At 45.1% G+C, this 104,909-nt stretch overlaps 2 protein-coding genes and 1 pseudogene across 2 annotated transcripts; 1 reads left to right on the forward strand and 2 right to left on the reverse strand.

Annotated features, from left to right (window-relative positions):
* Positions 1-18,834: 18,834 nt before the first annotated feature.
* LOC118849500 lies at positions 18,835-19,800 on the reverse strand (annotated as a pseudogene).
* Positions 19,801-40,048: 20,248 nt separating this feature from the next.
* Positions 40,049-89,462, forward strand: HDAC7 (histone deacetylase 7). Its single transcript, XM_036759034.1, has 26 exons — positions 40,049-40,410; positions 60,879-60,929; positions 65,112-65,296; positions 65,457-65,547; positions 65,939-66,041; positions 67,991-68,106; positions 68,310-68,435; positions 68,743-68,834; positions 69,034-69,144; positions 69,335-69,515; positions 69,818-70,014; positions 70,299-70,454; positions 71,721-71,943; positions 74,718-74,851; positions 74,996-75,116; positions 75,505-75,554; positions 77,079-77,186; positions 78,710-78,765; positions 79,019-79,106; positions 80,901-81,020; positions 85,038-85,135; positions 85,982-86,100; positions 86,600-86,733; positions 86,929-87,013; positions 87,999-88,137; positions 88,375-89,462. The coding sequence occupies exons 1-26, from the start codon at positions 40,392-40,394 to the stop codon at positions 88,421-88,423; spliced, it is 2,952 nt and encodes a 983-aa protein (XP_036614929.1). The 5' UTR covers positions 40,049-40,391; the 3' UTR covers positions 88,424-89,462.
* On the reverse strand, positions 89,429-98,140 carry SLC48A1 (solute carrier family 48 member 1). The gene is made up of 3 exons (XM_036759035.1): positions 97,825-98,140; positions 93,143-93,310; positions 89,429-92,457 (listed from the first exon to the last, which is right to left on the reverse strand). The coding sequence occupies exons 1-3, from the start codon at positions 98,135-98,137 to the stop codon at positions 92,321-92,323; spliced, it is 618 nt and encodes a 205-aa protein (XP_036614930.1). The 5' UTR covers positions 98,138-98,140; the 3' UTR covers positions 89,429-92,320.
* Positions 98,141-104,909: the final 6,769 nt, after the last annotated feature.

A 104,909-nucleotide genomic window follows, 5' to 3' on the forward strand; every position in this document is an offset into this window, starting at 1 on the left:
CATCCCTCATTCCTCCAAGTCTCATCCCTTTCAAAGATTGCAAAGGTATTTCTCTCAAACAGCTGTCATAGTCATAAAATGACTAAAATGTAATATTCACTTGTGTTGCCCTGTTGTGTTGGTAACCAAAAATGGGCTCCTTAGCACTTAGTTCAACAAGTGCCCTTGAATAGTTTGGCTTTTGTTCCCTTTGAGTAATTCATTGAGCCTTACTAGGTGCTAAGCCCCAGGCCCAAACCCCTATAGGTGTAAAACTTTAGTGGGTGTGGATTGGCAACTAAAGTGGGGCCCAAGGTGGGGCTAACTCCAGGGAGGGCCTAGTTTACATGTCTGGGAGAGCAGAGGCTTTTAGACCACGTGGGTTTAAGTCCGCCTCTTTGTGACGATTCTAGGTCACGTGGGTGAGTCGCATGTGTGACTCACCCCTGACGCTGAAAAAGATATAAAAACCAGGGGTTGGCTGTCTGTTCCTTAGAGCTCTCTTACTCACAGCAGCGGTGGCACGTGACTCTGGGCCAGCCCTTGTTCTGAGCTCCTGGGCTGAACCTAGATGTTGGTAACTATGAATTGTATTGGGTCTGTCTGTTTATTTTGTACTTTGTTTGCAATTTGCTCTGAAGTTCAGAGTGCTGGCTTTTTCCCCTGAACTAATTGAATGCTGTCTGTATGCTGGATTAAAGTAAACTTGTCAACCCCTTTCACCTTGCTTTCTTTAGTTAAGCAGATCAAAAGAACCTGTGCTTTCCCAGCATGCCGGCAGCTTTCTGGGTGCTGGTTGTGGGTGGATCTTACACCCCTACAGAAGCTGCTACCCGGATTGTTGAAACACCTGTTCAGGACAGCAGTCCATTCCACATTCTCAATTTCCACTGTCACCTTTATGAAGGGTCCTATAGGTGTAGAAAGAATAAATTCATAAATGATTGATAATGAAGCCATTCTTCTAGCCTTTGGGGCAACCTCCTTCCCTGGTTCCATCTCCTTTTCCTAAGGTTCAGTTCTTGGAATTCAGATTCTCACATACCAACTTCAACTCTCAGGTGCTGGTATCACTCATGAGTTCATCCAGGTCACACTTATCATAAAAAATAGTTCTGCTTTTCCAGCTTTGTCCAACTGATAATGTTCTTATTTCAGGCTGTCATGGTCTCCATGACCTTAATCCTTTACCTTTCCAAGTAAAATGGTTTTGTCCTTAATTCCAGCTCTTAACAAGTTTGCTGTAAGCTCCTTTCTTCATGTTTGCATCTGCAATGTGGTTTTATGCTTTTTGTTTTCATAGCCACTACACAAGATGTGCCTTCCCTAATTATCAATATTATTATAGCTCTATGCCTGCCTTCCACCTTAATTAATGTGTCCATTGTAGACGGATATCTTTAAAACTTCCTTTTAGTCTTTTTAGAAATATTAAGAAATGATATTTCTCCAGCCTAAACCCCTTTCCAGATCTTTCCTTTTAGCAAAGTAGGAACAGCAAAAGCTAAGGCCTTCCTTTGAAAAGGAGTAACCAAATTAATTCTTGTCTAGATAAGATCACTGTCTCCCCACCTGGAGTAATAGTTATCATTGTGCCACCTTAGGACAAAATCTTCTCTTTTGAAATTCAAATTTAAAATATTGACCATAGGGAGGAGCTCTTAAGGGAAAGTGGTCCAGGGAGGAACTTAGTACTGCTGGAATGCTAATGCAAAACTGTATTTTAACATATTATTATCTTTTCTTTGTTCAAGATTCCTATAAATGTTACCTAAAATCTTCTTGGGGCAAAGAACTCATATTGGAGGGCACGGAGAGTATTATGCCAGTTTGGGTCTCTGTCTCTTTCTCTGCGTCTGTCTGTCCTTTTCCTCCTTGTCCTGCCTTCTCCCCTCTCCCTTCCTCCCTCCCCACCTTTCTCTTTCAGCCAGAAATGACTTGGATATAGACTAATACCAAAGTCGATATAATTATTTCTGACAAGCTTGAGTCTAAATTGCAGAGTGTATCCTTATCATAATTTTTTCTTCAACACCAGAACTGGCTGCAATATGGCAGTTTAGATTATGATTCAATACCAATGGTGGACAATTGCAGCTCATAAGTATTTTTCTAGGCCAGACCCAACTTAGTCTAGTCCAGTGATTCAAGCTTGGGAACATAATGCAATAAGACATTCATAAACCATAGACTTGCTCATGGGAGTGCCAGTTGGGAGAACAAGTCATCCCAGAGAGCAAGAGTGAGGGGTCAAGCTATCCCTAGGCCATACTGTGAGAGCTTGTCTGGGATTTATTGCTGGTGCCCTTTGCATTGGCAGAGACCTATTGGAGAGATTCTTCATTAAGGATTTCTTGGATACTTGAGTTTCACAGGGATCTAATGGAGAAAAAAAATGTTTAAATCTTTTTGAACAAAGTTTTTCCAGTGTTTTCATTTTACAAGTCAAACCAGCTTCTCTGATACAATTTTGATTATTTGATTATTTAAGTATTGATATCTATGATGTATGGTATCTGTCATTAAGTACAGAAGTTAATATGGGTAATACAGATATTTCATGCCCAGAGTACTGGTGAATAGCAATGAAAATAGTCACACTAAGATAGTTAAAGGATTACCACTTCACCTAAGAAATAAAGGTATTAAGGATATTTTAACTCTTTTTAAAACTCTTTGTTCATATTTTCTAGGAATTTTAGTTGAATTTATATACAAGTTGTATTTTTCCTTGAGGCTTTGCTTATAAGATATTTTGGGGTCATTTTCCTTTTCTGAGTTTGTGCCTTGAGCATCCCTGTCACCATAATAGTTGGTTTGGGTTTTTTTTTAATGGTGGCATTATTTTTTCAATTTGCTCTTTCTTCCAGTCTACTTCCCACTTCAGATTTGATATTGCTGTTTTCTTAGGGTATCAAATGTTTTGTTACTCTAGGATCACTGGGACATCTCAGGTTGGGAACCTGCAAGCTTTTAGTGTTCCCAGAGTGGACTAATCCAGGACAAAATTTGATTCTTGCCCTTCTAGTCTGAGCTCTGCAAGTTCCTGACCTGGGTTTGGGTCTGAGTCACTATTGCACTTTCAAAGAGATAAAACTTTCTTTGGTCTGGGATTCCTGCCCTGGTAATTGCTCTGAAGGTTTTAGACCAGGATAGAAGCTGCCACTGAGACTTTGCTTGGCTCCCAAGAGTCTAAGCAACACAGCTACTGCTTGCTTCTGAACTTGCTCCTCTCTAGGTACACCACCTAGGGCCCACAACCACTCCTCACTCTAGAACAGCACCATTAGGTACAGTTTCTCTCCTCAGTTCACCCTGGATCCATAACCCAGAACTGGGTAGTTGGTGACAAATAGGTAACACTTAGCACCTGTTCCTGTCCTAGTTACCAGCATGTGTCAGAGTCAGAGTTGGAGGTGCATTTAGAACCTCCTCTCGTTCTGATGCACACCCTTTCTCTGACTCTGGAATGCTGCCCTCCTGGCCAGCCTTTGTTTTCATGGATTTCTTTATCTATATCCCTATGCTGACCTATGCTGCAAAATGATTGATTATGGATTATTCTTGGATTTCCCCTTTAGGAATTGATTTGGTACGTTTTCTAGGTCTGTTAAGGGATGATTTCTTTTGGAGGGGTGGTGGAGGGTAAAAAGCTTTTTGGGCTTCTTCCTGCTACTCCACCATCTTGGCTCTGCCTCCAAGATGCTCTGTAAAATATGAGAGGCTATATGGTATAGTGGATAAAAAGCTGACCTTAAGCTATGAAGACCTGGGTCCAAATCCTGTCTCTGATGCACACAGACTCTATGAGCATGGGCAAGTCACTTAACTTCTCAAGGTTCTGGACAACTCACTGTCTATAAGTTGAGGAAAAATTGAGGAAAAATAAAGGCTTATCCGTTTTTTTCTAAATAACTGAGGGAGTTTCAAAAAGTTATTTGAGCCTCTTTGCCAATTTCTCTCTATGTAGAGGACTTGTAGACTTAATAATTATATTAATTAAAGAGAAAACATCTGGAGAAAAATCATTAGGATTAACTCGAAGGAAAAGGCCTATGTGACATATTTGACAGGGTTATGGATGTTAATGGGCTTCCCCACACCAAAAAGGATATTATTACTTCCAGCTAGAGTGAATTAGTTAGGGATTCAGGAGGCACCTCAAAATTATCACAGAATTAGAAAGGACCTCTGTGGCAAACTTACTTCAACCACCTGTAGTTGTCACTTTCTCCAATACAGAAACTTCTCCTGCTTCCAGTAAGTTCCAACTGAACTGTGCTCAGGTGCTCTGCCTTTTAGAACTCACAAGACTGAACCCATCCATCTTGGGACTGCTATTCAGTTACGCAGGCTCAGGGAAGGAAACACCAAGAAAAAAAAGCAGCCTAGGATCCAAAAGCCAGGCTCAGTTCAACTAGCTAAACTCATACTCTATCTGGTAAACGCAAGCTTTTTGCCATCTCTATTGGTACTAGCCCATCTTCCAACCCTCCAGGGAAAAACCTGAAGAGTCCTGACACCAGTGGATGATAGGAAGAAATCAAACTAGAGAATGAAGTCACTCTCTTTAACATCCACTGAGTCAGCCACTTCTGGCTCAATGACTGATCCTTTTCATGCAAATACTCCTTTTCACAGGACCAAAGGACTAACAAGGGAATTGCTTCACCATCCCAAAGCACCTAAATCCATTAGTATTGAGCCAGCAGATGTGGCCCATGTGAGTCTGCCAGGGCAGATCAGCACATGTTCCATGGGAGCTATGCCAATCCAAACCCTGCTACACTTAAATCAAGTTGAAATTTGCCTCTCTGCAACTGGCACCTTGAAAAGGGGAAATGATTTCCTTTGGAGGCATGGAGGACATCATGTGAAAATAAGGCAGCAAATTGCAAGATAACTCCTATTTATGTGAGTCAACAAGTCAGTCAAGCATTTGTTAAGCGCTTATTATGTGCCAGGCATAGTGCTGTGGTAGAGAGAAAGTCAAAAACACAGGCCCATCCTCAAGGAACTCATATTCTAAAGAAGAAGATAACATGCAAACACGCAAACAACTATGTACTGTTGTTTGTCCTTTGTTTCTGAGGAGAACCAATGACATTTCAGGATGATGTCTTGAATTGTGTGTGAATTGGTTTTAAGTGAGGTAGAATTGAACAAAATTGTCAGCCTTACTCTCTCTTCCAGAGTTCTGATGTCCAGGGGCAAGACAAAAGTCAAGAAGGCTTGTGTAGTGCAGACCCATAGAGTGAATGTGAGGGTCATGAAAAATTTGCCAATAGTAAAAGGTTTCTGAATGCACAAAGACCAAAAATTAATTCAAAATCAAACATGCAATGAATCTGAAGTGTTTCTGGCAATGCTTGCCCATGTTGCATCTTGCAACTTCACTGCAGCCTTGGTTCTGAATATACATGTGCACTTTGCACAGCACATGCCATCACACCACACAATGCCAACAAATGCTGCCAGAAACACCTCAGTTCAGATTTGAGACTATTGAATGTTATGAATTGCAGTGTTTTTGCTGTACATACAAAGTTTTCTGCTCTCACAGAAACACAATAGTTTACAGAAAACAAAGACTTTTAATACTTTCCTACTGCCATGCCTCAGTATGTAAGTATCAAATTAGTATATCTTTGGATTGTATTGTGTTAAAATGTTTGATTTTTTAAATTGCTGTTATCTCCTTCTTTTACAAAAACATAAGTATTTAATTGTAGCAAGTAAAAACAAAAGCCCTTTAGTAATATTTTTCACCATCACTGCTGTATGTGTATGTAAGTGTGAACATCGTTTTTTAAAAATTAAGCACAAATGTAATTTCATAAACTAAAGTGGGTATTTATTTGAGAAATTATTAGCAATATTGATTTATATTTTAGGACAAAAATATTTTTAGTTATGGATAAGTGGCTAAATTTAGACAAAAGAGGTAAAAATACTGATGACAATAAGGCAGTTTTCACTACCAGGTTATAGTACACCTGAATTGACAAGAAAATGTGTGGAATCATTTTTGCAATATGGATTAACTTCTAATAATGATGATGTGTGGAAAAACCTCTTCGCATAATTTGTAATAAAGTTTTGTTTGTGGAGAGCATGAAACCAGCCAAACTAAAATGGCATCTTAATACCAAGCATGTAGCATACTGTGATAAACCAAAGGAATATTTTGAATGACTTTTTAAATCTTGAAATGAAGAAAAACAATGTTTTGATAAATTTGTTACTGTCAACAAAAATATTTACTTGTGTCTTATTGAAATGTCTTATTTAATCGCAAAAACTAAAAAGCCCTACATGATAGGAGAAGATCTCATGTTACCTGCTGCTATTAAAATGTCAGAAATAGTTCGTGGGAAAAAGAATGGGGATGAAATTCATAAAGTTCCTTTATCAAATGATACTATTTCCGAAAGATTTTCTGAAATTAATTCCAGCAGCTTATTACCAGGCTTAAGGGCAGCCCAAAGTTTGCAATTCAGTTAAATGAAACAACTGATATTTCTAACATAGCACAGTTGTTACTTTATGTAAGATGTGTTTATGAAGGGAGCATACATGAAGAATTATTGTTTTGTCACCCTTTGGAAGGGCACACAAGAGGTGAAGATATATACCTTAAAGTAGATTAATTTTTCACAAATGAAGGTTTACACTGGAAAAATTGCATTGGAGTCTGTACAGACAATGCTGGAGCAATGATGGGTGAGAATGTTGGATTTGTAGCAAAACTTAAAAGCTGGTAGCAATGAACACATCACTCTTACTTACTGCATGATCCATCAGGAAGCACTTGTAGCCAAAAAACCCAGAGTTATATATTGTGCTTCACAATACTATCAAAATCATTAACTACATTAAAAGCTGTGCTTTTAACAGTTGTTTGTTTTTAAACCATTGGAAAGATATGGACTTAGCTTACAAAAGCTTATTACCACATGCAGAGAGGTAAAGTAGCTCTCAAGAGGGAGAAGCTTAAACAGATTATTGAAATTGAAAGATGAAGCTGTTATATTTTTGACTGAGCAGAAATCCGATTTTGTTAAGTTTTTTTCATAATGACTTAAGGCTTTCAAAACTATTTTATTCCTTGGATATTTTCAAGAAACTCAACGGTGTAAACAGGTTGCTTCAAGGGAAAAATTGTAATATATTTATGTTAAAAGATAAAATTTAAAACTTTACTTAGAAAGTTAACATATGGAAGAATAGGGTGAAAAAATGGTTCTTTAGAAATGTTTACAGCTACAGATGATTTTACAATTGAAAATAAACTTACCAAAGATTTAACTGTAAGAGTTATAATTGATCATCAGAAGTGTTTAACGACAGTTTCAGAAACACTTTTCCTGAAATTTTGATTCTAAAAAACTAAGTTAGGTTCATAAACCATACTCAATTGAAATAAAAAATGTTAGTCATCTGCCATTAAAAGTTCAAGAAGAATTTGCTGAGTTATCAAGTGACACAGGTTTAAAACTTGAGTTTCCTAAAAAAATCGTTAAATGAATTTTGGGTTGGGATTAGAAAAGAATTTCCAACAATTTCTGAAATGACCCTAAACATACTTTTGCCTTTTTGTACTCCATATTTATGCAAAGCAGCATTCTCAGCATTGAAACTATAAAATCAAAATATCAATCAACTTTGAAAAACACTGAAGATGCTCTACATCCTGCTATATCAAATATTCTACCAAGATTTAATTCTTTATGTAAAAATGAACAAGCACTTCTATCTCATCAGTAAACAAATTTGTTTTCATCTTAATAAATGGTAACATTATATGTATACCAAAGAATTGTTTTAAAATAAAATAAAATAAATTTCTTATTATTTAGTAAATTCATTAAATGTTTGATTTGTATACCTATTTTACATACCTACATACCTGGGGTGGCACAAAAAATTTCTCGGGCAAAAAGGGGTCATGAGTGGAAAAAGTTTAAGAAGCCCTGGTGCAGTGAATGACCTTCCATGTCTGGACAAGCTCTAAACACTCCACAGCATCTGCTTCAGCCACCTTCATGGAACAAATTGTTCTCATCTGCCCTTTCTGCCAGGGAAGTCCTTACATGCTTGGGGTAGACGTTCCCCTAATTCACTGACAGGTTTGAGGCCAGTCAGTGGTTTTGCCAGGGTGTGGCCGCTGTATATCCTCCAGCCTCTTGGAGCCACAGGTGAGAGTCAGATGGACATGAAAGGTAGAAAGCAGTCCTGAAAAAGGCTTAGTAAGTCCTCACACCAGAGTTGCTGGGCCTCCCTGAATGGTAATCTCAGAAGGAAAGTACTTAGCAATTGGAGGGACCAGGAAAGTTCTCTGATGCAGGTAGGATTTGAGTTGAGACTTGAAGGAAGCCAGGTAAGTCAGTAGATAGGGGTACGGAGGGAAAGCATGAGAATATTTCAAGCATAGGTGACAGCTAATGAAACTGCAGGAGTTTGCAAATGGACACTTTTGCTCAAGGAACAAGAAGGCCAAAGTCACTGAATCTTAAGAGTACATGGCGGGGGTGGGGTGGGGTGGGGAGTAAAGTGTAAGAAGACTGGAAAGATAAGATGAGACCAGGTTGCAAAGGGTTTTAAATGCCAAAGGTATTTTATATTTGCTCCTAGAGAAGCCAGAGGGGGAGGGAGAGGTGGCAACCAAATAAGTGTGGAGGTGGGGGGTGAAAATCACTTTGGCAACTGAATGAATAATGGATTGGCATGGGAAGAGACCTGAGGCCAGGAGACCAACCAGAAATCTATTGCAATGGTCCAAGTACAAAGTGTTAAGAGCTTGTCCCAGGGTGGTGGCTGTTGAATAGAGAGAAGGAGGCATACATGAGATGATATGAATTGGATACGTAGGATTGAGTGCAAGAAAGCTGGATAAGACTTAGGTTTTGAGTCTGAATGACTAGGAGGATGGGAAAGTTTGGAAGAGGGGAGAATGGGGAGTTGGAGAAGATAAAGAGTTCAGTTTGGGACTAACTCTAACCCTAACCCTAATTTTGGACTGTTGCTGTCTATAAGATATCCAGTTCAAAAAGGCAGGTAGTGATGTGAGACTGGAAAATGGAGTGAGCAGAACCTAGAGAACAATTTATAAAGTAACAACATTGTAAAAACAAACAATTTTGAAAGCTATAATGCCGCGTTCCCCCTAGGCCTCTTCCTGGGCCGGGGGTCGCGGGCAGTCCTCCCCGGGGGACCTCTTCTGCTCCTACACCGAGCCTTCGGTCGTCACCGGCGGGCCTGGCCTCCACCCAGACCGGAATTCACCAGACAGAACGCCAGAGGATCTCGCTCACGGTCTTTATTGGTACATCTTCCACGGCGACTGCTCGACTCGACTCTGCTCTCTTCCCCTATCCCCGTACATTATATAACCTATTGCAGCCAATCCAGTGGCGAGAGCTATAACATTGCCTTATATGGACGGGCTTCATCCTAAGCCGGCACCGCCCAGCGATATACCCGGAAAAGCGTTATACCCGGAAAGCTGTAGTCCCTGCCCCACCCTCCACCCAGCCCTAAGCGGCGTCCCACCCCCACCCAAATCCCAACAATTCACCCCTTAAACTAAAATTAAAAGGAAGAAGGGGAAACATAGGGCAGTGCTCACAAAGCGGAATCAAGATCCAACCAACCTGAGGGGTCCTCCCCCACACCTACGGCCCGCAGGGCGCGGTAACCAACCCGCTGGCGGCGAGAAAGCAGGGAGATGCGGGCGCAAAGAACGCGGACCGCAATAAGCAGGGCGAGGAAGGCCGCCGCAGCAGCCAGGTAGGGCCACCAGGAGAACCACGGACCTGAAAGCCAAGAAGGCCACCAGGAGGAGAGGTTGGGCGGGACCCATGGGGAGACCCTAGTGCCATTGATGGCCTGGTACTCCCGCCGAAGGTTGTACAGCGTGTCCCAAAAATCCTCATCCCAGGTCCCGGTCAGGGCCCGGGAAAGGTTGCGGCTGAGCTCGGCCGCGATAGAGGAGTTAGAATAAGGGGCATTCGTCACACAGCCAGAAGAAAGGGGGTTGGACGCAAACGTCCTGGGGGGGGAACAGTCTGAGGAGTCAAGGTCCAATTTTCTCCCTCTTTCTCCCAAGAGAGAACCGCCGCTCCCGGTGAACGATGAGGAACCCCCAGAGCAGGCGAAGTCCAGGTGTCGGGCACATGGCGGGGACGGGGCGAGGGAGATGGGGAAAAGGGGGATGGTCTCCAAGAGTTTGGGCAAAGGGCCGCCGCCCACCGGGACGTCAAGCAGTGTCACCGCCCACGCCCAGGACGCCTGCATCAGTTCAGGAAGGACGGGAACAAGGTACGGTGCGTCCAGGGTGGGCACACAGCCTAGCAACGCTAGGCAGCGACGCCGGGCTGCTATTACAAGGCGAGCCAAAGCGTCCAAGCGCCCCTCCAGCGAGGAGGCCGCGCCTGAAACATAGATCCACTCAATTACTCCATGGGCCTGATACAAGGCACCCCATGGTAATAGGCCATCTTGCAGGGGCCTAAAATAAACTGTCTTATTTGGCTCATATCGTGTCAGCGCGGACGTGGCTCGAGCAATGATGCGATGCAGTGCATCGCGGGCTGCAGGGGTCCAAGCTCGAGGAGATTTAAGGTCCGTGGGTCCTCTGAGAAGGTCATAAAGGGGTTGCATATCCCCGGGGGGAATAGGAAGATAAGAGCGGACCCACTGCACCGAGCCCACAAGTTTTTGAAAATCATTAAGAGTCTTGCAGCGCGCCTCCTGTAGCACAGGAAAGGGGCGCCGCACGGAGGTCTCCCCCACCACCGAGCCAAGATACTTAGCCGGGACCGTAAGTTGGACCTTCTCAGGATCCAGGAACAGGCCCGCACGGTGTAGCGTCCTCCGAACATCTCTCAAGCAAGGGTCCAACAATTGCTGAGTAGGCGCCGCCACCAGGATATCATCCATATAATGAAGAAGGAGAGCTGAAGGGTGGTCCCGACGGACCGGTTCCAGCACCCCGTCCACATGTCTCTGGCACAGCGTAGGGCTGTTGGCCATTCCCTGCGGGAGAACCTTGAACTCGAACCGCCTGTGGGGACGAGAAACATTAGTAGATGGCAGAGAGAACGCAAACTTGGGGGTGTCTTTCGGGTGGAGGGGAATGGAGAAAAAGCAGTCCTTTATGTCCACCACGGCCAAAGGCCATCCAGCCGGAATGGCCGTGGGAGAAGGAAGCCCGGGCTGGAGCTTCCCCATTGGTAACATAATACGGTTGATGGCCCGCAAGTCCACCAGGAGTCTCCAGCGGCCTTTTCCACCGCGTTTTTTAATGACAAAGGCAGGAGAATTGTAAGGGCTAGTGGAGGGCCTAATTTGGCCCTGAAGGAGCAGACCCTGGACAATCTCCTCCATTACGACGAGCTTTTGCAACGGGAGGGGCCACTGGTCTACCCACACTGGCGTGGTAGATGTCCAAGTGATTCGGGGTGTGGGGGTGCCCGTGTCACGATCAGTGGCCCTCAAGAGTTTAAAGTATCCGGGCCGGACAAGGTAACCTCGAGCTGTGCAAGGATGTCACGACCCCATAGTGCATAGGTGAGACCGGGAACGCACAAAGGGCTAAACTGGCCCTCAAGCGCGTCCCGTCTCCAAGTCATAGGCCTGGCGGCCTCCCATGCCTCCACTACTCCTCCCACTCCCTTTACTGGCTTGCCAGCTCGTCGGCGTGGAATTTGAGGAGGCCACTGGTTGCGGGGCAGCGCGGAGCGATCGGCTCCCGTGTCTACGAGACCCCGCACTGGCTGTCCCTCCACCAGGAGGATCATCATGGGGCGGTCCATTGTGATCTTCTCCATCCAAAGGCAAGAATCAGCCTCTGTGTCCTGGAACGGCACTGCCTGAGCGAGGACCTCACCTGGGAAAATATCAACTAGAATAGGGTGTGGGTTAACTACCAGTAACGGGTCACCGGGGGCCAGCACCTGGGTGGGAACGGTATAGCGAGACTGAAAAGGGTTCCCCGTGGCCAGGAGCACTCCTGCTGGCCCTTGGACCGGGATTTTTATTGCCCCCCACGAGGGAAGGGTGGTTGAGTCTCGGGCCGTAAGGACTGGACCCGGGGGGGGCGAGTTGCCCGCTTTCTCGGCCCCCCGTGCTCGTTTCCCGACTCCTGGGTGGGGTTCCTTTGGTCGGAGCGGCAAAATTTCGCCATATGGCCAGGCTTTCCGCAGCGGAAGCAATTTGGGGTGCCTCGTCCCGACCCGCAGCTTTGTGGACACTGGGCCCGAAAGTGACCCAGCTGACCACATTTAAAGCACCGACGGTCGGATCCGGAGTCCCGGGAGACCGCGAGGCGGTTCAAAGCCTCTACCAGGGCGTCATTTCTCGCGGCCTCCTCTTTCAAGCGATCCCTCCGGTCCCGTTCTATGGCCGTCGCCAAGACTTCCATGGGACAGGGAGGAGCGAGGGACATCACCTTTTCTATCATTTGGTCCGGGGTGGCGTCGGGGGGCAAGGCCGCCAGAGCTGTCTTCGCCTCCCCCCGGAACCCCTCTCGGAGGATCTGCTTAATGATGAGTTCCCGGCCCGGCCCTGCAAACGTGCTGTCCACGTATCTCCGCACTCGCGTGGCAAACTCAAGTGCGCTCTCCCCTGGCTTCTGGCGCATATCGGCCAGGCCAGCTGGGGTTCCTGCAGAGGTACGCCCCAGCCTTTGCCATGCCTGTTGATGCACTACCCGCACATCCTCCAGCTCCTGGTTACTAAAAGTGGCCTGTACCCGGGGATCACTGTATTGTCCCCGGCCCAACAACAGGTCTACCCGCCCCGGGGGCCCCCCGGTGCGCGCTTGGAGCGCTCTAGCCTCCGATTCTTTGATAGCCTGGAACGCCGTGTAGTCCACAGGGCTCAGGACCCCCAACGCGAGGTCATCGAAATCACGCGGGGTCCAGACTGTGGAGACAGTCATATTAGAAAGAAGGCGCTGTGCCAACGGGGAAGCGGGGCCATTCTCCTGCACCGCCTGCTTAAATTCCCTAATGGTCTTCAGCAGCAGGGGCTGAAAAACTCGGGTACCATTATCCAGAAATAATGGAAATGCCTCAGAGATTTCTGAGTCCACCACCTCTCCGGACCGCATAGCTTCGCGGATCGCGCGAGGTATCAGAGGAAGGTACCCGCCTGATCTATCCCCCGGGCTGAGCCGCTCATAGCGGCTTTCGCTTTCGCCGTCAGAGTGGGGAAAAGAGGAAGTAGATCTGCGTTCCTGTTCTGGAGGGCGGGGCAGTGGGCGGCCCTCTGGCACACCACCCCTCCCTCGCGCCTCCCCTTCCCCGCAGGAGGGAGCCGCCCGCGACTCCTCCCTCGGCCGGAAACCGGCGCCATCTTTGCTGGGTGCGCCCACCGCTCCAAAAAGTCGAACTGCGCCTGAAGCGTGGTAGCAGTTCTCCGAGACTAGTCTTTTCGTCTCTAAAAGGGGCCATTGTCCTGTATGTTCCGCCTGAGGCCGCTCATTTCCCGCCTCCTGCATATCCTCCCAAGGGTACAACGGGGGAGCAGAGGCCGCGGGCCTTGGCCCAGTTACCACCACCTCAGTCAGATCAGTCTCCCCTCCCGGGCCCCCACCGAGCGGCCGGGTCTCCGTCTGAGTCTCTGCCGTGCTGGTGTCCGGAGGAGGCCTGGGGTCGAGCAACCCCTTAATGGCGGACACCAAGCCAAAGTCCTCCGGAAGAAGAAAACCCGGGCACTGTTTTTGATAAGACAGCATTTGCTGCTGTAAGACCGGAAAACGGTCCGGCTGAAACCCCGAGTGTATGAGCCACGGAGCCACCACCAGCAACTTTTCCACGAGCCGCTTTAGCTGCTCCGTGGAGGCGGACAACCCCCGTTTAGACAAAGCAGTTCTGACCTGTAAAGTTAATAAGTCCCGATCCTCTGGCCGCAGCAAAGGGAGGCTGCGCGCTTGCCCCATCTCCGGGCCTTTCCCCCGTTACCTGCACGGAGAAGCTGTCTGGTCCGCCCTAGTCGGGCTAGTCCCCCCTATCACCGGGGCTCTTCCGGAACTCTGCAACGGTCCAGCCGTCCTAGGCCGGTCCCTGTTCGGGCGCCAACCTGCCGCGTTCCCCCTAGGCCTCTTCCTGGGCCGGGGGTCGCGGGCAGTCCTCCCCGGGGGACCTCTTCTGCTCCTACACCGAGCCTTCGGTCGTCACCGGCCGGCCTGGCCTCCACCCAGACCGGAATTCACCAGACAGAACGCCAGAGGATCTCGCTCACGGTCTTTATTGGTACATCTTCCACGGCGACTGCTCGACTCGACTCTGCTCTCTTCCCCTATCCCCGTACATTATATAACCTATTGCAGCCAATCCAGTGGCGAGAGCTATAACATTGCCTTATATGGACGGGCTTCATCCTAAGCCGGCACCGCCCAGCGATATACCCGGAAAAGCGTTATACCCGGAAAGCTGTAGTCCCTGCCCCACCCTCCACCCAGCCCTAAGCGGCGTCCCACCCCCACCCAAATCCCAACACTATAAGAACTATGAACAAACAATACAATGGACATCTATAATTCCAGAGACCAGTGATGAAACATGCTATCCATGACAGAGATGTGATGAATACATAGATTTTTGTATAGAGTCATTGAAAATTTTGTTTTGCTTGGCTATGTATATTTATTAAAAAGGCATTTGTTTTTTGTCCCAATGGTTAGGTGATGGGAGGGAGAGAAAATAGATTTCTGTTAATTTTTTTTTAAATCAAGAGATAGGTGCTATTGAATGTTGTTCATTCTTTCAGATGAGGTCACTGAATTTTTTAATTAACTGTTTTGCTACATTGCAAGAGACCGTGATAAATGTATATAATACAAAAACAAAGCACATTAAGAAAAATATTTTTTTCAAAAGAGGGTTGGGCATGAAGGGTTATGAGTCCCATTGTAGTTATATTGAGTTTGAAATGCCTATCTGAGACCTGGAGCTCAAGAAACTCAGCCTGGATATATAGCTCTGAGAGTCATCTGCATAGAGATGATTGATTACTGAATCTTATGAGAGCTAAGGATAACATACAAGGCCCAAGACAGCCTTGGGAATTCCCCACAGTTACTGGGCATACCCACAAAGAAGATTCAGAAAGATATAGGAGAACCAAGAGAAAGCAGTGTCATGAAAACTGAGTGAAGAAAGGAGTATCAACAGTATTGAAGGCTGCAGAGAGGTCAAAAAGAATGAGGATTAAGAAAAAAAATAGATTTGTGATTGGAAATCATTGATGACCCTGGAGAAATTGGTTTTGGGTGAATGATGAGATCAAAAGCCACATTGCAAGTGAGTTTAAAATCAAGAGAGAGTAAAGAAAGTGGAACAGTGGATATCTTTTCAAGGAGTTTAGCCAATAAAGAGATGATAAGTAATTGAGATGGGCATGTCAAACAAGAATTTTTATGGAGTCAAGAGATATGGACATATTTATAGGCAACGGGGAAGGAGCCAGTAGATAGGGAAAGATTAAAAATTAGAGAGAGAGAGACAGTGAGAGAGAGAGAGAGAGTTAGGATGCTAGAGAGAGAAATCTACTCAAGACTTAATGTGATGGGATCAAGGATGCATGAAGAGAGGCTGTCCTTGGCAAGGAGAATGATCACTTCTTCATGAAAGACAGGGTAAAGGAGTCAGTGATGGAAGACATCTGAGTAATATGAAATGAAGAGGAAAAAAAGAAGAGGGAATTTTTTAGGGAACTGAAATAGATTCAGGAATTGGAAAGTTAGGGTATTTGAGGGAGTAACAATAAGTATGCTGAAGTCTTCTAATATAAGGGCAAGAGTTGGAGAGCAGTAAAAGTACTGAACCCATTGAGCAAGGAAGGAGAATGTCCTGGAGGTCAATAGATAACAGGATCTAGATTGGGTGATAAATTTATATAGTGAGAACGTCAAAGGAAGAGATGTTGCTGAGTGATGTTGGTAGAGTTAGAGTCCAGATGTGGCAATGAGTGGCAAGAAGTATGCCAACTCCTCCACCATAGTGGGGAGGAATGCATTATGAGTGTAAACAGTACTGGAAAGAGTGGCCAGAGATGCAGTGTTATCAGAGGAGATCCAGGTCTCATTAAATGACAGAATATGGAAGGAATGAGAAAGGAAATGGCTTAAGATGAAAGTCAGTTTGTTAAATTATTGAGCAGGTATTCCAGAGAGCACAGTAGAAGTGGTGGGTAGATTTTGAGTGAGACATTTCAGATGGGGGTAGGGTTTATGGGGAAAGGAATGAGGGGGTGGGCAGTCTAGGATGGGGTCTAGGATTTGTGCTTTAGCAACCAGAAATTGAGAATCACAAGGATGGGGACAGTACATGAGTATGTAGAGTACTTACTTATCTTCATATTACAGATGACTTAACTGAAGCTCAAAGGATTAAATAGCATGTGCATAGCCACACTGCTAGTAAATATGGGAGCCTAGATCTAAACCCAGATGACCTGATTCCACTATACCAAGCTGTTTCCCACTAGAGCTATGAGGAACCTTAGAGAACATCAAATCCAACTCCTAATTTTACAGATGAGAAAACTGAAGCTCGGAAAGGCTATACTTAACCTTTCTGCCCACTTACCCAAAGGCATTAAGTATCAGAACCAGGATTTATGCCTAGATCTGCTAACTCCTGCTTAAGTTCTCTTACCAAATTCAGGGATAGAGAATTGAAGAATCAAATGACTTCATAGTTTAAAGTTTCCTCAGTGTCTGTCTAATCCATCTAATAAATAAAAGAATTCCTCCTCTATAACATACCCAATTGGTCATCCATTGTCTGACTCAATATTTCCAATGAAAGAAAGTCCCTTACCTCCCTTTTGGAGTGCTCTAATTGTTAAAAAAAAAATTCCCCCAACATTAAGCCTAAAGTTGCTTTTTTTTATCTTTTATCACTGTTCCTAATTCTGCCCCGTGGGACCAAAAAAAGGAGTCCAATCCATGTGACAGCCCCCAAAGTACTTAAAAATTGTTTTTATTTCAACCCTGAGTCTCACCTTACTTTTTAAAAAGTAGATAATAACTTCCACACTTTGCTTTCAAAAGTCTTCTGCTTGTCTGTGCTTTCTTCTTGAATTTTCCTTTTTTTCTCTTTTGGTAATTTAAAAAAAATATTTCAATGCCCCCCCTTTTGGCATTTTTATTAAGTCCTCTTATGCCCCAAACCCTTATCCTATTAAAAATGGAGAGAGAGAAAAAAAAAACTTGTAAGGATAATCAAGCAAAATGAATCTGCACAGTGCCCATGTCCAAAAATGCACATCTCCTTCTTCATCCTGAGTTCATTACCTCTTTTTCAAGAAGTAGTTAATGTGCCACATCATAGAACCACTGGAGATGTATTTGGTCATTGCTTGGCTTATAGTTCTTGTTTTCCAGAGTTGTTTTCTTTAAAATGTTGTTGTCACTGTATAAATTGCTCTTCTGGCTCTGCTTACTTCATTCTTCATCAGTTCCTGCTTCTGGGCATTCTTTTTTTTTAACTCGACCAGCATTTATTGTGTCATATATGCATGTACATAGTCATATGTATATGTGTGTATATATGTTTATATGATACACATGTGTGTATACATATACATGTTTTGTCATATATTAATATGAGATATACATATTTGCATGTATATAATATACATATACCCATACATACATACATACATACATACATACATACATATGTCATTATATTAGGCATTGAGGATAGAACAAGAACCATTGTGGTGCAGTACTTCCAATAAAAAAGGACTCAGAGGTCATCTAGGCCAACCCACTCAAAGGAAACTGAGACACAAAGAAGTTTAATGTTTCCCAGGTTCACCCAGACAACTAATAACAAAGTCAAGATTTGAACCAAGATTATCTGACTCCAATCTATCATTCTTTGCACTGTACTATGCATGCTAAAGTCACAGACAAAATGAAAGTCACAAATGTAAAATCGTTCTTGCCCTCAAGGAGTTTATATTCTATGGAAAAGTCTAATTTGTCTTCCATGAGACCTCTTCAAATAATTAAAGATTAGTGCCCACCCTAAAAAAATAGACTCTCCTTTAAGTCAAGCATCCTTAAATAAGTGGACATGACTTTTGAATGTATAATATGACATGATGAAGAAGCCGTATTCACCTTCACTGGCAAGAGTTGGTTTAGAGCTTGAAGGCCTCTAATAAGCTGTTATTTCCAACATAATCATTTTCCAAATAACAAAACTCAGGCACTCAAAAGCTAAGTAACTTGTCCAAGGACACAAAACTAGCAAGTGTTTAAGGTGGAATTTGAACCCACAGCTTTCTGATTTCAAGGACAACCTTACTATCAGCCCCAGGAGGTCATGCTGCCTTCTTAAATCATGAAATCAAAGAATTTTTGAAGCACTAGCTTACATATTTCTAGAGTTCCTTAGACTGTTTTTCTAGAGTCATGGAGCACATGACATATGATGTCATATGATTCTTGTGACATTCCTGGGAAAGGGAGTGCAAAGAAGATTATATGTTCCTATTTCAGAGGCGAGAGACCTGAAGTTCAGGGAGTAATTTGTTCATGACCACATGATTTAGATCTAGAAGATACCTAAGGAGCCATCCAGTCCAACCCTCTCATTTTACAGTTGAGAGAACTGAATGCCCAGGAGGTTAGTTAATTTGTAACACAGGTTTTAGTTTTAGATGCAGGATTTGAAACCAGGTTCTGTGATACCAGAGCTAGTTCTCTTTCCATTGTACTATCCTGACAGTTCTGAAGCACTTACGAACATGGCAATCCATTAAAAGGTCCATAATTTCCAGGTGATTGAGAGGAAGCCACCATGGGGACATAGAAGCTCAGTACGCAAGGCGTCAGCTGCTCCCAACAGCCTGAAGCTCCTTGTCACAGGTGATCTTGAACATGGCCAGCACACGGGAGCAGATCTGCTTGGTCTTGGCAGCATAGATGACAGGATTGATGACAGGTGGCACCATTAGGGAAACATTACCTATGAGCACATGTACAATGGGGTCGAGGCTGTTCCCAAAGCGGTACACCACAGATAGGCCAATTAGTGGCACATAAAATGCTAGAACCACGCCAATGTGTGAGACACATGTTCCAAAGGCCCTCGCCCTTTCTGTCCGAGATGGCAGCTGTAGCATGGTACATATGATTAGGAAGTAAGACAGAGAGATGAGCACTGCATCAACACCCATAACCAGCAGGATGGCAGTGAACCCATAAACCACATTGGTCATGGTGTCAGCATGAGCCAGCTTCATCATGTCTTGGTGCACACAATAGGAATGGGTAAGAATGTTTGAGCCATAGAAACGAAGCCTCTTGATGAGCAGTGGTAGTGGAAAGAAGAAAAGGGATCCCCGTGCTACAGCTACTATCCCTATCCAAGCTGTGACAGTGTTGGTGAGCACTGCTGCATGCCAAAGAGGGTGGCAGATGGCCACATAACGGTCAAAGGCCATGGCCAAAAGGACAGTGGACTCAGTAGCTGAAAGAGCATGGATAAAGAACATCTGTGTGAGACACATATCAAAGGCAATCTCCTGAGAGTTGAACCAGAATAGTGCAAGGATCTTAGGCATTGTAAAAGTGCAGAGGACCAGGTCAATAGCTGCTAACATAAAGAGGAAGAGGTACATGGGGGCATGTAGGCTATGTTCTATTCTCACAATGAAAACCACTGTGCAGTTGCCCAGTAGTGCTACAACATACATGGACAGAAGAGGGAAGGCTATCTAGAACTGGGCAGCTTCCGGTCCTGGGAGTCCTATAAGAATGAAGGTGGTGTGGGTGAAGTTGCAGGGATTCATGGTTGGTAGTAAGAGACAGAGCCTGAAGAAGGAGGTCAAATCACAGCACCTTTTCATGCTTCTCTTGATTCTTGTGTTTGAAAGTCAAATTTTCTATTCAGCTCTGGTCTTTTCACTGAGAAAGCTTGAAAGTACTCTATTTTATTGAAAATCCATATTTTGCCTTGGAGCATGATACTCAATTTTGCTGAGTAGGTGATTCTTGCTTTTAATCCTAGCTCCGTTGACCTCCGGAATATCACATTCCAAGCCTTTTGACTCCTTAATGTAGAAGCTGCTAGATCTTGTATTATTCTCATTGTGTTTCCACAATACTCAAATTGATTCTTTCTGGTTGCTTGCAGTATTTTCTCCTTGATCTGGGAGCTCCAGAATTTGGCGACAATATTCCTAGGAGTTTTCTTTTGGGGATCTTTTTCAGGAGGCAATCGGTGGATTCTTTCAATTTCTATTTTACCCTCTGGCTCTAGAATATCAGGGCAGTTCTTCTTGATAATTTCTTGAAAGAGGATGTCTAGGCTCTTTTTTGATCATGGCTTTCAGGTAGTCCAATAATTTTTAAATTATCTCTCCTGGATCTATTTTCCAGGTCTGTGGTTTTTCCAATGAGATATTTCACATTGTCTTCCATTTTTTCATTCCTTTGGTTCTGTTTTATAATATCTTGATTTCTCATAAAGTCACTAGCTTCCACTTGCTCCATTCTAATTCTTAAGGAATTACTTTTGTCAGTGAACTTTTGGACCTCCTTTTCCATTTGGCTAATTCCGCCTTTCAAGGCATTCTTCTCCTCCTTGGCTTTTTGGAGCTCTTTTGCCATTTGAGTTAGTCTATTTTTTAAGGTGTTGTTTTCTTCAGTATTTTTTGGATCTCCTTCAGCAAGTCATTGACTTGTTTTTCATGCTTTTCTCGCATCATTCTCATTTCTCTTCCCAATTTTTCCTCTACTTCTCTAACTTGCTTTTCCAAATCCTTTTTGAGCTCTTCCATGGCCTGAGACCAGTTCATGTTTTTCTTGGAGGCTTTTGATGTAGGCTCTTTGACTTTGTTGACTTCTTCTGGCTGTATGTTTTGTTCTTCTTTGTCACCAAAGAAAAATTCCAAAGTTTGAGTCTGAATCTGAGAGCGTTTTCTCTGCATGGCCATGTTCCCAGCCAACTACTTGACCCTTGAGTTTTTCATCAGGGTATGACTGCTTGTAGAGTAGACAGTACTTTTTTCCAAGCTTGAGGGGATGTGCTGTTGTTTTCAGAGCTATTTCTATACAGCAAGCTCTGCCACACCAGTGCTCCTCCTCCACCAAGAACTGCCAACCTGGACCTTAAGCAGGCTCTGCACTCCCACTCTGATCCTTCACTTAATTCCTCCCACCAGGTGGGCCTGGGGCCAGAAGCAACTGCAGTTGTAGTTCTGTAGCCATCTTGGCTCTGCCCCCCTGGGCATTCTTTAAATAATTTCTTTCATAATTTCTTATGGCACAATAATATTCCATCATGTTCATATACCACAATTTAGTCAACCATTCCCCAATTAATGAGCATGTCTTAATTTTCAATTCTATGTACTTTCTTATTTTTTCCCTTTTAGTCCTTTTAGTCAGGATTAGGAGTTTGTTTTGCTTATAATTATTTCCTCACTAGTATTATCCTTCCTATTAACCACTTCCTTTATCCCTGCAGGTTTCCCTGTTGAATTTATTTCTACACCAAACTCTTCATGTTTGCGTGTAGTTTCTTCAATTCTCCTTTGTCTGATTCAGACGAGAATGAGGTTTATCTGATGACCATTCCTCCCACCCCTTTCACCCCTTGTTTAATCACTTGTGACAAGTTTTTTAACAATAGAAATGGCAAAAGAGAATAAAAGAAAATTCAAGAAGGAATCCAATCCCCACCCATCTAGGACCTCTCTTTTGGTTTGGTTTGGTTTGCTTTTTACTCTCTCAATAACCTTTAAAGACATTAAATTTCTGAAGGGATGCTTCCTTCTTCTCCCCTAATAAGATGATAATATTAGCATGACATCATCCCACAGCTCCTTCCTCATGTTCAAATTACCTTACCTTTTGAGGTTTCTCTAGACTCTTGTGTTTATATTTCAAAGTTCCTACTCAGTTCTGGTGTTTTCATCAAGAACCCTTGAAAATCCTTTATTTCATTAAAGATCCAGTTTTTTTCTCTGTAGGATTATAGTCAGCTTTGCAGGGTAAGTTATTCTTGGTTACAAGCCTAAATCTACATGTATAACATGTAAACATACATATATACATATATGTATACATAAGTACATGCATGTATTTGTGTACATATAGATATATGTCTGTATAGATTTTGTGAAACTCTGAAAATCTTTCTTGATGATCTCTGGTTTTGTTATACCTTGTTTGCCTGCGCTGGTGCTAGCTTTACTGGCATCGCCTTTTCCTAGTTCCCATGGAGTTCTGGTTGACTTTTAGATCTGGAGTGGAAGAAGTCCCATCAGTGGATTTCTTGATCAGTATTTTGCCTGGTACAATTTTTAGGTTTTTGATGGATAAGTTGTGGAACAGCTGCTTTTCTGCATTCTGTTCAGGTGGCCATCTTAAGCCAAAAGTCTCTCCATGTTCTGTAGCACAGATGGTACAGAAAATCAAGTTTGAGAACCATGGGAGATGGCTAGGAAATCAGTTGGTGAATAGCCTTGAAAGCTGGAGTTTGGATTTGTGTTAATGAGCAATGGAAAAACAAAATCAAAAGGAAAAATCAATTTGATGTAGTATAAAGACCCCTCAATTAGAAGTCAGAAATTATGGAATCTTTTTACTATTGACTAACTGCATATCTTTGGCAAGTCAAATAACCCTTATGGACCTGTTATCTTATGTAAAAAGAGACTAGATTCTTTTTTCCTCTTTTTTCTTATCTGTAAAAAAAAAAAAGTATGTTGATATATCTTGTTTTTATATCAGAGAGCAGGTGAACAGGAAAAAGCTATTCAGCAAAACTAACCAAACTAGCAAACAGTCTGAATGTTCCATACTCATAGTCCCCTAACTCTTCACAGATGAAAAGGAGGTACATCATCTCGTTTCTTCTCTAAGAACAAAGTTGGTCATTATAATGATATAGTGTTCAGTTTCAATTTTTTGTCCTCTCCATTTACACTATAATATATTCATATATTGTTTTCTTGGTTCTGCTAACTTCAATTTGATTTAATTCACCTAAGTCTTCAGATGTGGCTCTGAATTCTTCATATTCATACTTTCTTATGGCAAAGTAATATTTCATCACATTCGCATGCCTCAATTTTTATAGCCATTCAACAATGGATGGGGATCGACTTTGTCTAGTGAAACCTCTGGGTCCAAATTTCTTGAACTAAATCATAGTATCATCATAGACTTAGAGCTGGAAAGGATCTATAATGTCACATAGCCCAGTCTCCTCATTTTAAACATGAGGAAACCAAAGTACAGGGAGTTTTAAGTGTCTTACCTGAAGTCACACTGACAGTAAGTGGTTGAGCCAGGATTTGAACCCAGGCACTATGACGACAAACCTGGTGCTTTTTCCACTGAATCATGTCTCTTCCCAAGCTCCAACAGTATATTTATGTGTTTGTCTTTCCACAACCTCTCTAATATAATTTCTATCTTTTGTCATCTTTGCCAATCTTTTGTGTGTAAGGTAAAACTTTGGAGATATTTCCACTTGCATTTCTCTTATTAATGATTTGAAGCAATCTTTCATACAGTCGTTAATAGTTTACAATTTGTCTCATTACTTAGCTATTGGGGAATGGCTCTTGGTTTTAAATACTAATGTTAATTTCCAACATATCTTGGATATCAGCCTCCTTGCAGAGTGATTTAACAGACAGATTTTTCCCACATCAGCTAATTCACTTCTTATCTTAATTGTGCTGATTTTGTTAGTGTAAAATGTTTTAAATCTCAAATATATAAAATCACTTGATTTGTCATTTGCCAACACCTCTATCTTTTGTTTATTTAAAAAGTCTCTCCTTAACCACAGCTGTGAAAGATCTGCTTCTCTTCTAATTTTTTTTTTTAGTGATATGAACCATGATATTCAGGTAACATACCCACTTTGACCTTGCTATGCTATATAATGTAAGATGTTAGTCTAAAACGAATTTCCGTCAAACTGCTATCCAATGTGCCCAGCATTTCTTGTCAAATAGATACTTCTTCCCCAGGTAATTTATGTTCTTGGGTTTATCAAGCACTCAATCATTGAGTTCAATTATTCTGATGTTTTTACTCTCTATTATATTGAACTACTTTTCTGTTTTTTAATCAGTACCAAATAGCTTGCATGATTATGGCTTTATAGTAGAATTTGACATCCGGAAGTGCTATTGCCCCTTCAGTCCTACTTTGTTTCCTTATTTCCTTTGAGATTATATGCTTTTTATTTTTCTAAATGAATGTTATTATTTTTGTCTAATTCCATAAAGCATTCCTTTGGTAGTTGGACTGGTATAGCACTAAACCTGTAAATTAATTTAGGTTGTATCACCATTTTGCTTTGTAGTGGTCCCTCTGGACCAATTTGTACTTGTGCCAAGGGTTGGGACCCCAGAGGATAGCCACTGATCCCAGATTCTAAGATTGCAGTCTACAGGTTGCGGCTTCTAGTACCATGGCTCATGACTTTGCCATTAACAGTCAGATAGTAGATATAATTAGATTATAACGAAAGTATTTCCTAAGATAGCAGAGTAAGAACAGTGGCCACAAATCTTTCCCTCCATAAACCTGGGGTACATTCTTTCACTCATATACACAGCATCTGTAGGAAGGAAGGCACCAATTCAGACTACAATGATAGGGAGTCATTCATGCTGCCAGGTGGCCCATTTTACACATTTTTCTAGTATTACCAGTCTTCAAAGTGATTTCTCTTCTGTGGAATCCTTACAAAACTCCCCACTCTGGGAGTAGCATCTCTGCTGGGCAGATTGATCAGCTGGGTTCTCACAGCTGAGTCAGCACAGTGACTCTCATGAGTCTATACCTGCTCTCTACTATTGTCAGTGATCATGCTCCATGAGGCTAGGATCAGACTTGAGTGAATGCCTTTTGGTATCCATGCCTGTCTGTACTTTGAACTCTCTTGAACTGACTTTCCAACTTCACGGTGGAGTCTCTCCTTCTGGGTGAGCATCCCTGATGGTAGACTCCATGGCTATTAGGAGAGGAGAAAAATATCCTCCTCATTGCTCCCTTCCCCAGTCCTAAACTGCTGATTCCCGCTCTCACTCAAACTGACTAGACTCTGTCTTTTAAGAGGGTGAGGGATAACCAATTATTGTTCTTTCAATTACGTCGTCGTTCGTCCGATTCACTGAGAGGGGAGAGGGCTCATACTTTGTAAAGGGATAAGAGGCAATTAACACCTTGTTAACACATTATCACATATGATTACATCCTGTAACTGTATCAACTGAATTGTGGGGAAGAGTTGGTTAGGGTACCAAATTTCTGTCCTCCTCCCCCTCCCCCTTGGCTTGAGACCAAGCTATTTCTAATCTCCAATGTAGCTTCAGAATTTTATTATTCTCAGAAGATGCTTCTGGCTGTTGGGTAGGTGATGAAATCATGCAATCTCAGAGTTGGAAGAGACCTCAGAAGTCACCTCCCATCCTTGCAATCTGGTTTATATCTCTACCACTCCAATGAAACTATTTTAAGGTCACCAATAACTGTTTAATTGCCTCTTCCAATCACTTTTTCATCCCTCTTCATCTTCTTTGACCTTTCTACAGTATTTGAAATTGTCAATTATTCTCTCCTCCTTGATATGTTCTCTTCTCTTAGCTTTCATGGCCATCCTTTCTCCTGCTTCTCCTGTATAATCTCTTTTGCTGGTTAATTTTTCTCCTCCCTCCCTGCCCCCAAGTATAAGAGACCCCCAAGATTCAATCTTCAATCACATCATCTTCTATCTTTCTATGCTCTCCCTTGGAAATGTTATCTACTCCTCTGGTTTCAATGATAACCCTAAGTGGGTGATTATAATTCTATATATCCGCCTCCATTCTCCTGGAAGATCCAGTTTCACATTTCCCACTGTCTACTGGAAATCTCCATTTCTGTAGGCACTTCAGCTTACTGGCACCTCAGATTCAACATATCCAAAACTGAATTCATAACCTCCCCCAAAATACTAACTTCTCTATTTCTGTTGATTAAACTACCAACCTTCCAGCCGCCCAGTCTTAAAACTTCAGAGCCATCTTTGACTTTTTTATCTTCCTCATGCCCCGCATCCAATGAATTGCTCAGTTTTGTCAATGCTGCCTTGGCAGTATCCTTTTTTTATCTTTCTCCTCTTCTCTCCCCTTATACTGCCAACACTTCAATTTAAGTCCTCACTAATATTTCTCTGAAATATTGTCCAGACCTCTATATTGGTCACCCTATTCCCTGCTCATAATTTTATTTAGTTTGGGTAGCACTGACCTTCCCCTGTGACTGATTGGCTACTGTTGCTAGTGACATCTGTACATCCTCTAGACCTCCATCCTCTCCTCTGACCTCAAAACCTTCTGGCTTCTTTTATGATCCTGTGGCCTCTTCTTACTGAACTACACTTTTCCATCAGCCCCTTTACTGATAAGGAGCCACAATACTTTCTCTAGACCTCTCGTTTTTCATCTGTCAGCATATGCTTCAATTCACATCTTTAATTTACAACCTCTCTACCAGGAGGAAGGAAATATATTGCATGATCATTTCAATACTATTAGTCATTGAGCTGATCTGAGTTTTGTCTTTTGTCGTTGTTTCTCTTTACATTGGAGTCATTACATCTCACAGACTTTTGCAAGCTGTCGGATGAACCCTCCCTGGACATCTTCTTCCCCCAGGTTATACACACTTCTCTGCCCTTGTATCAGGAAACTTAAACATATAGATTGACTTTCCCCTTAAGGCGTATGATACCTCCAATTCCTTCTTAGTTGTCAGCCCCAGTCTAATCCTCCATTATACCTCTTTAACAACACACAGCAATAATTGTATGTCATGCATCTTTCCCCAAACCTCACTCTTTTTTCAAGGCCAGCTCAAATGCCATTTTTGCCACACAGCCTCTCCTTTTCTCCATACAGTCTAGCTGAAAGTCATCTCTCTTTCCTTAAATTTGTTGTTCATCCTTCATTTCAAAGAGGACCATTGACATCTCAAGGTGACATCTTGACGTGTGGATGAATTGGATTTAAGTGATGTAGAGTCATCAGCCACACTCTCTCCTACAGAGTATGAAAGTCCATCACGAGACATGAAGATGACTGGCAATGACCCAGGATTTGGTGGATGACCTCGGCGTCCTTTGATGTCTGACCAAGCTCTAAGCTCTCCACAGCACCTGCTTCAGCCGCCTCTATGGCCATCGACGCAATTTCGTTCTCATCTGCCCATTCTACTGGGCTCTCCTTTATCACTAGCTCTAAGATGGACTAGCCACGTCTTATGGAGGTTCCAGTTGATTCTCCCTTAACAATTCTTATGACGATTCTTTGTTGGCCAGAATCAGATCTAGAACAGAAGTTTTCTTTGGTATTATCCAACTTTTGAGGATCCTAGATCGAGACCTCAGAGGCCATGTCGGCCATGGACTACATGTAGTTGGACTGCAGTCCCTCCAGCTCTAGAGCCAGTGTTCTATGACCTCTTTGGGCTTCAGTTTCTTCTTCTGTCAAATGAGGGGGTTGAGCTTCCTTAAATTTATGATAGCAATGAAGCCCCTCTTCATACATTCTTTATACAAAGTTGTAAAAAAATAATAATGAAATTCATATGGAAGAACAAAAGATTAAGAATATCAAGGGTAACTATGGGGGTGGGGTGGGGAGAAGAAAGAAGGAAGGAGGATTATCAGTACCAGATCTCAAACTATACTACAAAGCAGTAATCATTAAAAAGGATTTGTTACTGATTTTTTTTTAATTTAAATTTATTTATTTAACATATTTAGCTTTCAGCATTGATTTTCACAACAGTTTGAATTACAAATTTTCTCCCCATTTCTACCCTCTAAAAAAGAAATGTTGATCAGGGGAACTGATTAGATATACCACATATAGAAACAAACACAGTAGAATAGTGTTTGATAAACCCAAGACCCCACTTACTAGGGGAAAGACTCACTATTTGTAGGAAAACGGGACAGCAGGCTGGCAGAAGATAGTTTCAGACCAACACCTCATCCCACACACCAAAATAAGTTCCAAATGAATACATGACCTAGATATAAAATGTCATATCATAAACAAATTAGAGGAGCAAGGAAGAAATTACCTTTTAGATTTATGCATAGGGAAAGAATTCATGACTAAATAAGTTATCAAGATCACATAAGATAAAATAGACAATTTTGATTTTATAAAATTAGAAAGGTTTTGTGCAAACAAATCTAACATATTAAAAATTAGAAAGAAAATAGATAACCAGGAAAAGATCTTTGCAACAAGGTCTTATTTTCAAGCTATATAAGGAACTGACTCAAATTTCTAAGACTAAGAGCCATTCTCCAATAGATAAATAGTTAAAGGATATGAACAGGCAGTTTTCAAAGGAAGAAATCCAAGCTATCAACAACCATATGAAAAAAACATTCTCTAAATCACTAATCATTAGAGAAACATAAAGCAGCTCTGAGGCTTTACTTCATGCTTATTAAACTGCAAAGGCGTATATAAGAAGAAAATAACCAAAATTGGAGGGGCTATGGTACACGAGTGTACTATTGTTTACTAGTAGTTTACTGTTGTAAAGCAATTTGGAACTATGCCCCCATATTTAATAAACTATGCATATCCAGCTATCCCATTACTAGGCCTATGCCCCAAAGAAATCGAAGAAAGAAGAAAGGAATCTATTTGTACAAATATATTTTATGGCAACTCTTTTTCATGATACGCAAAAATTAAAACTAAGGGGGCTGTCCTCCTACTGGGGAATAGTTAAATGAATTGCAATACGTGTATGTAATGTATTATTGTTGTGACACAAGAAATGATGAAGCGGACAATTTCAGAGAAAAGTGGAGAAAATGTTTATGAAATGATAAGGCGTGAAGTGAGTAGAACTAGGAGAACAATGTATACAATAATAACAACTTTATGGAGAAAAACAACTTGAAAAGACTTTAAAACTCTGATCAATGCAATGATAAAGCACAAGTTCAAAACAATGAAGATGAAACATGTCACTCATCTCCTGAAAGGTTGTGAACTTAAAATGAAGAAAGAAAAATGCATTTTCAGACATAGCTAATGAGGATATATGTGTGTCTCCAGATTGTGTTGATATATATTAAGGGATTCATTTTTAAGATTGTTTTTTAAAATAATCTCAAGGGGGTGGGGTGGGTAGAGCGAGGTGGTAGTAATAGTAAGGACAGATTAATTTAGAAAACACTTGTTACTTGAATAAGAAAAATAATAAACTTATTTTTAAAGGGAGGAAAATTTAGGACCCCAACTATTATAGTTTTGCCATCTCTTTTCCTCTTATAAGTAAATTAACTTTTCTTTAAGAACTTAGATGCTATGCCATTTTCCACATACATATATACACATACATATACACATGCATATGTGTGTACATATACATACAAAGATAATATTGTTATTATTTCCTTATATGATGCCTTTAAGCATAATGTAGTCTCCTTGTTTATCTCTTTTAACTATGTCTATTTTTATTGTTGCTTGTCTTCAAATGTGTTTGATATCCCTACTTCTTAAAAAAAAATCACTTGAATTATAATATATTCTGCCCCAGCCTCTCAATTTAACTTTGTCTGAATCTTTACATTTCAACTGTGTCTTTTATAAACAACGTATTTGGCGGGGGAGGGGGGAGGGGGAGTGTTATTTTGTAATCTATTCTGCTACTCTTCCTTCATTTTATGGGTGAGTTCTTCCCATTTGAGTTCATTGTTATGACTTTAATTGTGAATTGCTTTCATCATGTCCTCTTGTACTTTTTCCTTTTTTCTTCCCACCTCCCTCTTTACTAACGGCATGAGAGAAAAAAAGAAGAAATCCAATCAACAATAGTAATCTATAATTGAAGTGATCTGTTCCTACATCTACCTCCCTCCTCTCTTCACTACCACACTCATCTCTGGTTCTTATATTTTATTTATCTGTCTTCATTGTGATCAATCCCTGAAGTTATTTGGCTTATGGTTATTCCCTCACCAAGTCTATTCTCCCTTTTATTACTCCCTCCCATTTCCCTGTTGAGTTAAATACATTTCTAAACTAGATAGTGTGTATGTTCAACCCTCTTCTATGCAGTTCCAATGAGGTCATTAGATACCTGCTCGTCCCATACCTTCTTCCATATGGGCATACTCTTCTCAAACTCTTCATTTCTGTGAAATAAAAAGTTCCTACTCTTTTGTTATTTCTTTCCCAGGGTATTCATTTTTCTCTCCCTTTTCTGTCCTCCTCTAAAACCAATAAGCCAAAAGAAAAACACATCAAGATCTTGTTTTTGTCTTAACTCCTTCTTTGACTCTTAAAAACATTATAATTTTGAGGAACACTTTTCTTTTCTCCAACTCTGTTAGAAGATAAGCACTTTGTTATCATTTAGCCCTCTCCAACTGCTCAAATACATTTACTTTTCAAGGTTTCTCTTGACTCCTGTGGCTGCAATTCAAAATTTCCACTCATCTCTGGTCTTTTCATCAGGAATGCCTAAAGGTCTATTCTATTAGAGTTCCATTTTTATTTTCATCCGTAGGATTAGGTTCTGTTTTACAGGCTGTAGCAACAATCTGCTAGCAGCTACTGTGGCTGTGTAAGACCAACAACAACTAACACACAGAAGGCTGCTAACACAGGTTCTTTGATCTGCTTTACTAAGGAAAGCAACGTTAAGGGGTTAACAATCTCACTTTAATCAAACACACACACACACACACACACACATATGTATATATATATATATATATATATATATATATATATATATATATATATATATATACTCACTTAGTTCAGGAGGAAAAGCCAGCAACCTGAACTTCAGAGCAAATACAAACAAATTACAAACACACAATATCAACAGATCAAATCCGAATTCATAGTTACCAGGAAAGCATCAACCTCTGGGTTCACAAGCCAGGGGCTCTTAAACTGGCTGCCCAGAGTCCCACGCCACTCTTCCAGTGACTGAGAGCCCCAAAAGTCAAAGGCCAACCTTGGATCTTATATACCCATCTCAGGGCCCCGAAGGATTCACACCTAATCAGCAAAAGGGTGTGGGCCTGGGGCTTTGCACCTAGTAAGGCTTAATCAAAGGCATCTGATTATTTTAGCATTTCCAAAAGAGAAAAAAAAAGGTCCCTCCTTAACTGCCAATACACAGGCTAAGTTGTTCTTCACTGTAAATCTTTTTCTTTCATCTTTTGGAAAATACCATTATTGTTTTCCTCTTAGCACAGTGGCAATGTAATCTTATGTGATCCTGACTGTGGCTTCTTGCTACTGAATTTTTTTCTTTATAACTACTTGAAGTATTTTTTTCTTTGTCTTGGAAGCTCTGGATTTTGGCTGTGGCTTTCCTGAATATTTTCAATTTGGGATTTCTTTCAAGAAGTGATTGCTTCTTATTTTTACTTTGCCCTCTGGTTAATAATAGATGTGGGCAATACTCTTTTATGATTTCTTTAAATTTAGCATTCAGGTTTTTTGTTTAGTTCTGGTTTTTAGGGAATTTAGTGATTATTAAGTTATCTTTCCTCGACTTACTGGAAAATAAGGTTAACTTTTAAAAAGAATAGATACATTCTATTTTTTCAGTCTTTTTGACTTTGTTCTTATATCCCTTGTCTCATGGTGTCACTGAGTTTTCTTTGTCCTATTCAGTTTTTCAGGGAGTCTACTATTTGGATAAGGTTTTTTCCTTCTCCCCTAAGCTATTTACTTTCTTTCTAATTTTTCCTCAAGAACTCTGATATCACTTTTTATCTCTTACTTTATTTCCTCCATCCATATTTATAGTCCCTGCGGCCAAGTCATTTTGTTTTTCTCTGATTATCAGCCTGTATTTGTTTTGAGATTACTTATTTCTTCTGGGTTTACTTCTTGGGCTTCTCATAATCTGTAGTATTTCTTCATTGTGTCTGGTACTTTCTTCTGTTTACTCATTTTTAGTCACTTCTTGGATTGGGATTTTGTGTTTGGGCCATTCCCCTTCAGGAAGATTTGTTTGATTACATGCCCTCTGTAATTCAAATGATGTTGCCACTGTTGACATGGATAGGAGAATTAGTTTTGGGCCCCACCTTCTCCCTCAACCTATGGTGTCTGTTTGGACGAGTTGGAGTTCTGGGGGAGAACTATGGGTTCCGGCCTTCACTGGCATCTGTATTCTTCTCCTTGCAGAATTCCCAAATCAGAATTGGTTCTTCCCCTGCTGTGGCCCTTAGAGACCACGGTGATATGTTGTAGGTCACTCTGATGTCAAGCTTCCTGTAGAGTCCCTTCCACCTCTTAACACTACCTTTATGCATGCTCAGGTGTTGAGTTTCCCTGTTTCCTACGGTGGCTCCAGTGTTCTGAGGAGCACACTCACAGGCCCTGTCTCTTTACACAGTGACCTGCAGAGCTGGTTATGTCCCTTGATTCCCTTCTGATAGTCTGGGGTTAGTATTTGACATCAGGTTCCTGATTACTAGAATTTATGCTGGCTTGAGATGCCCTAGTTCAGAGCGCTGGATAACTTCAAGTTTGTTTGCAAGAGCTTGCACAGGCCTACCTGGTGCATGGTCCTTCTGTGAAGTTTTGTACTGGATAGAGGAGCTTACTTTGTCTCTTTTCAGTTTTCTTAATCATTAGTTTTTCTGGTGTTCTTTTACAATATTTGCTGGGGTTCGTCTGGGCTTCTCATCATCCTAATTAGAAGTCTGAAAACTATTTTTCAACCTCTCCATGACTGCCAGTCCCTCCACTCCTCAGTACTTCCATACGCTACTGCCCCTGCAATGGCTATATTCTTCTTAATCTCAACCTCTTGGTTAACCAGTTTGCCTCTATACTACCCTCTACCCTTAAGCCTTTGGCCTATCACCTTGCCTTGCCAAACTCCATCTTGGATTACTTCCACCATCTGACTCAACTTCCATTCATATGCTTCTGAACATGGAGGAAGTTATAAAACCATGCTGCCTGAGACCACTGCAAACGTACACTCTCTAATCTCAACTGGGCCCTCTCTAAAGTAGGGCAATCACTCTACTCCTCTCTAATTAATTCTCTATTTCCCTCCACAAAGCACTGCTCCAAACCTTCTCTTTTTTTTCCTTAAATTTTTAAAAAATTTATTTTGATTTTGCATCACTTTCATTTCTGAATATATCCCTACCCCTTCTCTTGTTTTTGTAACAAAGAATAAAAAAAGAAGGGGCGAGGGGAAGCAGCTCAGTAAAACCAAATGCATCAACAAGGTTTGACAGATACAATATTCCACATACATTTTACCCCACCTCAGAATTTTCTTAGCTCTTCTCTAGGGTCAAACTAGGTCATTATAATTACACAACATTCAGTTTTAGTGGACTTTTTGTTCTTATTTTTATTATTGTATTCATGTATTTTTCTTTGTTGTGTTTATTTCACTTAGTATCACTTCATTTGTCTTCCCATGCTTCTCTGATTTTATTCATCATATTTCTTATGTCTTTATTATATAATATTCCTTTACATTCTTGTACCACAGTTTAGTTGAAAATTAAATGAGGAGCTGGGAGGTTCATGGGTATAGAACACTGAATATATTTTCAGATTTTTTTCAATGTATTTATTGGTTTCACTGATTGTTTTTTCTCTTCTACCACCTTTTTTTTTTTGGGAGGAGGGAAGGCAGGGCAATTGGGGTTAAGTGACTTGCCCAAGGTCACACGGCTAGTAAGTGTGTCAAGTGCCTGAGGCCGAATTTGAACTCAGGTCCTCCTGACTCTGGGCCGGTGCTCTAGCTGCCCCCTCTCTTCTACCACCTTTTTTCTTGGAAAAAAAATTCTATTTTTTAAAAATTAGGTGAAAATGAAAGAGGAATCACTACCTCCCCTGATCTTTCCCTCCCCCATCTTGGAATGTGGTCATTATTAGCTTAGGGGAGATACTTTTTCTGCTCCCACTGGGTATCACAACCTGGCCCATCTTCTGACATTACTATTTTTCCCACCAATCATTCAATCTCTCTTACTCCAGTCCCTCAGGATAGGAAGAGGTGTGCATTAATAGAAGGAGTGCAAAGACCACATTTCCCAGAACCCTGTGGACTGGAAACAGGAGGGAGAACAGACACAGTCCTGGGGCAGATACAGGATCTCTTAAACCAGGACCATTCCCCTAAGACAGTGAACAAGGGGAGGAATTACTTGGCCTCTCTAAGACCTTAGACTGAGCCAAGTGAGACTGCAAAGGGAAGCCAGAGGAAACAGGGAGGACCAGGGCCAAGAAGGGCTATTGCTGTCGGCTTCACCTAAAAAAATCCAACCCTACCAGGGATGTACTGATAAATATTTAACAACTGGCCCTCCAGGGGAGAAATGTACACAGACACACTTTTAAATTTAATCTGCATTATTAATATTTCCCCATTACTTCCTTAAGTCTAGAAAAAACAATAAATCAAGCCCTGATTTGTAGTTTTCCAATTTCTAAGGTGTAAATGCTCACACTGAAAATTTAACAATCAGCTCTCAAAAGCCAGCTGGCTCTAGCACAACCCCAAATCCAACTCACACAACAGGAATTTCTTTATTGCTGCAGAGGTTGTTCCTTGCTACTAGACTGAGTTTCACCTATTTTTTTTATCTTTTTTTTGTAATAAAAATGTTTTTGTTCAAAATGCTAACCGTAACACTAACCCTTGGTTGGTATCAGGTTAACTGAATTGAAAGTCTTAGAAGGGAACTAACTTTTCTTTTTTTGAGAGAATGAGAGCGAATTTCTGTGTTCCTAGATTTATCTAGAAGGGGACAAAACACCACTTATAAAGGGCTGTTGATGAGTCTCCAAAATGGAACCCATTCGATCTGTGTTCAGTTAATGCTAAGTTTATATAACATTTACCAAATGCCAGTTTTTTTCAAGGAACTGTGCTACACCTGCCATTAAGGCTGTCATCCTCAGCTCTTCTTAATGGAACCTTGGAGAACTGGCTTCTGGGCTCTCCAGGCCTTGAGCTTTTGCCTTATCTCACCTGGTTCTATACCTCCACACTACATCCTGGCTGGAGGGAGCCAAGTCCCTCCCAACCCCACTTCTACGATGAAAAAAAAACCAGCATCATGAAAACATGCTTTAAATGCACAGATGAAAAAAGAAGTACAGAAGGAGACACAAATGAAGACATTTTTGCTACTATAGCAGTGCTTGCTCTGAGGTGCTTATTCCAAATCGAACTCATCCTGATGAGTCAGATCTGCAGAGATTGGTCATTATGTCCACTCAGGGTTCTAGGGGTAGCTTGAGGTTTTGGGGTGCAATGGGCTACATCTTCTAGTGCTATGAAAAACTCATGAGTCCTGCTTGGTATACTGCTTCTCAAAATTGTCAGCTGAGAATCATTTTTGTCAGTTAGCCTTAAGAAGCTTTTAGGGAGGAGTATTTATTAAAATGGTACAATAAGAGCAAATGATACAAAGAGTTCCCCTTCAAAGTCTGTGACATGCTTCCATGAAGGCATACAGAATCCAAGGGAAAATGGTGTTGAGTTAAGAGAGTACATGTGGCAAAGGAGTAATATAGCTCCTTTCAGGTGGTTGGAAGTCCTTTTCTCCCCATTTTGGAATGTTCAAAAAGTTCTCCTTAGTCATGATGTGGCTTCCTTGCTGGGCCCCTTGTAGAGCCTGTGTCCAGTCTGTCCTTGGCTCCCAATGGAGACATTGTTACTAACCAATCCTAGGAAACAGATAGGAAGTCCCAAATTCTCCAGACTCTGAAGTTCACAAGGTCCTCCAGGGTCACACATCTAGCACGTAAGTGTCTGAGGCAGGATCTGAACTTAGGTCTTCCTGACTCCAGGTCCTAAGCTTGATCCACTGTACCACCTGATTGCCTCCCTTCTTGGAGATGAGAGCTCCCCTAAGTGTTTCCCCACATTGCACTTGTTTTCCAAATGCATCAATCAGTTTGGGCTGACTTTCCCCTCTCTCTTTCACATACACCCACATACAGGCAGGATCCCGGGAGGTCAGTCAGAGTAGGGGAGGAGGAGGCTGAAAGCGGGGTGGTAGGGATGGGGGGAGGAGGGGAGAAGGTGAAGGCGTGAAGGGCACACAGACCTCAAGCTGCTTGCCACCCCCTCTCCTGACTCTGGGGAATGGGAAACTCCCAAACCTCTTCTAAACTCAAACCTCCAACAACACTCCCTCCTCCCAACCTCTTAACTGAGGATCTTACCTCATACTCATCAAATTAAAACAAAGCCATTCACCACCAGCACCCTCTTCTCCTCTTCTACTTATGTCACAAACTCTTAACGTAATACTCAACTATCTCTCTTTTTATTTGATTGCTTCCCACCATCATCCCCACCCTCTCATGAATCTTTTTGTTATTCAATCCTTTCAGTTGTGTCTGACTCTCTGTGACCCCATTTGGTGTTTTCTTGGCAAAGTTACTGGTTTGTCATTTCCTTCTCCAGTTGATTTTACAGACTAGGAACTGAGGCAAACAGGGTTTAAGTGACTTACCTAGGGTCAAACAGTTAGTGAATGTTTGAAGTGGGATTTGAATTCAAGTCTTCCTGCCTCCAGGCCCAGCACTCTATCCACTTCACTGTCTAGCTTCCCGATGTCCCATATACCTCTCAAATTCAACACGTCCAAAATAGAACTCATTATTTTTTTCCACCAACCCATCCATATTCTGAACCCTCAAATTGTCATAAAGGGCACCACTATCCTTCTTCCAATAACCCAAGTACAAATCCTAAGTATCTCACTCAAATCTCTACTCTCACTCACTTAACATATCCAGTCTCTCAACAAATTTCCCAAATATGCCCCCTTTGATCACATAGCTAACACCTTAGTCCAGGATTTCATCACCTCTTCCCTTCTAATTGTCCTCCCTACATCAAGCCTTTACATAGTCACCAAAGTGATTTTCCTAAAATTTAGATCTGATCTTGCCACCCCCATACTTAATAAACTCCAGAGGTTCCTTATTACTTCTAGGATCAAATATAAATTACTCTGTGTGCTATTTAAAGCTCTTTACAACCTGGCGACATCTTACCTTTGCAGTCTTCATATATATTACTTCTCTGAAGGTACTCTATAGTCCCACCATACCAGCCTATTTGCCATTCTTCACACACAACACTTTATCTCTCTCTCATATGCCTGGAATGCACTCCTTCCTCTTGTTTCTTTCAAGCCTCAGCTCAAGTGCTTTCTTCTATATAAGACCTTTCCAACTCCCCCCAGCTGCTAGGAGCTAGGCAAGCTGCCTTCCCTTGCAAAGTTACTTTGTAGCTGATCTGCTTTATATGCACTAGGCATATACCCACATATGTGTTTTACAGATGGTGTTTCCCCTGTTAACCTGTAAACTCCTTTGAGGCATTTTACTTTTGTCTTTGCTTCTCCAGTCCCTAGCAGAGTGCCTAGCACATATTAGGCACTCAGTAAATGTTTACTCGATTGACTGATCCTCCAACCAACAGCTTAGAGTTTCTTCAAGATTCTGATCACCCTTCTTTAGAGAAGATCCAGTTTTATCTAGCTCCTTCTAGGTGCTTAATAAATGCTTGTTGAACTGACTTGACATGGACCTAGAATTGTGTAGAGTATTCCAGATATGGTCTAAGCCGGATATTATAACAGCTCACAGACTTTCCTCACAACAACCAGTATGGAATTATTCATTTGGGTGGGGGTGGCAGGGCTAGGCTAGTGCACCTATTCCCTTCACCAGTAAGGGGTGCTTCTCAGCTTTGGTTCTTTGCACATAGTCTTGGCTCAGTCCTAGCAAAGCCTGGACTCCCATGAAAAAAAATTAGGTTTATTTCTTTCACTATGAACCAGGGGTACATGGAATCATGCAACCCCAGACATGTCCATCTCAAGATCAACATTCAGAAATGAAACGCTAAGTGGAAAGAGCACCCAAGGGCCCAGACTCAAGCCTGTCTCATTAAGACCCCTGTTGTAGCTGATACATGGAAGCAGTCACCATGAGGCTAGAGTAGGGGAAGAGCACCAGCCCCTCCCCCATCCCTCCAGCAAGAGGTTCCTCATATGCTCATCAGGAGGAAGGGAAGTGAGGCCAAGGGCAGAGTCATTCCCTTTTTAAAGGTCTTCTGAATCACTGGCTCTTCCTACTCAGTGGCCAATGAAGGGATTGCTTCTTTGTCTCAAAGGGGGAACGCTTCAGTACTGAGCCCTACATAGCTGGAAGCAGCTTTTGCACACACGATCGGTCAGCATAAGGAAGGTCAATTTTGCCTATGCCTGGTTTAGAGCCAGTTACATTCCCATTTGGCAGGTGAGGAAACTGAGGCTTTGAGAGGTTGTGATTTTCCTTATAGTCCCAGAGCCAGTGTCTAGTGGGATTCGAATCGGGGTCTCCTGATTCCACTATATCAGACAGCTTGTTAACATTCTCCCTCCGGGCACTACTCATGTAGTCTAAATATGAATCAGTGGTTTTGGCCACCTCATCACACTGCTCACTCATACTGCACGTACAATCCATGAAAACCCCCAGGTCCTTGGGAGGCTAAGAGGGAGGATTCTGTTGCAGTCATCCAGTGTGCAAAATGTTGAGGCCTTGGCCCTAGGCTATGGCTATGAAACAAGAGAAAGAATTGTGAGTGGGGGAGGAGGGTACCCTCTCTGCAGTGTGGAGGTTCCCAGTATTATGATCCTATCCTAAGCCCAGACTTCTCTCTCTCAGGGACTAATGAGGTTTCTGGCTGCGATGTGGGCATCCCGAAGAGTTATAGCCATAGCAGAGACTTTTCTTTTGGGCCTCAGTTTCCCTTTGAGTTGTGCAGACTCATGAGGATGCTGTAGCTTCCTAAACCTGATAAGAGTTTCGGGGATACTCCCTGTTCTCAAGTTTAAGGCCCCCAACACACAGGAGGGGCCAATGTTGCTTCAGAGAGTGGCTGACACACCCTATCCCAGAAGTGGCTGCATTTCTGGCTAAACCAGGGACCCAGCCAATGGCCAACAGAGAATAGCAGGGAGGTCCTTAGCTCCTGACCCCTGACCCCTGACTGACTTCCACTTCCAGTTTGGAGAGGGGGTTAGGAGTTTCTGTGAACAGGCTATCCCTGCCCTAGATTTATTAGGGGAGGGAGGACTAGAGGCAGCTGCATTCCGGCTCACAGATGGGAACATTTCTGCAATCCGCTGTAATGCACTGGGAGACACTGGGCACATTGCTGAAGTTTGACTCATAGGGACAGGGAGGGTGGAGGGGGGAACTGGAATTGGAGGGGGAGGAATGAGAAGAGAGGAAAGAGAAAGGAGGGAAGGAAATCCCTTGGGAAATTCCTTTTTAAAAAAAACCCAAATCTTTCAAAATAAACATTGTTGTGACCCCCTTTTCTTTTTCTAGGATCAGGCAATTCCTTTCTGTTCCCCCTAGCAAAGACAGAAAGATTGGAAGGAGGTGGGGGTGAGTTGGTTAGGCACTGATTCAAATCAGATCTTGAAACTTTTCTCCTGCAAAGTTATGTGTGTAGCTGGAATTCCGAGCGTGGGACTGCCTGTAAATTACCGTGTGTCTGTGCTTGGGTGTATATATGTATCTATGTTTCTTTCTTTCTCTGCAGGTGTATCTCTACTTCTGTCTGTTGAAGTATGGGTGTGTATATTACATATGTGAATGAGTCTGGGCGTTTATGTACGCATCCGAGTGCCTCTTTTCAGGCATTGCTTTCTTTTTGTGTGTCACTGTGTTCCTGCGTGCATCCGTGTGGGCTTGGGCGTCTGCCTCTCCGTGTATTTATGTCGTCTGGGCCTTGAATTTTGCGCCGTCTCCTTAGTCAGCTGTCTGGGTGTCATGCCTTCTCCGTTTTGTGAGGATTGTCAGTTTCTGCTGTGTGTGTGTGTCTCTTCGCGGCGAGTCTCTGTGCTGTGTATGTCTTTTTTGTGCCTCGGAGTGGCGCCTGTGTCTGGGTTGTGTGTGGACCCGCGCAACGCTGGGCTGTGTTGGGCTGGGCTGCGCTGGGCTGGGCTGGGCTGCGCTGGGCTGGGCTGCGCTGCGCTGGGCTTCTCAGGGCTGGGCTGGCTGTGTGCACCCTCCCCTCTCCTCCCCTCGCCTCTCCTCCCTTCTCTTCTCCTCTCCTCCCCTCCCCTCCCCTCCCCTCCCCCTTGGCCCGCTCTCAGACTCAGATAAAGCATTTCCTTCCATTGTCATCCTACCCGGACGGCCCCGCTGCCAGGGCCCTCCCCCTCCCGGCCCCCTCCCTTCCTCTCCCGGTCTCGCCGACTCTCTGCAGCCTCTGGTGCCTCGGGGGATGTAAGGCCGGCGCCCCCGACCCCCCGCGCCCGCCCTGATTCCCACCATGAGCCCCCCGCTCTGAGGGCCCCGGCCCCTGGATGCACAGACCCGGTGCTGGTGAGTACATCGCCCGCCCCGGCCCGGCCCCGGCCCCAGGTCTCCGCCTCCTCCTCCCTGCCCTGCGTTGGCATGGTCCCGGCCCCCCACCGCACCCCGAGCCCGCAGGCCCCCCAGTGCAGCTGGGCGCAAAGCTGGCGCTGCGCTTTCTTCCCCCTCTCTCCTCCACGGTTGGAATTCTTGATCGTCTGGGCCCCACGGGGGGGCTAGCTCCAGGTCGTGGCCGGTTCCAGGGCCGTGGGACTCCTACATTGGCTGGCCCCGGGGATAGCAACAGACCAGAGGGGGGAGGCCCGCGGGCTGCTTTTCCTGCGCCCGGCTACCCCGAGTCCCACATCCCCCACTCCTGAGCCTGAAAGAGAGAGTGCCAGGCCCGTACGGGGAGCTGTGTAGGGGAGCCGGGCGATGCACCCGTGCTGGCCATTTGTCTTGTGGTGCCTTCCTGAGTAAGACATCGCTTCCCCCCAGGCCATTGGCCGTGGGACCAGGGCACACACCCCCTGCAGTGTGGGGTACAGCCATAGACTTTTAGAGGGACTTCTGAGAGCATCTAGTTGAACCCTCCTCCTTTTACAGAGGAGGAAAATTGAGAGGCAGAGAAATTAGGGCATGAAAGAGCTTTCTTGAGACCCTTCCCCTTGCCTAAGTCCTCCCCACCACCATCTTATTCATTAGTGTTTAGAGACCTATGTTTGAAAGTGAGAAGTGGAGGCACCCCTGATAGGTTCTGGGGCAAAGCAGGTGGAGAATAACAAATTGTATTTGGGGGATGGGGGACGGGGGAGGGGGGGGGGATGACCAAAGTCTCTGGTGCTGGGGCCATACACAGACAGCTGCATTTCCTTCCAGAACACAGTGTTTTCAGACCGAGGAGCCTTCTGCAAAAGGAAAGGGAGAGTTTCCTTAGGCCTAACTCAGCTGAGCTCCTCATATTTTTTTCCCTTGAGTCCCATTCAGCATATAATCCCCTGCACAACCATTCCTCAACAAAATTCATGTCCTCTGCCCTTCTCTGTTGCCCATTCTTCTTGTCTCAGTGGGGTCTCTCTCCTTTTCCCCTCTCCATTGAAAAACTACCTATTCCAGTGCCCCTATCCTATGTCTGCCTGAGACTTTTTGATGCTGTGCCTTTTCTTTTAATTTATGATAGGAGTGAGGCACTGAGGTCTTCTGCGAATTCATCTTTTTTGGGGAGTCATCTTTAAGCCCTAAATCTGCACCTAGTACAAAACTAGGAGCCTTCTTAGGATTTCCACAAGTTGGGAAGCCCAAGGTCAAGAGGCCTCTCTTCTTGCAATCTCCCAACAAGGCTCCCAATAGCCTGAGCTCCATTATTGTCCAGGATTCCCTTAAGGGATTCTCATTCCTCACCACTTACTTGGTGGTACCTTCCATCCTCAGCCCTGAAGCTACAGTCTCCTTGGCCCTGTCTTGGAATTCTGCTTCCCATGCCCTTTGCCTTGTCTCCTTGTCTTGTCTGCCATTCTGTTATGTAAAACAATTTGCCACCACCCCCTTCACAGCCTCTCCAGTGACTGGGGGCCCTGGGACATTGTCTTCTTATGACCAAGGAAGGCACAGAGCGGAACTAGACTAATGAGATGTCACCCAGTGAGGCCACAGCAGGAATTCAGGGATTCTGAGCTAACAGGGATACTCTTACTGCCCTTTAGCCTCAGATAGGAGGTGTATCACTGTCAGAGTTATCCCATGGGGTTATACCCAGGACAAGCCTCCTCAGTATGGTATTTTACTAACTATATGTCCAAGATTATCTATGAATGTGAAACAAACCCATCCGTCATTGCATTGTGTGCTTGTATCTTCAGTGGTGAACCCGTGTCATATTTTTGTCAGTTAGCATTTATTAAGCACCTACTATGTGTCAGGCATTGTAGTAAGTCTAAGGATACAAAGAAAGGCAAAAGATAGTTCCTGATCTTGGGGAGCTCACAATTTGTGTGTGTGTATGTATATGTATGTATGTGTGTGTATGTGTGTGTGTGTTTGTGTGTACGTATGTGTGTGTGTGTGTGTGTGTGTGTGTGTGTGTGTGTATAGGTGGGGAGGGTCAGGTAGGGGAAATGACACCATGTCTTGTACACAGTAGAGTAGGCACTTGCAAAATTTTGTTGTTGTTTGCAGCAGCCAAGCCTTGAATGGGGATGACCAGGATGGCCAGGAAGACTTTTTTCAATTCTGCCATCTTAACTCTCCTAAGTGACTCTCCCTTAACCTCGAGCCTTAATTTCTTCATCAATGAAACAGAGAGAAAAACTGGGCTTATTGTTTGGTGCAGATGAGACTAGAATTAGCCATGCTAATCTCAACTCCAGTGTCCAGTTCAGTGCCATTATGGGCATTCCCTAATGTATTTTTTTCTTGACTTGGACCTTCAGGGAGGCCAGGACTGGGGAATCCCACTGCCCGCCCAGGAAGTGGGAAGCTCCTGCTGGGAGAGCAGGAGTTGGGAGGAGTAAGGATCTTCTTGGTGCAGTCACAGTGAAGGCCTGGGAGCATTCCTCAGAAGAGGCACATACAACTCTAATCGAGAGGAAGGGAAGTGGAGCTAGCCCAGGGTCAGCTCACCTTCCCACAAGAACGGAATCATGGAATTTTTGAGCTAGAAAAGGCACCTTAGAGATCATCTAGTAGTTAATTCTCCTCACTGGATGGACGAGGACATCAGGGTCCAAGGAAATGAAATGCCTTGCTCACCCTTACACCATTAGTCAGATGGTAGCAGAGCTAGGGCTAACACTTGCTGACTCCCAGGCCAGGGACCCGTCTCCTATACCACACTGCTTAGGGCCTTCTCATTCCTATCCTAGTCCTTCTCGTCCCTGCCTTCCCCAAGGCCCAGAACCTGAACAGCCTGTCTTATGCCTTTTCTGCTTACCCTTTCCACAACCTCAGCTTGGCCTCAGTCATATTCTGGGCTGGGGGTTGGGGAGGGGGCCATGTAGTGGGATAGTTCTGGAGCAGGAGATAAAGTTAGGCCTTTTGGGGGAGATCTGCCCAGTCTTCAAGGCCCCTATGACTGGGTGTGTGTGTTGAATCTGTTCACTAGATGGGGCACTTCCTCTGGGACAGGAAGTTTAGATTTCCTGTGAGGGGGGATAAGGGGTGGGGGGCTTGATATTAGGGACATTGCTACTGTTGTTATGTGGACCTAGAGAGGTGTAGGGGGTGGAGATGTTGGCTTGGTTGGATGTTGGTTGGCCCATCCTCCATCCCCCCCAGGAAGCAGGCAGAGGGAGGGCATCAGTGGGAGGCCCAGGCTGATGCTAGAGGGAGGAGGGAGGAGGGGGGCCCAAGGCAGTGGGGCTGGAAGGGCCAACACAGCAGGAAGCTGGGTCAGCAGGTGACTTAGCCGGGTATTGTGCTTCCTTGTAATATTTTCCTTGTTTCTGTGGTAACTTTCCCAAAGGGATGCAGGGGTCCCGGCTATTGGGAAATGCCCCCAGACTGCTCATTCCTTAGAGTAACAAGTATTAGAGCAAAAAAACTTTACATTCCATCCCTCAGGTTCCACATTAGGAACTCTAGAGAAAGAGATTGGAGAGTATGCACAGGAGTTTAGGATAGAGGAAGGGTAGGAGTTTGGTGGGTATGGGAAGCAATGGTTAGCACTGCTCCCCTCAGGCTTCTCTGCTTCCTTGGATTGCAGGGGTAGAACTGAGGGGAGCTAGATAATATAAAATGGGGGCTTAGATCGCCAAGGAATGGGGACCACTCTTCCCAGCAAAGAGGTAGCTAGGAGGGAGTCCAGGCAGCCAGAGTCCCTACTTCCTCCATCTTTTTCTGCCTCTTCTTGTCTTCTTCCCATCTTGATTGCTAAGCCGAGATCAGAATAATTTTGGCAAAAGCACTGAATGCACCACCATGGTCCCTAGCTGTAAGCCCAGTTTCCTTGCTGAGTTCCTCTGTCAACTAAGTAGGGGATGGGGAAGTGATGTTTCGGTAACTAGAACACTTGGGGTGGATGGAGCATCAGTAGAATGAAATGACTTAGGTCTTAGACCAGTGCCAAGTGGCAGAATAAATTCAGACCAGTGTATATGTGTATGCGTATGCAAGCAATATGTCATTTGCATCAGTGTGTTCATATAAACATACATAGATGCAAGTATATGTCGGCTATGCTGAGGAGGGGTGTTGAGATTGTACATGTGGAGCGGACATGTCCGCGTGTGTTTATTGTGTTGGATGAATGAGTATTGTGCACATGCATGGGGTGTGTAGTGAGATCTCTGAGGGATTTGACCACCTGTAGAATGTGTGAGCAGGCAGGTGTGTGCCTATTTGTAGAATGTATACATAAGTGTAAGAATATGTTTTCGTAGACTCGAGATTTTAAAGCTGGAGAGGACCTTAGAGATCATGTAATCCATGCCTTTCTTTCCACGGATGAGAAAACCTAGACCTAAAGAAATTAAGTGATTTGCCCGGGCTTATGCAAGTAGCTAGTGGCAAGGCTGAGAAGAGGATAATACTACCTTTAATAAGTGAGAGGATTGATGTGGATATGGAGCTAGGTGGGAGGGAATAAACATTCACAAAACACCAGCTGCGCTAAGTGCCTGACAGCTAAACCCTGCGATGTCGATGCTGTTACTATCCCCATCTTATACTTGAGGAAACTGAGGCAAAGACGTTGAGTGACTTGCCCGTCATTATACCGCTAGTCAGTGTTTGAGGCCAGACTTAGAGTCAGGTCTTCCTGACTCGTATCAACCTTTAAGGTTTACAAAGTACTTTATATGTGAGGAAGTTAGTGTATGTACTGCAAGTGCCCCATTTTACAGATGAGGAAAATGATTAAATGACTTGCCAAAGGTTACTCAGCCCGAATTAGAATGGAAGCCTCCAGATGCCCTTTGCACTATAGAACCCAGCAGCACTTGGTGCTTGGGCAGGGGTCGTATGGATCTGTGTATGTGCATATACACCCATTGCAGTGATGATGCCCGTATCGGGCTCTCTGGATGATGCCCCAGAGCTGTCCTCATCTCATCTCCTCCCCTCTGGCATTGCTTCCCCCTTCAGACCCAGGTTGCTTTTTAATTCATCCCTCCTCAGGGGAAACCTAGAGTTTTTGGTCAACAGATCAGCTGTTTGGTGGACAGGAACCTTATGGAAACTCAAGCTCAAACTATTTTCCCTCGTTCAGAGCTACTGTTCCCAATGTTTTCTGTCATTCTCTTTGGGGTATATTTAAGCATCTACCTTCCCGTCTGCTTCCTAATCCTTTTTATATACTCTGACCACATCTGGCTAATGGGCTGCGCTGGCGTGGGGCACATGTGGAGTAGTGGTACTCTTTATTAGATCCCAAGAAATTGATGGAGAGTATGAGGGGCCATGTTCCAGGATATAAAATGAGCTGGCCTCTCAAAGACCTCTTGAGCCAGGCTGTAGGGTGAGGCTGGGGGAATGATTGAGTTCAGATTAAGGAGGAAATATGGGGAGACAGGCGTGGGGCTGAGGAGAAGGGGTGCAGGCCAGATGAAGAGAGAGACTAGATAAGGTTTGGCTCCTGTGGTATGTAATTGGGTTTTGTCTGACCTTCATGAGCCTCCCTTCCCAGGTACTTTATATCCAGGGTCCTTTGAACCAGTAGGATAGTGGTATGGGAGTTATGTTACTTTGAGGAGCCTCCACTCTATTGTTAGCTGATCTAGCCTTGCCTCCCTACTACCTCCTTCTCTTCCTTCCTCACAAGCCACATAGAGCCCCAGTGTGCCATGCCCCTCTCTCTTGGGCCCAGCCTGGCTATTTCTGCTTCCTCTGCAGTGTTTCTGGGATACTAGAAGGTCTTTACCTCATCTAGCATCTTATACAGGAAACATTTCCTAAAAGGGAAATAACCAGAGGAAAGGGACAGGACCCGGGAGAGGCACCATGACCATTGAGAAGATAGAACCAGAAAGAATTTCAGAGCCAGAAAGAGGGAACAAGGCTTGAGAGCTAGGACAGGACTAGAGAAAGAATTTGGAACTAGAGTGAGGAGTTAGGTCAGGAAGAAGAAATATAGTGTGAAAGGACAAGGCCAAAGACAAACCAGACTAGCCAAGGGATTCCAGGCCAGAGAGAAGAGAGGGTAGATGGGAGCCAAAGTCAGACCACAGTTCTAGGCTGTTCCAGTTCCAGTTTGCTTCTTGGAGAATGGCTGAGCCACTGGTTCCTAAGTTGCGTAAGGCTGTCATGGTCAGGAGGCAGCTGGTCTGATTAAGGCTTCTCTAAGTTAAGTGAAAACCTGTTGCTACTTGGGCCTCATACCCATTCCCTTGCAGGCTGGCTGCCTTGTACCATAATTGTCTTTAGGATTAGACTGGAGCTAGTTCTCTGTTACCAACCTTCACCACCTAGATCATCTGATCCACTCTCTGTCTTCTGACTTCCCTGTCCCTGGACTTGGAGAAGCAACCCCAGCCTTTGTGTCATTCATCTCCACATCAGATTGGCTAGAAGAATGTGTTCCCACTCTCAGACCTCCTGTGCAACCTCCACAGAGCACAAGTGCCTGCTTATCTCCTATGCCTCTGATCTTTGGGGGCTGTACTTTCCCAGTGAGATCAGCCCTTTGCTCCTTGGCAGATTATAGGGCAGGGGGCTAGGGTGATAATGAAGGGCCTAGATAAACTCTGGGCTTCCCTGGCTAGCCCTGACTTCCTATAGTCTTCCATTTCCTCTTACGCTGCTCTCCAGGGTGGGTGTGAAGGACTTTGCAGGGTTCAACAGTTGCAGACTATCAGAAAGATTAAATATCCAAAGACCCGTCTATAGGAGCCTATATAGTTTGGTGTAGTTGAGGTACACTACTCCCCAGTCTTAGCTGTCAGGAGCCCTCTGGAATTCTTCTTTGTTTCTTCCCGAAGCTCCAAGAAGCCAGACGCACCCCTTCAGTAGACATTCTGGTGTGCTAGGACCCCAAATGACTCCTAGGATGCCAGGGATTTGTGGGGTGGAATGGGGGCTACAGTTTCGGAAAGAGTCTGGGGTGGGGGAATTTGGGAGTGCAATTACAGTGCTTTTGTTATGCTAAGAATCTCTGGTCCCTTAAGCCTAGGCCCCATAAGCCCTAGCATCAGCTACCTAGGGCGTCTCGGATTCGGAAATGTGTTCTCAGAATGACAGGGTTAGTAGCACTGGGGGTGGGGGAAAGAGCCCCGGACAAGGGGGAGCCTGAGAGTTAAAAATAGAACGACTTGGGTTTCAGTTAGCAAACGTGAGGCTGGCAGCATGGAGGTGGGGGTGGAGATTAAGTGCTGTTTGCCCCAGTCCTGTGTTTCCCCTGAGACCTGGGAGTGAGTCACTGTGGAGGTACTGACAAGTAGCCCTGTTCCCCCTATTCCCCACCACCCTAGGGATGGATGCCCAAGCCCCTCCTGGTCCTTGAAGGAAGGGAATTTACACTTCAGGAAACACTTGTTTGGATCTCAAAGTTGGTAGGGCCCATAAGGAAGGGGTGACTAAGGAGGGTGTGGAATCTCCTTGTGAGGCTTTTGAGACTGTAAAGGGGCTCAGGAAACTCATATGGTTTCTAACATTAACCCCTCACCTGTGCTTATCTATAATTATTGCTTAGGGGAGAGGTTGCCCTTCCTAGATTTGGAGGGAAATGTGGGGTGAGCTTGGGAGCTTTTTTTACTTTTGCCAATCAAGAGATGAGCAGATTCTTCAGGGGGCAACCCAGAACAGGTTACCCTTGGAAGGGGACAGTTGGACTGAAGGTGTTGTAGACTAGGATTGGGGAATGCTGAGGGAGGACAGGGTTGTTGGAGACAAGAGATTCACAATTTCACTCGGCTTTTCTACGTAGGGAGAACTAGGCCAAGTTCCCCAGGCCAGGCTCCTCCACCCATGAGGGACTTGGGAAAGCAGGTACGTCAGCAGCCAGAAGTTTCGTTGTAAATCCAAAATTTTCTCTCACCCCAATCCTCCAGCCTTTCCTGATGAAGCAGGTCTTCCAAGTCAGCCAGGGGTCAACCACCTGGATCTGGGAAGCAGGTTGGCTGCTGTCTAATTCTGGGGAAGGTCCAGGAATGGAATAGCCTCTGCTGGCCCCAACTTGGAGCCCTATCTCTGTAAGCACTTAGGGAACTCTTTCCTTGGCAGCCCCTAAGAGAGACCCTTCCAGCTCAAACATGCTATAAACATGGGACAGAAGAGAAATGAGAAGGCCACTGATGTCAGTCTCGAGTATTTCCAGTAGAGAGGCCCTGAAAATAGCATGAAATATTTCTCAATACAAGAGCTATAGAGTCAGAAGATCTTCATTAAATGTCTGCTGTGTGCCTAGCCCTCTGCTGAGCTCATAGTTATGGAAATGTAGATCTAAGGAATACAGTCTTCAGGAGCTTACAAACCAGGTAATTCTGATTAATTAGAGAACCCTGAGACGATGACAGGAGGGAAAGGAAAAGTGCAGTAGCAGAGGCCCTAAGTAGCAAGAAGGAATACAGTTAGACACCAAGAAGGTGTTTTAAAAGTTTGTGAGATACTGGAACAAAAATGAGAGAATGACTAACCCAGAGGGCAGTTGGTTTGCTCTTTTTTTACTTTTCTGAGTGGAGGGAGAGAAGAACAATGACCAGGCCTGTGGAAATGCTACCTGTCATCCTAGGAATACTGGTTGGCCATCATCCACTCTAGGAGGAAGGGAAGATAGTAACCCTGTCTAGCCATCTGTAAGGTGAGGAGAGACAGCTCCCTACAGCGTACCCCTATCCGTGTTCTCCTGTATGGTTCAGGAAACGGAAGAGATAATATGGGGGGTGTTGCTGGTCCAGCCTTTGCCAATCTCTTAGGGACAATAGGCAGAGGAATAAAAAAGAAAATCAGGCTATGGTTTGAGGTGGAATACTTTGGCCTCTACTAGAAACAGAGCCATAATAATTCATATCAACATTGTATTAATATGGCATTAATGTGAGTGCCAGCATTCATTGTTTTTTTGCTACTCATAGACTCATGAATATTTGTGATACCACTGGCACAGGGCCTGGGAGCTGTGTCCCCAGAGAGGTTGCTTGGCCTCAGACATAACCCTCTACTTCCAGGTCCCAGGATGGAGCAAGATTCCTACGGTGACAAATGTCTCTTTCCTCTAGCATAACGTTGGGGGTAAGGGGTGCAGTCAGCATGGGCAGGATGGGAGGCATGGAGTTGGGGAGTAACTGATCTTTGTTGTTTCTAGCCCAGGGTACCCTATTGAGGGTCATAGAGTTAGAACTGGGTGGAACCTTAGAGGTCAGCTCTGTAATTTGACAGATAAGGAACCAAGGCCCAAAGAGGTAGAGGCACTTGTCCAAGTTCGAACAGGGAGTAAAAAATGCCAAAATTGCAATTTACACCTAGCTTCCAAATCCAGCACTCTCCATTGCATGGATACCTTTGCCAGCTAGCCAGCATCCCATGCCTAGGGCATACTTCAGGGTACATCTGTCTTACGACTTGAGACAGGGAGTGGGAGGCATCTTCCCCAAGGAGATCTAGAAACATGTTGGTTCTTAGACATGAATCTGGGAGGTAGGAAGATTTTGTTCTAGGCAGTTTCAGTGTCGTATTAGTGTTGGGGAGGCAGTGGACTGTGGATCCTGGGCTAGGAATTAATTAGGACTGGAAAAACTAAGGTTATGCTAGAAAGATCAGGCAGGCTTACGTTGTGAGCAGGCACCATCAAGGCAAGATGGAGAATCTGGGTCCAAATATAGATAGTCAGAATCCAGGTAGAAAGACCCATACCAAGAAGACATACATAATAAGAGTTAGAGCAAAGCAGGTAATTCAAAACTGAGCCAAAAAGTCAGGAACCAGGAAATGTGCAGGAGCTGAAAAACCAGGGCAGAGCAAGTAATTTATAAAGAGCTTCAATAATATGCTAAGGCTATAAACTAATATAGCATACACTATTGTTTGTAGGACTTCCTTGGCCTGGCAAGTTTATGTACTATCTCTAAGACCAAATAACTAGGTCCTAGTTTTATACCCTTTTATTAAAGGGGTTTGTTCTGTGATGTTTAGATTCAGTCAAAGGGACTTGAGGACTTAGAGGGTCTCAGGTGGGCTGGAGGCCACAGGTTCCCCACCCCTGAACTAGGAGATAACATGGTGTAGTGGAAGGAACAGTGAACTCAAAGGGACCAACCTGTTCGACAGTTAATCCCCCCTTCACTTCCCAAGTACAGTCTTCCAAAATAATTTAGGAAAACAGCTTCAAGCAGTGACTGACTGATAATGCATGCCAGCTCACAATTTCACCAGGAAGGTAAAAAAATAAAACAAGGAATGACTTGGGCTCATTGTAATAACAAAACTTCCTAACAATTAGAATTATCCCAAAATAGAATGGGCTATGTTGTTAGTTAGTGGGTTCCCCCCACCCAACTCTCAGAAGTATTCAAACAAAGGCTGGATTACCACTGGTCTGGAGTGTTGCAGAAAGAATTCTTATTCAGGTGAGTCTACAATGTAGCCTTTGAAGTCCCTGCCAACTCTGTGATTGTGTGACCCCTAAGCAAGTCGCACCTCCTTGATTCTTCATATCTACAATAAAGTCCCAGAAATTGCAGATGGTTTGACTAGATAATCTCTAAGGATCCTCTCCACTTCAAATCCTAAGATACACTCCCCAGGTCGGCTCATTTGAGGCCTGCTGGTACAGGTGAGTGGATGTATCCTTGATTTAAGAAAGGAATAAAAAGATAGAATAGCTTAAAATAGATTTTTTAAAAATAAGTTTTATTTTTTTATATCATAGTCATAGCACCCCCACCCAATGAGCCCTCTCTTCGAAGCCAACCTTACATAGTGATATTATGTGCAGTAACCTACACCAATAGTCCCCCCACCTATCTTTTCAAAGGAGGGAAGCACATTCCTTCATCCTTTTCCAAGGCCACAGTTACTCAGTGTTCAGTTTAATTTTTTTTGTTCTTTTCATTAATTACATTATTGTTATCACTCTCTATTTTTTCCTTTTTTTTTTTTTGGTTCTGTTCACTGTCATTTCAATCCAGATATCCCCATGTTTCTGTGCACACTAATGACCCATTGCATTCTTATACCACAGTTATTCAGCCATTTCCCAATTGATGAGGTTGAAGATGTATCCAGTGTTTTGCTTTGTGGTTTAGTTTGGTTTGGTTTGGTTTTTTTCCCTACCACAAAAAGGTGTTGCTGTGAATATTCTGGTATATGTGAGACCTTTCTGTCTTTGACCTCCTTGCTTAAAGAGATAGGATCTCTGGGTCAAAGAGCATGAATAGTTGAATGACTTTTTTTGAATATTTCCAAATTATTTTCCACAATGGCTGGACCAATTTACAGCGCTATTAGCAGTGTATCAGTGTGCTTTGCCTTCTGAAAGCCCCTCCAACATGAACTATTTCTATCTTTTGTCATCTTTGCCAGTTTGCTGAGTGTAAAGGGAAACCTCAGGGTTGTTTTAATTTGCATTTCTCTTATTATTAGTGATTTGGAACAGCCTTTCATGTGTTTGTTGATAGTTTGCAAATCTTCTTTGAAAATGGCTTGTTCATTTCCTTTTGACCAGGGACAGGTTTTGACACTCACGCACCCAAAACTTGATTAAAATGGTAAACATGTTAGGTGGACATCACAGCAGACTTCCCAGCTCTCAGCTGTAATGTGCCAGAAGGGGAGAATGCAAACTGCCCCTGGAGATCTTTAAGAATGTAAGGACCCCAAAGCTGTCTATCTTATGGGACAGAACCATTTTGTGAAAGTTCTGTCAGGATAAGAACTCTCTAGATTTGTTGGAGAAGAGAAATCTCAGGACTACTTGCCAGAAGGCTATGGGCTCCAGAGTGGTCTCTCATCCTGAACACCCATGGGAAGTAACATTGTGTTTTGGATCCTCTGTTTTAGCCCCCATTTCATCTTCCAGTTCACTGGCTGGGGCGGGGGGTGAGGAATCCATGGCTCAAGGACTGTAGGAAATGGGGAAATTAAAATCTGGCCTCAGGCTCTTACTACCCCTGTGATTCTAGTTAAGTCACTTAGTTCGTGTTTGTCTCAGTTTACTAATCTGTAAAGTAGAGATCATAATAGCACCTTTGAAGGACCCTGTTTTTCATGTTTGGGATTGACCACATTGTTGGCTTGTTTTCATCTCCTTGATGTCCCTGACCTTAGCCTTCACAGCATCCTGATTTTCCCTAGGGCTCAATGACTCGGGTTTGGCAGCTTCATCGTCCCTGGCATATGCAGACTGGGCAGCTCCCAGCACTTGCTGCCAATAGAATTGATCTGCGTTCCTGATCCCTCCCCCACACATACACTCTTCATGACCTGCTAGTGGCCCCCCTCCTAAACTACACAGTATTTAACTAATTTGTATTCATTCACTCTATATTCTGCATATTTGTATTTATGTATTTATCTTTCCTGTTAGAATGTAAGTTTTTTGAGAGTAGATATAATTTCTTTCTTTTTATTTAGACCCCACAGGCACCTCACACATAGCCTTGTGCGTAGTAGGCACTTAATAAATGCTTGTTGACTGATAAATACTTGCTTAATTGATGCCAAGGGGCAAGGAGCCAAGGAGGCCTTTCTCCCACCCCCATGGAGCTCTCTCTTCCACTGTCATGGTTACAGCCACTTCCTGTTTGACTCACCCTAAGCGGGAGCAAAAAGAAGGGGCCGGGCAGGCTCCCAGCCGACACTGCTGGCCTCGTGGGGCTGTTTACAACAGCAGCATGTGGGATTCCCAGAAAGAGGCTCCAAACCGGACATCCTGAGGTAGCAAAATACCCAGGTGTCACAGGCTAAAAATAACTCTCTTGCGGCTGCCTCAAAGGTGGCTGGCGCACAGAGGGTTAGGGTACAGCAACCCACAGTGGGAGAAAGCTATTGCTGCCCTACCTGCCTGCCACAGTTTCCCAGACTGCTGTGTTTCTAGCTCCCTTGGCTCAACCTGGCTCAACCTGACCCTTCTGCTGGGCAGGAATGTGCTCCCACTCTTTTGCCACAGATGTAGTTAGCGCTGTCTCTTTCCACTCCTAACCTCTACAGCTGCTTCACTCCTGACAGGGTAAAGGTGTCCCTGTGGTGTGGGGTGCCAGCCCACTTGGCCTCTATTTTGCTCCACTGTCAGAGGAGCTGAATGTCTTTGATGACTAATGTAGCTACCCTCATACTGAGTATGAAAGAATCAGGAGGCATAGATAGACCAGTGGAATTAGGTGGGCAGCATCATTACCTTGCCCCCACCCCCAAGATGCTAACTCCACGTTCCATCAGGGACTCAAGGGTTGGTGCAGCAGAACCAGGGTAGACGTGGGGAATATCCCTGACAGCCCCCTCCCACTCCCACCAGAAGTGATATTGCTCCTATCCCTATATTTCCCACTGTTTCACTGTCCCATGACCCTACCAGAGCCCATAAGGCTGGCTTGCTTGTTCAGCAGAAAATTAGAGCCTTCCCTCTATTTATTATCACCAGTACATACTGTCTATGTCTTTTTTGTGCATTTGCATATTGTCATCTCCGTTAGACTGAGCTCCTTGAGAACAGGGATTGTCTTTTCTCTTTCTTTGTATCCTCAGTGCTTAGCACAGTGGCTGGCACATATAGGTGTTTAATAAATGCTTATTAATTAACTGATCATCAATTGTTCTGAATTATTCGAAATATATTCCTACATTTTGTCCTTTTTTTTTTAAGTTGTTTTTCAGTCATGTCCAACCTGTCATGACCCCATTTGGGGTTTTCTTAGGGTTTACTGGAGTGGTTTGTTATTTCCTTTTCTAGTTCATTTTACAGATGAGGAAACTGAGGCAAATAGGGTTAAGTGATTTGCCCAAGGTCACACAGCTAGTAAGTGTCTGAGGCCAGATTTGAACTCAGGAAGACCGATCTTCCTGACTCCAGGCCCCAGCGCTCTAACTGCTGCGCCACTTAGCCAATTTGAGGCAGATATGCTTCAATTCATCTCATAAATTAAGCCTAAATTTATTAAGTGCCTGTATATCAGACCTTATACTGAGAATAAAAAAGACGAAAAAATGATTCTAGTGGGCAAGAATGTCCTGTTTGCCTTTAAGTCACTCAACTATTCTGAGCTTCATTTGGCTCCTCTATAAAATTAAGCAGTTAGACTAGATCCGTCCTCATTTAGCACTAAATTCTAAGATCCTATTCCCCATGTTCACTCTTCTTCAGCCTTCATCCCTGTATTTGTCCACATCAGTTGGCTTGTGGAAAACGGAAATGAAGGACCAACCAACCAACCAACAAGCATTTGTATAAGGACTCGCTAGCTGCTAAGGATTTAAATGTACAAGTGAGACAGTCTGTCCCCCAGGACCTTGCGTTCTGCTAGGGGAATAGAATATGTTCTCAAAGAAATATAGGATATATACAAAATAAATGCATAGTGAGGGCTATGAATGCGAACAACTGGGAAAATCTGGGAAAGGATTTCTTTAAGAAAGTGGTACTTGAGCTAAAACTTGGAGGGAGATAGGAGTTGCCTGAGGCAGAGATGAGGAAAGGAGAGAATTTTAGATGGAGGAGACCACCTTGTCAAGGCATAGGAGCAGGAAACAGAATTCACAAGGAAAGCAAGTAGGTCAGTTTGACTGGAATGTAGCATGTGTAAGGAAAAATGAGTAGTTAGTTCAGGAGATGGATGATGAGGGTCCACACTAGGGTGATTGTGGTGTGCACAGAGAGAAGTTGTAGAAGGATCAGGAGTGAAAAGGGGGAGGGGATGGGCACAGAATGTGGAAGATAGAGAAGAGAATTGGGAACAGAGCTAGGGAGAAAAATAAGTAGGGATGGGGTGGTGGGGTGAAATTGAACAGGGATAAAATAGAGGCAGTGAAGAGGAAATAGTATAGGAGGGATGAAGTAGGCAGAACACATAGAGTCAGAACCAGAGATGGAAAGGAATGAAGCCAGGTGGAGTGGTAGCAGACAGGTTCAGGTGGTAAAGGAAGCTGGCAAATGGCCATTTATGACAACTAGGTTTTATGTGATAAGAGGTTTCCCTAGCAGCTCTTGGCCCTTTGAGTTTAGAAGACTATACAGCAAGAAGTGAAAGTCCTAGGCCTAAATATTAACAAAGCTTCCCCATGAAAGACAAAGCCTTCTAGAGGTTATTATCTGTTTTTTCACCCGGCTCCCTTCCTACCCTTTGCCCTATTACAGGAAGAATAGCTCCTTTCTTAGCACAGACTATCCCTTAATTTCCTGTATTACTGTCACACAGGCCTGGGAGGCAGGATTTCTAAATCCATCTTCAAACCAGCTCATGCCTGAGATTTCTTGCTTTCCTCCTAGCTCTGGCAGGGAAATATTACTGAGTAAACATGGTACAATAGAAAATAATATTGGATTAGAAGTCAGAAGATGTGGGTTCAAATCCCACCTATCACCATCTGTGTGACCTTGGGCAAGTCACTTAATTTCTCTAGGCCTCAGTTTCTTCATTCATAAAATGAGGGGTTAGACTAGATGGCTCCTAAGGTCCCTTCCAGCTCTAAGTTCTTATGACTGTTCTCACCTCTTAGACCTTCCCTTCCAATCAAAGGGTAGAAACAAGCTCCAAGAGGGATGGAAGGGGTTTTCAACCAGAGATATAGAGCCAGAATTCTTGCTTCATAGGTCTGTTTTCTCTCTCCTCACTTAGCTACTGGGCCAGTGCCTCTGTGACCCGGGGTCCCACTGCCCCTTCCTTCCTAGTGGGCTGATTTGGGGGTTTGGGGTCTAGGAAAGGAGCTGAGCTATTAGTGATATGCACCACAGAGCACAGTCAGTGATATGTCTGGTATGAAACACTACCTGTAAGAGAACCAGCTGACCAGATGGAGACCAAAAGCGTAGGCAAGTTCTTGAAGCTCTCTAACCAAATGTTACTGTCAATATAGTGGTTTTTTCTCTAACATCTTCCTCACTTTTGAACTGCTGAGTGAGTGAGGCTAAGGCCAGAAGCTTGGACCACCAATCAGAGGCTGGAGAAGAGGATGATGACAAGGGTTGAGGGGGCTGGGGTTGGGAGACATGTTGCCACTGGGACTATTTGCTGCTATTTGGGGTACTACTATAGTGTATAGTTGGATCTATCAGAGCAAGATGAGTTCCTGGGACTCTCTGGTTCAGTAGCTATGTGGCCAGGGACCCCAATTGTGGGATAAGTAGGGTATTTCAATGGGCACAACCTCAGCAAGACCTAGACTTCTTGAGATTCCAACTCTCCAAGGAGGGAGAGTAAGGTTCATCTTTGGGACTCTATAAGAAAAGAGAGAGAAAGGAAGCTAGAAAGAAAGATTTTCGGAGACAGAGAGTCTTCTGCCACAGGCTGCTGTGATCAGCTGGGTTGGCCATACTTTACTCTGCCCCATCGCACCCTCAGCCTACCACCTTCATTTTTCTCATCCCCTGGATATTCCCATTTATTCCCTTCTTTGCACATTGTTTCAGTTCTTCTTAACAGCAGGTAGCAACGTTCTCTGTAGATAAGAGGGCAAGGTATCCCAAATTCAACACCAGGCTAAGAATCAGTGTTTACATTCTGTTTCTGTCTTGTACTTCAAAACCTTAAATGGGTTGTTTTTCCACTGCAGGCCTTTGTTTCTCCTCTGTGTGACAAAGGGGAAAAGGTGTCTGCCAGGGTTCCCTTTCTACCCCAGTATGGCTTCAGACTTCCTAGCTGAGCACAGTGTTCAAGGGTGCCAAATGATTTCACCAGGAATTGCTTTCAGAAAAGCAGCTCTAGCTGCCAGAACATAGGGCTTTTTTGAGCGTTGTTTATAACCTAGGTTGTCAGAAAACATCCTTTTCAAGCCCAGTAACAAACACTTCAGAGTTCAGGGCCATTGATTCTTTTCCTCCCTGGAGGGAAAGCATGGTACCTGATGTGTGGGGTTACCAGGTCTGAGCAGGAGCCCAGGGAAATCTGGCTGAATTCCAGGGCATCAAAGCTGGTGACATTCACTGACCTGGTATGGTTGGGCTGGGACAGAGTGGAGGAGTAGCTGGAAGAGATTGATTGGTGGCTGAGCATGCTCCACAGAGTCAGCGCTAAGGAGACCTTTTCCTTATGGATGAATGTTTATTTGATTTGGCTTGTCTTTGAAGAATCCTGGAGGGCCAAGTGCATTCACTTCATCTTCTCTGGGGAGGTGGTAGGGTAGAGCTTGTTTGGAAAAATGGAGGTCTTGGTAGATTCCAGAGTAGAAGAACTCTCACATGGGGAGAGGCATCTGCTCACATTGTCAGAGATAATGCCAACTTCTAAGGGTCTATGCTGACCTTAGAGCATGTGGCTAGGAAGGATTGTGTGTATCAGTTGAACAAATAGCTATTGGGCATCTACTATTAGTAGCCCTCTGACCCTACACAGTTTGAGAGAATCTTGAAATCTATAGAAACAAAAGAAATAGATTAAAAAAAGTACAACACCAATGGTTAAATGCCCATACTCATAGTACGTGGTTCTATGGGAAATCATCAAAATTACTGGAAGTCAAGGAAGTCGGAAAGGAAAGTGATCGATTTGTACTAAAGTAGTCAAAGAAGGCTATAAAGAAGAGGTTTGGGGCAGCTAGGTGGCGCAGTGAGTAGAGCACCGGCCCTGGAGTCAGGAGGACCTGAGTTCAAATCGGACCTCAGACACTTGACACATGTACTAGCTGTGTGACCTTGGGCAAGTCACTTAACCCCAATTGCCCTGCCAAAAAGAAGGAGAAGAGGTTTGCAGCTTTGAAGAATGGATAGGCAAGGAGGAGGGCAGACCCAGCAGTATGAGTTAAAGTACCAAGTCAGGAATGTTTTTGGTGTGTTTAGGAGAACAAGTGGGGGGAATGAGAGAGAGGACAGTGAGGGTAGGTATGTTTCTATACCCTCTTATGTCCTGAGCTCCTCACCCCCTAGTAGTATGGTGCCCTCAGGGAGTTCTGTGACCTCAGTCTTTGGAAGTAACTGCTGCTAAGAGAGAAACCAGAACAAAGCAGCACTAGCCAGTTGGCTTTCTTAAAACATCCTGCCTTCCTCTTTAGGGGGTACTAGAATGGTTTGAGTATGTTCACCTAGGGCACCATTCCCTCTCTCTTCTTCCTGAGTCCCATTGACCTCTCCCACATCTCTCGCCTTTTCTTCAGGCTTGAGCTGAGCAGTTTTACTTTGGGGAAGGCAAGAGGTACTCAACGTCCACTCATTCTGGTTAAAGAATTTTGGAACTGGTATCTCTCCAACCAACCCCTGTATCCCTGCCTGATAGCCTTTCCCTAGACTTCAGCCTCAGGGCTGAGTTTAAGATTGCAGTTAAAAGTGGGGCCTGGGATAGGTTGTTCTTATCATTCTGTGTATCCCTGCCCTTTTCCTTAAGTTTGTTCACCAGCTTTGGCTCCTTCCCCCCTCCCACACCTCTCCCAAGCACACAGACCTTTGCCTCTGCCTCATTCTTCCCTATGTGTCTCTTGTCTCCTTTCTCTAGAAGTTTCAGATGCCAAGTCTGAATGACTTTTGGGCTGTCTCCAACTTGAGGGCCCTATAGACTCCAGGCACGAAGAAGAAGTGGCTGGGTCCAACAGCTCCCTGTGCCAGGGAGGGACTAACTTTACAGCAAGGCAGGTGGGGAGGCGGATGGGAGGGCCTCCTCAGAGGGGATAGGAAGGTCAGGGAGAGGTGGCCCTGGTCTAAGGGTCCTCTCCCCAGTATCTCACGTTATCTCTTGCTCTCCCACTTCAACCTCACTCCCCTTCTCCTAGTTCTCACGCATTCTCTGACTCATCTCCAGTTTTCCTAGGGCTTATTTTTCCAGCCTCCACTACTGACTGGCATTTTCACTTCAGCCTTTTCCTCCAGACCTAGCATGCTGGGCTTAAAGTCTGGGCTCCAAACCTGACTTGGCCACTTACTTACTTGCTGTGTGACCTCGGGCAAGTCACCTAACATCTCTAAGTTTCAGTTTCCTCATCTGTAAATGAGGATAGTAACAATTCTAATATCTATCCAAAGTGTGAACCTTGTGAGGATCGAGAGAGAAATAAAATACTTTTTGATGATTAAATGTCATGTAAGTATGAAGTATTATTATTACCTTGGAAGGTAAAATAGTGGTAGAGAGCCAGCCCTAGAGTCAAGAAGGCTTGAGTTCAAGTACCATCTCTTATACCTACCGAGAGTGTGACCCTGAGCCAGTCTCTGAGAATTCTCCAAGACTCTAGGTAGCTGAGACACTCTGCATTGATAGATGTTTCTTATGCGCCAATGAAATTGCAGGTTTGAATGAATAATAGATCTCTGGATCTCTCGATAAAGCATTTATTAAGCACTTAGCATGTGCCATACACTGTGCTAATACCAATTATTAGTCTCAGACCTCTAGCACCCTCCTTTCTGGATCCCTCCCAGCATCTCACTATTCAAGCTACAGGAGGGAGCCTGTTTTTGCTGCCCACCCTGGTGAGCAATTACTCTAAGGATTTAGAGATTGGAGGGAGGGGACCATCAGAATGGGACAGCTGTCTGTTCATGAAACAACTTTGGACTAGACAGATACAGGATGGAAAGCAGAATGAGCTAACAGAAAGAGTACTGGTTTGTAGTCAAAGGACCTGGGTTTGAATCTCACCTCTGCTACTTCCTACTTGCATAATGTTGGAAAAGTCATTTCAGTTCCCAGCTCTCTGTCCTTGTCCATAAAAAGAAGGGACTGGATGAGATCAGGGTTTTGTATGCCATGGACCTGTTTGGCAGCCTCATGAAGCCTGTGGATGATGGATGAATGAATGAAGCAACAATCATTAAGTTATTACTATGCTGGAGAAATAGATAAAAAAGCAAGACAGTCCCTGCTCTCAGGGAACTTCTGATCAGGAAGGTTTCAGCTGCTAGCCAAACAGAAAAGCCCTGGTCCTTTGCAAAGACAAAACATGTAGTAATTCTGCTTCTTTAATGTCATTTCTACTGATAAAATCATATCAGTTTCTGGTGTTGAATCTCATGGCAATGCCAAGGATTTGGGTATCAGAATAATATTTCTAAATGTATAATATAAAATATATAGGATTACAAAGGGAACCAATTATACTAAAATGGGGTTATCAATACATTTTTTAAAATAAGTTCATGAACCTTAGGAAAAGAAGCCCTGGGCTAGATCATCTCTATGGTCTTTTTCTAGGTCTAGATTTTGTGATTTTATGTCTATGAAACTCATTTGGATGTGTAGGAGAGAGGGCTGAGAAACATGCTCCCAGCCAACATCTATACTTGAGGAAAGGAAGGGACATAGTACCTCATCTTGATGGCTGAGACTTCAGGTTTGTGGGAGCTCAGGCTGATGTGAGGTTGAGGTAAATAGAAAGCCCCAGAGATCCCCCAATATTGGTCCTTTCTTTTTTTTTCCTTCTGCCCTGACATAGCACAATCCCTCCTTAATTTTATTTTCCTCTCTGCAGCTTCCTCACTCATCTTTCTCTCTTTGCAGATGGGACCCAGGTGAGCCCTGGCCCCCAGTATCCCAGCCCCCCTGGCACAGGTAAGAGCTGGACCTCAAGGTTGGGGAATTGGAGGAGTGCTACAGCAGGGCACAAGAAGAATAGGGAAACTGAGGGACAAGAAAAGGAGGGGAGATGAGCCTTTAGGGAGAATGGAATGGAGATGTGGGAGGGAGATTCTAGGCTTCAGGTGAATAGGGAGAAAAGGTGATTTGTTTCATGGGCAAGAATTGAAGAGTGGGGCTTTTAAAGCCACTTCTCATGGGCTACTCTAGATCTCATCCCTGATTGGAGGGAGCTCAAAATGGAGGAGAAGACAGATCTTCTCTTTATTGAATCTATTAAGGGGACAGGGTGGAGAGGTGAGGAAAAGGGAACCTTCTATGCTCTGTTCTTTAGGCTTTGTGGGTGGAACATGTGTTTAATCCTTGTGTAGGAGGTTATGTACTATTTGTCCATTTCTTACCATTCCCCACCTCCTGCTCTACAACTTCCTTGAAGCCCCAGGGTTCCATTTTTTTTTTTTTGGCTTGTAGGCCACCCTAGGAGGGGTCAGAACCAAATACTATTGAGTATATTTTATTTTTACATATGTGTGTATATATGTAGCATTTTCACACACATAATCTCATTTGAGTTTCACAATAACCCTGTGAAGACAGAAAGATAAGTGTTATTATCCTGATTCTATAGATAAAGAAATTGGAGCTCAGAAAGGTTACTTGTCCAGGATCACCCAGCATCCAGTAGTAGAGCTAGAACTCCACCTCAGGCCATCCAGCTTCAAATCTGGTGATCTTTCCACTATAGCTTTGTCTCATGTCCCCATCTCCCCCACTCCTGCCCCCCAGCTGTATGAAATCTTGGCCTGTGTCCCGCCCATCACTTCCCCAATCCTTCCCACTTCCAAATCCATCCTGTGTTAGACAGGTTAGGACATGCAGGTACAGGGTTCATCTGCTGAAAAAATTGAGTGAGATTGAGATCTGCAAAAAGAAGAGGTAGGGGTCAGAGAGGGACTGAAATGTGCTGGAGTGGCAGGGAGGGAAAAGCAAAAGAAGGTACACGTCGGCCTGACTCCTACTGCAAAATGTAACAAGGGGAGCCACTCACTCTCCTAGTATACGTGCGATACCATTTTAGATGCTGTAGGGGGAAGAGGTTAGAAACTAGTGAGGGAGATAGGGAAAATGCCAGATAAGTGGTATGGAGAGTAAGTGCCGTAGATCTGGTAAGACATCATGGAGGAGCAGGACCTTGAGTTGGACCTTGAAGAATGGATAGAGTAGAGATAAATAGCAAAGAGGCAGTAGGAACTATGTGAGCAAAAGCATGAAGTCAGATAGACACACCGAGTTCTCTAAGGATAGCGAGTGAACTTGTTTGGAACGGAGAGTTTGTGTAAGAGAGTAAGGAGGACAGATTGTGGAGGGCCATAAATGCTGGGCTTCCTGTGAGAGGGATTCCCAGGTTCCTAGGCAGCAGCCCTCCCACCAAGCAGCCCTCTAGCCCAGTGTCAGTTTGTATGGGTCAGCACTGATATAATCTGTGTTTTAAGGTCTGCAAAGAACTTGACATATTACAGTAATTCACTTGATCGTCACAACTTACTGAGATTAATGTTATTATTGTGATATTATTATCATATGAGATAACATTTGTAAAGCACATAGCACATTACCTGGCACATGGTGGGCCCTTAATAAATGCTTATCCCCTTCACTGCCCGTCCTTTATTACTACCCCCATTTTACTGATGAGAAAACCGAGGTACATAACGATTAAGTGACTTACATGGTATCACATACCTAGAGAGTGTTGGGAGTGAAAAGGTGATGTCGAGATAACAAGCCCCAAGTTTCTAGGCTGGGCTAGATGTGGCCAAAGCCCTTGGACTCATTGTCAAGTCAAGTCAGTCAACATTTATTAAGCACTTATGTGCCCGGCATTGTGCTTAGCCTAGGAGATACAAAGAAAGGCCCAGCAAAAAAGGGTAGATTTAGTCAGGATTTATCCATTTCTAAGAAGGTAGTTTTTCCCTTCTCTCTCATCAGTAGGAGTCCTAAGCAAATCTACATAGCTTTATGTTACCTCTAGCCCCCAGAACTTAAGGAAATATGTGAATTTGGGGGCCCCTTCAGGGGAGAGGACTTAGTCTCTGGGAAATCTGGGAAGCTTATCCTGAAGCAGATTCCCAAGCCCACAGAATAGCCATCTGGTTTCTTTGGGATGACAGGATCATAGATTTAAAACTGGCCGGAAGCTTAGGGTTTGTGTAGGCCTAATTTTACAGATGAGGCCTAAAGAGGTTCAGTGATTTTCCCAAAGTCACATAGGTTTGTTGCTGTTCAGTTGTGTCCAACCCTTTGTGACACCATTTTGGGGTTTTGGGGCAGAGATACTGGAATGCTTTGCCATTTCCTTCTCCAGTTAGATGAGGAACTGAGGCAAACCAGGTTAAGTGACTTGCCCAGGGTCACACAGCTAGTAAGTATATGAGACCAGATGTGAACTCATAAAGATGAATCTTCATGATTCCAAGCCTAGTGCTCTGTCCCCTGCGCCACCTAGCTGGTCATTAAGTAGCAAAACCAAGATTTGAACCCAAGTTCTTTGACTCTTAACTCCATTGGGCTCTGTACTGTACCACAGAGCTGGAGAGGATTTTAGAGATCATCTGATCTTAACCTGGAGCTGACCCAGAGAATCTGGGAACTTGGAAGGGGGAAAAAATTACATTTTTATTTTCACAATCCTCTAACTGAAACTTAGCATTTCCTTCAATATTTAAAAACATTATTCTGAAAAAGGGGACATAGGTTTCTGCAGGCTGCCAAAGGGGTTCAACAAAAAGGTTCAACAAAAACCTCTCATCTATTCCAACCCTCTTATTTTACAGATTGAAATACTGAGGTACAGAGAATGACTCCCCCGAGGTCACATGGCTAGCTAGTAAAAGAACCAGGACTAGAACTCTAGTTTCCTGACACCTAAGCTAGGGTCCTTCCTACTATGCCATACTGCCCCACACCTTTCCATCAGCCCCTGGCAACCTGGCCTCTTGCTGGGAGCCCTGCTTTGAGGAAGCTTGGCTTTGGAACATTTGCCATCCGTCTTGATGGAAACCTTTTTGCCAGGTGGTGTGACTTGAGGGATGTGATCACTGACTACCCTTCAGGAATTGCCTGGGGGTAATTCACTTAACCTCCCAGTGCCCCAGGCACTTTTCTCAGATTAAAAGTTGCCAGAAAAGTGCTGATCTGCCTTGATAGAAGGAGTCCCTTTTAAGGGAGCTCCCTAGATGTGAATGTTCCCCTCCAAAAAAAAAAAGTGTTTTTTTTTTATTTAAAATTTTTAAAAAGACAGAAGTCCCCTTTTTTGTAAGGTTTCTTTGGTTCCTTTCTGTGTTACCAGGTAGGACCAGCACTACCCTCCACCCTATACAAACCCTTCCCTTTTCCTGGATACTTTCTCCCCCTCTCTCCCTCCCTCCCTTCTCCCCACCCTGAGCTTCTCTGACTGCAGGGACCGGCTGTGCTTGGTGGAACCTGCTCTGGGAGCTGGCTATAAATAGCCATTTTCACCCAAGACCTTGGCGGGGTTCCCAGCACCATGGAGGGGCCGGCCTGGCAGTGGGTGGGGAGGGCGCTCCAGGAAGAGACAGCTGTGCCTGTAGTCTTTGCTATGCCACTGGGCACAGAGGACACTGGAGGATGCAGGCACTACGTTAGCACAGGTCTAAGTGAACCGGATGATTCATTTTTGTGGCCAAGATGGCCCCTAGTAACCCAGGGGTCAGAAGTCTAAAGAAGTGCAAGTTGGAGGTGCCAGTCACTTAGCCTGTTCTCATGAAGGCCCTCTCCATTTAGCAGATGGGAGGAGCAAGGCCCAAGAGTAGTAGTTTAAGTCCTACCATGTTAGTGGAGGACTTGAATGGGTTCATACCAGACTCCACTACCTCCACATTTAGCCTATTTGAAGTCTGCCTCTACTGGGAAAGGGCCCTTCAGTTAAGCAGGATTGATCATAGGGTGAAGGAAGGATTGGAGGACTGTGGGGCTGAGGGCCAGAGGGACTCACTCCACAACTCCAAAACTCATGGCTGTGGCCTGCAAGGAGGGCCACAGGTCTAAGCCATGGATGGGGTGGGCAGGACAGATGATCAGGGCAGCTCTCCCGCTCCTAATACAATGCTTCCTTGTGTCTCCAATTCACGTCCTTAGCCAGTTCCACCTTCCGCCCAGCACTGCCAGTCCCTCAGCTCCAGCCCATGGACCTGAGGGTGGGGCAGAGGCCCCCTGTGGAGCCTACATCAGAACCAACTCTGCTGGCCCTTCAGCGCTCTCAGCACCTGCACCACCAGCTCTTTCTTGCTGGTCTACAGCATCAGCAGGTTGAACACATTCAGGTAAGTCTCTTCTGGGACCTTAGACGCATCCCTAGGCATACATCTTCCATACACCCACACATTACCCCCAAGTGTGTCCCTCACCAGGATCAAGCTATCTCAGCCCATTGCCCCACCCCCCTTACTCTCCTGACCTCTTTCTTCATCACTCCATCCCCAGCTCTCCCTGGAGACACCAGTGCAAGAGGCACCAGGAGGCCATCAAGAGCAGGAGCTGAGGCAACTTCTCCACAAGGACAAGAGCAAACGGAGTAAATAAAGGAGACCTCTTCTTGGTTCTTGCCCCCAGATGCTCCTGACCCACCCTGGGGCAAACATCAGGGCTGGTTGGCTTCCCCTGGTTGTCTGCATCTTTGTCAGAAAGTGAGGGGCGGGGGGAAGGAGGTGTTAGAGATTCTTTGGTCCTGTCCATCCCCGTGTCAGCCTTCACACAACAGTTTATCTGGCTCTAAACCTGTGTGTGTTGTGTAACTGTGTTTGTTGGCTCTGAGAGAGAGGAAGAACAGAAAGTCCTGGAGGATGGGGAGGGAGTTCCTGGTACATCTCTTGCTGGGCGCCTAAGCTGGGCATTGGACAGTGAGTGTGCTAGGAGCCCACCCCCCTACTCCCTCCCTCCAACCCCTCTGCACCCCCTACCCCCAGGTGCTGTGGCCAGCCATGCTGTGAAACAAAAATTGGCCGAAGTCATTCTGAAGAAGCAGCAGGCAGCATTGGAAAGAACCACCCATTCCAATATTCCCTTCAGGTGAGTCTTTCCCTCCCCTCACCCCACCCATGTACATTAACTCCCTATTTCTAACTAAAAAGCTCTGACCACAAAAGCACACACCAACCAGCTCCCTCCATCCCCCCACCTCTCCCTAGCTCTGACAGCAACCACCCTACAAAGAGGATGCAGCTGCCTCCTCACACATACATCCCTAACATATACACAACAGCAGCCCACTGCCCACAAAGTCCTCCTCCTTTAAAATGCTTCTGAATACACACACACACACACACACACATACGTCACAGTGCTTTGGGCAGGTACATCTTCAGTGTCAGGAACGGTCTATGTCCCATTAGTCTGACCACCTGACCCAAGCCTCAAAGCCTCCAGAATATTAGATAATAGTGCACAGAACTACTCCTTCCATCCACTGATTGATTAAATCAGTGAGCATTTGTCAAGTGGCTCCCATGTGCCAAGCCTGATGCTAAGCAATGAAAATACAAAGACAAAAATAAGTCCCTGCCCTCAAGTTGCTGCTTACATTCCATCAGGAGAAACATGTCCACTTATAAATCTGTACAAAATAAATACAAGGAAAGGGGGTACCAATACTGGGGAGGATCGTAAAAGGCCTTATCTTATAGAAGAGATGGTGCTTGGGCTTGAAGGAAACCAGAGTTTCTGAGAAGCCAAAGAGAGGAGAAGGACATTCCAAGCAAGGGAGACAGCATATTCAAAGGCATGGATGCAATATTATATGTGAGGACAAGGTCTGTTTGGCCGCTGGAGCATAGAGCACATAAAACTATGTTATAAAAATCCTGGAGAAGGAGGTTGGAGCCGGGTCATGAAGAGTTTTAAATGACAAACAGAGGAGATTTTATTTGATCCTAGAGGTACCTGGGGGAGCCACTGGAGTTTATTTATCAAAGGATACCTTTGCTCTAAGAAGATCTCCAGCAGCTCTGTAGAGTCTGGTTTGGAGACGGGAGAGACTTGAGGCAAGGAGACCAATTATGACACAGTACTGCCCTCTGGAGCCTGTCATAAGTGGTCAGCGTAGGGGCAGCTAAGCTCCCTCGTATCCAGAGAAGCAGTGGAGTAGAATGAAAAGTTGGAGTCTGAGGACCAAAGTTTGAATCCTGGTTCTTCTACTTACTACCTGTGTGACCTTGGGCAAGTCAGCTCTCTAGATTTCAGTTTCCTCATTTTATAAAAAATGAGGGGGTTGAATGCTACAGAAGGAAGCAAACTAGATTGGTGGTCAGAGAGCCTGTGTTCAAATCCTGACTGGGCCATTTGTGTGGCCTTGAACCATTCCTTTTTTTCACGGGGCCTCGGTTTCCTCGTGGGTCAAATGAGGGTGTTGATTTCAGTGATATCTGGGTTCTCTTCTAGCTTAAATCCTATGATCCTGTGACCTAGACACAGGAAGCTGCCTAGACCCATTGATGCCCTTCTGGGATAATGAGAACTAACATTTGTATAGTGCTTCCTATGGACTAGGCACTGTGCTGAGTGCTGTACAGCTGTGGTTCTATCGGACCCCCATAACACCTGTGGAAGACAGGGTCTGTTATTTCCTCATTTTACACATGAGGAAACTGAGGCAAATAGCGGTTAAGTGACCTGCCCAGAGTCCTATAGCTAGTAAGTGTCTGAAGTCACATTTGAACTCAGGGCTTCCTCACTCCAAGCCCGGCATTCTATCCACTGCACCACCTAGCTGCCTGAGAAGCTGCCTTCTGGGAGCTCGGGGTCCCTGCTCCACTCCACTCCCCTGCCCAGCTCCAGGCTCCTGGCCCTGCCTGAGAGACCCCCAGTGGAATCAGTTCTGCACTTCCTAATGCATGGTGCTGGGGACATAGGAAGCGTACCCAGGTGGATGAGATTACACGAAAGGCTGCCCAGTGCAGCTGTATACCTGCAGGCATGGGGCTCCCAGCTATTCTGGAGCAGCTTAAGCATCTTCTCCACAGAACCCTGGGGTCTCTAGAGACAGAGGGAGCACCCCCCGCCGTGCTGAACAGCTTCCTGCCCACAGTTCCCAGTCTACTCAGTGACTCCCCAGAACACTTTCCCCTGCGTAAGACAGGTGAGCTGGGGAGAGAAGCAGGGGTGGTGGGGGCTGGAAGGGAAATGATGGGAGAGATAACTCAGGTCAGGGGGTGCAAGGACAGAATTGAGAGGGAAGGAAACATGAGGGAAGGGATAGGGTCTGTGGGATAGGGTCTCTTTTGGAGGGAGGGTCAGTGGAGGGGGGCAGGGAGCCTAGGGTGACTCTAGTCCTCTCTACAGTCTCAGAGCCCAACCTGAAGCTGCGCTACAAGCCCAAGAAATCTTTGGAGCTGAGGAAGAACCCACTGCTCCGCAAGGAGAGCGCTCCTCCCAGCCTTCGTCGGCGCCCCACTGAGCCCCTTGGGGGTGAGGGGGATTTAGGGAAGAGGAGGGGACCTTTCCAAAGCAGGCCAGGCACCAGGCAGAGGTTCCCTGGGGTTGGGGGTGGGGGTGGAACCATGTTTACTACTTCTCTGTTCCCCACTTCAGAGAAAGGGCAGTTTTACCAAGCAAATGAAGGCCTGACTGACTTTTGGGCTGGGACTTGGCAGGGAGTGATGAATGAAAAAGACTGAGGAGTCTGTTCTTGGAGAGAAAGTGTTGGGGGGGGGGCGGGGACTGGACCTTGTTCCTCATTCTTGGACATCTCTTTCCTTTCCTCCCAACTTTCCAGATTCATCCCCTAGTAGTAGCAGCACGCCCGTCTCAGGTTGCAGCTCCCCCAATGACAGTGAGCATGGCCCCATACCTGCCATGGGCTCTGAGGTAAATACCCCATTCTTACCAAATACTGCTTGTCGGGCAATGATCATGGGACCTAGGGAAGGGCCACTGGAGTATCTTCAAGCCTTTAGAACCCAACTAGGTGCCCCTTGGGAATCTAGGGTACAGATCTTAGAGAGAATGGTTTCCATGTGGGTAAAAGTCTGAGGGATGTGACCTCTCATCCTGCTCCCTGTGGCAGGAGCTTTTAGCCCAACGGCTTCGACTACAGGAAAGTTCAGTTGCCCCATTTGCCTTGCCAACGGTGTCCACGCTTCCCGAAATCACCCTGGGGCTGCCTGCTACCACCAGGGTAAGTGGCTAGGGTACTTCCTCTCTACTCTAAACCCCCTGTACTCTCTTCCCAGCTCTTCCTTGGCATTCACTTCTTCCTCCTCTTCTTCACCTCTCCCCAATCCAATCTTTATTCTGCATCTCCTTTATTCTTAGCTCAGTTCCTCCTTGGCTAGCCTCCTCCTGCTCACCCTCTGCTTCTCTCCTAGGCTGATGGCGACCGAAGGACTCACCCTGCTTTGGGGCCCCGGGGACCTGTCCTGGGGAGCCCCCATGGTCCCCTTTTCCTGCCCCCAGGCCTAGAGCCTGAGGCAGGGGGTACTTTGGCATCCCACCTGCAGCCCATCCTCATCCTGGAGCCTTCAATATCTCATCCCCCACTGCTGACTGGTGAGATCCCTCTTGCTCCTGGGGAAGGTATTGATGGGGAAGGGAATAAATCATAGGAGAACAGGTCTCTCTACCCTAATGAATAGATAGCCAGAAGTGCCTGGCCCTTTCCCAGAAAGATCCTGCCAGGAGCCCCTCCAGACCTTCTTGCTCAGCCCTCCTCTCTATGCCCAAATTTCCACTCCCTCCCCCCTAACCAGTGACCATGTCCTCCGCTCCTTTCTCCCTTCCCAATTGCTCTGAGCTTCTGAGATGTCCCCCTTGCTTCCCTCCTGTCCTCATCCTGTTCTCATTCTCTGTAGTGCCTGGGCTTGGGCCACTGCCCTTCCATTTTGCCCAATCACTACTCTCCAGTGAACGGCTTTCAGGCTCAGGCCCCCACACGCCACTGAGCCGGACTCGCTCAGAGCCCCTGCCCCCCAGCACCACTGCTCCCCAGCCACTAGGCTCCCTACAGCCCCGCCTGGATTGGCTGAAACAACACACACAGCTGAGCAAGGTGAGGTGGGAAATGGGGTGGGGGCGAGGGGTTAGGGAGTATGTCAGTGATGGGGTGCTAAGCTAGGCTACTGTGAGGCAAAAGAAGAGGGGGAAGTTTGGAGGGAAAGGGGCTAAGACCAGGGTGGGCCGGCAGCAATTACCCTCAACTACATAAAGTTCATGGATTCCTAGGAATCAGTGGCAGGCTAAGAGATCAGGTTCACCCAGCCCACCTTACTTCCTACCCCCTGCCTCACTGACTTCAGAATCACTTAACAGCCTTCTGACATCTCTCCTGCTCAGAGGCCGGCAAAACCAAGTGAGAAGCCTCGACTTCGGCAGATCCCCTCAGCAGAAGACCTAGAGACCAACGAGGCACCTGTCAGAGGCCCAGAGCACAGGGACCTCAGCCATGGGAAGCCTGATGTTGGTCCTGCCGCCTCTCAGCAGCACCAGCAGGTAGGCAGCCTCCAAAGCCAGAGACTCCCATTCCTACAGAGGTTTCTGGGTAGGAGTAGGGGGCTATAGGAGCACAGCCAGGACAGGATGGGAATGGGGAGGAGACGGGACAGTGAGGGCAGGAAGCAGCTCTAGGGCATCAGTGTCCTTCTCTCCTGCCTCACACAACACCTACCTCACAGTGGCATGAGCTCAATTGAATTCAAGTCACAAACATACAACAAAAATATAACAGCCTTCTCATATAAAGATGATTTCACAGCTCACCACCACCAGAGGGCATACAGCCTGAGTTTTGTCTCCAGAGGGGATATACTCTAAAGTCCATTCACATTCTCCCAACCAGTCTCTTTTGTGACCAGCAGCACACATTTTTAGGGCAGTTGGCAGGAGCTAGGGATAGAGTCTGTGGCCATGAAACACAACCAGAATTCATTTTCCCACATGGGCTACAAACATCTTGGCCTCATTGATTCAGTATTCTAATGAACTAACTAGTTAGTTCTGTATTCTAAACTAACTAGCCAAAGATTAGATACACATTTGTCCTAAGCGAAGAGCATTGGGGAATCTTCATGCCCCTTCCATATGAAAGACCTGTGATTTGAGCTGGGCCACAATTTGTAAACACTGGAGAGCCCAGCTTGGGTTCTGACTTTGGGGTATGAGAGTTGGGTCTTTGTGAGATGACAGTGATCAGCCCAGGCCTTATTGAAGCTGGGGAAACGGCAAGGGAATCGGTGGCAATGTAGGGCAGTAGAACCCTCAGGTGGGGCTTTCTGGAAAAGCTACATTAGGGTGGTTTAGTGAGAAATCTCCTGGCTCTAAAGTTAGAAGACCTGGGTTCAAATCCTGTCTCTGACACTATCTGTATAACCTTAAGGAAGTCACTGAATCTCTCAGGATCACCTGTAAAATTGAGGAGGTTGGACTGGGTAGCCTCTGGTTCCCTTCTAGCTCAAGATCTGTCTTCCTATTCTCCTACGAGATCTAGAACAGAGGTGTCAAACTTGAGGGCTAACATATGCAGCAGGCAAAACTTCCAAGTGCACCCTGCTCCAACCAGATGAAAATATAATTGGGAAATGTTTAACAAGAAAAATAAAAATACAGTACAACATAGATAATGTTAATCTGAGGTTTTCTAGTCAATATGCAGCCAGCAGGGATCTGTTTCTACTTGAGTTTAATACCACTAGTCTAGGGGCAGGAGTAATGTTTAGAGCTGGAGAAATCAAATTATTAAGAAGCCTTCTTCTCTTTCAGATATTCCTATGGGAACAGCAGCAACGGCTGTTGGGTCGGCTTCCCAGGGGAAGCTCAGGTGACTCACTGCTGTTGCCCTCTACCCAAAGTGGACACCGGCCCCTGTCCAGGGCACAGTCCTCCCCAGCTGCCCCTGTCTCCTTGCCAACTTCAGAACCACCTAGCCAGGCCTTAGTACTACCTTGCTCTGAGACCCCTGCCAGGACCCTGCCCTATACAACTGGTAAGACTGAGGATTGGGATCAGGCAGAAAAAAGACCATGGGAAAAGGTTATTGGAAGGAGAGAGAGAGAGAGAGAGAGAGAGAGAGAGAGAGAGAGAGAGAGAGAGACAGAGTGTGTGTGTGTGTGTGTGTGTCTCTAGGTCAAGATGTGTCATGGATCCCTTTGTTGGCAGTCTGGTGAAACCTTCAGTCCCCTTCTCAGAACAGTGTTTTTGAATACATAAGACAGTGTATAGGGTTACAAGAGAAAACAATCATATCGAAATACAGTTATCAAAATATTTAAGAAATGATATACCTCAAGTTAAGAACCTCTGCTCTTTATCCATCCTTGTACATGAATTCTGAAGTCCTGCTTGTCCAGTGTGTAATGCCCAGGAAAGATGTGTTTGTCCAGCTCTGACAGTGTGTTTGGTGTCCTCTACCTAGGATCCTTTCTAGCTACCTTATTCCCTCAAGCTCCGTAAGACACCTGAGAACACAAGATTTCTCTTCCCCTCTCTACTCCACACTCTCTGAAGTATCCTTATATTTAATCTCAACAACAAAAATATCTTTTAAAGACCTATTATGTCCATTGCCCTGGGCACTGGGGAAAAAGTGAAAAGCATCAAGAATCTTAAAACCTATCAGAAGAAAATAGGATACTTCATGTATGGAAATTAGTAAAATAGTGCAGTGTGTGTCGGGTGCAGTGAAAGATATACCCAGTGTGCTTTTAGAACATTTTGCAGATGGAGGGAATCCTTGTGTAGGCCGGCAGGGAGGAGTGGGGTCAGAGGTGACTTCACAGAGAAAGCACCACTTAAGAGGAACAGGATTTCAATAGGCAGAACTGAGAAGAAAGTACGTACCTGCTCCCCACCTCCCCCAACAAGGGTTCCCAGTAAACCAGGAGAAAAGAAGCCCGGGCATAAGGCAGCTCTTTTCTCCCAGGCCTGTCACTGCCCCATTTTCCCTCTGTCTAGAAACAGGCTCAGATCTCTCCAGAAACTTGTCCAGGCCAGGCTGTCGGGGACGTGGTTGGGAAAACACATCCCCGACACCCTGGCCCGGACAAGCTCAGTATTTGTTAAGTGTGCAAGATGCTGATGAAGTCAAGAGAACTGGTCCTGTGGAGCTTACATTTCCCTGGGGGCATACAGTGTAAATACAGAGAAGTAAATACAAAATATTGCTGTCATTTCTTACTTTTCGTGACTCCATTAGGGGTTTACCATTTCCTTCTCCAGCTCATTTTACAGGTGAGGAAATGGAGGCAAACAGGTTAAGTGACTTGTCCAGGGTCACACAGCTAGCGAGTATCTGAGGCCAGATTTGAACTCAGGAAGAGGAGTCTTCCTGACTTCAGGACCAGCACTCTATCTACTATACCACCTAGCTGCTCTATAAAATACAAAACAGATACCAGAAAAGACAAAGTGATTTCAAAGCACAGAGAGAACTCACTAATTGGGGGGATCTGGAAAGTTCCATGTAGTAGGTGGCTCCTGAACCATGTTTTGAAGGAAGGTAGAAATTCCAAGAGGCAGGTGGTACAGAAGGAGGGTGTCCTAAGCAAAGGGGACAGACAGCCCAAGCTCTGATTGTAGTGATAAGAGGAAGAGATAGAACAAAGAATAGACAAGGTAGCTAAATGCTGAGCCTGAGCTAGCCCACTAACCTTAAGAGATCTTCATTTCATCCTCCAGCTTCTGAATCATTTAAAACTAGCCAAAAATGGCCACAGTAGCTCTTGGCTCCTCCTGTCCTTCCCTCTCTCTCTTTCCTTTTCCCCTTCCTTTCTTTTTTCTCTTATTCTTTCCCATCTTCTCTCCCTCTCACTCCCCCTCTGTCTTCTGCTCTCCCTGGCTCTTCCTCAGGTATAATGGTCAGGAAAATAATGGAGAACCATTTGAGTGCTTTATTACCCCACCTCAAGCCCTGGTACAGTGATAATTATATAAAGGGGGAAATGCTATGCTAAGATAGACAGACAGAGACAGACAGACAGATAGATATTTCATTTGCTATTAAACTGTGAGATATTGTTCAGTCGTGCCCAATTCTTCGTGACCCTGTGGACCATTGCACACCAGTACTGTCCATGGGGTTTTCTTGTTAAAGATACTTGAGTAGTTTGCCATTTCCTTCTCTAGAAGCTAAATGACTTGACCAGGGTCACACAGAGAGTAACTGTCTGAGGCCAGACAGGTCTTCCTGACTACAGGCCCAGCCCTCTAGCCACTGAGCCATCACCAAACAGCCATTTAGGATTACCAGAGCCTAATCTCTAAGCCCCTTTAGGATTATGACATTCAGTGTAAGGATCATCCTGTGAGGCTATCATTTAATTTCACTTATGGCCTGGCCACATAGACATATGCTAATTTGCCTGGCTGGTGCAGGTCTGTAATCAATGTGTATGTATGCTTGGAACTAAGATACATTGGGTTGTGTTAGACGTGTCAGTCTATGTCAGGGTGGTTGTGGGCATGTATAAGGAGGTTGTTGGGATGGGTACTCTGGAGAGTGGGAGGAAGTGTCAGCCTGTGGTTAGGGTACCAGTGGCTGCAGCTGTGTGTAGTCATGAGGGCTATACCAGGATAAACATGGCCATATTTGAGAATGTTGGGATGGAGGTACATTAGGCCCTATAAGGGGAAGTTGAGCTTTGACCAGGCAGTTGGTTGTGTTGGGCTGTATATTGGTATCTGAGAGTGTTGGGCATGGCTATAATCCCATGGAGAAATGTCCCCACACAAACAATATCTTGTTGCCTGGCTCCCTGGCAGGGTTGGTGTATGATTCAGTGATGCTCAAACACCAGTGTTCCTGTGGGGACAACAGCAACCACCCTGAACATGCAGGCAGAATCCAGAGCATCTGGTCAAGGCTACAGGAACGGGGCCTACGGAGCCAGTGTGAGGTAAGGGGATGAGGGGGTTGGAGGCGGGATGGGAAGGAAGAGGAGTGAGGATAAAGAAGTATGGAGGATCAGGAGCAAGCTGAAGAGGGGACTGCCGCAGCAGTCAGGAGCTCGGCTGGGCTGTAACAGCTTCTCTCCGCCCAGTGTCTCCGAGGCAGGAAGGCCTCATTGGAGGAGCTGCAGTCAGTCCATGATGAACGACATGTGCTGCTTTATGGCACCAACCCACTCAGCCGCCTCAAATTGGACAATGGAAAGCTTGCAGGTAGGAAGCCATGCCCAGCCTACCTTGTTCTGTAGCTTCCTCAAACTTTCTCATCATTCTCAGCTCTAGCCTTTCTGCCCTTCTTGTGTCCTCTATACTGCCTCCTACTCTAAACCCACCCTCTCCCATCCCCACAATTGTTCAGTCTAGCCCAACCTCTGATCTTGGCTTTCCACTACCATTCTTCAACCTGTCACCCTAGCTTTGATGTCCCAGCCTTTGCTCCTTGTCCATGCTAATGCCCTTGCTTAACCCGACCATCTCTGTTTGTCTTTTCTCCTCTGTTGCTTTTCTATTCTTCACCTTTGCCCCATCCCTTCTATTCTTTTGCCGTTGGGTAAAGGACTCCTGTGCCATAAAATTCTCTATGTACCCGCTCTCTCTGCAGGGATCCTGGCACAGAGGATGTTTGTGATGCTGCCCTGTGGTGGGGTTGGGGTAAGTGCTCCCTTGTAACCCACTGAGTGGGCATTCTACCTGCTGGTAGTGTTCCTCTTCTGCCAGCCTCCTTCCCTTTCTGTATTACCTAGTGCTTAAGTTCCCTACTTAGTTTGTATGCCACAAAGAACTTCCTAGGTGCAGCTCTTACCAACTCCTGGCCCCTTCTCCTTCCCTGCTACTGGCTAGAAGGCCCATAGATCATAAGGCCAGGGAGGACAACAACCGTGTTTTTGATTCTTTTGTGTCCTTCATTACCACTGAGCACACTGTTTGGCACATAACAGACATGTAAATCATAACTGAGCGAATGAGCCATGAGCCTGAGAATCAGGGCCAAGATCTGGACTTGGGACATTGGTCACTCCCTTATGCGAGGGCTCTATGTGCCCCTTGCCCCTACCAGGAAGTATAATTAGTCACCAGACCTAGTTCACCAGGCTACTTGCAAGTATCAGACAAATAGAACCTTTCAGGCATGGGGTGGAAAGCAGTGATGACAGCTAGTAGTCCCACTTCCAGAGAGCAGGCCTTCGCTGTATCCCTGGGATCCTTCTTTGCTCCCCCGTTCTGGGTTCTTCCCGTGCTGGATGTCCATATTTCATACTGTGGCCCACCAGTTAGCCTCCTTTGCCTCAGAGCAAAGGTAGATGGAGTGGGAGGATTGAATGCCCTGGTGAACTTGGCTATGATTTGAGCTGGGAGTATGAAATTATAAAATCCAGGGCCGGTGTTTGGGTACAGGAAGGAGACCAGAAAGCTGTGGATAGTGGTGGGACCACTTGGGAGCAGCTACCCTGTTTAAAACTTCCTATTTCCTGCCACTTTCTGGTTTTCCAACTGTTGTTACTTCTGTTTTCTCTTCCCTTCTCCCTTTACCTCTGTCTTTCTCTCTCTCTCTTTCTCTCTCCAGCTTCTTGTGACTCTCTCTGCCTTCCTTGTCTCTCTTGGTCCACCTCGCCCCACCTCCCTACCATTCCCTCCTGGCCCCTCCCTAGCCTTTGAGGGGAGCGGAACCATGGCCCTGGGGCTCGGTTGAGGGAGGCCTCCCAGCCCAGGCTAGGGCCCTGAGTGGAAGACAGTGGTGCAGACGGCCCCTCCAGCTTGGACCATCCCAAAGGGCCTGAGCAGGGTCAGCTGGGGTTTAAACCCCCAGCTTGACTAAAACCCTAAGCTCCACCCAGGTAATGCCATGTCCCTTTACCTGAATGGGGAGGCAGGGATGATGTCGATGGCAGAATATGCCAGCCCATCTGGAACTAGTTCCAGTGACTTAAAAGATGGGAAAGAAAAAGCACACTGGGATTTGAGGGCCTCAACAGGCCTGACCTCTGAGCAGTGCAAGGCACTGACCTTCAGCCTTGAGGGGCAGAACTGTCTCCCCAGATCTCTGACCTTCTTGCCATGGAGTGGGCACTGCCCATCCTACTGCCTGCTTTGATCCCTGTCCTGTGGGGTACCTTTAGGCCATTACACTAACTGTAGAACCCTAGGTGATATTGGCTCTGACTCTGGCCCCTACAGGTGGACACAGATACAATCTGGAATGAACTGCACTCCTCCAATGCAGCCCGCTGGGCTGCTGGAAGCGTAACTGACCTTGCCTTCAAGGTGGCTGCCGGAGAATTAAAGGTAGGACATGAAAGTAGGAGAGGGCTAGGGAAGGGTGGAAAGCAGGATTAGTGTGTCTTAGGAATTCAGATCCAGCAGCTGCCCTATAATCTGTCATGGACTTGTGAGGAGAATTAGGGTAGGGACTGGGGCAGGCAGGTCCAAGATTGGGTTAGAACCCTAGGACACCTATCATTTCATAGGGAGGGGAACTCAGAACTGTGGACTACTAAGTCCAGTCATCTCCAAGGGGGTCCTTATCTCAACCATCCAAAACATAGCTGTTAACCAGCTGAGTAAACAGCTCAGCCCTCCTCTCTGGGCAGGTTTCAATCTTGGCCTCAGTTCCTGTGTCTTTAAAAATGAGGGAGATTGGATTAGATCATCTCTCTAAGGTCTTATCCAGTCCTAAGATCCTATAAATTCTTTAAGTGCCTTTTTTCTATATGTGACCCTTTGCTGGATACCAAAACCCAAACAAATGTTCGGTTCACACATGTTTTTATAAATGATGATTAAGCTTCCTTTCCTACAGACTGGGGAGGGATTGATCTGTCTTGAATCTGAAAGTTATATTCTTTTTCTGAAAACCTTCAATTCCTAATAAAGGAAGGTTATAATAAGGAATCTTTTAACAGCATTAACCCTAATTTCCCTCTACAAAATTTGAAAAATGCATCCGTTTATTACTGTGCACCAAAGACTTTGAGCCTTCAACATTATACAAAATATGTGACATCACGATACATACACACATATATACATATCTGTGCCATACAACGAAATTTACTTATGTAAATATATTTTCATAAGTAAAGTGTCCTTTGTTGCACTCATCTCTCCCCTCCCTACCCCCAGTATGCTTTTGTACTTGAGGAGGCTGCCTACCTGGCCTAACCCTAGTCCTGGTTCTCCAGAGGCACCATACAAGGAGACCTGCACAGATGCAGTCCCTTATCTCTTAGCACTTAGAATCAAGACAGACCTAATGAAGGAAGGAGAGCAGAAAGCTGTGGATAGTGGTGGGACCACTTGGGAGCAGCTACCCTGTTTAAAACTTCCTATTTCCTGCCACTTTCTGGTTTTCCAGAAATAATTAAATAATTAAAATGACACAGTAAAATCAGCCAACCAAGATAGACTGGAAGCTCTCTGAGGGCAGAGCCTGTCTCGGTTTTTTATTTATATCCCAGCCTCCTATACAGTGCTTGGCACATAGTAAACATTAAATAAATGCTTATTGCTTGATAGATGGTGAAGTGTTAACATCCAGGCCAAGTCATGGTAAGCACAGTTTATAGTGAGGGTATAAGTGTAAGTGGAGCACTGGGGAGGAAAGCAAGACTGGGGAGACCATGGTCATTCCTGACCTAACTAGGGCAGGCAAAAGGAAAGCATCAACTCTTACAAGAAAAGCAACCAGGAGCCTGGGCTTTAGGACTGGTTTGTACAAGAGAAAGGTAGGTTGGTGTAAGGCTGTGAGGGATGGCGTGCGACAGAAGTCTAGCTGGGTAATGCTAACACTAATGTTCTTCTGTCCCCAGAATGGTTTTGCAGTAGTGCGGCCCCCTGGACACCATGCAGACCATTCAACTGCCATGTAAGGCCTGGGTGTGGGAGGCCTTGGTAGGGGGAAGGGTAAGGAAGTTCCCAGAGAAGCAATAGGTTGATCTCACACAAATAAGTCCCTTAAGGGATTTACCAAATGGAAGATTTGTGAGCCACTCCTGCCCCCAATTTCCCTCTCTCGGTCTCCCTTAAAAGAGACATACGGGTGAGCTATGCATGTGCCACATTGAGGGTGGGACGCAGAGAGAGAGATCAAACTGGTAGGAATACTTTCCTCCTCCCAGGGGGTTTTGCTTCTTCAACTCGGTGGCCATCGCAAGCCGGCAGCTACAGCAGCAGGGGAAGGTTAGCAAGATCCTCATTGTGGACTGGGTAAGTCTCTTGCCCCGCTCTGGACACAGCTCCTGAACCTGGATAGGCCCCAAACCTGAGCTGACTGCAGCAGCCCTAGCTTGTGCCCACTGGCTGCAGCCTTAAGAGAATGAACTCTAGTATAGCTAGGCTTATGACCCCGAGATGTTGTGGCTGAAGAAAGGTGGAGGCAAATAGGCGACTGCTAATCAGACCTTTTTCCATGTTTATTCTCCCCTTAGCTACTGTCACTGTACCCCAACAACTGGCCTTTAAGAGTATGCCAATCTCTTTATTTCAGTCCCTTTACTTAGCTGAAAAAAGGTAGAATTTTTTTAGTAGAAACTTTTCTTATAAATGTACAGGGAAAACAAAAATATTTTTAAGTTTAGAATGAATATTTTTACAAAACATAGAATCCTTATCTTACGATATCTATAGCCTAAACCCAGGAGTTCTTATGATTTTTTGTGTCATGGACCCCTTCTCAAAACAATGTTCACTTAATTCCCGCCCCCCACTCCTCATGAGAGTAATACCACCACCATCCCAAGTCCTACCCCTGTAGTGGTGTAACAGCCACTGTAGTAGTAGTGTAGTACTGCTGTAGCAGTGAATTTTCACCGTTGTTCTTTTAAAGCCAATTTCATGTGTCTTTTGTATCTCTCTCCTCAGAGCTTAAACTCTCCCTTTTCTAGGACTCCTTATAGCTTCACTGTAGCACTAGAAAAGAATAAAAAAAAGAAGCTATAGACAGTTAAATTGATGCTCAAGAAGGATAGAGTGACTTACCCAGGATTGATCAATCACGGGTGATAAAGCCCTGATTTCCTAACTTAGTCTAACACTATTAGCCCACCAAGTGTGGCTCCCTTGCCTTCCTCCAGGTGTGATGTTAAGAATAGAGAGTTTTCTGGTTTCAAAGTGCTTTCTTCATAACAACCCCAGGAAGTATGTAGCACTCATACTCTTAGTCCCATTTTACAGACGAGGGAAGTGAGACTCAGGGAGGCTAAGAGAATGGTCAGTGGTCACCTAGATCTTAGGCAGCACAGCCAGGACTCAGTATTGACTGGATAGTTGAGATGAAGGGTAGCCCTGAACTCTCCCTCTAGACAAGAATTGACAGAGCCCAGGTTTAGTGGCAAGGGTTTAGCAGCAGCCATCCATAGGAAGCTGACCAGTCCCAGTTCTTCTGACCAGAGCAGACATTGATGAAACCTTCCCCAGGGCTCCTGGCTTTGCTGGACTCCCATAGACAAACAATGTTCTCTAGACCCAAACCCAACTAGGCGAGTCCCCAAGAACACACACCGACTAAGAGATCTGGACACGGGAGAGTGGGAGTCCAGCGCTTCAGGTGAGGATTTCCCTGGGTCACATGACCTGGGAACATCCTGTGACACCCAACAGTATTTCATATAACAGTAACTCACTTTGCTTAAAGCAGACACGAGTAGTCAGAATCAGGTCATTGGTGCCAGGGCCTCCAAGTGGCTGGTTTTCATAGGTTAGCTGCTTTCAGCATGCAGCGGTGTGGGATTCAGATTTAAAGTAGAAGAAGGCATCTGCCAGCGATAACTGCAGTTTGCTTTTCTTCCCCCGTCTCTGTACCTGGGCCTTTGTGCTTTCTCCACATTGTTATATTGGGCAGCCGTTTATATCACATGGCCTTGAGTGAGGGGCATGTTTTAATGGTCACATATAAATTGCTGGCCCAGTTACACAGTCCCTGTCTCCCAGGCTTTACTCCATTCCCTTGTTTAGCTTCTAGACCCTTCCCTACCTCACTTACGCTCATCTCACCAAAAACAGGATGTTCACCATGGCAACGGAACTCAGCAAACCTTCTACGAGGACCCCAGTGTGCTCTACATCTCTCTACATCGACATGATGATGGCAATTTCTTTCCAGGCAGTGGGGCTGTTGATGAGGTAACGTTTGGACCCCCTCCTTCTCCTCCCATCTATTGGCTTATCAATATTGACAAAAAGGAGGGGACACAGGATGATTCATCCTCCTATAGGCAGTCAGCTTCCTCGTCCTTAACCCTTATAATTCTTAGGACTCTAGGCCTCTCAGTAAGATGGAAGGATGAGAGTAAACTGATCAGGAAAGAGAAAAAGGGAGAAAATCCAAAGAAATGACTCCTTTCCCAGGGATTATCACCTCCCTTGGAGTAGAGACTGGCAGGATAGAGAACTACCCTGCTAGGGAGTTGGACTTGGGAAGGCTGTAGAGCCCTTTGGGCTGAGGCTTTCTAAGTAACAAGAAATTTCTATCTCTTGTGCCTGTGACTTCATAGGGTTTCCTAAGGTAGCAAGATATGTCAGTGACCCTGTTTCTTTAGAGCAGGGAGTTTGGGGCAGGGCCAGCCCAAGCAGTGCAGAGAAACATTGAAAAAAGATAAAAGAGGGGAAGAAGGAGGGATCAGTTTGGGGTAGGCTGTCCATGCTTTACATGTTTATACCTGGTCTTAGCCAAAACCCAGGTATGACCTTATCCCAGGCATGTTGAGCTTCCTTGGGTATAATAGTTGCCTTAAGTCTAATTCAACAAACATTTGTTTAAGTGCCTACTATATGCTAGTTGCGAGGGATATTAAGGCAGCTAGGTGGTATAGTAGTTAGAGTGCCAGGCTGGGAGTCAGGATGACCTGAGTTCAAATCCAGCCGCAGACACTTACTAGATGTGTGACTCTGGGAAAGTCCCTTTACCCTGTTTGCCTAAGTTCCCTCATCTGTAAAATGAACTGGAGAATGAAATGGTGACCCACTCCAGTATCTTTGCCAAGAAAACCCCAAATGACAAAGAGTCAGACACAATTGAAACTACTGAACAAGGGCTGCTAATGACAAAAATGAAACAGTTCTGCCTTGAAGCTATTCTAATTGGAAGATACAACATATGCACAAATATGTACAAGATAATTTGAGGTAGGAGAGAGTACAGATGTGGGGATTAGGAAGGGTTTGGATTAGGAGTTGGCATCTAAGCTAAACCTTGAAGGAAACTAGGTATTCTAAGAGGGATCAGTGAGGAGAGAATGTATTTCCAGCAGAGCCATGTCTGTCTGCAAAGACACAGAGGTGGGAAATTAAATGTTGAGTTCACGAAACAGCTAGTAATCCAGTTTGACTGCAATGTATCATATATGAAATGGAGTAATAGGAAATAAGTTTGGGAAGGTAAATGGAAACCAGACTATGAAGGGCTTCAAATTCAAGGTTAAGGACTTTGTATTTTTTAAGAGCCACTGAAGTTTTTTTGAGCAAGAGAGTGGCATGGTCAGATCTGTGTTTTAGATTTGTTATTTTAGCAGTTGTATGGAAGATGGATCACAGAAGACAGAGACAATGGACACCAGGTAGAAGATTATTGTAATAGTCCAGGCAAGACATGATGAGGGTAATAGTCATCTGAGTGGAGAGGAGACAGGTACAAGAGAGGTTGTACAGGCAGAAGAGGAAGAATCATTCAGTCTTGGCAACTGATTGGATATGGAGAGTGAGGGAAAGGAAGGAGCAAAAGATGATTCTGGGGTTGTGAAACTGGGTGGCTAACCTTAGATAAATTAGATAATGTTAAAGATTAGATTAGATAACATTAGAAATGGCTAAGTTTAAACAACAGGTGAAAGGAAGAAGAGATATATAGGACCACAGCTCAGGGGCATAGCAGGGTCAAGTGAAAGCTTTTGAAGCAGGGAGAAAACTTAGGAGGAAGGGTGCCAGTGGATAAGAAGGAACTGAAGGTAAGAGATGCATAAAAGGGGCAAGCTCTCAGAGAAGAATGGATTGGAGGGGATCAAAGGCACAAGTAATGTGGTTGGCCTTAGCAAAGAGAAGAACCACCTCTTCCTCAGACTAGAGCAAAGGAGGAGAGAGTGAGGTTTTTAAGGGTCAGGCAAGGAAGAAGGAGCCCACAGTGGAGTCCTTGATTTTTTTGGTAAAAGATGAGAAATGGCCATGGGGGTGGGGGTGGGGGGCGTAGAAAGAGACAATTTGGACATTATCAGTTGGCAGCTATTGGAAACTGAACATCTAACAGCACCACCATCTTTGGATCAGGGGCATTTTCTTTTGAGATGTGCCTGGGATCTCATTCCCTCTCTACCGTCTGATTCTAGTTCTTCAGATGTTTATCTGGACTGCTTGGGCTGCTCCCTCTCCAGTTTCATCACTCTAAGGAAACAGTGGCACTGAGTTATCTCCCTAATTTGGAGAGCTGTTTGAGGAGAAGGAACAGGCCTATGTCACTGGCACCTGCCACAACTTCATATAGAAATGTTCCACCTTTAGAAAACTCAGTATGCAAAAACCAGAATTCAAAAGTTGACAAATTGTCTGTTTCTGTCATCAGACTTTACTCTGTCACACAAAACAAATGACATAGACCCATAGAATGTTAGCACCAGGAGGGACCTTAGAGATCATCTAGTCTAATCTTCTCATTTTACATTTGAAGAAACTAGCCCAAATATGTGATTTTCCCAAAATCACACAGTAGCAGAGTCAGAACTCAACTCCAGATCATCAGACATCAAGTCCAATGTACTTGCAACCACACTTCATGTCATCCCTTCAGGATGGCTTTTTATTTTTTGCAACTGGGGTTAAGTGACATGCCCAGGGTCACACAGCAAGTGCCCGTTTCCATATTTGAACTCAGGTTCTCTTGATTCCAGGGCTGGTGCTGTATCCACTGCACCACCTAGCACTCCCCAGGATTTCTTTAAATCACAAGCTGCTGGCCCCAGTATAGTAAAGATGTGCAGTTTATCTGCCATTCTTCAGGAACAGGAGTATTTCATAAAGCAAGGCATAAAAGAAGGCAATATCAACAGAAGAACAAAAGTACACTCCAATCTCAACTACTATTTACTCTTCTGAGTCTCTACCAAATAGTTGACAAGTCAAAAATCATTTATTAAGTACCTATTACGTACCGGGCACTGGGGATACAAGAAAGGCAAGAAATAGTTGCTGCTCCCAAGGAGTTCACAGACTAATGATGCAGACACTATGCAAACAACTGTGTGCAAACTTGACAGATAGAGACTGGATACATTGGAGATAATATCAGAGGGAAAGCACTAAGATAACAGAGGACTAGGAAATATTTCTCCTAGAAGATGGGACTTTAACATAGACTTGAAGGGAATTAAGGAAGCCAGGAGGTGGAGATGAGGAAAGAGACAGTTCCAGGCATGGGGGACAGCTAGTGAAAATATTGAGTCAGGATATGCAATATCTTGTGTGAGGAAGAGGAAGGAGGCCAGTGTCATGGGACCGCAAAGTACATGGAAGGGATTTAAGTAAGAATACTAAAAAGATAGGAAGGGACCAGACTATGAAGGGCTTTAAAAAAATCAAACAGGATTTTATGTTCGATCCTGAAGGTAATAGGGAGTCAGTGGAATTTATCAAATGGGGTAGGGGTGGGGTGATCTAGTCAGACCTATGCTTTAGGAAGATGACTTTGGCAACTGATTGGAGGATGGACTGGAGTGTGGAGAGACTTGGGGCAGGGAGACTGGCCAGCAGGCTATCCCAACAGTACAGACATGAGGTGATGAGGGCCTGCAAGAGGGTAGTGGTGGTCTCCAGAGAGAAGAGGGCATATTAACAAGATATGTTAGGAAGGTAGAAATGACAGAAATTGGCAGCTGATGGGATATGAAGAGTGAGAGGAGTCAAAGATGGCACCGAGTTTGATATTTCCTTTCTTGAGGTGGTGGATGAGGGCATTGGTCCTTTGCTTAAAGAGGCTATAATTCAACATGAATTGCTTGGCAGGAGCTTAGACTGAAAACCGAGGGATCTGAGTTCTAGTCTCAAATCTTCCACTAATTAACCTTAGTTTTCTTCTCTAAATTAGATGGTCTCTCAAGTTCTTTCTAACACTGAGAGTCTCTGATCCCCCTTTGATTTCTCCTCCCTGTGTTGCAGGTGGGGGCCGGCAACGGAGAAGGCTTCAACATCAATGTTGCCTGGGCTGGAGGCCTTGACCCACCCATGGGAGACCCTGAATACCTGGCAGCCTTCAGGTCAGTATTCAGTGACAGGATTCCTGAAGGAGTTTGGGAAATAAAATAAGACAGGTTGAAACAGACGTTCTCTCTTACCTCTTCCTCCAACTGCTCCAGGTTAGACAGGCAATCAGCCATCTACTGAACAATCACTGTATAGAGACAACGGGTGGGCCAGAGGACGGAGTGCTAGACCTGGAGTCAGGAGGCCCAAATTCAAATTCTGCCTCAGATAATATGTGATCCTGAGCAGATCCTGAGCAACTCAGTTAACCTCTCACAGCCTCAGCTTCTCACATGGAAATTAAGAGCTATTTATTAGAGGTGGGTAGGGTTAGTCAGTGCCTGTGAAGAAAATGAGCTTTGAGGATTAATTTTATAGTCCCTTGATGGAAGTATAGGATATTTAAGACTGGAGAATTTAGTATATTGTAAAAGGCTCCAGGAATACCTAAATAAAAATAATATATATATATATATGTGTGTGTGTGTGTGTGTGTGTGTGTGTGTGTGAACACACACACACACACAAGAATAGGATAGGCCAGGCTTAGTGAAGGGAGAAAGAGAGATATATTTGGACAACCTGACAGTGGGAGAGAGGGAGGGAAAACATACCCTCAAAAGCTTTGGACTTTTTTCTCAGTTGGCAGAATCTAATATTGGTGTGAACTTCTCCATGCCGAGTCTAGGGATGATGGGTGCCAGTCCTGATTTTCTCAGGGCCCATGGTTCTGGTTCACTTGGGCCAAATTTAACCAGGTTCTAAGGCTCCAGGTTGCCCCTTGCTCCAGTTTTGTCCCTTTTGCACCCCAAGATCACCTTTCCCCAAATGGCCCCTGAGAATATGATGTGCTCCCACAGAACAGTTGTGATGCCTATCGCCCGAGAATTCTCTCCTGACCTGGTCCTGGTGTCAGCTGGGTTTGATGCTGCAGATGGCCATCCCCCACCTCTGGGAGGCTACCATGTCTCTGCCAAGTGTAAGAAGATTCTTAAGGGGTGACTGACTTCTAGACTGGAAAGAAGAGTTTCTGTTCATCTGGGACTGAAACATAAAAAGTGGGAGGTGGGAGAAGGGATATGACCTTAGTCAGCTTGTGCCTGTGAGGCAGGATGAATTTGTCAAACTCAAGGTTAGAGGAAATTTTAGGGTCAAACATCCCAGTGACCTGTTAACCAAGACCCATTCTCATCAATCCATCCTGTAGAACTATGAGCACTAGGCACTGCCCAAATCCCTAGGGATTCAGGCTACGATCTAGCAGTTAAAACAAGCCAGCAATAAAGCCATCTTCCAAGGATGTGTGTCCCAGGTTGAACTGGCAGCCCTTAGGAGACAGTCACAAGGTTGGGGGAGCCAGCTTGGCCCTGGGGAGCAGTCATAGATGGAAGACATCCTAGAACCAAAGAAATAGTCAAGCAGGAAGAGACAGGCAGAAGAAGCCTCTGCTTCCATTTCCCCATCCATTCCTATCCCAGGTTTTGGGTACATGACACAGCAACTGATGAGCTTGGCAGGAGGAGCAGTGGTTTTGGCCTTGGAGGGTGGCCATGATCTCACAGCCATTTGTGATGCCTCTGAAGCCTGTGTGACTGCCCTGCTAGGTAACAAGGTGAGACATCTCTGCACACCCAACTGGGGCAGAGGAGAAGATAGGTTCTTCTGGTAAAAAAACTGGGGATAACTAGAATCTGAAAGGGGACTGCATCTGTAGCCCAGGCCAAGGCCAGGAACCCAAGAGGCCCTAGGGATGGGGGAGGGTGAGGTATCTGGGCCCCGTAGGTGATTGTATGTACATTTCCTATAGGTGGATCCCCTCTCTGAGGAGAGCTGGAAACAGAAACCCAACCTAAATGCTATTCGATCCCTGGAAGCTGTGATCCGGGTACACAGTGAGTAAAAGGATGATAGGACGGCCCTCTAAGATGAAAGAGGGCATAAAATGAACCTTCCCACTCAGGGACCCATTCCATGGGAGCATTGCTAGGGCTGTAGGTAGTAGGCAACGGAACACAGTATAGGATTGCCCCAAGGCTGCCCAAAAATAATGGTGTGGTCTACTCATTCCCTCAGATTGGGACTAAGGGGAGGCTTTCCTATGCCCCTTGTGGCTAGTACTCCTACGCCAGTTAGCCAGAGCTTAGACCCGTTAACAGGAGTACTAGGTCCTGCCTAATTTGGCAATTGATGTATAAATGTTCCTGGGACTTCAAAAGTGTGTGGAATGTGTGGATTTGAGGAGTTAAGGACCAATCCACTTCCTCAACATATTTCTGAAATGTGTACTGTAGGTATTGAAGTCTACGAGCTGACCCATTGCTGCTTTTAGGGAGAGCCCTAGAAAAGGGTGGGGATAGGGCAACAGGGCAACCTTCTCAGTTGCAGTACATGTGGCTTTGGAAAAGCATATCTTGGACTGGTTTACCTAATGAGTCCCAGGCCTGAAGCAGGGCAAGGACACAAATCTTACAAAGCTGGAAAGGCTATGGGAGCCCCTTTGAATCCATTGGGCTGAACGGGCACAGCACTTCTGTGTTAAGAACTGATGCCTTCTCTGTTAACTTACACCTTTCCACATTGGCATTTGCTCTCCCATCAGCCCCTAAACCAATGCCCATGCTTTTATTTTTGTAGTTTCTTAGGTTTCCTTTCACTGCAAATCTTATCTGGGAGCTGGGAAGCAGTGCAAAATGGGTGCACATGTGGGGTTTAAGGGGAGGAAAGAAAGAGTGGCCTGAGGACTAGTTTATGTCAGTGTCTGAACTTACAGACCTTTTCTGCTGAATTCAAGACACACCCAGCCCCAGGGGGTGTTTCCATACTCATGATCAGAGTGCGTTGAATCAATCCTGAATCTTACTCAGCCTCTTATTTCAGGTAAGTATTGGGGTTCGATGCAGTGGTTGGCCTCCAGTCCAGATTCTTGGATCCCCTCGGTGGCAATGGCTGACACAGAAGAAGTGGAGACAGTGTCAGCATTGGCCTCGCTCTCTGTGGGCATCCTGGCAGAAAAGAGGTAACTCCCCTACTCTGTACCACCAAAGCCTCTTTAGTCCGGACTTTGGAATTCTCTGTATTATTCACAGCCCTCCAGCCTTCTCTCTCGAGTACACCTAGACCCTATCAGTCCTAACCTTTCCTAGCTTTTCTCTTTCTGTTCCCAGTGCCTAACCCAGAGATGGCAGGGTCTGTCACTCACCTCAGCCTTCCCTCTGAGTTCACCAACTTCTGCCTCTTCTCCCTCCCAAACCAGGCCCTCAGAGCAGCTGATGGAGGAAGAAGAGGAGCCTATGAATCTCTAAGGCTTCAGGACAAATCAATCCACCATCCACTCCTGCCCTTCAGACCTATATCTTCTAATCAGTGGCCACCGTGTCTAGTCCTTGAGGCTTCAGATTCTAAGGGTCCTGGTCTGATACCTGCCAGCCCTGCTCCTCCCTTGACAGTCACCCCAGAGAACTTGGGAGGATCCCCAATCCCTAGGGAGGGGACAGGGAAAAGTCTCCAGAAAGGAACTGAGAGAGATAAGGGAGTGGTGCTCAGCCACTGCCCCACCCCTGGAGCATGGCCTACTAGGACCTCTGGCCCACAGGAGGAGACCACTTTTCTCCAGGAGTCTGACAAGAGGCTTGGTTCCCATGTCTCAACACACCCCTAAACCACTGTCCCACCCCAGGGGCCCCAGCCCTTTTCCCACACAACCTGAAGGTCTGTATGGAAATGTGAAATCTCAAACCTTGTTGAGCTCGAGAGAGCCGCCTCCTCCCTGTGCATGATTAGATATCCTGTCATCTCTCTCTTCCCCTTCTCTACCCCGAACTTACTGGGCTTTCAGGGATGCCCTTGCCAGGCACTAGGATATAGCACAATCTGGTAAGAGTTGCTAGTTAGACAATTCTCCACCCCACCTCCATCTTCGGTGCCTGCACTGTGTATGCCTTGATTCAACCATCTCAGTATCCTGGGGAGTGAGCAAGTTGTCCCTCCCTCACCCCGTTGCTCCCCCAAGCAGATGGTGCCAACTCCCTTATCTTCTCTCTGGGATACAACATAGCTTAGAGGGAGCCTTAGCTTTCCCATCTTAAGGCTTGCATTCCCCATCCCCACATACAACTGCCTTAGCTAAGGGAAGGAGGTGAGGTAAAGATGTGGGCCAGTGAGAAGGGCTGCTCCTGGGGACATCAGCACAGGGGCTTCCTAGCTCCAGCTTGGGGCCAGAAGTATTTGTGTGTGTGCGCATGTATGTCTCCTCCACAAAACTCCTGTGTATGTGCATGTTTTTGTTTAAGAAAAAAGAAAAAGAAAAATCTGAATAAATGTTTATTTGCTTTAAAACTGCATAAGACAAGGACCTCCTAGTGGTGAACTGGCGTAAGTGTGTGCACATGATATGCACGTAAGCGTGCACATTCTCACAAGTGTGAATACGTTCATGGGAGTAGAGGTCTAGGTCAGACAACATACAAGAGGAGAGAGAATGTGGAGATGTGGCAGGTCTTGCCCTTGTTCTTCATTCATACTTGCCTTTCTGGAAATACCCAAGCTGGTTCCAGTCTTTGCTTAGCCAGTACCACCCTTGCACTCCCACTCTCCCCCAATCTGTGGATGCCAGCGCCAGCCCATCTTCCTGAAAGGAGTCCTGTCAGCTCTTTTGGACCCACAGCTGAAAGGTATCTTCACCTAGCTCCTTCATTTTACAGGTGAGGAAACAGGAGCCCAGAAGTTAAATGACTTTCCCAGTGTCACACAGGTAGTAAGTGGCAGAGCCAGGCTGTGAACCCAGAACCTCTATTTCCAAAAACCAACATTTGGTCCACTGTGCTAGAGAAAGGTGAACTCTCCGTAGTCTAGAGACATTAGCACTTTCTCCCTGTATCTTGTACACGTTTAACCAGACATTCCATATACAGGGTGCAGTGTTGGGGGGGGCTGATTATTTATGTGCTTACTCTGTGCCTGAAGTACAAAGAAAAAACTGGTAAGGCAGCAGCTCTTGGAGCTCATTGCACTAAGTAAAGAAATTAAATGCTGCCAGTCACCATGGGCTAGGCCCTGTGGGGGGACAGTAAGTGACAAAGTCAGTTCCGGCGCGTAGCGTTCCTAACTGCACGTAACCCTGCTGGGGAGGGATGAGACCCTTCCTATACCCCAGGTGCTAAAAAGCCCTGGTTTTCTTCCTTTCCCCTTCTTCTTCTGGCCCCGGCTACCTGGGTCCTAATAAGAATATATTAAACTTTAATAATATATTAAGTCTAGAATAAAGTATGGTGAGAATAATGTGTATTATCATATAACACAGGCAGGTCCATGGAACAGCGGGTAAAGTGCTAGGCCTGGAGTCAGGAAGACCTGAGTTATAATCCAGCCTGCCACACGCACTAGCTGGGTGACCCTGGGCGAGTCACTTAACCTGTCTGACTCAGTTTCCTCGTCTGTAAAATGATAATAGCAGCATCAACCTCACAGAATTGTTGGGAGGATCAAACGAGACACTATTTGTAAAGTGCTTAATAAATGCTCATTCCCTTCCCCTTCTACTAATAACTGGCATTTATATGGCATTTTAAGGTTTGCAAAGTACTTTACAAATACTATCTCATTTTATTCTCACAGCGGGCCTGAGAGGAGGGTGGTGGCATTATCCCCATTTTACACGAGGACAAAGTTAGGTTCCGCAGTCACCCGGCTGGGTGTATGAAGCAGAATTCGTACTCGGCTCTTCTGGCTCCAGATCTAATCCTCTATTCACTTTATGCCCAAAGTCGTAAATCTCCTTGCCTCACTTTCTCTCTGCTTGGCGCCAGATAAAGACCCAGTGACTCCCGTTCCTTCATCCTTGGGGGGCAGGCAGCTGGCAGTGCCCTTTGGAGCTCTCCCACACACAGGTGACACCCAGAGGCCAGTCAGTGATAAAGCAGCCATTTGCTGTATTTTTGTTAAAGTGACAGCGACACGGAAATATAACTGAGGTTGGGGTGGGCCCCAGAACTAGTGCGAGGAGCAGGGAGGAGAGAGCTCAAAACTGAAGCATGCACAATGCCCGTACGACATAAAAATGCAACAGCGAGCCCTCGGAGCTTCGTGAGGGTCCCTGGGGCAGGGCATAGCATTAGGAAGCAGGGAAAAAAGACAAACGCTCTGGGGGAAGGAAAGAAAGCAGGGGGCCTGCGGTAGGCCAGGGGCAGAATTCCAACTTAGAGGTTTAGCCCCAGTGCAGCGTCCAAAGCCGCCTCTCTCTCCTGCAACACTGTGCACCTCCCCTGCCCCAACTTCAACCCCAGGACAGTGGCCTAGGTAGGACTGGATGGGGAACAGATGACGGGGTAGAGTGAATGTGCACATGTGAGGTGACCTGGAAGAAACATCCCTCCCAGCCTGAGCTATTTTGCAATCTTCCCAAATCTCTTTTAGGGGCATGTGCCTCTAGCATTTGCCAGTACATCTGTGCCCGATTCAGGTTTCTCAAGAGAGCACTGCTCTGGGCTGCAGGATTACTGCCTAACCCCAGGGTCCCTAAAGAGGGGGAAACCCTATGGGAGGCTAAAAGGAGGGAAACAGTCCTTTTCTCCACTCCCCAAGACACAGGGAAAGAATAAAGCCAAATGCAGGCTCCTCTTGGGGACAGGGAATGAGGGAAACTGGGAAGTCTCTCAGGACCCCCCATAGTTTCATTGACAAAATCTTCGTCAGGCCCAACCTGCCCTTATAAAAAAGTAACAGGAAAGGACCTTTTCAATCTTGGTGATAGAAGCAGCCTAAATTAACCCTCTCTCCACCCATCTCCTGGCCCTACCAATAAAAATGTTTTCCTAAGCCACTGTTTTGCCTCCAACACAAGTCCACAGCCTTCTTCTAACCCTGTTGCTTCATACCCCACTTAAAAAGGGCTTACCTTATGATAAGAAAATAGATCCATATGAAAAAGTACAAAGCATTCCCTCCCTAGACAGGCCAGGAAGCAGGGTGGCAAGGCCTTTCCCCCACCAGGGACCTCAGAAAAGAAATAAGGCTCACATGAGGAAAAGTATCTTAGGAGACCCTCACCCTTGCCCCTCCCCTCCAACCACCACCACCAGCATATCCTCTGCCATGGTTCCTGAGCCCCACAACAGGAGGAGCATAGAACTAACAACTCCAATTCTCAGAGGTTGAGTCCAGTCATTAAGAACCACCCCACTGGGGAGGCTAAGTAGTCAAGGTCAGAAGTCACTAAGGATGCTGATGTCAGCAAAGTCGGCTCGGTAGCGGTGGGCATATATGCTGAGTAAGAAGGCCCATTTGAAGGAGATGAAGCTCCACACACAGGAAAGGTAGTAGCTCGTGGGATCTGTCAAGCCTGCAGGAAGCAAGGAAAGGATGGTTATGAAAGACGCAAAGATGACCTGTCTGATAATGCTACCTTGTCTGCCAACACTCAAAAAGAGGGAAGCCACTATATACAGGGCAAAACACAACCCCTCCCCAGATCCTGTTGCATGATGCTCTTTATGTCTTGGAACCAACCCAACAGGAAGACCCAAATCTGATGAGTATTTTCTGGTCCAGACAAACAGGGTAGGGATAAAGTATGACAGAGAGGCTGGGGTAGTAAAGATGAGCAGGGCTTCTGGAGGATGGATCTGAGACTGGCCAGTTATAGCTCTTAATCCTTAAGTCTGGGGTTACCATGCTTGAGTCACTCTACCTTATATATATCACAAACCTTGTTTTCTAGCACTGGATTGCATCAAGGGAACAAACCCATGTGTTACAAACCTAAAGCAGCACATAAGTGTGCATTATTATACTACAGAACAACCACACCCCAATAATCTCAGGAGAGTGGAATGTGTTCTAGGCTCATGACAAACTTGTCAGTTCTCTTAATTTAGTTTTTACCTGGCCAATGGGCACCACAGACACTACTACTGCTTGACACATGGCTTGTCTTGAGTCTGGCCTTATAGTATTCCTCCTGTTTGACCTCTCCCCTATACCCATTTCAGTCCAGCTGAGTACCCTCCCGGACTCCAGGCCCTCACCGTGATGCCTAGTGATGGCCAGGACAAGGAAGGTGCAGAATGCGGTGATGGAGACAGTGGAGAAGAAGATGCCCACAAGGAGGAAGCATCGAAGGCCCTTGAGCCAGGTGCGCCAGTAATCCTGTATGTACATCACATGTGTCGTCAGAGTCCAGAGCGCCAGAACACCTGGAGAAGGGGCACAGTGTCAGCCTGGCACTCCTTACAGGAAGCTGAAGACCATAGATCCACAGGTAGCCCTGTATGGGCAGGAGGGATTCTTGAAGAGGGGCAGTAGCCAAGCCAATTCCCACTACCTGAAGTGGCAGGAGACAAGCCTCTCTAGCCTCACCATCTCTAAAAAAGGAAAGCCCTGGAGATTAAGCTGATTAGGAGACCCAGTGGCTATGTGGCTAAGCGCTTCTCTCTTTTCTGCCCTAGTTCCCCTAGGACCTCACACCTTTTTCCTTTTCTTTTCTAAGCCCTTCCCTGTTCTCTTCCCTTCAGGTACCTCTACCAATGCTTTATTCCTAAACAAGAAAACTACTACTAATACCAGTACCTACTCCTCTAGGGGCCTCACTACTGACCATCATAACACTTGTGAGACAGAAACCAGAAGTCCCTGCTCCCTCTAAGAGCCCACTCCTCAGCTCTCTCTCTCTCTCTCTTTCCCTCCCTCCTTCCCTTCCTCCCTTCCTCCCTCCTTCTCATTTCATGGGAAGCTTTCACTAAATTTCCTGACTTCGTCTGGCCAAATAAGCCTCTCTCAAAGATTAGAAGAGACAGGTCTGAATAGTTCAGGCCACATATCTTACAGGACTCCTCTTCAATACTTGATGGAGGAACTCTTAGAGAGAGACCCCACGGATTAGAATTTGGGAAAGAAAGATGGGCCCATGCCCACACACACTGCCACCACCTTTCTTTGAACCTATCCTTCAGAGCCCGGAGAGGCATTTTCCCTAGGATGACAGTAGCCACCAGGCCAACACAACAGGATCATTCTGTGCCAGGCAGTGCCAGTTGCTTAGCAACAATACTATGAATGTGATAAAGGCCCTAGGGTTCTGTAGCCATCAAAGACACGAAGAAAGAAAAATGTATACAATAAGTACAACATTGTAAAGAAAAAACAGCTGTGAAAGACTTAAGAATTCTGATCAATTCCATGACCAATCTTGACTAGAGGTGCTGAATGAGACATGCATTTCCACAGAAAACCAAGGGGTGAATGTGTTACAAGGGAAGGCTTTTATTTTCTTTTGTGTTGGGAGGTGGTAGAAAGAGTGGAATAGGAGTGAGAATGACACTAACAAAAAAGAAAAGTCAGTGAATCATTAAAAAAACAAATATGAGAAAACAGAAGGAAGCTCAGAAGGAGACAAACAAGCAGTGGTGCTGAAATTACTATGTTAAACTTGAACTATACCAAACAACAAACCACACATAATTTTTTTAAATTTACATAGCAGAAGTTTCACATACAATCTATGTTTTTTGTTTTTCTTTGTATAGTGAAATGTTCATGGTTGTTGACATTTGCTCATAATAAAAAATAATTTTAAAATACAGAAGAAAAGAGGGCAGGCCAGCTGCAAGCACTTGGCAGAGCTACAGATTCCCACAGAGTTTCAGTACCTTTAGAGAGGGACGTTTCACACCAGAGGAAGAGCTCTAGTCACTAGGCCAGTCAGTAGCCAACGTCACAAATAAGTACCTATCTACTGCCCGAAAGAAGCACTAGATGCAGATAAGGCCTGGGAAGAGGACCTAAAAGTGTTATAACTGAAACTTGGACTAGACTCAGGCCTGGCATTTCTCTACCAGCCATCAACACTGCTTCATGAAAAGAACATTATTCAGGTTTCAATGGACTGCCGGCCGTATCAGGGATATTCTCTTTCTTGGTCAGAAGGGATTCACAAAGGACGTGATTCCAAAGGTGGAATCCAGTCAGCAACTCCAAATTTTCTAGCAGAAGCTAAAGAGCCTGGGAGGACATGAGAGCTGCTCTCCTGTGACTCAGCATTTTTTTTGGAAGTAGAAACTGCTAAGTAAGGGACTAATGGAGATGCTGACCATGGAGTTCATGGGACATAGACTCACATAATGAAGGGGGAAAGAGGAAAGAAGATGACACCCACCTCCTCTGCAGCTTTCCCAACACTCATTTCTTAAAGGGGCAGTGGGGAAGTATAAAAGAGGCAAGAAGTCAACATTAAAAGAGACAGAAGCCATCAGTATCACCCCCTTCCAAAATGCTCCACTTCACCTGAGTGAGGAAACTTCCATAGGAGCCCCTACTGCATCATAGGTAAAAATCCCCATCCTAGGCGTATACATATATATAGAAAAGCTGTTGGGCATAAGGGAAAACACGGTGACTCTTGTCAAAGTCTTGTCAAACTCCTCAAGACAAAAGAAGGTTGACAAATGGGAAACATGAGTTAGCACACATATGATTCAATACAGATCTGACTCATCAGAAAAAATGTATATATGGGCATCAAAACAGAACCCCAACAGCAAACTTGGCACATCATATTCTACCAGAACAACTGCCCTCCAGTGACCCTGGTGGGGAAGATGTGGCCCAGAGTCACATGGTACTGCCAACTCCAGCCCCCAATACAGTAGATCCAAAGGATCTACCAAGTAAATTTTTATTCTTTTTTTTAATGTTAGAATGACAACTTGGTATTTTTTTTTCTTTATAAACAAAGTCATATTTCAGTATGTTTTCTGCCTAGAGATCTGAAGCAGGCCCCCAAAACGGGCCCTGGCCCTTCACCCTTTCTGGTCAGTGCTAACCCAGCTCAGGAGCTGACTTCTTCCGCTACTATGCTGTCTGGCATGACTCCCTCATTGCTCTCTGGTATCGTGCCCAGACAGCTTCACGTGCCAGCACCACTGGACATCTGCCCCTGAGGAGGGAGGAGAAAAAAAGCAGGAGGTTCTCTCCTATGACTCAGCATCTTGTAGACAAGTGGTCAGAAGCCATATGATCTCAAGTCAAGGGGCTAGCTATGTGATCTCTTTTGTTCAAAAGATGACCCAGAGGTTACCCTCATCCTTCAGGCTCTAATATCTAGGAGGCAAAGAGGGATAATGGGATGCAAATACTGTTAAGAAGCAGCTTCTCCCAGTGTCCAACTGCAGGTCACTAGATAAACTTGCAAACACCTATAACATTAAGGTGGATTTTACAGTCCCAAGGACTTATCTCCTGGGAGAGTCAAAGCATTTAGACCCAGGGCCTCACTTCTGCCTTTTACGACTTGGGCACAAGGTACAGACTAGAGGCTCTTTTCTGCAGATATTAAGATATTAAAATTTTCAGAATGTGGGCATTAGAATTATATCATAAGGAGCCTCAGACATCCAGTCCAATTCTTTCATTTTAAAAATGAAAAATCTAAGGCCTAGAGAAGTTAAGTGACTTGCTTAAGGTCTTTCAGCTAAATGGATTTTAGCTCCTTGTCCATCAGGCCCTTTTTAAAGGGATGAGGCGGATATACTAAGAGATCTTGCTCTATTGCTAGAGACTGGTTTGGGTCCCTTAGATCTCATCACCCAACAGTTGATTCTCCTTTGCAACTCTTTTGGATCAAGTTGCAGGTCCCATGGAGGGGCAAAGGGGAAAAGTTCAGAGCACACTTTCCATTAGATTGACATTCAAGCAGAGTAGCTGAGTATTTATAATCAAGGTTATCATAGGACCTTTTATAGGACCTATTACAGGACCTTTACATTTTTTCTTTGTTCAAAGGGGCTTCCCATAGATAATCTTATTTTATCTTCTGCTAAGATAAAGTGCTGGGCGCTGAGCTCCTTTTAGGGATGAGGAAACAGACAGAATGAGGCCAACATCACACATTAAGTTGGGGATCCGTGGGGCCTCCCAATTTTCTCACCACACCCCGTACCCCTTTTCTTTGCACAGGGATCCACCTCAATAAGCAAGGTCACCAGAGCTGACCTGAGCTCCTCAGGGAGGGCAGCACCGTGGTAGCCTTGGGCCCAAGGAAGGGTACCTTACCAGACTCTTGGGCAATACTGAACTGACAACCCGCAAGGCCCGGGCTGCAGGTGGGCATTTCTAAATCCAGAAAGAACTTGCTTAATTCCCTCCTCCCCGCGGCACCATCCCCAGGAGAGGCCCCACTTTGACAGTTTCCCGTCACTGCCTCTTCGGCGGCCCTAGGCCCCAAGGGAAGAACAGCAGTTGCACCGGTGCATAGGCAGAACCTGCACAGGATACACAAAGGCCAGGTGAGTAAGAGGGGCCAGGGGCCTCGCCACTTCGGGTCGACCTCGGGTTCCCCGGTCAGCTGAGAGCACCTGCGAAGGCGAAGCCCACCACGGAGGCGGACGTGGGATGGGGTGGCTGCCAAGGCCAGCACAGGGCGGGTCCGGCTCATCCGAGCGCAGGACCGGGCAGAAGAGCGAGATCCCGAGGGTCAGGGGAGAGCCAGGGCAGCAGCTATGCAGATGTATGCAAATGACCCTCCCATGATGCCCCAAGGGTCCCGGGTGCCTCAGAGGTGCGGAGGAAGATGACCTCCATCCTGCCTCGAGGACGGGAGGAGGAGGGTTTCCGTCCTGGCACAGAGGGCTGGGGCGAGCGAAGAGCTTCAGGCCGAGCGCGCGTCCCCATCACCCACCCACCGACCGGCCCGCCCGCCGGCCCCACCGGGTACCTGCGAGGCCCCCCATAGCGGCGGTCCCGGGTTGGGGGAAAACGAAGGTCCAGACGAGGAAGGCAGAGAGACCCATCACGCAGCCCACCGCCGCGTAGGCGGTGCGGATACCGAGCTGCAGCCGGGACGGGGCCATGGAGGCTGTTGCGGAGAACCGGCGGAGGCACCCCGGCGCGGGAAGAAGGCAGCCAAGCTGCGAAGCCTCAGGTGCCGAGCTGGGCGGGGAGCTACACCCGGCGGTCACGCTGGCCCCGAGGCTCCGCCTCCTCCCGCGCGGTCGCCGCCGCCGCCGCCGCCGCCGCCCCACCCCCATCCTTATCCCGGTCCGCAGGCTCTGGCGGAGTAGCGTTGGCCCCGGCCGCCCGCTGCAACAGCGCCCTCGCTGGTCGGAGGCCGCGCGGCAGCCCCGGGCTTTTCCTCAGCGGCGCCCTCCCGGGGCCCCAGATCAAGCCCAAGTCTCCGGGGTCCTGGTTTTCAGGAACTGAAAGACTGTGCAAAGTAATGGGCACTAAGTAAAATAACCGATTTTATTAACTACACAGTACACTTTAAAACCATTCACATCCATAAGGGGAAAAAAAACCAACTTGAATATGCCATAGCTTGTTTTTACAAAATTTGGGGCTGAGCTCACTCAATTCTGACATATATTCTTTAGTTCTTCATTAGAAACCCATATATTCCGTTCAATTTTTATTTTTCAATTTACAAGCATTTGTTTTCTCAGGAAGAGGGAGGAAAAAAATCCTCACAACAAATTGATGGGGTGCAGTCTCTGGGAACCCCCCTGAACTCTCCTTGAATCTTCCCACTAGAGCTGGACTTTGCCTGCGGCCGTAAGCCTTTCCTTATTTCTAGGCCCAAATCTCTCCCTAGCCTAGCCCTCTATTGTCCAGCTGCTTCTCACCCTTGATCCCATAAAAATCCTATTCTCTTGTTTCCTGGAGTCTTGACCTCTAGTCACCCCAGTCCCACCAAGATCCTCCTTATGAAGGGGGACAGTCTCTGGGAACCCCCTTGAACTCTCCTTGAATCTTTCTACTTGATCTGGCCTTCACCTGCGGCCATAAGCCTTCCCTTATCGCTAGACCCAACTCTCTGTTTTTCCTTAAACTAGCCTAATCCACTATTGTCTGTTATCTCCAGGTGGCCTTCAGCTATTTCCCACCCTTAATCTCACTCTTGGAATCTCGACCTTTAGTCACCCCAGGCCCATTAAGATCCTCCTTAGATTCCTCCTCAGGACCCTCCCTAAACCCCTCCTCTAGTCACCCCAGACTACTTGACCACCGCCAAATTCCTTCTACAATCTTTCTGTATCTAAATCTCATCTTGCTCCCATGAAGGTGCTCAGATTCAATCTAGCTCAGCTCAGATTAATCTGGACCCCTGGCATTAGCTTCACAAATGCTCAAGCTCCCTAAGAGCTGACCCAGTATGGCAAATCTTTAATAAACTTTGTTTTTCTTTGGCTGAGATGACTTGAGTCAAATTTATTTGGCAGGACTCCAGTGTTGGTATTTTGGTTCTCGAGCACCCTTAAAAACATATGGTTTTCTAATCTCATCATTTTCTTTAACTTCATCATTATCACATTAGATATTAAGTGTAAATTTGACCAAGCGTCCACTTTCCTAAATTTAGCCTTGCTACTAACCCATAGGTTTTCTTTTTGTTTGTTTTTAATTTAACTTAGATTTTCAACTAACTAGCATTTATTTTCTCTCCCTCCCACCTCTACCACATTGAAAAGAACAAAAACAAAATGCTTGCGTGTGTGTGTGTGTGTGTGTGTGTGTGTGTGTGTATATATATATATCTATATACACACATATTTGAGAAATGAGACCTTTGTCAGAGAAACTTGCTGCAAAGGTTATTTCCCAGTTTTCTGCTTTTCTTCTCATTTTAACTTTATTGGTTTTGTTTGTGCACAGACTTTTAAATTTTATATAATCAAAATTATCCATTTTGCTTCCTATATACTTCTGTATTTCTTGTTTGGTCATAAACTCTTCCCTATCCATAGACCCTATGAATAATTTCTTCCATGTTCTACTAACTTGCTTATGATATCTTCCTTGATATCTAAGTCATGTACCCATTTTGAACTTATCTTGGTGTACAGTGTGTGTTACGAGCTTCCGAAGCCTCGTAACTATGCTCGGGGTTCCCCCCAAGCCCCAGGCCTCTGCCTAAGCAAAGGACCTGATCTCGCGGACAGTGTACCGGGCGGGAGCCAAAAGATGGTGAATGACTCCGTTTATTATTTCAGCAAGCAGCACATTTATAGCTTTAGTGACGCAGGTACATTCTTTGGTTACGTGGGTGAAGGACAGGTAAAAATTTAATACACCTGGGTCCTAGGACCGCCCTGACTCCGCCTACTCTCCTCCCCTTCTCTTCCCGAGCTACCCGAAGCTCCCTGCGGGCAGGCAGTCCAGGAAAAGAACCGGAAATTCCGCATACTCTGCCAGAGAGCCGGAAGTTCCATGTGGTCAGGCAGGTCCGGGCAAGGGCAAAGACCTAGAATTGCCAGGGAGGCAACAAAGGCGAGACCCCTCCTCCTGGCTCCACCCACATCCCAAAGCCCTGAGTTTATCTCAGCAGGCCCCTGGGCCTGGAGGTCCGAGGAGGACAGGGCTCAGCTCTAACTCAGCCCGCAACAAGTGTGAGATACCAATCTGTGCCTAGTTTCTGCCAGACTTCTTTCCAGTATTCCCAACAGTTTTTATCAAAGAATGAGTTCTTGCCAAAATGAGGAGGTTAAAAGAAAATGATGAGGTTAGGGAACCATAGGTTTTAGGGGTGCTTGAGACCCCAAAATACTGACACACAGAGTCCTGACGAATGAATTTGACTCAAACCTTCTCAGCCAAAGAAAAAGACAAAGTTTATTAAAGATTCGCCATATTGGGTTGACTCTTAAGAAATCTCACCATTTGTGACTCATTTTTCACAAGTGGGCCAGATTCAATCTGCTGAGCTAGACTGAACCCAAGCACCTTCATGTAGGCAAGCTGAAACATATACAGAAAGATTTTGGTAGGGATTGAGGGGTGATCAAGTAGTCTGGGGTGACTAGAGGTGGAGTTTAGGGAAGGTCTTGAAGAGGAGTCTAAGGAGGATCTTGATGGGACTGGGGTGACTAGAGGTCAAAACTCCAGGGGTGAAATTAAAGGAACCCCCTTGAACCTGATGGGGTACAGTCTCTGGGAACTCCCTTGAACTCTCCCTGAATCTTCCCACTTAATCTGGCCTTCACCTGAGGCCATAAACCTTCTCCTATCGCTAGGCCCAACTCTCTGTTATCCTTAAACTAGCCTAACAAATTTTCTTATTGGCCATGTCCAAAATTGTTATCACGTTAGATATTAAGCATACCTTCTAGGAACAGTTACATTTTCCCAAATTTAACCTTGCTAAAGCCCGTAGGTTTTTCTTTTTGTTTATTTTTAATTTAAATTAAATTAAACTAAATTAGTTTTTCAACTAAAAGGTATTTATTTTCTCTCCCTCTCACCTCTCCCACACTGAAAAGAAGAAGAAAAACAAAACCCTTGTAACAAATATGCAGTCAGGCAAAACAAATTCCCTAAATTGTTCCTGTCCAGAAATGCATGTCGTAGTCTGCACAGCCTATAGGTTTTCTTTTTTTCTTAATTTGATTTTATTTTCTGTTGCAAATTCTCATACACCCCCACCCTTCACAATAGATGTGCATAGAGTTTGGATCAGGTGTGGTGGCACACCCTGGGGTAAGCATTACCATTGGCATTGCCCCTAAGAAAAAGAATTACATATTTTCAGTTGAGTCACCATCCTGTCAGTCACCCAGATTGACAACCTAAGAGTCATCTTCTATTCCTCCTCTCTAAAATCTTCCTCTCTGGAGGATGGCTCAAAATAATAAATGCCCCAGAGTATGCCAGCATAGCTAGGCACACCTGGCCCATACTAAGTGCTGGATATAATTAACTCCTGGGCAGCTAGGTGGCACAGTGGATAAAGTGCTAGGCCTGGAATCAGGAACTCATCTTCATAAGTTCAAATGTGGCCTCTGACGCTAGCGGTGTGACCCTAGGCAAGTCACTTAACCCTGTTTGCTTCAGTTTCTTCATCTGTAAAGTGAGCTGGAGAAGGAAATGGTAAACCACTCTAGTATCCTTGCCAAGAAAATCCTAAAAAGGTCAAAAAGAGTTGGACATGACTGAAAAACAACATAAGAAAATTTGTCCTAAAATTGGAGAAATCCTTTCATCTTAAGGATCTCCTGGAGATGATAGTAGATAAATTAATGATAAAGATTATATTGCCAAGTAGAATATTGCCAGATAGAACCAAGTGAAAAGATAACCTAGACCATTGGTGTCAAACTCAAATAGAAACAGGGCCACCATACATAAGGATCCCTGTGGGCCTCATGTTGACTTAGAAAATCACATATTAATGTTATCAATGTTTTATTGTATTTTTATTCATTTTATTAACTATTTCCCAATTACATTATAATCTGGTTCTAGGCCTCTAGGGAATGTTGTGGTCTGTAGGAAGCCAGCAACCCTGTGTTTGACATTACTAACCTAGACTAACTAGAGAAGAGGATATTGCTTTGCAAACGTTCTACCTAAACACTTCTTACTGTTGTTAATCCTTTTCAAACTTGTATTGCTCCTTGTGATTAATTTAAGATTGCAAAAAGGGGGTGGAAGTGATTCTACTGTACACTCAAAGGGCCAGACAAAAGTTCTTGGCAATGTTTATTTGGGGACAATTTGATTTAGATCAAAACAGAGGAAATATACTTCAATCCCTTTGTTTTAGTGATAAGGAAATAAGTGATATGTCCAAAGGTAATTAAGCCAGGAAACACAAACTCCTGGATTCGTTACTTTACTGTTTCAATGGCACTATGATCTCTGTGTTCAGGTATTCCCTCTAATAGTCCACAATCCAACCCTCTATATCTTCTTATCTTACACAATTTTTGTCAGCGTGTTCATATAGAAGCAGTACCCAGGAAGGGCTGGAGGCCTTTGTCATGGTCCTTTTATGATACTAATACATCCCTTTTAGTGCCATTCTGACCTCGTTTTCCAGGTCAATAGTTGTGTTGCTATAGGTTGCACAGTTGGTAGATAGAGAATTGGACCTGGAAGACTTGAGTTCAAATCTACTAAACCTGCCAAACGAAAACAATAAATAGCCCGTACCTCACAGGGATGTTGTGAGGATCAAATTTGTAAAGTGCTTTGAAAACTTTAACATGTGATATAAAGGTCAACTCTTACTTGAGAAGTAGGCCAGTGCAAAGGAAAGCAGACTGGATTTAGAATTCTTACTTTGCCACCTGTGTGAACTTGGACAAGTTACTGTATCCCTCTGGGCCTCAGTTTCCACATCTGTAAAATAAAAGTCCCTTCCAGCCATAAATCTATGGTCTTATAATTCTGTGAATCATTCCTTTAAGTGGAAGTGATCTTATAAGCCTATTATCTTATGATGCTTCCTCTGGTATTCATACTCCTGTGAACTTACCTTTAAAATAGAAGAGAGCCAAATAGATGAGAAAGCAGAATCAAAATACATGATCTACAAGAAATATACTTTAAAATTAAAGATTCACGCAAAGAAAACAAAGGACTAAAGTGAAATCTGTTATGACTTGGCTGAATTCAAAAAAGCAGAAGTAGCAATTGTGATCTCAAACGAAGCAAAAGCAAAAATAGAATTGATTAAAAGAGATAGGAATCTATATTATGCTCAAAGGAAACATAGACAATATCAGCGCTTAACACATGCACCATGTTCACAAAGACAAATCCCAAAATGTGAAAAATTATTTCTTTCTCTGGAAAGAAATTTATTAAATCATTTGGTTAAGGAGAGGAACCCAGAAAGGAGGTGTGGCACTCTCTTGTCCAGGCTCTGGAAAGTTTACATTATGTAGAATTTAAACAAGAGTACCCAAATAGGAACCACAAGAATACAGTTAAGCGGTTAAGATACAGTTAAGATAGCTATGAGAACTATTAACATTTAATTAAATGCAGATGAAACCAAAATAGAAGGGAACCTAAAACACAAGCTTTAGGTGGGCCCATCACAAGTCCTAGGTGTGGTTACCCAAAACAAAAATGTTTTTGGTGGCTCCAGGATGGGGGAAACCCAAAATACTTTGTAACCATCTCCAGCATTGCTAGAGAGTTACTAGAATCAGGCAACATTCTGGGTGTGCATGACTTTTAATCATAGAAGGTTGGGTCTAAACAATATAATAATTTTTCTGAGCAATATAATAAAAATCATTTACTCCTACAATTTCCTCCTTTTTGGTCTTTCCCAAGCCCAACATTCTCGTATTAACAAAAGCATAATGAGAGAAGCAAAAAAGCTGCATTGTGGTATCAAAAGGATTTCATTAAAATGACCTGAATCAATGAATGCATCTTGTCTAAAGCTTTAAACTTCCTTTTGGCTTCTACCTGAGGAATGTCAAACAGTTAACATTATTATTCCATAAGTCAGGTTTTGGTCAGGTGAGGCTAATATAAACAGAAGACTTGTAGTCCACCAAAAATTACAATAGGAATGGCCCTGATCCCTGAATAGTAAACAAAAGGTTTTGGGCCTCTCTTCCAGGCAAATATAAACACCATGAAACAAAAAAAGGCCAAAGTAACACAATAATGATCATCAATAACATCAAGTGTCCTTGCACCTGGTAACATACTCCTAATGGCCTTTGAATCAGAAACCACATTTTGAGTCTCCGCTGTTACATGTATTGTCTGATCCCATCTTCCCTTGGAAATTCTGGAATAGGCCTCATTCTCTAGGAAGCTCTGGAGGGAGCTCCTCCTAGCAGATATGCCTCTCTGGTTCTATGTCACTTGTTGAAATAGCCTAGGTAATACTACTAAAGTCTTCCAGTAGCAAGACTCAATACAATTTAGAACAATCTCCTAAATTTGGCTTTCCAGTAACTAGTTCATGTGGTGAAAACCAGCTCAAACCTTATGGAGCTCATCCTGTTAATAACAGAGCTATAAGAAGAACATCAAATTAGGAACCCAAAATTCACC

The sequence above is a fragment of the Trichosurus vulpecula genome, chromosome 5 (genome assembly GCF_011100635.1).
Source record: "Trichosurus vulpecula isolate mTriVul1 chromosome 5, mTriVul1.pri, whole genome shotgun sequence".
Lineage (NCBI taxonomy): Eukaryota > Metazoa > Chordata > Mammalia > Diprotodontia > Phalangeridae > Trichosurus > Trichosurus vulpecula.

Excerpts from the sequence above, each read along its gene's own strand:
- HDAC7 (XM_036759034.1), top strand. Across the intron at positions 70,015-70,298 it reads AACACACACAGCTGAGCAAG|AGGCCGGCAAAACCAAGTGA; the intron begins GTGAGGTGGGAA and ends TCTCCTGCTCAG. Across the intron at positions 75,555-77,078 it reads TGCCCTGTGGTGGGGTTGGG|GTGGACACAGATACAATCTG; the intron begins GTAAGTGCTCCC and ends TGGCCCCTACAG.
- SLC48A1 (XM_036759035.1), bottom strand. The coding sequence starts at position 98,137 with ATGGGGGTGGGGCGGCGGCGGCGGCGGCGGCGGCGACCGCGCGGGAGG. Across the intron at positions 93,311-97,824 it reads CGCTATGGGGGGCCTCGCAG|GTGTTCTGGCGCTCTGGACT; the intron begins GTACCCGGTGGG and ends CCCCTTCTCCAG. Across the intron at positions 92,458-93,142 it reads GGCCATCACTAGGCATCACG|GCTTGACAGATCCCACGAGC; the intron begins GTGAGGGCCTGG and ends TGCTTCCTGCAG.